This window comes from Dicentrarchus labrax, unplaced genomic scaffold (genome assembly GCF_905237075.1).
Source record: "Dicentrarchus labrax unplaced genomic scaffold, dlabrax2021, whole genome shotgun sequence".
NCBI classification, from domain to species: Eukaryota; Metazoa; Chordata; class Actinopteri; family Moronidae; genus Dicentrarchus; species Dicentrarchus labrax.
The window spans coordinates 9,861,229-10,002,512 of NW_026136722.1; the positions used below are offsets into that span (position 1 = coordinate 9,861,229).

At 41.0% G+C, this 141,284-nt stretch overlaps 10 protein-coding genes and 1 non-coding gene across 23 annotated transcripts; 8 read left to right on the plus strand and 3 right to left on the minus strand.

The window, feature by feature from the left end:
* Positions 1-9,968: 9,968 nt before the first annotated feature.
* Positions 9,969-10,050, plus strand: trnal-uag (transfer RNA leucine (anticodon UAG)). The gene has a single exon. It is a non-coding gene; the product is annotated as a tRNA-Leu (tRNA).
* Positions 10,051-15,482: 5,432 nt separating this feature from the next.
* Positions 15,483-17,297, minus strand: cenpx (centromere protein X). Of its 2 annotated transcripts, XM_051389006.1 has the most exons (5): positions 17,195-17,297; positions 16,702-16,753; positions 16,551-16,604; positions 16,377-16,465; positions 15,483-15,669 (listed from the first exon to the last, which is right to left on the minus strand). In XM_051389006.1, exons 1-5 carry the CDS (start codon positions 17,279-17,281, stop codon positions 15,655-15,657), a joined length of 297 nt encoding a protein of 98 aa, XP_051244966.1. In that variant the 5' UTR covers positions 17,282-17,297; the 3' UTR covers positions 15,483-15,654. The 2 variants fall into 2 exon arrangements, with proteins under 2 accessions (XP_051244966.1, XP_051244967.1); XM_051389007.1 differs by lacking the exon at positions 16,551-16,604.
* Positions 17,298-17,590: 293 nt separating this feature from the next.
* Positions 17,591-22,191, minus strand: LOC127356885 (heterogeneous nuclear ribonucleoprotein A0). Of its 3 annotated transcripts, none has more exons than XM_051388946.1 (5): positions 21,509-22,191; positions 21,297-21,388; positions 21,092-21,187; positions 20,825-20,968; positions 17,591-17,893 (listed from the first exon to the last, which is right to left on the minus strand). In XM_051388946.1, the coding sequence occupies exons 2-5, from the start codon at positions 21,381-21,383 to the stop codon at positions 17,771-17,773; spliced, it is 450 nt and encodes a 149-aa protein (XP_051244906.1). In that variant the 5' UTR covers positions 21,384-21,388; positions 21,509-22,191; the 3' UTR covers positions 17,591-17,770. The 3 variants fall into 3 exon arrangements, with proteins under 3 accessions (XP_051244906.1, XP_051244907.1, XP_051244905.1); XM_051388947.1 differs by lacking the exons at positions 20,825-20,968; positions 21,092-21,187; positions 21,297-21,388; positions 21,509-22,191 and adding exons at positions 18,046-18,189; positions 18,303-18,398; positions 18,508-18,599; positions 18,720-18,825; XM_051388945.1 differs by lacking the exon at positions 17,591-17,893 and adding an exon at positions 20,187-20,666 and having other exon boundaries at positions 21,509-22,187.
* A 332-nt stretch (positions 22,192-22,523) lies between these two features.
* LOC127356884 (transmembrane channel-like protein 6) lies at positions 22,524-31,512 on the minus strand. The gene is made up of 20 exons (XM_051388944.1): positions 31,358-31,512; positions 30,780-30,886; positions 30,551-30,676; positions 30,315-30,467; positions 30,096-30,204; positions 29,925-30,012; positions 29,589-29,849; positions 28,967-29,175; positions 28,735-28,879; positions 27,606-27,749; positions 26,892-27,049; positions 26,251-26,341; positions 25,958-26,055; positions 25,770-25,865; positions 25,599-25,674; positions 25,381-25,514; positions 23,955-24,131; positions 23,718-23,796; positions 22,990-23,071; positions 22,524-22,867 (listed from the first exon to the last, which is right to left on the minus strand). Exons 1-19 carry the CDS (start codon positions 31,411-31,413, stop codon positions 22,991-22,993), a joined length of 2,388 nt encoding a protein of 795 aa, XP_051244904.1. The 5' UTR covers positions 31,414-31,512; the 3' UTR covers positions 22,524-22,867; position 22,990.
* A 1,147-nt stretch (positions 31,513-32,659) lies between these two features.
* On the plus strand, positions 32,660-36,208 carry syngr2a (synaptogyrin 2a). Its single transcript, XM_051388432.1, has 4 exons — positions 32,660-32,898; positions 34,266-34,503; positions 34,660-34,796; positions 34,916-36,208. The coding sequence occupies exons 1-4, from the start codon at positions 32,800-32,802 to the stop codon at positions 35,102-35,104; spliced, it is 663 nt and encodes a 220-aa protein (XP_051244392.1). The 5' UTR covers positions 32,660-32,799; the 3' UTR covers positions 35,105-36,208.
* A 1,574-nt stretch (positions 36,209-37,782) lies between these two features.
* Positions 37,783-45,131, plus strand: cant1a (calcium activated nucleotidase 1a). 4 transcript variants are annotated; one of them, XM_051387964.1, is made up of 4 exons: positions 37,783-37,921; positions 42,758-43,426; positions 43,894-44,097; positions 44,187-45,131. In XM_051387964.1, the coding sequence occupies exons 2-4, from the start codon at positions 42,781-42,783 to the stop codon at positions 44,555-44,557; spliced, it is 1,221 nt and encodes a 406-aa protein (XP_051243924.1). In that variant the 5' UTR covers positions 37,783-37,921; positions 42,758-42,780; the 3' UTR covers positions 44,558-45,131. The 4 variants fall into 4 exon arrangements, with proteins under 4 accessions (XP_051243924.1, XP_051243922.1, XP_051243923.1 ...); XM_051387962.1 differs by lacking the exon at positions 37,783-37,921 and adding an exon at positions 39,536-39,700; XM_051387963.1 differs by lacking the exon at positions 37,783-37,921 and adding an exon at positions 41,174-41,372.
* Positions 45,132-45,242: 111 nt separating this feature from the next.
* Positions 45,243-48,379, plus strand: LOC127356316 (galectin-3-binding protein A). 3 transcript variants are annotated; one of them, XM_051387959.1, is made up of 6 exons: positions 45,243-45,403; positions 45,726-45,861; positions 46,036-46,239; positions 46,381-46,515; positions 46,663-46,954; positions 47,102-48,379. In XM_051387959.1, the coding sequence occupies exons 2-6, from the start codon at positions 45,777-45,779 to the stop codon at positions 48,156-48,158; spliced, it is 1,773 nt and encodes a 590-aa protein (XP_051243919.1). In that variant the 5' UTR covers positions 45,243-45,403; positions 45,726-45,776; the 3' UTR covers positions 48,159-48,379. The 3 variants fall into 3 exon arrangements, with proteins under 3 accessions (XP_051243919.1, XP_051243920.1, XP_051243921.1); XM_051387960.1 differs by having other exon boundaries at positions 45,254-45,403; positions 45,755-45,861; XM_051387961.1 differs by having other exon boundaries at positions 45,254-45,403; positions 45,755-45,833.
* Positions 48,380-54,138: 5,759 nt separating this feature from the next.
* Positions 54,139-62,029, plus strand: timp2b (TIMP metallopeptidase inhibitor 2b). Its single transcript, XM_051388258.1, has 5 exons — positions 54,139-54,525; positions 59,890-59,990; positions 60,077-60,182; positions 60,307-60,431; positions 60,530-62,029. The coding sequence occupies exons 1-5, from the start codon at positions 54,396-54,398 to the stop codon at positions 60,725-60,727; spliced, it is 660 nt and encodes a 219-aa protein (XP_051244218.1). The 5' UTR covers positions 54,139-54,395; the 3' UTR covers positions 60,728-62,029.
* A 4,802-nt stretch (positions 62,030-66,831) lies between these two features.
* usp36 (ubiquitin specific peptidase 36) lies at positions 66,832-80,360 on the plus strand. Its single transcript, XM_051388183.1, is given in 21 exon segments — positions 66,832-67,084; positions 67,305-67,570; positions 67,719-67,940; positions 69,154-69,264; positions 71,035-71,137; positions 71,238-71,305; positions 72,302-72,372; positions 72,468-72,550; positions 72,699-72,810; positions 72,911-73,051; positions 73,702-73,802; positions 73,901-74,039; positions 74,159-74,521; positions 75,087-75,222; positions 75,225-75,310; positions 75,752-75,876; positions 75,972-76,673; positions 77,046-77,272; positions 77,556-77,744; positions 77,854-77,969; positions 78,079-80,360. Coding segments are annotated over 21 exon segments (3,513 nt in total). The 5' UTR covers positions 66,832-67,064; the 3' UTR covers positions 78,211-80,360.
* A 1,114-nt stretch (positions 80,361-81,474) lies between these two features.
* On the plus strand, positions 81,475-124,583 carry cyth1a (cytohesin 1a). 5 transcript variants are annotated; one of them, XM_051387744.1, is made up of 14 exons: positions 87,066-87,384; positions 110,437-110,519; positions 112,805-112,869; positions 113,855-113,921; positions 114,009-114,127; positions 115,349-115,429; positions 115,675-115,787; positions 116,615-116,763; positions 116,869-116,980; positions 118,259-118,261; positions 120,869-120,945; positions 121,052-121,120; positions 121,572-121,726; positions 122,452-124,583. In XM_051387744.1, the coding sequence occupies exons 1-14, from the start codon at positions 87,303-87,305 to the stop codon at positions 122,528-122,530; spliced, it is 1,254 nt and encodes a 417-aa protein (XP_051243704.1). In that variant the 5' UTR covers positions 87,066-87,302; the 3' UTR covers positions 122,531-124,583. The 5 variants fall into 5 exon arrangements, with proteins under 5 accessions (XP_051243706.1, XP_051243704.1, XP_051243703.1 ...); XM_051387746.1 differs by lacking the exons at positions 87,066-87,384; positions 118,259-118,261 and adding an exon at positions 81,475-81,755 and having other exon boundaries at positions 116,869-116,981; positions 120,867-120,945; XM_051387743.1 differs by lacking the exon at positions 118,259-118,261 and having other exon boundaries at positions 87,067-87,384.
* Positions 124,584-137,276: 12,693 nt separating this feature from the next.
* On the plus strand, positions 137,277-139,968 carry socs3a (suppressor of cytokine signaling 3a). Its single transcript, XM_051388436.1, has 2 exons — positions 137,277-137,488; positions 138,051-139,968. Exon 2 carries the CDS (start codon positions 138,191-138,193, stop codon positions 138,803-138,805), a length of 615 nt encoding a protein of 204 aa, XP_051244396.1. The 5' UTR covers positions 137,277-137,488; positions 138,051-138,190; the 3' UTR covers positions 138,806-139,968.
* Positions 139,969-141,284: the final 1,316 nt, after the last annotated feature.

Below are 141,284 nucleotides of genomic sequence, written 5' to 3' on the forward strand. Positions count from 1 at the left end.
TTTCTGTCAGTCAAAGCTCCGACATGAACCACAAGCCTCAACCAGAGTCTGTGGTGGTGTCTGTAAACTTCATGTGGTGTTGTTCCAGTATCCCTCCACCCCTCTCTGTCTCTGGACCCCATGGTTCGTATCTCAGGCAGCGCAGCGCAGCCATCACATGCTTGTCTAAGCTTTGCCAGCTTTGTTTACAGCTCTCTCTTCCAGCTACGCCAGTAAGAGAGACGAGCTAAATTTAGACCGGGCCTGTCATTATCAGGATCATTTGAGAGTAAAGCTGTTTTTCCCATTATGTGATAAGCCAGGAACCCAAACAATGACAGTTTGGTGTGGAGGCTTGACCGAACTATAACGTAGAATCTGCTGTGAAATGATGGGGATGATGAGGAACTCCACACTAAAAAGAAGTGACGTTTGTTCAAGTCCGTGCAATACAGTACGGGATTATGCCATTCACAAGAAGGGACCTTTTTTTAGAAGTGTTGGGACACACGAAAAAAAACAAAACATCTCCTTCTCCCCTTCTTCCTGTATTGGCCGTGCCATGGAAGTCTTGGTGAAAAGCAGAGCATGTGGCCAGTCTCATGTTTCTCTCTACTCTCTGTGGGTGGTCCCATGGGGGGGCATTTGATTATTCTGGGATAATCTTTTGATTACAATTCAATATGGCCCTTTTGAGAGAGAGCCATGGAATTTCCTCGCTCTGCCCTGTGTGAATTTGAATGAACTGATTGCATGAGCAAAAGCAGGCATTTTCTCTGTCCTACCTTGAATTCCTGCATGCGTTTTGTTAATATCTACCAGCTAAAGTTTTACATCTTAAGTGGATCCATCCCAGAATCTGTTGTATCTGATAATGCTTTTCAAATAAGACTGTGGAGCTCTGGCAGTAGAAATATGACAATAAATCAGAAAGTGTATTCATGTATGAATATTTGGAGAGATTTTTGGATTAGATTTTGTCTTTCAACTGTTCATTTTGTTTGACATGTGCGTCTGGAAAGAGTTTGGGCATTCAAGGAAGAAGGTGATTTTAAAAAAGCCTTGTAAAAAAGATTAATGAAATACAACCATATACGTAAATGTTTGGTCTGGATGACGCAATTATCTACTGGGAAAATTCAAAGAAAGTGGAGGGGTGTGTATCATCATCATGTATCAGAGACTGTAGACTACTTCAGCCAAAGTTGCTTCACCCAAAATCAGTAGCCAAGATGACTTTTACAACTTGGTGTGCTGCCCTCCGTATTACCTCCAAGACTTAGGCGAGGTATTCACTGCCTGTTGCTATATATATCTGTGTGTTTTTCTTGGATGTGTGGTGACAAACAGGTGCACCTGTCCGTGCACAGTCTGGCAGGAATTTTGTTGTTACTGTCTCGATAAGGCTGGGGGGATATTAAGATGCAAGGATGCAATTGAGAAAGTATCTGCATGCCCCCTAGTTTGCAAAACTATTTCCATTCTTTCCTCCACCCTCTTCACTGTCCCTTTTGCTTTCTGTGCCCATAAAGGGACAATGGATTAGCTTCCCCTATTTCCATGTGACCTCATCTGTGTTTGATTTTTCTGCCTACTTAAAATTGGCCATGGGGTTAACATTGAGTCCTTTGATCAGTCCTGCCAGGAATTGGACTTGTTTATCTTGTTTATCTGATGATGGCCCCTTAATGGGGGGGCATATATTTAGCAGGGGCATGCCTTGATGTGGGCCTTGATAGCTGCAGGACACAGAGAGAAGAGAGGACCAGAGCTCTGTAATGGTCGGAGGTGAAGGAAAGACGATTACAGATGTGGTTCGAGGGCATCTGAACCTTGTCTCTCTCAACCTCTTTTCCTCCAACACTTATCTGACCCCATACAGATGGCCCCTCATCATCATCATCATCATCAAAAAGCACAAATATCTCTTCTCTTTTCAACCTAAGCAGTACCTCTCTGTAGCTCTCTGAGACTGACAGTTATTCATCCGCATGCTGACGCCTTTCCACGCAGCCTGTAAGTGCAGGAAATGGCACGTAATCAACGAGCTTCTCAGATGAGATGTTACCCTTTACCCCTGTTCATTGACTTGCTGATGGAGATGTGAGGAAATGGTGCGAGCAGACAGCCAGGCCCCATCCCATCACTTGCCTCGCTCGACCTCAGCCCCCTGAAAATGAAAGCTTTCCTCTCCTGTGCCGCAGCTGGACTCCAGGGAGCCTGCAGAGGGCCTGTTTATTTGTGCAACAGTGTAATCAGGGGGTCTGTCGTTACAAGACCTAGCCTTTGCACCTTCTCTCTCTTTCCACCGGCCCCCATCCTTTCTTCTGTTCCCATCAGCTCCCCTCCCCTTCTTTTACCGTCTCTCTTTCACCGCCCTCAATCTTTTTCTTTGAGCCTCATCATTATCCAAATCCTTTCGCTGACCCTTGTTGACCTCAGGATTTGTTTGATGTGGTACTTGCGAGGAGAGAGATGAAATAAAGTTGAAAGTTTATTGTTTAAAGGGGAGATTTCCATGATTAGAGTTTGAGAAATAAACCTTCCATCCCTTTACCTTAGAGGTTGCATAGTCCCGTGCACGTGTGTCTGCGTGCGTGTGAGTCAGCAGGAGGGAGGCCAATTGCGGGCGCGCGTCTCGTGCGTTAATCTGCCACGATGCCCACTGATGTCGGTCGACACATGCACACTTTCTCCTGTTCCAATCAAAGGGGAAAAAATGTTTAGTGCGGTAACGTGCTAATAATTTAGTCTGTTATGTTGTGGTTTAAATCATGAGATTCCTTCAGTTAAAAGGCAAGCGTAAGTAAACAAGCTCACACATGTGGCCACAATATTGCTGTTCTTCTGTCCAGAGACGTTCTCTCTGTGGGAAAGAGGGTGTTATCCATCCTTTTCATTCAGCTTTCCCACCGATACGTGACAGAAACCGTGAGAGGTTCTGGTGAAATGTACAGAAATGTGAAGCCAAACAAATTACTACGAAAAAAAACATTTTCTAGTAGAATTTTCTTGAAATAACTAATGAAGCCACCACTTGATATAAAGTTAACAGGCTGTGGAGAGTAAATTGTAGATTAAAAGTAAACTGTGAGATATTAATCCTTCAATTTCAAATTCACTGCATGCATCTTCATAATCTGTTGTGTTTCGTCGCTCTGCACAGTGCTCCCTTACACAGAATGAGTTCCAAGTCCTTTCTGCAAATGTATGATGTCTCTTATTTCCCTGTTTGTCTCAAGAGACAGACAGGCGGTTTAGTTTGGGCTGGTCCGCCTTCTGAACAACAGCATCTCCAGTCTGCGCCGCTCTGCACAGAAGAAGCATCTTGTTTTTCAACTGGTGGTTTTCTTAAGCCACAATGTTTGATGTGGGCTTCCCTTAATCACACAACATGCTCTCTAAACATGAACTGCATTCATCTGCGCTCCGCGACTTCTGGACTCTTTTTCTCCCCCCCTCTCCAGTTTGTCGCTGCTTTTGTTGAGTTATTGTGCAACAGAGTACTGAGACAACAAGAAGACAGTGGCCTTGATCTCAATGAAGTGATTTTGATCTGGCCAATCCAGCAATTAGGCTACTGAGGGAAGAGTGAACCTCTAATCCTGGATGGGACACATGTGGTCTTTGTAGTCCTAATGTCTCTCTTCCTCCTCTGTCCACATCACTATCTGATGGGACACAGAGTAAGTATTAAACCGATGCCTCAGATGGAAGCCTACCATTAAGATGGAGATGCTGTGCTCTTTGAGGCTGAGGACTTTTAATTATAAGCTGTGGGCCCGATGTAGTTGTATTTCCTCCATTTTGCTGAATAGAGGGTTTTGCCCGGCGCTGGCTGGAGACCTGGTGCCAGGCTCTGGAGTCAGCGTGTCACTGGCGGGTACTTTGTGGGTATGAGACAAGGCATGCTGCCACGCCAAGCATGACTCTGCAGGAGTCCCATATGGGGGGGCAGAGATGAAAGGCTTTTATCTCCCCTTACCTCCCCCCCCTCGTTCTCACCAACCCCTTCCCCACGGAGCTCTGACTGGCAGGGCAGAAGGTGGAGGATAGAACTAGAATAACCAGACCGGTTGTTAACATATCAGCCGTTGTTGGAGCTTCAAGGGCATCCAGTGAGATCAAAGCGAAGCATTCAGTCCAAAAGCACGACATTGTCTTTCACAACAATCCATCAAGCCTCCAATTCAGCTGTCACTGAATGAGGAAGTGGTCATGAACGGCAATGGAAGGCCTTTCACTGTCTCCTAATGGGCTTTGATGATCCAGCACAAAGAAAGTGTCATAATGGTCTCATAGAAAGTCTAATGTCATTTTTTTTTTTTTCATTTGTTTATTGTTGTCATTAAACTGAGAATGACCCAACCCACACCTTTGTGTATTCAGTAAATGATGATTAATGTCTGACAAGTAACTGCTACTGAACAAGTTTGGGTGTCTTTCTTTCTTTCTTTCTTTCTTTCTTTCTTTCTCTGTCCTTTATTTCATTTCCTCCTGTACATAGTAGCTCCTTTTCCTTCCCTCTCCGGGGTGCTGTTGTGAATATCTTCCATCCCCTCAGGGACTTCTTTATTTTTCAGTTTTGTTTTGTTTTTCAAGCACTCTGCATTTACACCCAGCAGCCTTTGATGTTGTTGCCCGGGTGCTGGTGGACAAAAGAGCCTCCATCAGCTGGATTTAAGGATGGGGCGGTGGGGGTTGGAGGGGGTTGGGGTGGGGGGTGAATAAAGAATCAAAGTAACTGGAATGGGGTTTGGAGGCGGAGGACTCCATGTGAAACTGTGAACCATGTACCCCTCTTAAATATGGGGCAGGAGTTCACAGTTGTCATTGCTTTTCTTCTTTGGCTCTGTTCCCCTTTTGTGCTACATGTCATTGTCTCCATATGTCTATTTGTGGCCACGCTTGTTCGTGTTGGCACTGTACGTTCTCGTTCTTTAAGTGGACCAGTGGGGCAACAAGGCCCGTGTTTTACTCCTTGCAGTAAGGTGACGTGAAAAACTGCCGGCTGCTGTGGAACCTAGTAAAAGTTCCTTCCCTCTGTGTGCTGACCACCGCTGCCTAGCTTTTTCAGTGTCACAGTGCCACGTTGTCCTGCGGCACCTTGCTCCGCGGTACTGTGGTTATAACCTCTTCCACTCTGCGCTTTCTGCCCGCCTAGCCATGCACAGCAAAGGGGCTACCGATGCCACTGCAGCCCCTCACACCCCCCACAGTGGGGGAGAGACAGTCTGTGCTCCCTCAGCCCATCAAATCCCCACAGGACCACTCTGGTCCACTGGAGGTGAATTCAGGGAGCAGCCTTTGGTGGTGCCGACATAGCAGCCCTCTTTCACCGAGGGCCTCATTAAACCTGACAACATCCCCTCAGCCTGGGCTTTATTGTTCAGCCAGCTTAATGCTAAATGGCAATTAAAGGCATCACCAAGGTGCAGGTATTAATGCCTTTGAGGAGCACAAAGGCTTTGTAAGATAAAAATGACAGCTAAACAGTAATTGAAAGTTTTCTTTGCCATTGGAAGAAAGATACACTTTGTAAAAGCTGCTCACCCTGTGCAGCCCTTATTCAGAATTTTAATGTTGCAAAACAACAGCATTAAAGCTTCTAAAAATCTATATTTTTATAATGAAAAGATATCACGAAAATGTGAAAACGGTGTCACTTGTTGCGATGAACCTGCAGAAAATTATGACCTGATGAACACAGTGGAGCATTTAGCGGCGAGAGCACCAGATATTTCCCTTTGGAGATGGTGGAGACCAAAATGAAGTTAAAAAGAGAGTGAATATTGGAATTACATTTGCCAGGTTGCTGGAAACACAACTCTAACTGGAGGATGTGTACTTGCTTCTGCTGCCCCTTCAATTAAGGAAGGTTTTCAGGAATTAACATAGGTTTGTTTGTGAGCCTTTAAATTCTGTAATTAAAAAATCAAGTAGAACAAAGAGCTTCACCTGCTGGATCTCCACAATCATGTTCTCAGAGAGCTCTGTTGTTTGCCAGGTGGAAAATTCAGGTAATGTGGTCAAATTGATGACAGCAGTTTTGTTGCCAGGTTGTTTTCCACTATAATTAGCAGATCAAAGCATAACATTCTGTGTCACTTGTTTAACTCACTCCACATATACAATCATCAGAGTCTGTTTAGATCCCATACCCGCCAGGCCCTCTCCTCTATGGATTACTTGTGGACATACATCTTCACTTGTTATTTATTTGCTTGTGTGCAGTCACGAAAGAAGCAGAGGGTAAAGAGCATGGGCTCCACATGCCGGAGGGGCTCCGCTATGTAAACCATCAGACTCGGGTTGGCAAATGGATCCAACTGGGAATGGTCATAGCACAGATGAATGAGAACTGTGTAAACAGTCTGTGAACCATCAATATGTACTTCAGCATGGTGAAGGGATGCAACTGTAACATCTGTCCCACCAGCTCCACTGGAGAGTGATTAGGCCATATTTATAGGCAGCACAGGAAACAGACCCACAGCTTATCTTATTGCGGACAGGTTTAACACAGCTGGTTTGAGAGGACAATATGAGATTTCAAGGAAAGACAAAGGCACCGGCCCGCCTGTACAGTATTTGGTAGCCGTGTAGTGTATTGTCAAAGCGTACTCCTCTCTGAATCCTGTCCAACAGATTTTATCACCAGTTTTTGATTCAGAGAAAGTGCAGAAATTGAAGACAGTTTGCTAAGATTCCACTCACTCTCTCAAGACTTCAAACACACAGTGAAATAACAAAAGGAAGTCTGGCAATCAAACATGGCTATGTTTGTCTGTCTCTATCATTACCACATTTTGAGGTTTTTCCATTTCAAAAATCATGTCTGTAGCCATATAAGATAGACTTAAGTAGTTTACTCAGCTGTGGATGAACAAGCTCTGCTTCCCCTCTCAGCGTTTGAGATGTAGTGAAGAATAAAATTGCTCTGATGGCTGTGTTTTTACATTGTTGCCGAGCATCTGACCTTCCTTTTTTCATATTGTGACAATATTTCTTCAACTAAGAAAGATGAAGGAAGGAGATAGGGCCGCCGTCAGCAAATACAAGGTTTCAAAACCCCAAAAAGCACACTGCACATGTTACGCCCTGTCCTTTCTGTGCTTTCTCTACCTGGGTCAACAGCCCAACACCCTAGGATACCCATGCATAAAAATAAAAAAAACCTGTGTGTTAACTTTTCTCATGACCTCAGTGTGATTGGGCATGAAACACCTCTATTTGGCACTGAATTAGTGTTCATCTGTTCCTTACAATAGCAGTTTTAACAGACGATACATACCCTAAATATTACTAATAATTAGAAAAGAAAATAACTCATTAGAAAATTAGAGAATTAACTTATGTGTGACAATATTCTTAAGAAATCCCTTAATTTTCATACTTTATGGTTTCGTTATAACAAGTCGTGCTATTTGGTGGATGATAAACAACTAGTCAGACTAATTCATTACAATACTAAAGATTTATCCGCAAATGTGAAGGCTTGCTGATATCCTCTCGTTCATATTACTGTAAATATCTTTAGGTTTTTTGGCCGCAATTAGAAAATATCACTTTGGGTTGAGTCAACATGTGTGTGTGTTCTTCTGCAATTATGACGACTTAATAATTAATGGATTAATGAAGAATAAGTAGCAGCCCTAGTGTTTCTGACAAACGTGCATCCCAGAGATGATTGAGAAAAGGCATTCTTTCGATCATGTTTCTTTTGTAGTTGATAGATTTTATATAATCGCTCTGAACCACGTCTCTGTTGGATGCTTTTTCTTTTAAAAAGGTCTTCAGGTCTCCAACCCAGAAAATAGAAACCAGCAGCTCCTGTTAGAGACTGTAATCAAAAGCACATTAGTTGTGAATTGTTAGTAATGGTACTATGCATTTCAGTTCAGTTTATATTGAATGTTCAGGTGTCAAACAGGAGGGGGACAGTGGATTATACTGTGTAGTTATGTGGTTAGACGGATACAGTGTTGATATAATCAGTGTTGGTTAATCTGGGACACCTCACACCCTGTTGTTAACACTGAAATGCCACACTAAATTGCTTGTTTTCTTCTTTGTAGATTTTTCCCCGAGTTCTCCTGTCAGGCAGCAATTGTAAGTCAACTAAGTCCTCACTCCCACGCAGCTCCACAGCTGAGTGAGCTGGGGTTCCAGTGCCAGGGGTGGTAGCTCCCTGGTGCTATTAGGCAGCAGGATCCGTGCTGGATGGGGGGAAATGGAAGAGGACCAGGGGACACCTGGCCTTTTCTCTTTGGGCACTCAGACATGTCATGGCTTTGCCTCCTGACAGAATCAGGATGCAGGATATTGCCCTCCCATTGATCCTCAGCTCCCATGTAGTGTATCAATGCATCAGAATCACCGGGATATCTGGTAGCAGTGGACGGTCCTGCCTCCACTCTGTGAGTCATTCGGAGTCTCTTATATATGACAGAAGATTCGTTTTTAGACCAAATTAAGCACCTACACCCTTGAGTCATTTAGTGTCCTAACAAGACTGATTCAAGCATGCTGACAACTTTTCCGTTGGATAATATCTCCATATTAAGGCTGACTGAAAACTTTGAGATAGAGTGGGGGTAGAAGAACAAAAAGTGGAAGAGAAAGGAGTTCATCCAACAGTGCCTTAGTCTGTCAACATAACAGCCTCTGCACAGTAAGTCAAATTCAAAGCAGCGTCTCTCTTTTCTTTGCCTGCTACATCTCTCTCTCAGTCTCTGTCTCAGCGTGTTTCATCGCAGGGTGAGCGATGGAGTGGTTTTAGAACATACCGGCGCTTTGTTTTATGTACAGAAAAGTAAGAGCACCAGCGGCCCCTTTGAGGCCCTTTCAAATTTATTGTTGTTTTTCCTTTTTAAATTACAGCTCATTGAGAGTGGATCTGCTTTGCTGTTTTTGGAGAGGGTTTACATTTTATGTCTGGAAACAAGTGTTGCCCCCTCCTCTATGTCAGTTGACGGTAAAACAACAAGAGCGGTGCAATGTACCGTCTTCAAAGATCAGGGATCGTCTCGTGTTGGACCCTCTTCTTCTGTATTCTTATTTGATTATTAAAATATTCTCACTAAGAGCAAAAATCAAACCATGTGATTTGCGGACCTATTTCAGAGCTCAAACTGTCCCCTATAGCAGTAACCATCCATCATCCAAGTTGTGTGATGTGCATTAACTCCTTCCCCTTCTCTTGCTCCTTCCAGGCCAGCGTGTTTCCAGCAGCTCTGGTTTATTTCCAGTCTGGTGTGGAGACAGGCTGGTAAATCACCTCTCCTGGTCGCCCTGTTTTCATGTCAGAGAAACAAAAAGAGCCTCAGTTGCCTCTTCCATTTGTCTTGCTCTCAAAGAGAAAAAGAGACACCTTGCGGTGGAGCACCCTGCTGTGTCTCCTATTGACCCTGGAGTTTCACCCTCCCTCCAGCGCTACAGGACTACATCTGTGCAGAAACAGGTGCGCCTTCAAAGTCTGAGGGTGAGCAGGAGTATCGGTGCAACTTGTTATATATTTTGAAATGAAACATTCATGTCAAAGATCAAATAAATTATTAAGGACAGACCTTGAGATCTCAAAGGTTGTGGTTCAGGATTTGTTTGAAGTAAATCGCTGTCAAATAAATTGTGATAGTGAACTTTGCTGCTACAGATCTTACATATTTCAAGCCGGTTTTATTAGCTTTGAGGACTAGAAGGACTGCTTGATCTGATCAATCATGTTTACTATTCTCCTGTGTTACATTGGACCAGGTTTGTTGTTAATAGTCTTGCTAGTGTAAGTGAAGCTTGTGGTTAGGCACAGCTGTGCTTAGGGCCTGATGCTAACACTAGCACGGCAACATACTCATAAAGACAACTTTAACATGTTAATGTTCAGCCGGTATAATGTTAATCATCAGCTTAGATTACTTTGTTAGCACGCATTTTTTAGACATTTAAGTAAAAGGCTTGACAACTCAGAGAAAAGCTAAGGGCATTTTTCAGGTAGTGTGGCCGAGTGGTCTAAGGCGCTGGATTTAGGCTCCAGTCTCTCAGGAGGCGTGGGTTCAAATCCCACCACTGCCATCTTAGCTATCTGTTAATGTGCCAAACCTTTAAAAAAAACACACAAAAAGACCCAGCCCTGTCAATTGTGATGTAAGAAGGGTGTGTGTGTGTTTGAAACCTTGCCCATCAAGAAAAGCTGGAAACTGAACCTAAGCTCACTGACTCACCAAAAGCATGTTGGTCAGCTTGTCAAATACTGGCAACTTTATTTCTTGCTGGACTTATGAAAGACCAATGAACAACTCAGAGAAAAGTTGAGGTAGCGGGGCTCACTCTTTACCCATAAAGACTTGATTAGTAAACCATAGATTTGCCAGCCCAAATCTCCCAAAAATGTAGCAGAGTGGCGCTGCGGAAGTGTGCTGGGTCCATAACCCAGAGGTCGATGGATCAAAACCATCCTCTGCTAACTGACTAAGCAACCATTTCCACAAGGGTCTTTGAAAAAAATTGAAAATCACAGCAATGGAACAATGGTTGCTTTGTTAACAAGTACAAGTGGAGTGATGAGTCCCATACCTGTCCCATGAGAGTGAGGCAATCTCTCTGCTTTGAAGCAGTATCACAAGGGATTACCGTTCAGGTTTGCACAAAACAGCAGACAGGAAGCTGTTAAAGACAAAGACCAACACTGCATCTTGACCTCTGACCCTTACATCCTGACCTCTCCTGCAATCTGACATGAACCCTTGTCTACATGAAAGCTGTCCTGTTGACTCACAGGGGCTAATTTAGAGTTCCGGTGCCCCCGACAACTGTGAGGACGGTCAACATGCTGCCCTCTAAGACTTGAGCATGGAACTTTAGAAAGACTAGTTTAACCCAATACGAACAGTGGGAAAGTACCCTTAACTTTTGTCTACACTGGCTTCTTTCAGACTTTTTTTTTTTTTTTAAATCTACGTACACTGAGAAAAACAATCTGACAGTGCAAAGCTGGTGCTAAAAACTCTAACATCAGCCTGATCTCAGCAGCAGCATTCACCACACAGTACGTATGGTGTTATTGCAGTGAATATTAGCCCGTCGCCAAGGGCTTCGCATGTCTGCTGATGAAGTCCTTTAACAAGTCTAACAAAGGCCAACCTCACACTGTGCCACCTGCCACCAGCTAAAGAGATTTTGGTCATTACTTGCTCCTTTTTAAATATCATCAAACATCAGCCCTTTCATCATTCCGAGGGCGTGACCTTCGGGTTCACAGCTTCTCTAAGCGTGACTGACGGATCTTGTGAGGGTCAGTGCTGGACTATTTTTATATCATTGCTTTTGAAGGGGCCTAAAAATAGAGCGCTCTGCTGACCTCCGGTCCAGTCGGCTCATTTGGGGTACGAGTCCACCCCCTCTACACACGCTCCTTTTGACGTCACCTCGGCCGAAGCTGCTTCTTTATTTTTAGCCGCTTCAAAAATTAATTGAATGGTCTTTTTTCGTTGAGTTTGTGCAGTGTTATGTAAGGGGATTAGTCTGTTGTTATTGCCTATGCCCTGACCATGTAGGCCACCACACAGACGAGGGAGGTGGAGACAGAGAGTAGAGAGGGGACTTGGGGTGGAAGAGGAGGGTAATGAAGTTAAGGTAGTAGTACATGGCTCCAGAAATAACCCAGCTGCGGGCCTAATTGTACATCTCTCTTGCTCCCTTTTCCCTCTTCAGCTGCATGCCAAGGTCTTTGACCTTATCATCCACCTCACTGATTCCGGAAGAATCCTTTCCGCCCCCCGTGGCTACCAAAGCCCCGGCCGATACACAGAACACAGCAGCAGACCATCTTCAGCCTCAGACTAACAGCCAAGCGCCACAACCAGTTAGAAGTGATCCCAGCAGAGCGCCCAAGTGGCTCAAACTGCCAGGTATGCTCTAATCATCCCCGTCGTGGGCCCCGTGGCTCCTTAACAAAGCTTAGCCTGAGGACCCCAGGCCCCTCAGAGAGGCCCGGGGCCTCCAGGAAACCCACATGTCACAGCAGTATATACAGTCAGCAGAGATGCTGCCTCTGTATTTGCATTCTCTCCACACACACACGCAAGCTTTCCATAAAACGCATGCACACCAAAATGCCTGCGACCGTGTTTTGTTTGTGTTTTTTTGACAGCGCTGTAAATGTTTGTAATTTTTCATGTGTGCATGAGTTGCGTGTGGAGGATCTAAGAGGAATGCTCTGTGTCCCCTGCAGCATTCCTCTATGGTTAGACAGCTCCATGACCATGAGGGGGCCACAAGGGCCTCTTGTCTCCTGAGCACTAATGCGTCACAGCCCCAGATCAAGCGCAACATGCATGCAAGCACATACATGCACACAAACAACTGACAACAGATGCATGCCATCACATATTTATTATATAATAATTATATAAGTACACACAAACATGTGTAATTGAAATGACAGGGGTAAGATCTGGCACTTACAGCAGACGACACCTGTAGCTTCTTTGTGGATTAAGATTTCCTGTTGTCTTCTGTCTTTGCATGAATTACAAGACTGCTGCGTGACGGTAAACCTTATTTGTTTTTTCTAGACTTAATACTATCAACCCAATGTTTTACCCAGGTTGGAAAAAGAGTTAAAAAGAGCAAAGACTTTCCTAATGAAAATGATGTACATGGTGCAGTAAATGTTTTTATGTACACATTAATGGTAAAAGTGAGTGTTTTACGTGCCCTATAAGCCGATAAACTTTGATGTAGCTTATACACTTCAGATTTTGCCCGCTTGGATGTTGTTACAACCATCTCTTCAAGGCCAGCAGCCAGGGAAAAGGGTGTATTATGATCACTTGTCATAGACGAGACCCTAGTTTGGGCCCGAGAAGAAAGGAGCTTTGAGATGAGAGAAAGTTTGCAGAAATTGGAGAATCTGTGTCATTCTAACAGAAAAAGAAAACAACCATAGACGAGTGATGGGGAATTAAGGAGTGAAATCTGACATAATCCTCCTAACATACCCTCAGAGGAACTCTCAGGACCGATGCGGACGACTCCACCCAGACAAACGTCACACAAAACCATGTTTACTGTAACCATACAGCCTTATCAGACTGCTTTTTATTTATCAAAACAATTTACAAAAACCCTACAGAGGACAGGTATTCCCAGAACTTGTAAGTGGACAGCGTTTACAATTGCGTAACTTATTTTTCAATCATAACCACTGATGCAAACTGTTCAAAGAGGATCAAGTTTGCCCTAAGACGACTCAATCACACTGATAAAAGAAGTTATTAGGCAATTTTAACTTGATCCTGGTCCTGCTGCTTCTATAAAATCAGTATTGATATTGATGGCTACAATCAGGCAGATATCTTCAAGCAATGATGAGAGCCTGATCCAATGTGCAACGCTGTCCAAGGACCAGCCAGAGGACTGGAGACAGATCAGTCTCTGTCTCCTGCAAAAGCTTCTCACTCCAGAGCTCCTCCAAAGCGTCTGGACTGGCTGTCGACACTCCCTGCCTTTAATGTATGATCAAGAAAAGCTTTAACTCATTACTCTCTTCAACGCCCCTCCCCATTCTTGTCCTAACTGCTTTCGTATGTTTAATAATACCGCCTTCAGATGTAATTTGTTCCACTAAGATGCATAAGGAGAAACGTTGTACAGTAGTGCACTTCTTTGCCAGTAGAGAGACCTTCCAAGAGCTGATATTGTGGAAAAAAAAAAAAGAATCAAAAAATCGAAAAAAAACAATCTGTGAGAGATCCAACAGAATAACTGTTTTTATTTCATCTGCAAAATTTGACAGTTGGAAAAGATCCATTTCATCGCTTGTAAAATCTCCCGAAAAGCTTTACACTACTCCTATACATCTAATATTTATATTTAAAACTCAAATTTATTAAAACAGCACCTTTGAGGTTTTACTTGTAGTCAGTTTGAAAGGGTTTAACATACAAATGTGAATTGGATTGTGCTGAGGTACATTCATTTCAAAATACTTAAGCATTGAAACATTATTAATATTATTCTGGAATGTTTTATAATTATTAGTTGTTAGTTATGTATGTACATTACTCAGTGTACACTCATATACAATATTCTTACTACCATATTCTTTTCTGCTCATAACAATGATATATATTAATATTATTGTACTGTCAAGTCTGTTTGTTTTCTGATCTTTGTCCTGTTGATTTTGTAATGTCATTGTAAAGGGCATTGTCACAATGTAAAGCTTTTTGTGGTCCCCAGGAAGAATAGCTGCTGTATTATTATGATTATACTTAATATACAATTATATCCAAAACTACACCGTTTAGAACATTTGTTTTTTTTACAGTTGCAAGAAGTATGCGTATATATTGTACCTTTTTGTTTTTGCAAGATCATTTGGTTTCATATGTAGTAATAAAACCTGAGTCTACCTGCAGCATTTCATCTGAGTGAGCAGGTCAAAGTGGTGGCTCTGTAGTGTAGTGTATTGTACTAGTCAAAACTAGAGGGCAGGACTTGCTGCTATGAATGATTAATTATTAACGCAACAAATGATTTACTTCACAAAAGGTTTTCTTTTTTTTTCCTTTTGTGCTAATGGTTCTCATGGCATCATTAAACTGAACATCACTCAACCAAACACACCTTCTCCTGAGGGCCTGCTGTGGACCTAACTCCTGGGAAACACAAATCCAGTCTGGGCCCTACTAAAAAGGTGCTGGGTCAAATTCCAGGTGCCGTGTCCTTGAGCACCTATCTGAGCCCTAGGCTCTTGACTTGAGCCTAAGTTGCTTCCAGCTGTATGTGAGCAGCATTTGTAAGCGTAGTGAGTCACCCCGAGAGCCACACAAATAAATAGTGTGAGGTGTTGTACAGCTATGCTGACTCATAGTGAAGACACGTTGGTCAAATACACCACTGGTGGAAAACCATCAGAGGCACATTGGTTAGAAAACCCCACATTACCCTCTCCCTCGCAGGCCCAACTTCCCCCTCTGCTGTGATGAAAGGAGAGAAAGCACCTCTACTACTCGCCTCTTTTGTTTATTTACCTTCAGAATTACACCCTGCTCTTCTTGGACCATGTTCCAATGTGTTTTGTTATGTTTCCTTTCAAACAGAATATCTATGCGTGTGGTCTCTGGCCATGTTTGGCTAACACATGCACACATTCGTGCATGCGCACTCCCATTCAACTTTCCCCCTGTGCCAGAGGTCCCCTTTGCCCTTCCCCCCACCTCTAACTAAACATCGCAGGACAGCAAAAGGGAACTTCAAAGTGGCCGGAGGGGGTACTCCTTTTTTCCTGGCACTTGTCATCATCTAAGGGACTGGCTGCTCCCCTTATTACTCTAATTGCTTCCAACTGCTCCAGGAGGCTTTGATGAAGGGCGCCATGGAGCATGCTGGAAGCACCTGTTGTTGCACAGAAGAGCACAGGTGGGCCTTATTGATGGTGGCAAGGAGGCGTGCGGACAGCACTGCTGCTTTCCACTTAAAATCAAACAACTCCCAATAAATACAGAACGAGGATCTTAATTTAATCTCAGATTTAAGTGATTATGAAATTGCAGTTATACAGAAAATATAAACATCAGTAAAACTAAAGTTGTAGGTGCAGGAACTGAAATTGTCGGATTGAAGGAGGAGGATGCGGGAAACACTCTGGCTCCATCTTGTGGCATCGCTGGGCTAGAAGTCCAGCAGCTGCATTGGAAAAGAGATTAAAGACTGAGATTAATATTAAAAAGTTAAATTAGTGCTTTAATGATGCACATGTGAGACCAATCTGTCCAATTTGCCCTGTATGTTCAACCAGCATTTTATATAACAAACAAAATACTAGCAGTTTGGGCCGGTCCAGCATGAGATATCAGGAAAATGGATTTAAATTAACTTATTTATTTAAAAACCACACCACTAGGCACCGAATCTCTCAAACTCACTGGTTATCTGAACCACAGAACAAGAGTAATGGCTCACACTGAATAATTTGTACAGTGATTAAAACTAGGACTGCACCATATGTTAAAAAGAGAGCAGAACTACAGTACTTCATTATAATCCAAAGAAATGTGCAGCCCTAATTAAAACACAAACTCCTATAAAGAATACTGACTCAAACACAAGAAGTTTGACAATCAGTGATCACATAGAAGGCCCTATACTCTCATGATGAGCTGTAATACAGGCAACAGGTGAAATAAGGTATGTGCATATTAGCTGCACCAGTAATCTGAAGGATCTTGAATTCAGGAGACAAACAAGAAGAGTACAGTTTCCTGAAATGCCTTGCTGGTCTAAACAACACATAAAGATCACACAGGACACCGGGGCAGCAGCCCTGGCACTGCTTGATTGTAATTTAAGCTCTTAAATGAGGCATTAAAACCAGATTTAGTTGAGCTACGCACCAGCTGAGGTAGGATCTTTTCAAAGTGCTCAATGTCTACTTGGTCACAGTCCTCAGATTCGGCTTGTTTCTGTGATCTTACTGCGGCCTCTGGAAAAATGAGACAACAAATTAAGAGATGCATCATCAAGCAATCAGTAGGATATGTACATCTGTATCCAACAGAACTCTATACCTTGGACAAATACTTTGAGCATCTCTGTCATGAGCAGCACAGCATCTCCACCTACTGTAACAAGAGTTTGGTTGAGCCATAAATAAACTGGGTTTTTTTTTTTGGTGGGGGGGTAAGTCTCTCATATCAGGAGATATATTATCAAACTTACGTCTGGTTTTGTCCTCCTTGAAGAAACTCGAGAGCAGTTTGCTTACCGTCTCCTGTAAATGAGGAGAATGGTGAACAAGCATATATCACTGCTTTTATCTTGCAACCTGCGGATGCGTTCTCCTACGTTGCTTCCCAATACAAAACTGCATTTGGAAAAATTACGATTTAATGGTTTTCAACTGTATCGGCGACCTACGCTGTTGTTATCCCATAACAGTGACACTATTTTGAATCTTCGTGAGCCGCTGTTTCATTCGGCGTTACATTTATTGTTAATCCACAGATCTGTACCTCAGCAAGGTGTAAAGTTTAATCGCCTGACAGACACATCAGCAACAATGTATATGGTCTGCTGGCGCGAAGGCTCAGTGGACAGAACAAATTCAGTTCAGCGAAACATAAAAACAATACTCATTGTTTTATTTAACCACAGGGGAAACCGAGTAAGTTTAACGATTCATAATAAAACGGAGCGACATCCTTGCGCCTACCTTTTTGAACCCGATTTCTGCGTCCCTCTCTGCCATGTTTTGTGACGTTGTGAGAGAATCTTGGCGCTCTGCGTAGGGATTGGTCATCGACGTCTGACGTCAGTCGCACCGCCCCCCACCGTAGCAAAGATTTAGCCAAATATTCAATTTAAAAATTAAAATAGTTAAGATTTTTGTGTGAGTTACATCACTTTGTGCTTATATATATATATATTTATCCCATATTAATTAATTACATTTGCAGTTCCTTACATGCATGGATTGCTCTACCTCATTGTGTAGTTACTACACACTGTGTTTGAATATTTAAACTATGCAGTAAACCTCCCACCTTTTAAATAAAGAGGCCAACATAAGGGGAAGGAAAGAACCTGAAAGCAAAAATAAAACTGAAGCTGACAGAACCAGTTATTTATTTATTTATTTATTTATTTACACAACTTTTGTTTTTCTTTACAGTGTTTTGCAGAGTGTGAACAGTGGCTGCAATAACATCCTTATGACCTTGACAAACATTAACAAACATAATTAGATTTTCAGAATCAGCTTTATTGGTCAGTGTTGCACAGTATTTGTTTATTCATCCATCTCGTCATCTAACCACTGAGCATCTTCCAGTATGTAGCCCAAACCCATTGAACGCCGTGGTCGAGGCTTAGCAACGACAGTGGTGACCTCCTCTTTTGAATCGCCGTCCATCTTAAAGGAAAGGATTTTTATACTCAGCGGATTATGACACAGAAACCAAAACCAAATACTGCTAATCTACATTTCTATTTTTATGTCCGTTATGAGAACAGGCATAAAACCAGCACCGCTCCAGCAGAAGGAGAGAAACATTTTAGACTCACCTTTGGACTAACAACTCGTTTCACTTCCACATCGCCTCCAATGTAGTGTGGACCAGCCCATTCTGCTCTGTCTGCTTCATCCTCTGTAGAAAACCTCACATAGGCCATCGCCTTATTTCCCCCCTTGTTGAGGCTCTTCTTAATCTGGAATCCAATTTAACAGATTTTAATTAGGTGACAAAATGTCCTAGATCTTTATAATTTGTACAAAAATATATACGCACAGGCAGTAAAAAAACAATATTTCCAGTCTTTACCTTGCATGCTGTGACGGTTCCCCAGTCTCTAAAGTAAACTCGTAGATATCCTTCATTTATACAGGGATTCAGCTCTCTTATAATCAATCCATGTTCCTGTTAAATGATAGAAAATCATGAGCTTCATGGCATATTGTAGCTTAGGTCAAAAAAATCAAACTAAGTGATGCTTCCTGTAAATATAAGAATGAGAGAAATGATTTACCAGCTCATAATTTTCAGCAAAAGCAGCTATTAGTTTCTTTGGAAGACTGATGTACACTCTATTTTTTAATTCTGTCTTCACTTCCATGTTATCTGGAGGGAAGAGGAGTTTGGAGTCAAAAGTCAAAAGTATAATATGTACAATTAGGAACATAATTCACAATCTAATGTTCTCAGCAGATAAAGTATGAAATGAAGAAAGCTGTCACTTACCAGAGGTCGTTACACAAAAGTTTTTTTAAGCCCTTGTTCCAAGTAGAGCAACTCAAAGTAGAGAGTAACCTGCCCTGGAGTGGGTTCATATAGTGTCTTCAACAAGGAAAACTTCCTCCTACTGTTATTTTTTCTTGTGGTTGGTTTCAGTGACAGATCAAAAAGCTGCCCATCTTGTTTAGCAGCCAGGGGGGAATGCTAAATATGTTAAAGCCAAAATGCACTATGCTATTAGGACATTTTTGACATTATTGACAACTTATTGAGCACTTGGTAATGGAGCTCCAGACTAAAAAGACCAGTGTGTAGGAGTCCACCTGACGCGTTTGCACTAACAAACCTGCAACTAACTGAACATCATTATCACGAGAAACACGAAGGTCCCGTCTACAGCCAGTGTTTGGTTTGTCTGTTCTAGGGGGACCCCGCTCCCTCTGTAGATAAAAATGACTCATTCTAAGATAAGGAAAAACACGATTTCTTATTTTCAGGGGATAATACACTAATATAAACATACTATAGGACGCCTTATTTAGGGCTGTGTTTATGTCTGTTTATATTCGTGGCCTATGTCCGGTTTCGAGTGGCAGTGTAGATCATCATGGTAGGGGAAATCTATACAGGCACAGGTACAAAAGGTAATCTAATCATGCGTGGGTGACAGAGAGGTCTCACGTTTTTTTACCGCTCGCACGATTATATGTTCAGCCACGCCAGTCATCTTATCATCACGGTGTGTTGGCGATATAAAAATACTATTTTTCCTGTAAGCTAAAATCCTGATTAAATGGGAACCTCACCCAAAGATAAGTACTGTTTGGACATCTATTCATGGAAGTCCATCAAAAACAAGGACTACTCACGCACCCAGATGTATGATTAAGTGCTGTTCAGGATAGTCATGCCTATATGAGTAATATACTTTGCTAATAGAGCCTCCTAAATGTTACACACTGGACCTTTAACATACAGTAAAGATGCAACACACACATCACACATTTATATATTAAAATAATTTCCTAATTCATTTACATTACTTTTAAAATGTTACATTTATGGATAGGCCTACCTCATTTTGTAGTTTACATACATACTCTATTTTAAAATATGTTTCATAGGACTATGCAGTTATTCTTTCTTTTGTGCGATCCTTCCATCTTTTAAATAAAGAGGCAACATAAGAGGAAGGAAAGATCTGAGAGCAAAAAAAAATTAAGCTGTCAGAACCAGTCATTATTATCCACCCAGGGTAAAAAAAAAAACAACAAACAAACAACATAAAATGTGCACAATATTAATCATTTCTGTACAAAACATACTTTTGTACGGCATTTTGCAGAGTGTCATGTCATTTATAAAATAAAAATCATGTTGTATTCACCAACAGTAGCTGCAGAAAGGGAGCGAATATCTATATGTACTATATATATTATTATATATTTTAACAGCCAATGACTTTGACAAACATTATTCAGAATCAGCTTTATTGGCCAAGTATGTGGACAAATACAAGGCATTTTACTGGCAAAACAGATGTGAATATAAATATATATAAAAAGTCAAATTATTTGTGTAAATAAACCACACAGAAAACAGCTTTATTATCCACCCAAGGTAAACAATAACAATTCACAACATAAAATCAGCACAATATTTATCACAGTAACTCACATTAAGGCTTTATAAATTGAATATTGTTAGTCTTAAGAATATTTTCACCCTGCAGCCTGTAGAGGATGATGGAGTCCCATTGATTTCTTTATGAGCTTATTAGTTTAGAATCTCTAAATTAATGTCCACAAAAAGTTGCACAGTATTTGTTTATTCATCCATCTCATCATCATCTAACCACTGAGCATCTTCCAGTATGTAGCCCAAACCCATTGAACGCCGCAGTTTAGGTTTATCAGCGACTGCGGGGACCCCCTCTTCTGAATCCTCCTCCATCTTAAAGACACAGCCAACCAATGCACACTTTTAAAATCCAGATACTGCTACATTTCTTTATACAAAATTGAAGTTTTCTCTTTTTTCATCTGTTACGAGAACAGGCATAAAGCCAGCTCTGCTCTAACAGAAGGAGAGAAAAACTTGTTGTGACTCACCTTTGGACTAACAACTCGTTTCACTTCCACATCGCCTCCAATGTAGTGTGGACCAGCCCATTCTGCTCTGTCTGCTTCATCCTCTGTAGAAAACCTCACATAGGCCATCGCCTTATTTCCCCCCTTGTTGAGGCTCTTCTTAATCTGTAATCCAATTCAAGAGATCAAGAGAAAATTGTTTAATTAAGTCTCCTGGATTTTCAGAATTGTCAACAACAACAAATATATAAGCACAGGCAGTAATAAAACAATACTTCCAGTCTTTACCTTGCATGCTGTGACGGTTCCCCAGTCTCTAAAGTAAACTCGTAGATATCCTTCATTTATACAGGGATTCAGCTCTCTTATAATCAATCCATGTTCCTGTTAAATGATAGAAAATCATGAGCTTCATGGCATATTGTAGCTTAGGTCAAAAAAATCAAACCAAGTGATGCTTCCTGTAAATATAAGAATGAGAGAAATGATTTACCAGCTCATAATTTTCAGCAAAAGCAGCTATGTGTTTCTTTGGAAGACGGATGTACACTCTATTTTTTAATTCTGTCTTCACTTCCATGTTATCTGGAGGGAAGAGGAGTTTGGAGTCAAAAGTCAAAAGTATAATATGTACAATTAGGAACATAATTCACAATCTAATGTTCTCAGCAGATAAAGTATGAAATGAAGAAAGCTGTCACTTACCAGAGGTCGTTACAGAAATGTTTTTTCAAGCCCTTGTTCCAAGTAGAGCAACTCAAAGTAGAGAGTAACCTGCTCTGAAGTGGGTTCATATAGTGTGTCTCTCAATGTCGCAAAGAGGAAATCTCCTCCTACTGTTATTTTTCTAGTAAAGTTAACTGGAACAAATTTAAGTGACTGGTCAAAAAGTTGCCCATCTTGTTCAGCAGCCATGCTGGCTTTGACAAAAAATGTTAAAACCAGCATGCAGTATGCGATTAGGGAATTGTTGACATTATTGAGCACTTGGTAACAGAGCTGCAGACATAATAGGAAGCTCATTATATTTGTTTTGCCTCTGTGGTATGAGTGAAATGTTTTAAAATGAGTGTTTGTTTTAACCAGTGAAATAGTAAAAAGTCTTAATTGTATCCCTTTTATCTAGCTCTTATCTGGACAGTATGTCTCAAATAAAATTGAGTTTAAAGTACTGCACCTTTTCCAGTTTGACTTTTAGATATATTTTTAAGATAATATCAGCTAAACACTTATTTGTCACTAAAGTATCTGACAAACAGATTTTTCAAACTTAAGTTACATGTTACATAAAGTCATGTTGAACGTTTTCTTTGAAGTCTGACCTGCTGTGATACTCTTTGGAGTGACAATAAAAGCTAATGTTCAGCTTCTGATACCCACCATTGTGGTGTATTTGTGCTAGTAATCAAATACATTTTTAGACAGCAAATTGTATGAAAAGAGTGCTCAGTAAACTTTGGATAGAGCTTCAAGAAGCAGGTTGCATAGCTGTAGGCTATGTCTACTATATGTGTGTGTTATTTCCTATTCTGCTGGGTGAACTTAACGTAAGGTAAATGTGCCACATTTATACGCTTTTACAGCCCATTTTTGACAAGAAATACCAAAAAAAAAATGCAAAATCTTAATAAAATACAGTATATGTACAGTAAGTAATTATGAATTTTACATGTTCAGATAACAATGAAAACAATGGTTCCAGATAAGGAGACAGTTGCTATTTGTCAAACTTGCCAAAAACACATTAATTATTTATTATTTATAAACTTAAACATAACACATATAAACAATATACACATCCTGACATACATATGTATAAAAAAAAAAAGAATAATTCAATTATAGTGCTAAAAGCCAGACCTAGTTTGTGTTTGTGTCATCCAGCACATTAACAACTCACCAAACGTGATGCATTGTCATGTATTTGAAAATAACAAACTTGACTGGTTTTGCTTTTGTTCTCAGCTTGTAAGTGATCACTGATGAGATAATATTAAAGCGAAGATGCTTGTCACTGATGATAGCTTGCCATCGCTATGTTGTGAATGTTGTTCAGCCATTACACTGGAGGGAAGGAAGAGGAAAAGGTTTTACATGGAAGACGGTGTAATCGGGCATTGAATTGGCGAGAAAACAAAGGAGATATGTAACAACCAGAAATAGGATACGGTATTGAGACTACCCACCTTATCTATTAGGGGAAATCAGACAGATTTCTTCATAAATGGCTTGCAATTTGGTGATGAGGAACTTTTTGTCTTTACCCTCCTGTATACAAGGATACAATGTTATGTATGTGTCATTTTACAATGCAGGGTATATTGTATAATGAAGTTCAGGTCACAATTCTCTTTATGCTACTTGTAAAAACAAATATGTATATATATATATATATATATATATATATATATATACACACACAGTAAAATTGATTGAATCATAAAAAGATACAAGCTCAATAAGATTAATATCAACATACTATATATGTGTCACTAATTATGGCTCTGTGGATGGCAATGGTGCTCTGTTGGTTGGTCAGTCTGCCACTTTTTGTTCATAACTATTTAATAGATCTCCATGAAATTTGGTAGAGACATTCATGATTCAATCATGATACCAAGATGATTAATCCTACTGACTTTCGTTGTCTGCTAGGATTCATTTAGTTAAGATATCCGTGTCCTTCTCAGGTTGATTTGTAATCTCTTAATTTTCCTTTCTCCAATATGGTTTATGGCCAAATACTTGCAAACACATTCTTTGAGCTGTAAATTGTGTTTAGTGCTAATGAACAACTATTAGCATCTAATCTAAGATTGTGAACAACACTATGCCTCAGTACCGCCTCACAGAGCCACTAGCATGACTGTATACACTCTTGGTCCTGCTTATAAAAATGTTTAATTGTGCATACATTTTCAATTTGCTTTTCTAACCGCCTGATGATTCTCCTTTGGCCATCAACAACTTGAGTGCGAAAATATATCACCATTCTGAAAAAAACAGAAAGAGGAACAAAATCTCTTTAAAATTCAAAGAGCATAAACAGTATTCACATACAGTAGCTCACAAATGTTGTAAGAAGGCCACCACAATGACAAAAGATTGTTGAAACTGGACAGTTCTTGTTTGTGATCATGTCACCACTCACAGAAAGACTCCGCTGGCGAGGAATAAGAACAACGGGTTCTCCAACAGAGAATTGTAGGCCCTGCTGAGCCAGCACAGGATTGGGTGGGAGTTCTCCAGCTGCTGAGCCCACAGCTGCCCTGACTGAAACATTGTGGTCTGATTCCTGAAAGGGCCGCACCCCGACGAGGGTTTAATCCTGTGGACGATAAACAGTGCAAACTGTGGGTTTAAGGAAGATAAAAGGTTATCTAGGGGTCAACAAATCCCATAAAAAAGAACCAAAAATGCGTTCTCTCAATACGTTCTGATAGCCTATTCCTACCCTCTCACCCCCGAGCCCGTTCATTTCTAGACATAAATCTTTAAAGGAAAAGTTTGGTATTTTGGGAAATACACTTATTATTTTTGTACAGCAAATAAGAGTACACACAAACAACTGGTGAGCTTATGTTAGTACAAAGCCCGGAAACAGGGAGAAGCAGCAAGCAGGGATCTGTACAAAAAACGAAGAACAAAAATGGAAATCTCCCATTTGACGGGCAGTTATGTGCAAGACTATTAACTCAGCAACTGGCCAAGAAATAGTGTTGACAATAAACCCTGTAGATGTTTGAACTGTCGTTTTTACAAGTACTGGTAAGCGGATTCTGTCACCTTGTTTTGTACAAGGTACAGGCCAGGCTAGCTGTTTCCCCCTGTTTCCAGTCTTTGTGCTAAACTAACCTAACCAGCTGTTCATGGTAGCTTTATATCTGCCATACCAACACAAGAGTGGTAACGGTCTTCTCATTTAACTCCTACAAACAAAGTGAATGAGCGTATTTCACAAAAGTAAACTATTCATTTAAAAATTGGTCAGAAATTTTAAAGGTTTAATTTTTTTTTTTTTCTTCTGCATTTGTTTGGGACTACTTTAGAGCTGTATTTACAGCACCAGAAAAGTACACAATTTACTCAAAACAACCAACAGTGCCCATTTTCATTGTAATGAAGGAACATGTCACCCGCTGTGAGGCTAAGTGATGGGTTTTTTGACAACAATAGAGGCAATCATACTTTGGCTACACAGGAAATACTTTCATTTGTGACAATAAGAAAAACACAGAATATAGTCTCATACTTTAAGGGTAATATCTGGTGAAACAGTCTTCTTGAACAGTACAGGAGGGCAATGCCAGGGCACCAACCCCAATTGCCAGTATGGATTGTGGATATCGAAATGTGACTATAACCTCATATTCTCTCATTCATTACCTAAAATCTATCACGCTAGTACAATATGCTGTGTATTCTTGGAACACAATGGCGTGTGTCAGAATAATGTGTTCAAAACCCATTTTTAGCAAGCTATGTGTGTCTGAATTTGTGGAATTTACTCATGCCCTTGGTGTGGAAACAGCTTGCAGGCATTACAGTAACTTAGGGACATTGTTTGTTGCACGCACGTCCAAATTGCATAGGTGATAGACACGGCAGCACCAAGAAATGAGGGGAAGCACAAAAGGCAGATGAATAGTGTAGTCATCTGACTGGCCCTCCAGGGTTTTCTTGACGCCTGACAGTTGAGCAGTAGACTGTTCTGAGGGAGAAACGAGAAAAGAATTTAAGTTTCGGTAATCTAAGAAGACGCATGTAACGTTGAAACAACCCCTGATGTACCAACCTTCTTCATGTAAAACAGCACAAACAGTTTTATGATCTGGACTGCGGGAAGCAGTGGCGCAAACAGCACCCCGAGCCTGGAAAGAAGACCATTAATGTTTAATTAATAATGTTTTTTTAAGTCAAAGATATAATGTGTTTCAGTGATGGTGGTGTAATGCTGTGCAATTACCAAATCAGAGTTTGTCCGTATATGAGCTCCAGCACGTTGCGAGCAATGTCAAACACTGGCTTCCTGTTCCTTTTCAGCACTTTCTTGGAAAAGAGTCTACGGGGAAGACGCTTAGCAGTCAGTAAATGGTGAACAGTAAGAACAGAATCAAAAGATATATATTATTCGTGGATAAAGCGACAACTTGCCTCCACAAGTACTCTCCCAAAAAAGTATAAAGCACTGTGAAGATAAAGTCCATCAGGAGTAGGCGATACAGTTCTTGCCCCACAAAGCTCTCCCAACACTGTGGATAACAGAGGCATAAATATAAAAAATCTACTGGAAGTGGATTTAAGGATTTAATCTCAAATAGGGTTAACATTGGGGCTACTTTGCCTTTTGCATAATACCTCTTGTGTTCAAACACACAATCTTTTAGGAATGAGTAGCATTACACAGTGAAACAACTATAATTATGAGAAATTCACATGTTTGTAACCTGTATACCACGACTTTCTGGTTCCACAGCAATTCTTCCAAGCCATCGGAAACACAGCACTCCGAGAACACTGACCTTCAACAACAGGTTCCTGAGGGAAATATGGATGAGATATTCTATTTGAAAAAAATATATTTTTCTTTTCACAATACAATAAAACCTCACAGAATAAAACTGATGATGGATAATTGTCGTGTTTGCTAGGGGACAGATCTCAAATGCCAAATATATAAAAATGTGAATTTGGAGAATTTGGAGACTTATGATGGGTAGACTATAAATAAAGCATCCACATTTATGATGAGGCAATGAACGCTCCACATTTAAAAGATACCAGAGATAACATTTCACAAGTCTATGCTCAGGAACTCATTTTAGTTTGGTTGATTTTTTTTATATATGTGTTGCCCTTTTCATATTTTGTTTTTTGTATTGTATTATTGTACTGTTTATTCATCTATTGCCTATTCTCTACAGTGTGTATTTTGGTTACTATTGTGCACTTCTGAGATGTACCTAAAACCTTTTCCTTTAAAAAAAATACAAAACCTTAAAATGGCAAGAAATAAAAAGGTGAAAATCACTTATGCAAATTAACAATTGAAGAGAACATGATGTGGTTCCACAGTTCTTCTTCTCACCTAAAGATGGAGACATAGACTCGAACACTGGGTGACTCATGACTCTCCAGCCAAGCACACAGGTTGAAGAGGCCGGGGAGCAACAGATTAATGCCCGACACCACAGCAGACAAGAGCAGCAGCTCAGTTTCTTTAAATGGACTCCGCTTAATGGTGGCCTGTGAAGGGACGGACGAATCACAGTGAGGGTTGCAAACTAGGGTTTTCAAAAGTATTGATACTTTATATAGGGGAGAGTGGGGTAAGATGAGCCATTTTTCATATTTAGGATCACTATGTCAAATGTCTGCTGTGATTTAATTTGCATATTTAATTTAGCGAGTTTGCAAATCACGAGAAAAAATGCATGAAAAGAATACCACATGTCAATTTTTTTGATGTTATATCTGTGAAATACTACCAGTAGATAATATTTTCCTGTCATGGTGGCAGAATTTCTTCAAAGGGAACTGCTGCGTTCAACATACTTCCTCCAATAGCTTAATAAGAATTGTTCTGGATGGGTTTTCATGCAATGCAGTTTCATAAAACACCAGCAGAGTAAAATTTACCAGGAAAGAAAAAGCAGAAGTAAATAAACTGTGGTGAGAAGGCGTTATTTTCATGGTAGTCTTGAGAAAAATGCTACTTGGGGGCCGTATGTCTGCTCAAATGTGCAAAAAGAATATCTGTCATGTCTGGCTGCACAGCAGTTGTTGCGCTGTTTCCTCTAACCTCTGATAGGTGGTAGACTGCCATGGCACTCAGGGAGATGCTCGCCAGAGATGTAGCCCACGCAATCAGATGCACTACGAGGCGGCCGAGTCTCTGCATGCAGCTCTTTTCATCTTCCCCACTGATCATCTCAGATAACAGCTCCTGTTGGAAAGGCAGCAGTTTGTAGTGTGAGACGACTACATTTGAAAGATCTTCACAGTGTGAACCTGTGATCAGCACATGTGTGTCAGCTATGTCGTAAGTCTGTCAACTGAGAAAGCCGCCATCGGTGTACGATAACAGATACTTCCTTTATAAGAAAATTGATTTCTTTAGCATATGTGTGCATGATGGGGAGCCTACTTTAACCAGTCAGTCCCAGCAGACCCTGATCTACCTCTCTGTTAATCAACATATCAATAGCTCTGATACATGTAGTTATTATGGCAATCCAATCGACACATGAGCATCTCAGTTTGGTTATGTTTCATTCTTCTTGATGCTGTTACAGGGTGTAAATAGTTGACTGAATGGTTGCATCTTGTTTATGATGCCTTTATTAAATTCCCTCATTCTTAGTTGTAGACCCTTGAACCCTCTGAAGTAAAGAGTAAAATTTACTTTAACTGTTATTTTACTTTGCTTTAAAGACAAAATAATGCTGACATTGTTCAAGTTAAAGGCCGTGATAATGAATTGGCAACTGTAAGATTAGCTGTGGTTTCATTCATGAAGCGTAGTAATGTGTGCACTCCACATGTGCATGGTGGTATATTGATCCTTATTTTAAAAATGATAACCCAGCTAATAATAATTTACAAAATACAACTGTAATCTGAATCCGTATTCTGTAATGGATTACAGTTACTGTGTTTTGTATTTGAGTTTACATTACTCTGTTAAATGTAATCTGTTACTCCCCAAATGTGTTCATAGTTCTAAGCTAATGAGAGACTTTAAACAGTTTCCTGTGTGAAAACCAAACTATAGTGTGACAAAGTGACCAGCAGATATCTAACACTGAGTCATCAACGCCTCTGCCTTAAATGCTTTTAAAGAAGCCAGTTTATTGTATGTTTTAAATGGCTCACACGGATGCTTCTGAAATAAAAGTGAGTCAAATTAAATATTCACATGACTGAGTTACTTTGAGCTGAGTGCTGATTTTCTCAGACTGAAGTCGGACGGACATCTTCTTGCTGACTTTAAAGTCCCAGGAGCAAAAAACCTTTGCCGGCAGATCCCCATTGGACTTGAGGACACAATAGCTTCTCCCAACGGACGTGGAAATGCTGCAGGAGAACGATATAGCCATAAAATACACACAGCAGATGGGCCAAAAGAAAATGAAAGCAAAAGTAATTCACTTATTGTCTAACCTGTGCACCAGGATGATGCAAACAGTGATGAAGGAGATAACGATGGTGAAGAAATAGGCTGCAGGCATGCTGTACGGCACTGTCTGGGACTTGACTTCTGCACAGACCGGCAGATCTTGTGATCCAACAGAGGAGCTGTTTTTTTTGCCAGTTTTGATGGTGATGTTGTTGTAGTAGCCGTAAAACATCACACTCTGAGAGAGATAACCCTGCCAGAATGTAAAGACATGGCATGAGACAGTTGAAACACGATACAAATGTGTGAAAATTCAAAAAGTGAAAAGTGAATTGTGGCATCTATTTAAACAGCAGAAGGTATTATCTAATTTTGACTTTGTTTGAGTTCCTTTTACAAAGGAAATTAAGTATTCATTGTTTCGCACAGTGTGTATCCTACCTCAGAAATAAACAAGATTATATGATTTCTATCATTTCTGTAATAAAATATAAGACAAAATGTATTATAAAGGAATCTTTTTCAGTCTCTAGTCTCATGAGAAAATCTTATTGTGAACCCAGTATCATGAATTATATCAAATTGAGTGTATTTTTACATCCCTATTTGACAAGGGAGAAATAATCATGTATGCTCTGCTCCTGATGTAACATACAGCCATCTTACCGTGCCTGTGAGAAGGTCTAGGCCAGTGAAAGTGTCCAGATGAGAGTCATAAAGGGGTGGGGGATTGACGGCTTGAGGGAAGACCAGGAACAGGCCGTTGATGACAAAGAGGAGGAGGTTAAAGAGCAGGAGGGTCCGTAGAAACAGGAAGTACGAGAGCACCCCGGTTCCGAAACGTCCACTCAGTCTCTTCATGGGAGAATGCCACAGCTGGAGGGAACTGAGGATGGGGAGGCATCTGAACAGGCAGTGACGCCAATTCTGAGGGCAGGAAAACAGTGTATGACTGATACACACAAGCAAAAAAATTGTTTATACCTTTTCATTTGTACTCACCCTTGAGATGTACATGCTTAGATGACTGTAGCATGGGATATTTCTGCTGAAGAGTGAACTTTCTGCTACGCCGCTGAAAGCAAGTCGCCTAATAAAAGATAGGTGAAGGTGTTTACAGTGGTAGCAGCTGCATTTTGCCGGTCATGGAAGGTTTTTCAGTGCCTCATTTACCTGATTTCCATCTTATCTGCCAGGCTAAGAGGCATGGCTCGCAGCTTGCGCATGCCCTCACTCGCTGAGAGGCCTCGGAGGTTGGACACCAACTGCTCCTTCTTGTTTTCTGTAAACCAAAAGTTAGGAAACACCAAATTATCTGCTGCACCCGATCTGCTGACAGCTGCAGTTGTCTAATATTCGGAGCAATTAGTGCTTTGGCATTTTTTAGTCCACCTTCAGTACTGATTTCCTCCATATCTGCCTGGACAGTGTCCTCCTGGATTGTTCTGGAGGTGTGGGGAGAGACATGGGAGGAGGTCTGGTGTTGGTGTAGCTGAGACTGACCTGAGCGTCTGGTACGCCGGGAAATTAATGCACTATTTGGCCCTGTGTGGACAAGGAATATAAATGTTAGAGTTCTTAAATGAACACCCTCAACAGTTAGACAGTAGAGAAAGGTTTGTCCTCACCTTCAGTGCGACTTGGCATTGAGGAGAGGACCTTTAGGGTAGCAGCTGACCAGCGGTTCCTCTGCAGAGAGGACACCTGCTCCCTGTCAAGTGTCTCGCCTCTCATGTGGCCATCAATTGCATTGTCTAATCAGCAGTAAATGTTATTTTTTTTAATCATTTAAAACAATTATAGATGTTACAAATGAAACCGCAGTGGCAGTTAACGTCAGACATTGTGTATTTGTACCTGTGCATTCCCTAAAATCATCCCTTTGTGGAGATTTATTGGTGTGGGCTGCTGGCTGTTCAACGAGCTGGAAGGAGTTCTGACCTGGATCACCTTCTCCGAGGTCACTGGAGGAAAAGTAGCCATCAGAAGAAATGACTCAGAGTCCCAAAGGTTTTGTGCCCTCAGTGGAGCAGCATGTATATACGACAAGTTGTAATTTAATGTAATTATTCCATGGCAATTGATCATTTTACAGAACTCACATACTTTAAAGCTTGACTGATTTCAAGTTTCAAATACAAAAGAGCCTCAAAAGTTGGAAGACTTAGCTGTGAAAGCACTGAAAAAGATCTGTCCGTCGTGGACTTGAACGAACATCATGAAGATGTGTGTGAATTATATACAGCATAGAAAATGAAACTACAGTTTAGTAACACATTCTGATACATTTATTCCACTGGTAGCAGCTACATTATGTGCAGTGCAAAATTAAAACAAAGTGCATTAGCCCACCTGAGCAGGAGGATGCAGAGGAAATGCCGCGTACACCTAAACAACAAGTAAAGCAACTCTAAAATGAAATCTTATAAACTTACTCATAGTCAGAATCCATTTGACAAATGTTGACACTGAAGCTCACACCGTGGGCCATGGTCCGTGAGGTTTCTCTGTTTGATGCAAACAGTGCAGTACAGTAGGCCACAGAGCAATGGTTTAACGCTTACATTGTTGCAGTCTATTCTTGACAGTCAAAAACACAACATAGTCACTTCCTCTATCTCTCTCACTCTCTCTGCGCACAGCTGTGCCTTATTTGCAATTGATACGAAGTTAGCTGTCTGCATCTGATGAAGTGCAATCACTTAAGGATCTATGATATGCCTTTTATGGGGGGGGGGGGGGTCCAAAGGGACATGGTAAATTAATAAGTAATACATGTTATAATAATAATAATAATGATACACTTTCATCAAAAATTATAGAATACTTCTTGGCATTGTGTCTGTCTTGAAGCTAGTTGGAGTAGACCTGGGCCTTCAGAATAATGAGTGCTCATTGCCCTCTAGTGGCCATAATGAGGAACTTCAACACAACGTTTAACTAGCCAACCCAGTGTTTATGTCGTAGTAGTGAAGCAAAAACACTGGAAAAAACAGAAGACACTAAACATAACATTTACAAAATAAAAAATAAAAAAACAGAGTTCAGATCAGTAAAAGCAAGTCTAAAGTAAAATAATGATGAACAATATTATTATTGGAATGTAATGTATTTCATATACTTGGGAAGGTTTCAGACTTCAGCTTTTAGACCTGATAACATATTAATGTCTAGTGAATACTGTCAAAATAAAGTTACCAAAAGATGCCAACAGAAACGGGCAACCAAATTATTGTGAAATATTCAGTGTTTTTGTTATTATAGTAAGAGACTACCGCTCCACATGCTTTAACTGTAGGTGTGTTTATTCTGATTATTGTAGAGGTATTATTGAGGGTATTCTATGAAAATAAAATTAGTTTATTATTAGTCGGTTGTGTTGGATTCCCCATATGTGTCTTTTGCATATTACTTTTGTAATGGCAACAAAGTTAACTCAAATCAACTCAACTCAGCTCAACTGAATATAATGTAGCCTACAATCAAACAATATGAACCTTTGCACCTTGTAAAATAAACAGCCCTGCAATAAACACTATGTACTGGGAATGTTTTATTTTCCAAAAGTAAATTAAAGCCACTCTTGCTTCACAAGGTTACAAACACATAAGGCCGTTTAAAATGTTTATTTTTAGATGCATTCCCCCTAATATTTCCGATTGAAAAACGCACCACGAATATTACTACGGCACTTTCTTCTCGGTGGCGCGGGTTTTTTCATGAGGAGCGCTTGAACGCACCACAGCAGGGGCGGTCTTCGAGAAGTTGTCAGGAAGCTGTCTGACAAAACGAAACTTTCCCTAACTTTGACAGGAGACTTTAGCAGCCTTAAATTGCTCGACAGGCGTTTTGTTTAGTTTTTGTTGGGGTGGAAAAGATGCAGGGCAGTGCTTACGGTGCCTCGTTGGCTGGCGGTGCTTTTGATATCGAGAGTTTTATAAAGCAGCCTCAGACCATTTTGCGCTGCCTGAGCTGGGTGAGTCACTACACGGAAACGTTAGCATCAAAGTTAGCCAGCTGTCACATCACCGACTTTTACCTTAAGTTAACAGATGTGACCTGCCAGTGTCGACGCAAATTGGTAAATTGTACACCTTGTTAGCTTTCCGAGGTGTCGACAGTGTGCATGAACCGGGGGTTCGGTTGAAAACTCAAAAACATTTTAACGTGAAGTGAAAATTAAGATTTTATTCGCTTTAGCACTTGTTGATATTGGCTAACGTCAAGCTAGCATGAGCCAGGTGCTGTGTCACCGCACTTACTGCCACTCTCCCACCTGATGTTGGGATTTGTTTGTTATTATTGTTGGTTTCTCTGGTTGGTTAAAGTGCACCTGGAAGAGTTAAAGCTTATAAAAGGTTTGGTGGTTTGAGAAAAAGACCAGGAATTGAAACTTTTCCCAGCGTCATCTGTTGTGCTCCACTTCTCTGCACAGTTGTTTTTAAATGCGTGAACCCACCATACAGGTAGATTGAGCTGTATGGTGGAACAATTATTATAATGCACTTTTATTTATGTTGCACTCTTCAAAAACTGCATTTACAAGGTGCTTTAAAATAAGACTATATATATATATAAATTGAACTAAGTTAAAACAATGGAAATTATTGGTTAATCACTAAAAGTTTTTAAAAAGGACTGTTTTGTAAAGAAGATAGAGTTAGTTTCCTTTATGTCTTCAGACAAGTCCTTTCAAACTCCAGTGAGCTCAGACAACAAAGTCTTCCTCCTTTCTTGATTATTATTATATCTATGTAAGTATCTAAGGGATCTTTGGTATGGAGGAGGAAGTAAGACATTAAAAGAAAAAAAAAAAAGTAAAACATTTAATCTGTAAGATTGATTCAATGTTTGGAAACAAAAAGTAGGTGTGAGAGCTCAAGGTGACGTCCTCAGGTGTCTTGGTTTTGGTCCAGTTAACAGTTTAAAACGCGGAGAAGCAAGCAAACCGTTTACATTTGAGGATATAATATTTAATCCTATTTGCTTGGCTACATTGAAGATGACTCATTTATCTCAATTGTTGCTGATTTTGCTTTTCTTGTCATTGTATTAACTTTGTGTGGAAAGTGGATCAGGAACAAGGGTCACTCAGAACCACAGAACATGTCGCTCTTTTGTGTTTTTTTATTACAGTGTTCAAAGAGATCAGGAATTGAAACTTTTCCAGCGTCATCTGCTCAGCTCCACTTGTCTCAACTGGCTGTTTTTAAATTGTTTTTATTTTATGGTGAAAGCTTTCTTGTAATGTGAATCATGTGATAAGAATCACATGGCCCCAACATGCATCCCCCCCCCCACCACCTCCCTGTGGCATTAATCCTTTGTGTCCCTTCTTTGCAGTTATTCTCCATTGTGGTCTTTGCAACCATCACAGCAGAAGGGTACATCAACCCGACGACCAAGGATGAGACCAAGTGCATGTTCAACAACAACGACAGCGCCTGCAGCTACGGGGTCGGAATCGGGGTCCTGGCCTTCTTGGCTTGTGTCATCTTTTTCATACTGGATGCCTACTTCCCGCAGATCAGCAATGCCAAAGAGAGAAAATTAATCGTTATAGGAGATTTGGTCTTCTCAGGTGAGAGTCAGGTTTCACTGCAGACTGCTTACACTCGAATAAAGGAACTGTGCCCCAGAAACAGGAAGTGCACTGTAGTTGCAGTTAATGCTGTCATTGTGTTTAGTTGTTAAACCTTATTTATTTCTCTGCTTTGACATTTTTATCACGGGGCAGCGGTGTGGACGTTCCTGTGGTTCATCTGCTTCTGTGTCCTGGCCAACCAGTGGTCCAAAACCAGCAACGACCTTGCCGGCGCTGGCGATGCTGCCCGGGCTGTCATTGCCTTCTCCTTCTTCTCCATCGCCACCTGGGTGAGCTTCTCGTCTCCCACGTTGCCACGTGTGACCAGCATTTGACTAACAAAATCACACGATAACCCACAAATGAGCTGGTGGAAAGTCCACTTACTAATTTAGACTTCTCTCAACAGGCCTTCCTGTCCTACTTTGCGTACAGAAGGTATTGCCAAGGCGTCAGTGAGTTTGACCAGGAGTACAGAGACCCAGCCAACGACCACACCACTCCATACCCGCCTGCTCAGTACCCCACAGGCTACCAGCAGTCGCCTTTCCCCCAAAGCCAGGAGCAACCAGGAGAGTACCAGCCTCCAACTTACTGAAGGACTGAGATTCAAATGCGTGAATCCAACAGGGGAGTTTTCTTTTTTAAATAAAGATGTGTGCCAATGGTTTCATTTACAGACTGATCTCTGCACTCCCATTTTTCTTCCTGCAGAACGTGTTTGCATATTTGTGGGGGCACTGATTTTTTTGTTTTTGTTTCATGGTCGTAAGTCGTTTGGTGGATGTTTGCTGTGTTGTTCAGAGTGCCATGCACAGCAGGTGAAATATATATTTTTTTTTGTTAGAAGAAGATTGTGTTGGTAAGAGAGTATGGCCACGCCATTGTTGTCTTTGTACCAAATCAACTGTAGTTATTTCAGAGCCCCCTTTTTTTTTTGTTTCCACTTTTGAGTGCAATTTGAGTGTTTATTTAGATGAACAATTGAATTTTTTTTTTTTTATGAATATGTTACTGTTTAGTACATATAAATAAGTTTCCATTACTCTCAGATTCATATACAGCAGTTCAACAACCGTAATGTAAGTGAAACACTTATTAAACAACAAAACAAACCCATAATATTTAATCAGTGGGTGCATCGAACATGTTCCCTAACTACTGTAATGTGTTTGTGTCTTAATCGCTAAATAATCAACCACTGAAAAATGGCGCATATGCACTGAAAAACACAGTCCATTACTTTGGGTCATGTAATTGCCAATATCTGATCTAAGATTGTTAATTTTAATGTTTCATTTAATATTTAAGGGTGTTTTGTTTTAAGGGTAGCCAAAGCATTCATTTATATCGGCTTCCTCTGTAGATGTTTAACGTGCCTTACTTGAGTGCAGTTTTTAAAAAAAACATCCCATTCAGCAACTGTTTCAGCCATAATTAGATTTCAGGAATTCATTGATTGGGGTAAATTGATATATTTATTATCTTAAACCTTTCAGTCCAGGGATATGACAATCAAATAGTAATTGTTTTCTACATTGCTTTTTCCTCTTGCTTTTCTCACACTGTAGTTGTACCTTTTACATGAGTGGCAGTTTCACTGTTGTACTCAGTGGCTTTACAATGATTGCTCATTAAAGTGCCTTGTACAGTATTCTGTATCACGCAGGGTTTGCCAAATAAAAACTGTTCTTGTTTTCAACATCTTGGTGAGCCCACAGTGTGTATCATCTTCTAAAGAATGAGCCGGACTCTGCCGGGCTGTGCTCCTTTGGCAAATATTTGAGTAGTAAAGGTGTGGGAGCTGTGGGGAGAGCACCGTAATGACTTTGAGACAATAGAATATACAGTACGCAAACTTTACAGAAGAACTAAACAAAGATTAAATTCTACAACTACACCATGTCTAGATTATAACTGATTTACTTTTTACCAAAACATTTAGTGAGGTCTGGAAAACCACATTTCCCATTTATTGTATTAAAAACTGCAGAATCAGTTTCACCATTTGCAGATGCAGAAGCTCTGCAAAATGTATGTAAGACATACATTTCTCTGATTCTTCCCATACAAATTTCTTTTATAAAACAATCAAAAAGAAACTATTAACAATAACCCACAGTTTTGCCTCTCTTGGCTTAATTTCTCCAATATATATTATCCATTGTTGTGATAATTGATCAAGGAATAACTTTTCTTCAAGCATATTATAGGAGCCTTTTCCTTCCATGACTAAATACATTTCTTTGCAAACTAATCATATTCCTGGACTTTATGTTAGGAAAAAGATCACACCTAGCTTTTAAAAGATACAGACATGGATTAATATTAACCTCAATAACACTGATTTCCAAAAACAACTCAATTTCTGCAGCCTCATGTCTTTGTCTGTGTGTTGCCCCTCAAAAGAGTAACTGATTCTACATTTCTGATCTTCCCAAATACATTTTTTAAAAACTTTGTCACGATAAAAAGATAATACGTTTTTAAAGTGGCAGTAGGTCATTTTTACAAAAATATTTCTTTTGTCATATTTGCTGAAACTTTCACTATATCCTGACAGAAGTACACGAGACACATAATCTGTGGAAAATCAGGCTCCCCTGGCTCATTGTAGTGCTCCTGATAGTGTTTGCAAGAATCCACTGAGTCTGAATGAAAGCAACCAATCGGAGCCATGAAAGAAGCATCAAGCACAGATCCTTCAAGACCTCCTAGTTCTGTCTTTCTCTGCTCTGATTGGTTGTTTTCGTCCAGGCCCGGTGGATTCTTACAAATGCCATTAGGAGTGCTAGAAGGAGCCATAACAACCTGATTTTTTTCACAGATTATCTGTTGCATTGTACGACTGTCAGGACACTGAATTATTATTTTTTTTACAAAAGTGACCTACTGCAACTTTAAGTTATTATCAGAATCAGAATCACCTTTATTGGCCAGGTATGTGGACACATACAAGGAATTTAAACCTTATACATATATAAACAAACAAAAACCAATACCATTTGTAGACAGTAGAAAATAGTGCAACGGTGCAGAGAGCAAAGGATGCTGAAATAAACATTTACGTGCAGGTTTCTTTATTTTTTTATTGTGGGAAGAAGATTATTTACTGTATATTCATCTACTACAACTTCAAAATAAAGAGAACTCAATTTACTACGTCTTACTTTCACATATAAATGTGATACTTCTGATAGTTGCCAAAGTTCCCGACGGCACTTGAAGGCACCGCGCTATCCACTGCGCGCACGCGGTACACGACGCTGTCGTCATCAGTAGATACAGGAAGTAATGATCGGCTGTCTGTTCAACGGGGAGCGGAGGAGAAGAAGCCGAAGGAAAAAAGCGACGCAATAATGACATCTGAGCTCCAACCGGTGGCGGACTGCGAGCGGAACATCTAACGTCTGCGGTGAGTACGGAGCGCGACGAGGGGGCCCTGCTGGATCGCGAAGGTTGCGCGGTCGCCTCATCGATTGATTGTGATGGCATCTGCGTTAACCTCTGCGCTGCTGGCAGGGTACAGGGACATGAGCTAACACACACACACACACACACACACACACACACACACACACACACACACACACACACACACACACACACACACACACACACTGCAGATGGGATGTGTTTCCTTAACAAAATATGACTCCACAAAGACAAACATGATGAAGGTGATTGTTTGGAGCTCAGAGCTGTAGTGGTGTATGAAAAGTGTCCCAGGCCCTCTTGAGGTGGTCCCAGTGGTCTTTAACTCAATGAGTAATACTTTAATATCACTATTGTGGATCTAGTTATCGTACAGCATCTTCTCATTGGATTAAAACCAGCATAAGACCACGATCCATAGTCAGGCACATCTGTTCGGGGAAAGGGGGAGGCTTGACATGCAGAAGTTTGGGGAATCTGCCTCACAGCAATAAGTGAGCTATTTATGGGCCTCACACACACACACACACACACACACACACACACACACACACACACACACACCACTCACTCACTCACTCTCTCCACCCTTGATCTGTCTCCTTTGAAGCCGACCTCCCCAGATGTCATCCTTTATGGTGTTAGGGTTTTATCTCAAGAAGCTCTACCTACCGTTGTCCCGGGCCTTTGCGTCAGAGGGGAAGTAAGGCACTGTTGTGTCTCCTCGTTGCGCAAGATGTGTTAGAGAACCACTTTGAGAAGCTCAGAAGTTGCTTATTTTATTATTTTTTCCATCCTAGCTGAAGCAATTAGTCCATTCGTTGATAAGTTGCTCAGCAGAAAATGAATTGGCCAGTGTTGATAATCATAATGGACAAAAAAAAAACAGCTGCTCAAATGTAAAGATTTTCCTCTTTAGTTTGTTTTATGTATATTGTTAATTGAATATTCCTTGGTTTTGGACTCGTGATTGAACAAAGCACGTATGACTAAAGGATTAATGGAGAAAATGACTTCTAAAAATAGAAGTATATGTCATTTTAGATTGCGGTATTGATACAAATATAGTGACATATTAAACATATTATCTATCTATTATGTCCTTTCATTGTGCAACATTTTAAACTATTTAAAACCTTTGGGGGCGGAGTTGCCTGTTGATTAATATTTCACTTCTTAAACAACAACAACTACATATTTTTGAACTAAAGCCCAGAAGGAGTTAAATCAGTTATTAACAGATGTTCCTAGAGTTAAAAGTAAGTCTGGGTTCCCTGTTGACCGTGTGACTGATCTCTGGCCTCAGCCCAGTCAGAGTACTGATTGCATCACAGCTCTAGCTCTATTATGTAGGATTCAAATTCTTGTAGCGACTGCAGGTTTGTTTTTTAACTTCTATTCATGCCTGCAGGATTTTCCCCTTTTGTGCAGATAGAGTTATTGTGCAGGTAACAAATGTTTTCCTAACCTCTGGTACCTGGGACCTAGCAGTTCAAAGGCCACTTTGATGAATGATAACTTAATGAATTGTCTTGCTAACCTGCAAGGTTTTCCCCTTTGGACTGGATCCGTAATCCTCCAAGTGTAGTTAAAGTTCACTCTCATTGTAACAAGCCCCAGTCATGGTTGCACTGCAAATAATCTGCGAGCAGAAGTAGAAGCACAGAGCTCGGGACTGATTGTGGAGGTCTGCTTTAAAGGACAGGCCAGGTAGATTTCATGACACAGGTTCAGCGTTCTGGCAGGAGGAGGCGCAGGGGTAAGCCCGTTCAGTTATTTTGATTCAGTGTGTCAGAATCTGTTTTGTATTAAAAAGCATTTTAATTTAATTAAAAGCTGCCACTTGTTGGTGTGTTTCAGAGAGAGTAGGGCCCTGATGTTGCTGCCACAATGGACTGCTGTTTGGCTCGGGGCCCTCTTATGAAAGAGGCTTTCAGCTCCTGCACTCCTTTTTCGGAGAAATGCAGCCATGTGTAGGCCACAGAGTTTAGAGGTCCCTGGAATTTATTTGGCCTCGGAGCAGGTAGAGCACAGTTTCTACTCTACAGAGCCTGCGGTGACCCTCCAAGTGTAGAGCGCAACAGACAGATGAGGTCACATTAGTTTATTGGGCAAATATGAGGAATCCAGGTTTCGCTTTCTGCTTAAATTCTGTATTATTATGAGTAAAATATTTCTCTTATCCACCTTTCAGGGGCTAAACTTAAGTGTCTGTGCCCTTTGTGTAATTTACTCTTTATCAGTATGTTAAAATTCATTTGTTTAAGTGAACTGAGGCTGCAACTAAGATTTATTTTCATTATTATTATTATATTATTTCTTCTAATTATTTTGCCTATTGAATGTCAGAAAATAGGGAAATGTCTTGCTTTATCCGACCAATAGTCCAAAGTCAGAATCAGTTCAAATAAATGTATTGATCGGGGGGGGATCTGTTTGTTACAGTTGTTCTACTCACACATCGTTAAAGAATAGAAATAATACTTATATTACAATATATAGAATAGAAATATATGTCTAGTTCTATACATATAAGTAAAAATAAAAATAGAAATAAAATAAGACTCTAAGAGATATAATAAGAGCCTGTAAACAAAGTAAATATAATTGTAAACATATTCCATAGTATGAGCTAACAGAAATTAAATAGCAATGAGCTTTAAGTTATACATAATTACAAAGAATTACTGAATAATTACAAGAATGACATAATATTGAAGTGTATTGCACATTGACCTGGGTATTGCACTTCTGTTGACTTATTGCACATTAACAGAACTAGTTTAATGACTAATGACTCAGAGTTTTGACACTCTGAGGGAGGAGTTAAAGAGTTTGATGGCCACAGACGGGAATGACTTCCTGTGCCGCTTTATGGTGCATCTCGGCAGAAAACTCACCAATATTCAATACACTGTAAAGAAAGAAATAAAAAGCCCATTTTTTAATAGTTCAGGCCATAAAGGACAGAAGTGTTTAGTGATTAATTCTCTGTTGATGGACTAATCCTACTCGTACTTGAATTTCCCTCGGGATAAATCAAGTATCTATCTATCTATCTATCTATCTATCTATCTATCTATCTATCTATCTATCTATCTATCTATCTAATCACATGACAGTGGGGCTGCATTATCTGGCTGGTTGTGTATTTCCTGATTTACCTGTCCACAGCAGCCTTCCCTTCATTGTCACTGAATGGGCTCCTCCCAGCCTCCACGTTGACAACGCAGTGTTGGTTGTGCACCTGATAGTGACCCAACCTAAAGCCGGGCTACTTCCTGCTTCTTGTCCTGCAATGTTTAACCCGGCATTCATTCGCTTGTTTGAGCTCTTACCAGAATTCAAATAAAGCTGAAAATATAGGCCGATTCGAAAATCTCCTAGTTACCTCTGGACTACAGATTTGATGTAGAGTCTACCTATGGAGAGTATGTGAGTAGGATATAAGATTGAGTTTTATTATCTAAATGTCTAATAATGCGTACTTTTTACTCATTGATGTTTCCTGCAACTGAATCAGTATAGCTTTATATTCCAGCCAGATCTGTACGGTTCAAGTTACTACGGCTTGTACCTTTTAAAAATAAACCGGCACAAACTTAAATGTCGGATTGTACTTGAGGAAAAATTACCAAGTTAAAGGCTATGTAACTTTTTAAAAGAAGAAATAACACTTGTATTCATAAGCGTTATATCACACCACTGCTCCATTAAATTTCATGCTACTGCCTTATTTGGTCAAGTATGTTACACTATGTTATATAGCATTTACTGTTCAGCAAAAAGTTACATATTCTCATGGATATCAGAGGATCTTAAGCTTGTGTGACATTTACCGAGTGAAATGGGCGAGGGATTAGTAACGAGATACTTTTATTCAAATATATGTTCAGAGATGCGGAGCTCAGGAGCTGAAGTCATGTTTTCTATATATAGCCCAATATTACAAATCACAAGTATGTCTCTATCTTTAGACCCTCGATTTTAATAAAGAAAAAAAAAAATACTCTTTAACATGGGGAAAAAAACATGAAGAAACCTCAGGTAGAGCAACAGAGGAGGGGCCCTCTCCCAGGATGGATATACATGTAATAGATGTCATATATAGAGAAATAGACCAACAGTAAAATTACAGTATGGACACTCTAGGATGACAAAATTATAGCACAAATAAAGAATACGGATCCAGGGGGATTTTCGAGCAACTTCCAGATGTCACCAAACAGATCAGGTCCTCAGAGGACCCGAGCCAGACAACCTCCTCAACCATGGGAACCAGGAAGTAGGACAGACTGCTAACTAACACACAAGAGGCAAAGCCCAAGGACACCGTTCTCAATTAGAGGAGAAATTAAAAAAACGTTCTCTCCGGAGAGACTGAGACTGGATACTGTGTTGTTTTATTGTCACTAGATATTGCTCTGCTAGCTACCCTGCAGTCAAGTGAGGTTTTAATAATATAATAATAATAATAATAATAATAATAAATACTCAAAATACAATAAATAAGTGAGTAATTAACACAAGGGCACAGGATTAGAACTTGAAAAATGTGTCTTTACAGTATGTAAATTTGACTTTGGAAGGAACAATACGTGACATCTTCTTTAGGACAAACGGAACTGGTTTTGCTGGTACCTACTTGTAGAGCAATGGTTAAATGTAGGACATTGTAGTCAAGTAGACTCGTTCAACCTGTCAGTCGGTAAAGTGGCGATCACATGTCAATCGTTATCTTTTCTGTCTGACAGCCTGCTGCTGCCCTGTTCGTGTTATACAAGTAGACTTACTGTCTGTCTTTATTTTCCTTTAGGTCACTCCAGACCTCCGTCCTCCATGCCTGCTCACCCAGGCTTCACTCGACAGGAGCAGAATGAGCCTATGAACAATCTGCGTATCTCTGTAGGAGGCCTCCCTATGTTGGCTTCCATGGCCAACACCACCGACCCTCGTTTCCGCCTGAAGTGGAAGCCCATCGTGGTGGTGGCCTTCTCCCTGGCCTTGCTTCTGCTGCTCTTCATGCACTTGAGCTCAGGCTTGCGCTCTCGCTCCTACGGCTCGCACGGCTGGAGAGCCGGTCACGTCGACACCCAGCAATCCGATTCTCGCTACAACGACACTTACCCTCTCAGTCCGCCGGAGCAGACGCCGCAGGGCACCCGCTACCGCATTGGGGTCATTGCCGACCTGGACACGAGCTCTCGCAGTGACAAGAAGCTGACATGGTTCAGCTACATGCGGCGGGGGTACCTGTTGGTGTCCCAAAGTGGTGACAAGGTAGCAGTTGAGTGGGACACGGACAGGGTGGTGCTGGAAAGCCACCTGTCGGAGAAGGGCAGGGGTATGGAGCTGTCTGAGCTGGTGGTGTTCAATGGGAAGCTCTACAGCGTCGACGACAGGACAGGCATAGTCTACCACATTGATGGCGACAAGGCTGTGCCCTGGGTCATCTTAACTGACGGCGACGGCAACGTTGCCAAAGGTTGGCATTACCCTGTTCCCACACTTGTTGTAATTCAATATTTAACTTGAGTATTTCCATTTTATGCTACTTGATAGGGACATGTTGTACTTTTTACCCCACTGATTTTTTTGACACCTCTCTTTACTTGTTGCTTTTCAGATTAGTCTCTAAAATACAGTAGCTTGGTCTTGTGACACCGCCACAAACTCCAGTTCCTCTTCACGTTCCAGACGAGTTGTTAATTAACAGAGATTTCCCCTCTGATCTTTTCACATGGTTTCATTTAAATAAAAGAAGGCCGAAAAAGGTTCGAAGCAGTAGCAGAGCTTTGTTTGTTTGATCATCTCGCTCCCCTAGTTATGTGTGACAAATACATCAGTTACAGCCATTTTTCTGCAACATAAATATTTTAAGAAGGGGCAGGACTAGAGTATTTTTATGTTTAATAGGTACTTTTAATGTACTTATGTACTTTCTCCTGACAGGGTTCAAAGCTGAGTGGTTGGCAGTGAAGGACAAGCGCCTGTACGTCGGCGGTCTGGGGAAAGAGTGGACCACCACTGAAGGAGAGTTCGTCAACAACAACCCAGAGTGGGTGAAAGTAGTGGGCTTCAGAGGGGATGTACAGCATGAGAACTGGGTTCCCAAGTACAAATCTCTTAAGTCTGCCGCAGGGATAGCGCCTCCAGGTGAGGATTTAAATCTGGTCCTGCTCACGATCGCCTCCGTTTCTTTCATCTCCGTTCACTCTTCACCGTATCCCTCTCAATCTCTGCAGGGTATCTCATCCATGAGTCAGCGGCGTGGAGCAACACCCTGCAGCGCTGGTTTTTCCTCCCTCGCCGCGCCAGCAAGGAGCGCTACGAGGAAACAGCGGACGAGCGCCGCGCCACGAACCTCGTCCTCAGCTGCTCACCAGATTTCAAAGACATCATTGTAAGTCGAGTGGGTCCTCTTAACCCCACTCACGGTTTCTCCTCCTTCAAGTTTGTCCCCAATACGGACGACCAGATCATTCTGGCACTCAAGTCGGAGGAAGACGCCGGAAAGATTGCCACGTACATCATGGCCTTCACACTTGACGGACGCATCCTTTTACCTGAAACCAAGATTGGGGACGTGAAATATGAAGGCTTGGAGTTCATTTAGACTGAGAGACTTGCTTTTGAGGCCACTGCACTGTTGTACTATTTTGTTTACAATCCAGTCACTGTTGAAGTAACTGTACTCGCTGTTTCCTCATTGAGTTTGTTAAAACTCTAACCCTTAAAGGATCATCCTCAGTATAAATAGAACAATGGGGCTGAGACTGTAAAATGTGGTCCTGTTTCGGGTTTTTGAGAAAGTGCCAGTCGAAACAGACAATGCCAGCATGTCTTGTGGTGGATCATTTCCTTCCAAGGCCAAAGGTGGCCCTCAACAGCACTGTAGCCTTTCTTCTAATGAATGTACAAAAGATGAATTTGTCAGACTGTGAGTTTTTTTTCCATAAAGAAAACATTTTCATGCACATACTGCACACTCTCAAAAGGTCAGGAGGTTTTTTTTCCCCCTTTGCTCCATGTTATCATTCTGTACACACCACAAAGTTATTTTCAGTAGAATAACTAAAGGCCTGTTTTTATTCTTCATAAATCTCAACATTATTCGAAGGACATTTTGTGAAAATTTGATTATATTGTATGTACTGTTTTTGGTGGGATGAGTAAAAGCTTGATTCCTATTTTCTGAGTCTTGCCATTTAATATGGGTCTCTCTACAAAACTGGGACAGCCATTGTCCTCAAACAAGTTGGGACAAGACACTGTTGAGCAACCTCCTGTTTGCTTTTAATGTGAAATGAAACTTAGGGAAAGCAGCAGGAGTGGGGAAGTGAACCTATGCATCTTACCCCCCGCCTGTTTTTAGCAGGACTTAAAAAGGGGGTGACATTTGAGTCACAGACTTCTAAAGAGAGAAGCGCATTTGAGGACGACAGCACTTTACAGCCAGAAGGTAATGTGATTTCATAATATGTATGACTGTAGCACGTTTTGCCTTTTTAGTTTTACCTTTTAATGAATGCACAGATTTGGTTTAGTCAGTTTCAATTTGTATAAATATTAAACTGAACTGCATTCCATCTTAATGAAAACATTTTAAAGTGCAGGCAAAAGCTACAGTGGTTTTATGTTCACTCTTTTAAACAATAGATGTATTGTTGTAAAAATGCTAAAAGACCACACTGCAGCTCTACTCTCGGTGCTCTCGAAATCCTTCAGGATATCATCTTAAATTGTGAAAGTAAAGTAGAAATAGCATATTTCTCACATTGCAGCTTCTTTGTCATCATATATCCGTGTCGAGAGTCCTACACTTGAGGTTGGAAATGCTCACACATCGAAAAATATGCACTCTGTGGCTTCTGCTACTTCTCCACGTTGCTGTAAGTGCATTCAGATTGAACTTGTTGGGTGAGTTAAAAACTAACAAAATGCTGAGAATTTTTACCTTGAAAGTAATTCAAGCAAAGGAATCCGTTTTAGTACTGTACTAGTTTTGGATGTAGAACTGCAAAAGAACTATATGCAATATGTTAACTTATCTGCTGTCATGGTTTAATGTCCTACGCCTGTGTTTGCATACAGACAGAAACCCTGAGCTGCAGGAAGGTGACGTGAGGCTGTTTGGCTCCAGGAATGTTTCAGAGGGCCGTGTGGAAGTCTACCATGAAGGGAAATGGGGAACGGTGTGTGACGACGGGTGGGACATGGCTGAGGCCCAGGTGGTGTGTCGTCAGCTCCACTTCCCCGGAGCCAAATCTGTCGTCATTGGGAAAGACTACGGCAAAGGTACTTCCTTTTATCCGCCACCAGAGGGCAGTGAAATGATTTTAATGACTGAGGAGTTGTGATTACATACAAACACCGCAAATTCAGCTATCAGAAAGGTCATGATTAATTAATTTATTCCCTTTTTATTTTACCTCATAGCAACTGGACCTATTTGGCTGGATGATGTTACCTGTAAAGGCACAGAGAACCATCTGTCTTCTTGTAGTTTCAAAGGCTGGGGAGTGACTGACTGCTCCCACAAAGAGGATGTTGGAGTTATTTGTGAAACAGCCGGTTTGTATCTAAACTCTTACAAGGCAAAGGCCCCTTTATAAAGAACAAATGATGACATCTGATCCAGTAAATAGAAAGTAGATCTTTGCAGCTTGTTACTTTCCATGCTCATTTTCTATCAAATGTCCCATTTATTTCTGATTCCAGGCACAAATTTGACCATCGGTGATTCTACCCGCTTGCTGGACCATAGCCTCGGTCTGTCTGATGCGCTCGGCCAAATCTTTGACACCGGGAATGGCTGTGACTTCCTGATCTTAGTCCAATCTCCAACGGGAAACAGACAGGAGGATGGGACCCCGGAGATGGTTGAGACAACGATTTGTGCGCACAAAATTATCCTCTCGCAGTTCCCACTGTTCAATGCTTCAGAGGGAATTAGTAACATCACGGTCAGCCTCAGCCAGTCCTGCCAACCGCATTTCACCTCCTTCGTCAGGTATACTGAAACTGTAACAATTCATTTTGATTTAAGATACAGAGTCCATCTTAATATCACCTAGTTGTTTTGTGAGAAGGTACATAGAAAACAAAATCACTGAAAAAAAAAAATCAAACCCTTATTCTACAATCTGTTTCACAATAGGTACATTTACACCCGCAAGATAGAGGTGACCTACTCCTCCGTGCAGTGCCTCCACTGGATGGCCTCTAAGTTTGGGGTGACGCAGCTGATGGAGGACGCAGGCCGGATGTTCTCTAAAATCCTCCCAGACGACGCTTTGTTTCACACCCCGCTGTCCCTTTACGAATATGCAGAGGAAACTGGGGACTTGGTCCTCCAGGAGAACTGTATTCAGTATCTGGCCTGGAACTACCAAAATCTGACCAGCTCTCCTGCTTGGACTAGCCTCTCCAGTGAGCTCCTCGGATCCCTTCTAACCCGCTCCGACCTGGTAGTGCCAGATGAATATTTTCTGCTTCAGACTGTGGAGAGGTGGATCACGGAGAAGGGCATCTCTCTCACCAGTTTGAAAACCCAGGTTGACCTGTTGAGTCGTATCCGTTTCCCTATGATCCCCGCTGAGAAACTGTATGAGCTGGAGTATGAGTCTCCTCTCTACAGCACTCATAAGGATATGTATCGTGATAACATGTTGAAAGCACTCCAGTTTAATGTTATTCTCTTCAGCAATCTGTCCAACCCACAGTTCAGCAGCGAAGATGATCATTTCCAGCCCAGGATCTACACAGCTGAGCCATGGAGCACTGCTATTGAGTTGAAGGATGCTCCAGTCCAAACCCACTATTACAATCAGTACAACGGCTACACGTATTATGGCTATAATGCTCCAACCAAGTCATTCAGCACACCTATCCACAACAGCCTGATTTTTAAGGACAACAAGATTAGTTGGGAGGCAAATGTCTTCAAGAACCAACAGCAATGTTCAAACCGAGGTCTGAGGTGCGAGTCCTTCCCTGTGGCAAGGCTGGTTCCCCAAAGCCACCTCACCCAGCAGAGCCGCATCCTCTTTCGCAACCGGCTCCTGCTGTTGTGCCAAGGCAAGTACATCAGTCAGGTTCAGGATTTCAAGGTCAATATGGCTCAAATCCCTGTGAATGGGACCCACGTTGCTGCCTACCCCTGTCCTGATGACAAGTACATCTACCACTTTGTAGTGAGACCAGAATATGTCTGATTCAGCAACAGGGCCGGGGTGAATATTTCTCACATGTGATCAATGTGCTTATTATTCAATACACTGCAATGAATATTATCTGAGTGATTTTTATTTTTCATTGCATTGATCTCTGTTGATTAGCTATCGGTCAATCACCTGGTTGTGCTTTAATCGATATCAAGTATCCTTTCCTGATTGTTTATGCGTTTGGAAAAATGAATAAAGTGATTTCTAGAACATTTTCTGTGTGTGTTTCTGTGTGTGACTTAATTTGTCCTTCATAAGAACAACAGAAAATATAAATCCTAATCTGGAGTTTAATATGAGACACACAGTGCAAACAGGGCCAAGTAATCATCAGACTGATTTATAGCCTCATTTTATTTCTGGGAGGGCTAAATGAATGCTGTAATATAAAAGTGTGCTCTCTCCTTTTTTTAGATGAGATGAGAGTAGCCTTTATTGTCTCCCCTAGGAGAAATTTGTCACATGGATTTGGGAAGCACAGTTGACGTAACAGCAAGTGTGTAACAATCAAACTACACCAGAATATTGCCCAGGTGCCTTATACTGAGATATTGCATACCCCCCCATTACATTTGTCTCACACAACTGGTGGCTCCTTCACTGATTTTAGCTACCTCTTGTCTGGTAATGTTAGCCTTCTGTCTTTTCTATTCAGCCTTGTGGGGAGCACAATTATTTAGCCCTTCCCAGCTGCCTCTTCTTTTCTGGCATTCCGATTTATCCGCAAGTCAATGCATGGCAAAGAAATCCTCTCCAACATTAGTAGTTTATATCAGTAGGCTACATGTCTAATGTCATGTGGCTGAATGATGTTGGTACAAAGAAAATGATTCATTTTTTAGGAGGGGGTTTTCAAAGCTTTCTCCTCTTTCCCTCCTAATGGAAGGATCCAGCACATAACCCCTTGTCATTTTTATATTCTGTGTATTATAAAGATTAAACCAATGAGATATAAGCAGTAGTTTTGTTACCTTCATTACCTTCGTACTTGTACAAACCTTAAAGCCTACTTAACAGTGGTAATAATCTTCTCATCTCACTCTCTGTGAATTAACAAGGTATCTGCCCTGACTTTGTGCTAGACTCTCCGTCCTAACTTCTTTCCGTGGGAATAAAACTCACATTTATCAACACACTCGTGCCCAACAGAGAAAAAACAGCAAACTTCAAACCCGTCGGCTTTATCCAACATCATCAGATACTGGATGTCAAAGGGTTTTTGTTTACAGGGGTTTGATTAAGATGATAGCAGTTTCCTCTTCATGAATCATGGAATCTTCCCATGCAATTGTGTCTTCACCACACACCAGACTGTCTTCAAGTCTTCCTGCAATTCGGCTTCACACAACAGTCACACTTTGACAACATGCAGGCCTGCATGCCGGGGCAGGTGGGATAAACCAGCCGCATTTAACACACAGTGACTCATGGGTTTCTGAGAAGAGCAATTGCCTGTGTGAACAACAAACCATGACGCGATAAAAGACCACCAATCAGTTGCAAGGATTACGTGATCAATGTGTATATTTGAAGATGACTCCTCCACATGGTTCAGTGTTGTACTCATACCTATGGTTCTGTCAGCCAGGAGAGAGTGCCAGGCTGTGTGGGCAGTGTAATTCACCGGGAAGGATGAGGGAAAGTTCAGTTATTTCATCACAGTGTAGACTTGTTTTGTTGTGAGTCATATCTGGCTGTATTTTCATTGTTGTGTCATTTAACCCACCAAATAATTGGCCTTTAAAGTCATGGCATGCTTTGTTTATTTGGTTTGCCCCAGTATTTCTAAATTCTATTGAGTGGGTTTCATGAACAATGGTTTAGGTAATTGCATTTAACCGCCTGAACCCTAGTTCCTTCCCGAAATTTCCCAATGACAGGAAAAGTGTTATAATAACAAAAACAAAACAAAATAACAATTCAATTGACACTACAAATACTATGCATAGCTTATAGAGTTATTATAATACAAATAGTAAAGCCATTAGTTCATTCATAGACAAAGGGACCTGTATTTGGAAGGATGGTAGTGTAGTGAATGGAGGAAGTTTAGTGCAAATCAAAAAAGCAAAGCTGTCACTTTTCACACCCCAACTGCGTCACACACAAAATAATGGAAAATTCTATGTGTTGTGTAATTTCAGTTGTAAGTATTGGGTCGGTGGCACTTGGTTTCATTTCAAGTGCCACCCCAGGCATACTAGTCATGGAGTGACAGCACTGTAGTGCTGAGGAAGAAATGACTGTGCAATAATTGACCTATTGTTTTACCAGTATGGGTCTGTTTCGTAAAAGGGTAGTTTTCTGTAAACATTACATTAAACGTTACTCTGAGTAACAATTCCACCGAAAGTCAGTCAAGCTATTAGCACACAGTCTAAGGTTGTGATGCCACACTGAGGCCAATTCAGAGTCAGACCTTGATCCCAGAGTGTGATTTGAGTGGGTTTTTTGGCTCTCAAACAGATGTTTTCCTCCTGTCCCTGAGGTGAATTTCGCAAAGGCTGATTCGTTGTCTCAAAACTGTCACCAATAAAATGTGAATAGCTGTACTGATGAATGGAAAGTGATGGGAATTACCCCTAGACTGTGGCCGGGTCACACAGATGATGAAGAGAAGGGGGTGGACATGCATCAAGGGATGGCTAGTCCAAAAGCTTACGAGGTGGTCAGGTCATGTGGGATGTGTGCAGGCAACAGGGCAGAGAGGGGTGGGGGCGTCAGAGGATGTGGGTCACTGCCACAGCACCCACCAGTTCCCGCAATGAGACCCTCTTTTTCTGTCTTGCCGGGCACTTCCTCCAGAAAGTATTCCTGGCCTTGCAAGTCTGTAATTTAGGGGATGGAGGTTCAGGCCATTCCTAAGCCCCTTTTGGCATTTGTAATGGGTAATGTACACAGGGGGCTGCTTACATTGCACTTCTTTGACAAATCAGCCCTCTTTAAACAAATTAAAACCAAATGTTGATACAATAATACAGATCTTAACTGGCGAGTGAAAACCCCATTCTAAAGGGAGAGTGGCAGTGTGGGAAATAGCTCAGAATGGTCATGCTGTGAGGTCATTTTGAAATATGCCCAGGAGCCGGTGACACGGCTGCGATCTGAGCAGAGCACACCACATCAGTCAGCATCTGAGTGCAGAGGAAGCCGACTGTTTGGACAGGGGGCGGCAGGCTTTGCCCAGAAGAAGGCGTCTGCTGTTTCTCTGATATCCTTGGTAAAATGTGGAAAGAGGTGGAAGCATATTTTTTCTGCTCATTTTGTCTTGGATGTGTCACTTCCTTTTGTGTGTCTTAATTCCTGTTCCACGCCCCAGCATCTGCGTTGTTGTGCCGTGATTTGTGTCTGGTAACTTCCACTTTGCTTACGAGTCACGCAGGCTTGCAAAATTTCTAACAATTTGGTAATTTTCCTTATCTAACTTCTTACTCCAATGCTAACGGCAAAGATATGTAGAATGATATTTTCCAACGGCAAAAAAAGATGCAGAGGTTAGTCATTACAAAGATGACAAGTCAATTGGTTGTCCCATTTTCCTCTCTGCTCTCGCTGCGTCTGCCCTGTTTTTACACAGACATCAAGTAAAAGAGACCTGTGGAAAAGCAACCAGGCAAAAATGCTCAACTATGGAAAAGAGTGGAAATATTTGCCAGAGTAGCCAGAAGGCTGACAGTCGGTGGCCAAATATGATGTCAGGGAGCGAGGCAGCACATACAGCCCTCTCTCTCTCTCTCTCTCTCTCTCTCTCTCTCTCTCTGGTCCTTTTCATTATTCATCATCAGCTCTAATCATCAAACACACCATGCCCTCACTGTGATCTCCCACTTCTAAGCCAGAATCAACACGGGAGGCCGCAAACCCAAAACTCTTGAGATCCTCCGTTTCCTGAAGGTGGTGTTGCAGAGTGAACTTTCCAACAAAAGAGCCATCTATTTTTGTGCGCCACTAAGGGATGAGGTACAACTTAAGAATCTGACTATAGCATAATGTTTCTTTCACAGAAGGGTGGAGGGGTTTGGGTAGCTTACGCTGGGGGAATCGCCACCAGATTGAATCTATTAAGTTTAAGGGGATGATGTCACTTCTCCCCACTCCACCACTCCTCCTTCATTCTTCCTTAGTATTTTCATCACAATGTTTCAATAGTCACTAAAACTGAATGCACATGCATGAACACTCTCACTGAATTAAAACCACAGTTGAGGTGCGGCATGGGCTGAGGATTAGTAAGCAAGATCCACATCAGTGTTTTCTCATCTGTGAATTATCATTATGATTATAAAGCAGCTATATTCATTTATTGTATTAAAACATATAATGACAGGTGAAAAGGAGTCGCTACACTACACAGTACACTACCTGCTCAGTACTGAACAGCAGACAGACAAACCTGTGAACATACAGAACAACATATAACAGCTGAAGATCCAGATATTTCCCTCAGCAGTTGGTAGAGACCAAAAACAGCTACAAGAGAGTGAATATTGGACTTACACTCGCCAGGTGACCGGACACACGGCTCCAAGTGAATGATAATGTTGCTCTGTAGCTGCTAGATGTGTAAAGAGGCAGTTGTTTGTTAACAGTTTCACCATATTAATTGTATTACACTTCTGTTGGTCATATACTTTAACGTACACTTACTTCTATCTCTATATATTGTATTATAATGTACATACTTAGACTTTTATCATATTTTACTATTTTTTTTATCTTATATGTATGTACTGATATAAAAAAATATATTTTTATTTCTAGATATATTGTAAGATATCGTTATACAATTGTGCTTACTGATCAATAAAGTATTTCTGATTAAAGGTGATGACATGTCAATGTTGTGTTTACAGCTTGTTTTTGCTGCCCCCAAGTGAACAACAAAAACAGTTATTGCAGGTTTAAGGTTAATATTACATTGCAAAACAACAGAGAAAATACAAAAAAAAAGGGAAGAACACTAATCAGAGCAATACTGTGTGAAAGTTGTTCAACTTGTAGCGATACCACAGGTATTGTAAGATACGGTAAGTGTTGTAAGGTTACTGTTACCACAGGATGGAGGTGCAGATGGAGGTCAGCCCAGAGCAGTACACCCTGACAGCTTCTAGTCAAACTAAAGGAATAGTTAGATGTTTCGCTTATTTTCTTCCTGACAGAGGGTTAGATAAGAAAATTGATACACTCAAGCATCAACAAAATAAGAGTATTCCCTGCAATGTCGAAGTATTCCTTTTCATCTTTACTGTGGATGTTCATGGATACTAATCCTATTGATTCTGTGCGACCCCCTGACCTTTCTGCAGTGTCACCATGAGGCCAAAATTTCCACTTTAAAAAATAAAAATAAAAATAAACCCATGATCAGTTTGCCATGAATTTAATTGAGCACACACCCACGTTTCCCAGAGGCTACATCACAGGAATGAGGTGATGGCAAAACCACAAAATAGCTGTCCGGTGACTTTGTGAGACCCAAATGTACTCACAGAGATAGTAAGATAAGGAAATACCTACAACATAATGACCCCATTTTAAGGCTATTTCGGGCTATTTCTCTTTTGCTTATAGGATTAGAGTTTTGATGACAATAAATCATAAATAATAAGTAAATTAAAGTTAGATTTAAATCTCGTTATATTGGGGGGATTGTTGATTTAAATTTGGCAAAGAAAATGTGAAAGTAGCTATAAATTACCTATAAAATACAGTTCATGGAAAAGAAAAAAAGGCTGATAGTTTAGGGTTAGGGTTAGGGCTAGGATTACTTAACAGATGTTGTATGTGTCATCCCCCCCAAATGTTATCATCCACTTCTCCAGGCAACGGAGTTGTGACAGAAGGTGACGGGGGACAGCGGGTGGATGTGAAAACCTCGGGAGCCCCTGACCTCCACAGTGCTGTTGTGCTCACTGGCTGAGACCAGAAGCAAGGGGAGGAGTCTGCTGCCAGCCTGGACTAATAAAAACTGCTCCTGACGGTAGTGGAAAACAGATTTTTGGAGGAACCGGAGCCTGAGCGCAGCCAGTCCAACAGGAATGAACTCCCCTCTTACGCTTTGTGCATCTCTTACTTTGACAAGTGGACCGTCTGTTTGAAGCTGGGGGGACATTTCTTTCCTTTTTTTGAAAGGCTCGCTTTAGGACTGCGCAACTTCCTTCACAATTCTCCTCCACACCCAACCTCTTTTTTTTTTGAAAAAATTAAAAACAGCAGTAGTTTTCTAAGATGACTTGGACGGCGAACAGTTGTTTAGTCACTCTGGCCATCCTGTTTCTCTGGCGAGTGGAAGAAATAGCAGAAGCCTGCAGCTGCTCCCCTGCGCATCCTCAGCAGGCGTTTTGCAACTCAGACGTCGGTAAGTAAAATTCACTGAAGTCAGAACTGAATGAGCACAATGCAGTGGGGATTTAGTCCGTATTTGTTGTCCTTTAAAGTGTGATGAGCTGAACCTGTAAATGCTGAGAGGGAAAACTTGCCCCTACTCTTGTGTTTACAATTACAGGGGGAGGAGGATGGAATTTTCTGTCTCTCAATCTTTCCCTTCCACTTCCCTCTTCTTCTCTTTTTTTTTCTCTTTCTCTCTTTCTCTCTAATCATCTGCTGAGTCTGGATAGTGACAGAAATGCACTTTATGGCATTTTTTAACTACTTTTTTCCACCTACAGTATAATAGAAGCACCAAATGTAAAAACAGTTTTTTTTGTTTTTTTCTTTATGGCATTGTTTTTGTAACTTTTCTTTTTTTCTTTTTTTTTAATACAAGATTGCTTACAAATGTGTTCCACTGTTATTTATACCTCTTAAACTATCACTTGTGGAGTGTTTTTTTATTTTCACAAGAAAACAGCACAGACATGGTAATATGTCCCACCCCTCCTGGTGTAAAGTGTAATGCAGGCAAAAGATTTCCACCATCCTCAACTCTGAGGTTTGTGGTTTACCTCCTCAATGACTACTAACTGGCAATTTAATTTACTCCTTCTCAAAAGCCACGCAGATAGTTCCCCTCTGATTTTACCTGTTACAAAACACTGCTTGTTGCTGGCGTCAACACAGGCCTTAAGCTAAGGAGAGTCTCAACAGTGACCAGCTTGTGCAGCTATTTAAATTGGGGTTTGCTGAGGGTCTTTTTTCTCGAGTTGAGAGCTGGCTGACTGTGTGGTATGTATACAGAAGCTGGCTTATTCAAAGGTTTCTCTTTACCATTGGATTCCATGGCTCTGGAGGGTGAAGAAACCACATGATCCTGCCAGAGAGTTTACTGTAAAGAGAAGTCTGATTAAAAAAAAAAAAAAAAATACCTTCAACTTTTTAATGTCAGACATTCAGAGAGAGTGAAGGATGTGTATTAAATTATTATTTATTTATTTATTAGAATTTGGACATTTAATTTGTGACTAACTACTGTTACAGTTACAGTTATATGTAATTGCATGACAAAAGGCTGTAGGGTGGGCACTGTTTGGAGCCCCCACAGAGGCCCACCTCCCGCTTTGACAACCCCTGGGATAGTATATTAGGCCACGACTACTAATAAGACCACCAATATTATTATTATTATTATTATTATTATTATTATTATTTATGCAGGCTTCCAATTTGGCCATGCAGAGGGCTCAGGGATCTGTCCTGTGGGTTCATTTTAAACCTAAACTAAGGTGCTGATGAGTCATCTGACTGTTTCATTTCATCACAGTCACTGAGCTCAGGTCCTAACATGACCTTAAACCCATCACCCATGCTTCAGCACCATGGATAGACCTTCCTACTAACATAAACCACCATTTTGTCAAGAAGATCTGCCTTTCTAGCCAAAAGGTTCTTGATTTTGCCTCATAATCTTTCAGAACTGTTCCTGAGACTCAGGTCCTTCAAGGAGAATATAGTTTGCTGTTTCACAGGCGAGTTCAGTTTGTGAACTTTTTTTAAATTTCAGAGAGAAACCTTTTTAATTTGTGATGTTATTGGCGTTTAAAGTCATCGTCTGCTACAAAGAAAATGAATGGTTGGCTTTGATTTTGCGAAGTGATGTGTGATATGTTCAAAATGAAGGCCATTATCTACCAATTCTAGCTCTGCCTTTACTTTGTTGGCTTTTATTTCAGTTTAGTTGAATCATCTTTATTTTAGTGATCTACTATCCTCTGAACTGTAAGCAATTGGCTCTGGTGTCATAATAAATCAAAGTTATTTGGATTAAATGCAGTATTAGTATATAGAATATGAGGGTTATGGGTTATTCCCATGTTGTGACTGCACAGTAGATGCTGCCTTGAGGAACCCCTACTTAGTGACAGTTTACTGAAGTGAAAGTATTACTCAAGCTGCACAGACGTACAGTTAGAGTGTCTGGAGCCTACGGAAAATTACTCAAGAACCAGAGTAGCTTGCAAACTTCAGTTTCAGTGTGTCAATTAAAAATCTTTCATTTAGGGAAGAACTGTGAGAGTTCACACAGTCTACAAACCACACATTTGGGTGAGGTCATTGGGCCCTTTGCAATGTCCATTTAAAAGATGATGCATTGTACTTCCTGTAATCTATTTTTTTGTTGGAAGCAAAGTCAAGGTGCAGAGAAGAATAGGGGTAAAAGTAAAGACTTTGAAAAATAAATCCTGATGAAAAGGATAAGCAGGGAAAAGTCTTATCAAAACAGACTGGTTTTAACTGGTTACATAGTTGACCGTAGTATTTTACTAGAGCCTGGCTTATTTCTCCCTCCATTCCAGTAAACAAAATACCAGGTCAGCTATAGTTGTAAATATGTAGTTCCATTTATCTTGTCAAAACAGAGAGAGCAGGAACAAAAAAAAAAAGTTTCCTCATAAATTGAAATCCATCCCTTGGGTCTTTGGCTGAGGCAGAGGAATGCTGGGCGGTCATATGCTGCACTCATTATGCATTTGCAGTTTATTTCACAGTTCTTGTGATTATAGTGTACCTGTGCCGCCTTTTGCGAAGAAGGAAAGCGAGTTATCTCGAAAAGAAAGCTGTCTTTATCATGACTTCCGGTATAAACACAGCCCTCAACTGCAAGCTGTGTAAATAAAAGCTGACATTAAAAGGCAGATTGAAATTGTGCATGCGCTCACAAACAGCTGCTTTCAGCTCCAGCATCAGCAGTGATAATGCATTGCATTGATCCGTCTGGCAGGTTCATTTAATGCGCTCACTGAAGCAAAAAAGTTAATTGAATTGAAGAAAGGTAAAAAAAGTGTAAAAGTATAAAAAGAAGGTGCCAGAAAAACAAATTGTGAGCATTTTTCTTCCCTGATGGGATTATAACAGAGCTTTTAAACAGCATGAAATTTCATTTTTAAAAGTAACCAAATGTATAATGGTGGATTATATCAATATATCCTTAGATTGGATCAGCTCTGAGCAGTCAGTTTGAATTTGTAGTTTAGTTTTTCTTGTTCAAAGTCTGACCACTTTGTGGCTTCTCAGAGAGGAAAATGGATGTACAGGCCCTGCAATTACATGACATGCATTTGCTTTCTTCTCTTCTTCTCTTTGTTTTTTAAAGCACTCCCATGACCACAATACTAGATGCAAAATAATGTGTTTATTGTTTGAGTAACTAGAAAATGAGATGGTTCCCTTAATGCCCAGTTTTCTGAAACTTATTATTTTTAAAGGGCTTGGTCAGCCTGTTCCAGTAAACATCACCATATCCTGTGACAACTGGGTATACACTGACTGTATATCAGCACAGAAGATTAAGTCATATTTCTAAATGACTTTAACTAGAGGAGTAAACCACTGCAAGTAATGGAATTGGCATGACAGAATGAGTTTGTTTTGGATTGTATTGATTATTGCCTATAACTTAAAAAGCTGGAATGTAAATATTTCTGTAGATAATGAAATGGAGAAAACATCTTATTATTATAATGTGTCTATTTTTAGCACGTTGCAGACAATGCAAAGAGTTAACCAGAACCTTCACAAGGTTGTCTTTAGAGCTCACATGCTCAGATTATATGTATCATTCACATAAGCCCCCATATTTCAGTGTTTTTTTTACATACTGTGCATATTTTCACCTGCCCTACTTTACGCTAGTAGAAGGAGAAGTGATCTGTGTGTGATTCTGCACACTCAGGCGAAGGGGATTACCACTAATCTACTTTGTAGCCAGAGAAGTTGGAGAGTTTTCTCAGCGCTCCTTGCTCAGTGTGTTTCAGAGTGTTTTGAAGGAGTTTGTGATAAACCAAAGTCCTCTTCCTCTTTGTCATTCTAAATCATGCCTTTTTTTAGTGTGTACAGCTCGTTTGCCAGCATATCTGCTACTTTGCAGTAGCTCTGCAGGAAAGAACACAGCTTGCACAACTCCAGTATTTTGAACATTTTCTTGGCTGCAAACTAAATCCTCCCCCTCTCTCTCTGTTGTCCTGTCCGCCGCCTCTTTCTCTCTCCCTGTCAACTTGTATGTTTGTGAGGGTGCAGCTCTGAAGGGCTATCTCCTCCCTGCACACACAGGAGACTAGTAGGCTAATGCTAGCCCTTCAATTTGTTCCATCACCACTCTCCCCTCCGTTCCCCCTCGCCTCGGAGAAGGCAACCATCCTCAACACTCCATCACTCTCTCCATCTGCGTGCACACACTCTCCTTTTTTCTCTGTTTTTTTCCTTTTTTTTTCTCTTTAAGGGTCGAGTCTTTAGACCCTTAAAAGGAGATGTTCTCTGAGCCTCCATTGTCATCAAGTTAGGGCACATATGGCTTGCAGCTTCATACCTTCAGCTTTTAAAAAGCAAATGAAAAGGCTTGATCTTATTTGGTAAGGAAGCAGGCTGGTGATGGTCTGGGGAAGTCAGTAGCTGCTACCTTGGGAAAGCAAGGACTGAACAGGGAGTTGAGAGGGAACATCTGGTTAACATTAGCTTTGTCACTAGTCTCCTCCAGTTAAAAGCTTGATCTTGAATATGACCTTTTTTCAGTGTAGTAGTCATGTGATTGTGCAGTAATGATACCCGTAATCCAAAGGTATTTAACTGTGGCTGGCATATGATCAATGCTATACTGTGCTTTAACATTTGGATACACACAACAGAAGCAGTGTTTGTGTGAGTCATGAGTCATTTATTTATTTTTTTGTTGAATACTCAGTATTTGAGCTCAAAGGCTCATCCGTATGGCTCTGATAATATTTTTCCACTTGAACTGTTCTATATTTTTTTCCCCCTCGTCCAAACCTCTCTGACTCTGGGAGCTGCGACTTCAGAGTTCAAGAAGAGAGAAAAGAATCAGAATTAGCAGAAGAAGAAGAAGAAGAAGAAGAAGGGAAAAGGCTGCCCGCGAAAGGGAGAGAGGTTGATTTGCATGTCAGCACCTCTATCCAGACAGAGAGGCAGGCCGGCAGAGAGGCCTTGGGGGCGAGCGGAGCATTCTAGTTCAGCTTTTCAAAGATTTGCTGACTAGCTTCCTCCTGTGTCGGCCCGGGAGCCCGTGGAGCAAGCAGCACACATTCCTCCCTCTGATTGCAGCTGATGAAACACTCATGTGCCTCTGTCTTCCCAGCACCTGGCACATGCAAACTCCTCAGATCCAAGCCACAGCAATGTGTTGTGGCCAGCTCCAGCATGCCAAACCTAGGCAGGGCTTAGATCAGATACAGACGGTCTCAGATCCAGCTCGGTTTTAACATGACAATAGTTGTTTTGATTTGAAACTTTGCTGTCGAGTAACTGTGGGGTTGTTTTTGTTGTCTCTTTGCAGTTATCAGGGCAAGGTTAGTCGGAGAGCAGGAGGTTGAGGTTGGCAACGACATCTATGGAAACCCCATAAAACGGATCAAGTATGACATCAAACAAATCAAGGTACGTGGGACAAAGTTATCGTTTTCATGCTGTAAACTTTATTCCAGTATGAATCTAAATGTTCTTTTCTCTGTGTCAACCATCAGATGTTCAAAGGTCCCAACCAGGTAATTGATGCCATCTACACTGCTCCTTCCTCTGCAGTGTGTGGAGTGACTCTGCAGACTAATGGCAAGGAGTATCTTATCACAGGTAGAACCTTTACCCAGTTACACATCACACATTATAAAATATAACAAATATATTTCCTTGTTACATCTTTATATATGTTTTCATGTCTTCTCACTGCCTCTAATGCGCTCTCCTTCCACTACAGGCAAACTGGAGGCTGACGGGACAGTGCATATCACACTGTGCGACTTCATTGAGCCCTGGGAGGCCACGAGTGAAACCCAGAAGAGGAGCCTGACTCAGCGCTACGAAATGGGCTGCGATTGCAAGGTAAAGAAGTTACCACAAACTAAAAATGACCTTGAAAGATGCATTGCTTGTTGCAAATTCAGTCCCTGATCTCCTGGTCTCTTTTCTCCGCTCCTCAGATCACTCGCTGCACCTCCATCCCCTGCATGATCAGCAGCCCAAAAGAGTGCCTGTGGTTGGACTGGGTGCTCGAGAAGACGGTCAGCGGAGAGCAGGCCAAACACTTTGCTTGTATCAAGAGGAGTGATGACTCTTGTGCCTGGTACAGAGGGGCAGCACCGCCCAAAAAGGATTTCCTGGACATCGAAGACCCTTAACTCCACCACTGTCCAATAGTCAGATGTCTGAAGTTGAAATATACTAAGATATAAATACCAAAACATACAAATAATTACAAGTCAAATTTATTTTGTTTTTTTTTTCTTATTAAAAGAGCCATAGGGCATGTGCTCTGTGGTGAGGTTGGAAAAAAAGTGAAATTGTTATGTTTTTATTTGCGGGACTCATAAAGTTTTTTTAAATCAATAGTCTTATGAATTCAGCACTTTCAGACACGTCCACCCCTTATATCCGAAGCACTTCCTCATAAACCACTTCTCCCTCAGCTGAATGAATCATCACAATTCAGTATTACTGTTCATAGCGATTCTTTGTTCTTGCGCGACTCATTTCTGATTTCCTTTTTAACCAAAGGTATTGTTTAAAGTGATCTATAGTTCTATAATGCAACACATACATACCTGTAACTCGAAGTGTAACAATTCTGTGAATCTGTGTGTTCATAAGTATCATTAGCTTGCAATCGGCACCCTGATTTGTGACAGCAGAGCTATCACAAAGAACGAGCGCCACCTCTTGCACGTCCTGCTTCAGATTCTTTCTTTTGCCAAGTATGCAAAACTTTTACACTCTGTTTTTTTTGTTTTTTTTATGTGGCAATCCTTATTGGAGTAAGCACAGTCGGTGCTTTTGCTCATTGTTTTCCTTAAATAATCCTGAATAGACAAGAATGCACTTTGAACACAGTTGTCACCGCAGTCATATTGTCTCTAATGAAAAATGTCTGAAAAAGAGGATTGAATCCTCCATTTTGTATTTTGTATTTTTTATATTGCAGCTCTTCTCTTTGTAATGCTTTAGTGTAAGAGCTAGTTTTATTTAAGGAGGTTATATGATTCATAATATTCTATTGAAAACAAATGCCCACATTTTGATACTTTTTTGTGACAAATGACACCATTGGTATTGCATAATGAGAAGACCAAATATGTAAACAGTATTAGCAAAAATACACACATTTTATTAAAGGTCAACTTGTAGGCCTCATTTTTAACAGTCCTATAGTCCTAACCTTTTTAGGGCCGTGAACTAAAGAACATATTGTAACCAATCATCCTCTTTTCTTGCAGATGCCTTTGATATGGCCATAAACAATGTTGAGCAAATGTCATGTGACTTTAATAATTAATATGAGTGTGAAAAGATTCTTCATTTGAAACTGTAGTCAAGTATGATGTCTTGTGCTGGTTTCACATGAGACGTCTCGAGATGATTTTTGCATGCATGTCCAACTGAAACAATTCTGTACATTTGACTATTATATTAAATGCCAAACCCTGTTTAATGCTTCGCTCTGGTTATTTCTACATCCGTGGTCAATGTGCGCAAACAAAGGAATTCAATTCATCAAAGAAGTGGCTTTGTTTTGCTAGTTATGTAGCTACATAAAATGTGAAAATATACACGTTTTATTTTAAGAAACAACAGATAGTATTAGTCCTAACAGGCACACATGGTGCAGGAAGAATGGGACTGCACTTTTCTTTAAGGGAGGTGCAAGTCATACAGCAGGCAACAGAAAAAAACAGTATAATAAACCCATATATGAGTATCATGTATAATTTTTAGTTTCTTAAATAAGTATTTAAGAGACTTAATAAGGGGAAAGGACATTTTACTTATCAATAACTATAACAGCAATCTGCTGCCGCCTAGTGGAGACAAGAATATAAACATAAATTCCTTCACGAGCCTGTCCATGTGCACGAATGTACAATTATCAATATGCTATTATCAGGATTTAGATATGAAAGAATTAAAGCATATAGCACTGAGAGAGATATCCTTTTTGATTACATCTGTTCAAGGATGAAATGCAATCTCAACTCTTCTGCAAGAGGAGTGATTATTCAGCGCTTACACTAGTTTGTTAGTTCCCTCCAACAGTCTGTCTTCATGGGAAGGGTCACCTAATATCTCTAAAATCTGCTGACATTTTACGCTAATTAAATATTTATTTAATCTAGCAGCAATAAGGAAACTGACACGAGGGAAGGGATTTAACTCCTCGAGGGGAGTTTTCATCTAAAGGAGGCGGAGCTTCGTTTCGCAACAATGCTGCAAGCCGAACATATCTGCAGACTACAACCGATGACTTTCTCTTTGTTGTTACATTAAAAATGGTTAACATGCAGCGCGCCGATTGCATCAATGGTAAACAGCGCTGGCTGGAAGTCACGTGTACCCCCCCCCCCAGCTCAACAGCGCTACGTCACTTTAAGCGCTGATTGGCTGAACCCTTCAGCCACGGCGACCTGTTCTCCCATTGGCCTTTGATCCCTGTCACTCATTGTTGTCGCCGCCCTCTGATAATGCAGCATGGGCGAAAATACCAGACCCAAGAGCTACAGCTGAGGAAGCAGACCCCTCTACTGTCAACGATTTTGGACGATTGAACGCAAAAGGTGAGTGAACAAACGCCTCTTGGATACACGCAGTAGTTGTTAGCAGGTAGCAGGTGATGTTGTTAAAACAAACAGGCAGGATGTGGCGGCTGGGGCTGGGGGTGGTGGTGGTGGTGGTGGTGGGGGGTTGTTAGCTACCTGGACGCTCAGATGCTAACCCACATTGCAGCATTGAGGGAGGCTGGAGCCTCTCGCCACGTTAAGTTAGCTTGCTGGCTAATTTGATGCTGCTGCTACTGTCAAGCGTTAAAAAAATAGAAATAAAAGAAGACGGGAGACGATACAGCGAGCAGTAGGGAATGACATATCATTAAACAGCGAAGGGCGAAGGCGTATATTGAAGTAATGGCGACGTTTTTGTCTCCAAACTTGACACCGTCCAGGTCGACATTATCGCTAGCTGTGGTTGGTGTTAGCAACCTAGCATTTAAGCCATGATGACTGGCCCTAAGAGTTGACTCCAGCTGGTGTACAGAGGCTGCCCTGCTACCGGAGTTAATAACGATAATGACAAACCAGGAGGACTTTGAATCGGTGAAATTGGACAGTTAACTAGTCGTCTAATCACACAATAACGGTGGAGGGATTTTTAGAAGTGACAGCAATGGCTGTGCTGCCTTCAGGTGCTCCTCCATAAAGTCGTTGGTAGTTGTAGCCCACGAGTGGATACTTGTGCTTATTGGTTATAAGATTAATAAATAAATAAGTAAGTTTAAAAAAAAAAAAAAAAGCATGAATGGTGTTTGCTTTCGGGTTGCTTTCGATGTAAGTTAAATATTCAATGGTCCATATTAAAGATTATTTGTGCCAGCAACATAATTACGTTGATTAAGTAAGAGTTATAGCTTTTTATAAATGCACTGTAATGCTAGACTATCTCCTCTATATTTGGGCAAGTGGTGGATCTAAAAATCACGACGTGCCATTCTCGTGGTCCACTTTGTTGACTCGTATCTCCTGATTGCAATATTTTGGGAAGACCTTGAAGCCATCACACATCCAGCAGTTGACATCAGTATTAGCCCTGAAACTAACATTATTTTTTAATTAATGATTAATGTGCTGATTATTTTCTCAATTAGTGTAGTGTAATCATTTTGTGTCTAAATGATGGGAATACTACCACAGTTTCCCAGAGCCAAAGATGATGTCTTTTAAATTGCTTGTCTTGTCTGACCAGCAGTTCAAAACCTGCAGTTATTTAGTTTATCATGAGACAAAATTTTTAATGGTAAAAAAATAAACAAATCTTCACACATGAAAAGCTGGAACCATCAAATGACATGTTTGCTTGGACTTAAACAAGTAATTGGTTAGAAAGATAGATAATGATTGAATTTTCTGTTGATCGATTACTCAAGTAATTATTAATTTCATCTCTAACTGGTCATTTGTTTTTTTGTCCATTGTGTCTGGGTGGCTTTTTTATTGATATATGCTGGCAAGAAATGTTGGTCTTATTTAATCAAAAAAGCCCCAAAACTAATACTATTCCAGGTTTCTGACAAAACAGATAATACTGATAAGGTATTTTAGCACATCTTTTTGGGGTCAATACATAGAAACTTTATGGAGCTTATATGTTGGATGGATGTCTGATTTTCATGCGATGCAACTCGACCATAGCGGCTGAATAACATTTTCAAAATGTAAGACTTATTTATGTTACTCAGCTGCTATAGTCGAGTTGCATCACATGAAAATGGGAAGATTCGCCTGCAACACAGCATTGTATTTTCACCGTAACTTAACGATAAAGTCTGTTTTTTTCCCCACTTAATACGTTTTCACACAAACACTAGCCAACTTATCAGCCTGCGCTTTCAAGTTTATTTTTACATGGATTTGAAATGAATGGGGGAAATAAACCAAATAAATTCTATACATCGGAAATACAGGCGTACAATGAAGCACAACAATCCATCCTCATATAAGCTCCATAAAGTTTCTATGTATTGACCCCAAAAAGATGTGCTAAAAGACCTTTACACCTATCAGTATTATCTGGTTGTCAGAAACCTAGGATAGTATTAGTTTTTTGGGTAATGTTTGGCCTAAGATTGCATTATCAAATGTATTAAAATACAATAAAACCCCACTGATGTATCTAAGCAAGTCTGTATGAGGCAAGCCAATTATAATATTGATGCCAAACATTAATGTTTTTTATAGGACACAAAAGGGAGACTCGTTTTCATGATAATATTGAGAGGTCAGTACGTAATAATCACACCATTACTTGAAATAGTTTAACTAACGAGTTTTAGATGCAAATTTCTTAAAATGTCAGTATTTTTTATTTTTTTTAGACTAAAGGTGGTTTGACGTCCTCATTGGTGGTGGCATTGATACAGACAGCAGTCAGTGCCGAGTTAACTGAACCATTTGAAGCTACAACGCAATTTAAAAACACTTTTTTAACGAGCCTCGTGTGAAGGTGACATCTCTTGTGATTTCTGATGCATGATTCCACTCTCAGATCTCACACAAGGCGCCTACTGGCCACCATAACATCCAAAGGCATCTCGCATTACCTAATATCATTTTATTTTTGATGAAGGTGGAGTTGACCAGTTACATGACACGACTTTATACTGTATCTATACCTGGATATTAGCACCTGTATCCTCAACTAACACCTATGCATAGATATCACTCCTGGTGAATAACTCGTATTACATTACAACATCAAAGAAATCACAACTAATTGCTCATTGTCAGTGCAGCTGCTAAAACCTTCCAGATGCAATAATAAGACATTTTCTGTGTGCTTTGAACAAAAATGAAATTACTAATTGGGATGACATGATAATCCGATCAAAGACTTGTGATCAATGCATCAAAATTTCTGCTCGGCCTCGCGGTTGCATCACTGCAGTCAGCTGTGTGTCCCTATGGGCTGTGTCGTTCTTGGTTGAATCAGTATCAACCGCACGTGAAGGTCAGCGTGCCCTTGTGCATACAATGCATGTTCAGCCCTCCTTCCCTCCTTGTGACGTCACCGCCCACTCTGATGAGCACGACTCTCACGGCACCCTTTGTGCCTTTTTGGTGTTTCTAGCGTAGTACTGTAATATCTACATGATGTAATGCTTCCACTTTCTACAATGGTTTGTTGTGTTTGGGGCTACCTCGGCCGTATCCGGAGTAAATTGAGAGAAATTGGAGACTGAGTGATTGGTTTACTCACTCAGTCAGCATTGAACACATTTTGCCTGCCCTGCTCCCTTTTGTAGAAAATAACACGTCAGAAGTCATTCACTCGGCTGACTCTGGCAGACGGTTGTTGTGGAAATGTGCACACACTGTTATCTACACTCACTGAAATGGTCCTCTCAGTGCACCCAGCTACACTGTATTTAAAGAGACAGCAGACACCTAATGTAAATGTTTTAATAATGTTCAAGCAAGATTTGCTATCTTTTTTTTTAGTGTTGATTTTAAATCTCATATAACTGATAGTGCAGATGACAACATTTGATGTTACTGAAGAAACATACCAGTTGGTGGAAGATCACACGAACATTGATGCAGGCAAAACAAATTATAAGAATTTGACCTGGCACTTAACAGCAGCTGTTTACACCTTATGTGCTATACGTCCTCTCCTATCTTGTACAATCCCCCCCCCCCACCGTATGCTACCAACGTCTTATGTCTTGCATAACTGTGTGGACAGCTGCCAAGACCCAGCTGGCTCCTCAGATGCACTCAGTCTTTATATCTCTTGTGGAGCTACATCAGGGTGTGTGGTAGCTACTAGACCTCGACCAATAAGGGGGTTTTTCAGGCCGGTACCGATTTTAGAGGAGGGAAAAAAAACATACAGATTACCGGTATGGCAGCCGATATAGGGAATTTTTGAGCTGGAGTGAAAATAGACTCTTTTCTACGTGGCTTGTGCACCGATATGAAACACCGAATTCAAAGGTACTCTGAAGGCTGCTTTTTTAAAAACTGATTTTAACGGATAAATATTATAAACATGTTAAGTAACAGTTTTCATATCAGATAACATACACACCAATACCAAAATAAGCCTATAACACTGCCATAGCTTCAAGAGGGTTGTAGTTTGTTTTGTGCCCATGTGCATCCTCATAGTGCCTAGTGAAGTGACTGTGTGACACCCATCCCACTCTCTCTGCAGTGATGTTCCAACAATGCCGATAGTGGATAAACTCAAGGAGGCATTAAAACCTGGTCGAAAGGAGACGGGCGATGAGGGCGACCTCAACAAGCTGCTTGCCTCTTCTGCCAAGAAGGTCCTTTTGCAGAAGATAGAGTTTGAGCCCGCCAGCAAGGGTTTCTCCTATCAGCTGGACAGCCTGAAGAACAAGTATGTGATCCTCAATCCCAGGAATGAGGGTGCTACAGGCCAGAAGGCCCCAGAGCCTGCCCAAATAAAGAGGCAAGGTAAGCTCTCAAATTGGGCTGAACTTTTAGCAGATTTCGATGGTTTGACATTTTCCATAATGCCTCACCTGCACTAAAAGCTCACTTTCTGTGTCCTGTGAATTACTGTTCTAATAATGTCACGAAATTGACTGCACTCGTCCTTCAGTCTCAGAGAACGTGGTTGGGGGCCAGAGCGATGGGATCCCCGCCCCGCAGAAGATGCTCTTTCCAGGGAACAAGCTCACCCTTAAATGGGAGCGCGTGTACAGGGTGGGAGCCGGCCTCCACAACCTAGGGAACACCTGCTTCCTCAACTCCACAGTGCAGTGTCTCACCTACACCCCGCCACTTGCCAACTACTTACTCTCAAAGGAGCACAGCCGTGCCTGTGAGTACTTGAATCGTATTATGAAATGCTGCCAGACTCGCAGCATTTACACTCTCATCCACTTTCATTTGTCTTAACGCAACACACACACACACACACACCCATACCCATATAGTTTTATGTTATGGAAATTACTCTAACCCAGTTGGCTACTGTTACCTTATGCGCAGACACATGTGGTGGACTGTCACTGTGGAATGCAAGCCAAAGCAGCTGAAGAAGAAAAACAAAAACAGCTGCTTCAGTTGGCCAGTTTGTTCACTTTAACTTTTATTCAGGCTCTGATACAAGACTCACTGACGTCAAAGTTTCATTGCTGTAAATTGTAAAATAATAAACAGCCTAAATGCACCAAAAGAATCACTTTCTACTCTGGTCCAAACCAGTGGAACCAAGCTGCAGATACAGTCTGGAGTAAGATTTCATTTCATCACAAACCTATTATTTAGTCGTATTACAGGGGTTGAAAGGCATTGGATGCTATAATAAAGCCTTTGAGAATAGCACAATATAATTTGCCCACATGTGTTATGAGGGATAAAAACTGTTTGATAAAGGCTCCACAACCATTGCATTGTCATACACAAACAAACACCTGAATCTATTTTTATGTGTGTTTTCTACTGCAACAACACACTGTTCACCCGAGTTTACTGTAAATGAGTTGCTCTTGCCGCAGGCAGAGCTCAGAATATGCTTCAGGTAATCGAACATGAAGTGATAAATGGAGAGAAAAGCAAAATAAGCTGCTGATCAGATCGTCATCCACCATCAAATTAATTTACAGAAATACTCTATCATCACTGTCACTATCATTATTTTTCATCCCAATTTTCACCTTTAGATACGAATATATTTTTGAATATTTGTTTGAAAAATTTAAATATTCCAGGGTAATCATCACGTTACTTGTGTCACTATGCTTTTTAGTATTTCTGTGAATATCATCAGTCTAATTCTGACTTTGCTTTTTATTCCAATATGTTTTTACTATGTGTTTAATGTGGGTTTTTTACTTACTGTATGAAGGAGCCACATCAAAGACAGATCACCATTGTGTTGTGATGAACAGTTGAGTTTTTACATTAAATTTTACATTACATTTGTTATGAACAGTAATGTTTTTTTTGAATCTGAATACTGTCACAATAACACACGTCTGTGGTTTTTTTTTTGTGAGTGACCCTGACTGTTTTTGTTGTCTGTGTTTCAGGTCACCAGTCAGGCTTTTGTATGATCTGTATCATGCAGAACCATATCATCCAAGCCTTTGCCAACACGGGCAATGCCATCAAGCCTGTCTCCTTCATCAGAGACCTGAAAAGTAAGACCACCAGCTTCTTTTTGAGACTGTTTGCGCTCGCTAGTTTTCAATGTAGGTTGTGTCAGGAGTCACAGGCACCTGATTTTTTCTATTCTTTATTTTTTGGTTGAATTACTGCCAGAGGCACAAAGATGCAACATTGGCCACGGTGTCCCATGTGACAACAGCCAGTAACTGCACTCCAAAAGTGGAGCGGTGAAACTGCAGGCTGTGAATGAACACCATGTAGAGAGCAGAGATGGAGGTGTGAGTTGCACCTTGACATGGTGAGGCACTGTGCTGTAGTCTCACAGGAGCCCTCCCTCCACCCCCAGTCCCCTCCCTACCTGCCTGCTTCTTCCTTATGTGCTGCTGCAATCATGTCTCCACCTCCTGCGCCTCTTTTTCAGTCCCCCTCCTTCCCTGATGCCCTCTCTGTCTCCTTGTGACTGCAGGCTGAGAGGAGCAGCTTTAGCACAAAAATGTACAGTCTTCCTTTTTCAGCCCAGACTTAGAGATGTACTGTACGTGTTTTTACGGTTTGCTGTTGGCCACCCCCACAGTTGGAAATGTGCCTCCACAGCTAGAACAATGTAAATGCATACAATGAAAATTCAACATCTATGGCTCTTGCTCAGCAACCCCCCTCCCTCCCTCCACCCCCACCAAAAAATACAAATACTGCGCAGTGTCATCATGCTAAAATTGAAAGAGCTTACTGCAACTGATGCTAAAATCCCCTCAGGGTCTCACAAACAAAATAAAACCACAACCGCCCAATTGTATGCCTCCAGATTTCATATATTCAAGATGTTGTCTCCCTCATCTGTGAGAAGTGCTCTGAACCGGTCATTAGAGCAATGGTGTCTTATTCCTTTTTCCCACTCAGGGTGACTCATTGTCATACAGGGACGCTATGCTGGGAATGTGGTGATGACCACCCTATAATTCTACCAGCTCATACTTTCCCTTTTTCCATTAGGAAATAACAGCAGAGGCAAATGGTTTTATCCATTATGTGAGTCTTCTAGATGAGACGTCAGTCTGCTGAAGTGACTGTAAGCTTTTTATTAGGTCATGGCTGAACTGCAGGTCTGAGATACATGAGGTGCTAACCTTAGAGTGTAGCTGTGAGTACCTATGAAAATGTACTCTTTAACCTTTACAACATATAAAATAAAATAAACTATCCTAACAGTTACTTTATGTATGTGCCTAATTGCCATGTGTAAACATCTTGAACAGTTGAAGCCACATTATGGCCTGTTACTCCTATAATACTATTAATACTTTTTTAAATAAAGACTTAAAAGTTACCTGTCTGGCTGCTATAAGTGTTTAAAGAATACACACATTATGCATCCTTTTACTTCTGACAGGAAGTTGGCAGGTTAGGAATTAGAGCACTTGTCTTTTATTGTGCCTCTTCTGAGGTGTTTAGTAGCGACCTATTTTTAGAAAATACAAATGTTGGGGGAACAAAAAGATTGTTAATGTTTCCTGCTGTCCCTTTGTTGTCAGTGTGTCTGTGAATAGTCTCTGATATAAAGCAAATCTGAACAATGTGGATTTTTAGTGTTTAGCATCTAATTAACATTTTTATTCTGTGCTGTTAATAAAACACTAGCTCACATTTTATTCAATTTAAAATAATGGCCTTTACTTAGAAAAATATTAGACTCTGCTGTTTCAGTAACTGTTGTGGCTAAAATATAAACAATTGTCATAAAGCCCTCAGTGTTGGAAGTCTAAAATTAGTACACCGCTAATATGCACTTTTGTCTCCCACAGAAATCGCCAGACATTTTCGTTTTGGAAGCCAGGAGGACGCCCATGAATTTTTGCGGTACACCATCGATGCCATGCAGAAAGCCTGTCTCAATGGCTACCCTAAGTAAGGCTTTATTATTGTTTCATAAGAGTGTTAAAAGTATGAATATGTTTCATGAGTATAATTTTAATTGTCTTTTTCATTGTTTCCTTCCTGTCTGTAGGCTTGACAGACAGACCCAGGCCACAACGCTGGTTCACCAGATCTTTGGAGGTTACCTCAGGTCAAGAGGTATTAACTTTTTTTTTTTCACAGACAGAAATGTAAAAAAAAAAATAAAATGCCTCTAGAGCCATACACTCTTATGAATTTCCACATTTCTTGCTTTTGATATTAGGTTATTGATCCATTACCCATCAGACTACACTAACAGCAGTGTCAACAAATATATAGTGCTAGAACAGCTTGTGATTTAATGGGCTTTACACTGCGTTCACAAAGTAGTAGGCAGGATCTGGCTCCTTATGAAGCTCTGTGGGCATTCACAATGAACAGCAGCCTACTGCTGTCCCAGCCTTTGAGTCTTTATGTGTGAGCCCATGAATCTCAGTGCATGGAAATAAGGGGGTGCCGTGCTGTACATGTGTGTCTTTTTATAGCTTAACATGCTTCCACTGGAAATTGCATTACTAATGCTTGGAGGAAAGAACCACAAAAAGTTATTGTAAAGTCAGTACTCTCCTTTTGTTGCAACCAAACAAAATATTTGGTGCTCATTAAGAGTTTTTCTGATGCTTATTTTTAACCTGACAGACCAATGAGATTATGGTTCTTTTAATTTCCTAGAATCGAATTGCATGTTATAAAAGTGTGTTAATACTGTTGGAAGTTAAATGCCTTGTTTGTTTGTTTGTTTGTTTATTTATTTATTTATTTATTTATTTATTTATTTATTAATTTTTTTTTAAATCATTTATCCAAATAGAATTTATTTTCTAGAATTTACCAACTTCCCTTATACTTGAATGATACATTTATTTGCAAAATGCAGCAATTTCAGATTAGGCAGCAACTTTTAGGATTTTTTTCATTTGGTTGTTTTGGTCCAGTAGTGAATGTCAGATCTGAGTGTTGAATGTAAAGGTATTTCCCCTTAATGTTTGAGAGGCATAGCTGTGGTTTGTCTTCTGTTTACAGGAAGTGGAGCTAAGGCATGTGTGAAATATTGCAGTAATCACCTGTTACATGAACTGATTGTCACGTTTGTTTTTAATCTCGTCTTTTCAGTGAAATGCTCTATTTGTAAAAGTGTGTCAGACACGTATGATCCTTACCTGGACATTGCTGTGGAGATTCGGGTATGTTAATATAACATTTATTTATGTGGAAATATTAAGTATGTAATGTATTTTTTTTTTTAGTTACAAAGTATTTCTCTGTTTTTGTCTGTCAGCAAGCAGCAAACATCGTGCGAGCCCTGGAGCTGTTTGTTAAACCAGACGTACTAAGTGGAGAGAATGCCTACATGTGTGCCAAGTAAGTGCCATTCATCTTGTCTGAAAACATATTTTAAGTGAATCTGCAGGGCATTGAGAATGTTATATATATTTTTTCTGTTACCTTTATTTACATTAGACATCCTTTTTGGAGGAAGTGTCATGACTCTTTCTTTTTTCCCCGCCAGGTGCAAAAAGAAAGTTCCAGCGACCAAGCGCTTCACAGTCCATCGAACATCTAATGTACTGACCCTTTCACTGAAGAGGTTCGCCAACTTCAGTGGAGGAAAAATAACAAAGGTTAATAAAGAATCCTCACACTGTTCGCTGTTTTTGAAAGAGCTGTCTCATTTCTTAGTAATCTCATATTTCTCTCCCGTCTTTTTCTTTTCTTTTTCAGGATGTCGGTTACCCAGAATTTCTGAACATCCGACCCTATATGTCTCAGAGCTCAGGCGATCCTGTTATGTATGGCCTCTATGCTGTTCTGGTGCATTCTGGCTACAGTTGTCACGCTGGCCACTACTACTGCTATGTCAAGGTAAGATGAACAGATACACCTTTTTTTTTTTTTTTTTCCTCTAATCTAAGAATAAACTTGAGATGAGACACCTTATTTCCAAGCAAAGAAACTTTAATAAAGTAAAATAAAAACAAAGGGAAGAATAAAAGCTCCTTTGTAACTCAAAGTAAAACAACAAAAGTTACTTAAAATTTCCTTCCACCACACCTGATCGATTAATATTACAGGAATGGCACAGAAATATAGAATAATGAATAGAAATGGTGACTAGCTACAAAATGTAATTGCTAATATGTCGAAACATGAATGGCTTTGTATCTTTTACTGTTTGTAACTGCCATTCAAAAGCTACACTGCTTAACAGAGAAAAACATTTATTTGTAACATTAGTATTTATGTCTTACATTGTATGACGCCAGTTGCATAAATTTGGCTCTAAAGACAATTGAAGGAGAGTGTAAATATGGATACAATCTTCTGTTATATGTAATTGTATCATTCATTTCATTACAATATCAGGATATAACAAAACATAATATATGAAAAAAATATAGATACAGTAATCTGTTTTGGGTTAATCCAGTTAATTAAATACAATGAGAGATTACATTTTTAATATTCAGCTCTATTTGTGTCTTTAACATCATCTCTTCCTTGTTTCTTCTTAGGCAAGCAACGGACAATGGTACCAAATGAATGATTCAATGGTGCACTCTAGTAACATCAAAGTGGTCTTGAACCAGCAGGCTTATGTGCTTTTCTACCTGAGGTAAGACACTGTGGGGGTGCTCTAAGTAACTAATAGTGCTTTCTGTTCCTCCCTGGGTATGTGATTAATAAGCCGGTGTCTTTATTTGTATATTAAAGGATCCCTGAAACCAAGAAGAATGCAGATGGCCAGACCACCAAGCAGGGGATGTTGCATCCTGGGAAGAACAGTGTGTCATCTGAACAGATCAAGAGGGCCAACCTGAACGGACCTCTCTCCTCCCCGCAGGTCACAAAGGTATGAGACAAGATCACAGCCAGCCCTTCTGGTGGACACGTGGGCTAAGTGCGAGCATAGTTTTTTTTTTTTTTTTTTTTTTTTAATGCACATTCTAAATTTTATACTCTTCTTTTCAGAAACTTGAGCCTGCACAACTGCGCAAAATCCAGTCCATGGACGGTGGTTTGGGTCTGCCCATTTCTAGAAATGGTGTTAGCTCTCAGCCACAGCCCAGACTTACCAACTGGATGTCATCCTCCAATGGCCCACCGAAGCTGCCAGGTGGACCCACTGTTATCGAGGAACCTTTCAAGAAGCTGAAGAAGCCGTCCCCGCAGAGCCAAGCGCAGTCTCGCAGCAGCACTCCGACGCCTTCCAACAACGGGGTCAGCAGGACGGAGGGGGATAAAAAGCAAGGTGGCGAGGGCAGAGGCATGGCAGCGTCTACCTCAATTAAGTCTTTGTCTGACTCTTCCTCTGCCGACACCACTGACTCAAAGGTAATATTTGCTCTGAAAATGCACAGACAAGCACAAATCTTACTTCAAAGGCAGGATCATGGCTGTTTTCATCATCTGAAAATGTCATTTAAAATTAAAATTTCAGTGATTATTATTCCATATTAGCATGAGTCAGCTGTAATCGCAATTTGAAAATGTTCCAAATTACAATGATACTTAGTCTACAGTAACCATAAAACAAAGTAAATAGGGATATTCTCTCACAAGCTGGGAAATTTTGAATTTTTCTATGGAGAAAATTACAATAATGATAGATTTTTTTTAACTATTAACTGATGAATTGATTAATTGTTTGAATTCTAATGCAAATGTAAAATATTGTGGAAAAACGTTGTATAGCCACCTTTTAATGTAAAAAGCTAACTTCCAAAGTACACAATAATTACTGTACATATGAAAAAAAAAAAAGTATGAATTAATAGTGTGTGGTGGTCAGAACTTTAAGTATGCAAACTTTATAACATATGTTTATTGTTGATTTTAATGTGTGGATGCACAGAAGTGTAACCACAGCCTATGATTTGCCTTTTGTTTTTCGGCCCAGGACTCCGTGGGTACCAAAAGTGCGCCAGTAGGAGAGACTCCCTCCACCCCACGGAAAGGCTCTAATGGCGTGGCGTCTCCAGCCAAGAGCGTGGAGCGTTCTCAGAGCACGGAGGAGCAGAAGACGGCGAAAATAAAACCCCGGCCCTGAACAACATCACATCTGAAGCCACCGGCACCATGTCGCCTCCACCTGCAAAGAAGCTGGCCCTGTCAGCCAAGAAGGTGAACTTCATTCCCATCCACAGCAGCAGCACCACCTCCTGTCTTAGTGAAAGTTCATGATACCTTGGTTTCCTGTTGCCTCACTCCACACTGCTATCCCAAATATGACCATTGATTTCAATAAGTAGTTTTGTTAAGGCAAGTAAACTCTCCTTTTCTAGTTTATTGTCTGCTACATGTAATGTGTTATTTCTCCAGTGTGCCTGTCTAATCAACCACATGGTAGCACTTGTTTAGAGTTTGTCTTCTTTTCCTTTAGTTTGTCCTTTTTTTCTAACCATTTCTAATTCTTCTCTGCCATACCCTTTCCTCTTTGTTTTCCTCCCTCCATCTTTTCCTGCCATCCCTTTTTTTTTTTAAATCTTCCTCTTCCTTATTTTTGTCACATTCATGGCTATTTTCTTTAGACCACCAAGTTTTTATTTATGTCGATAACTGCAGGCTCGCAGCCGGAGTCCGAGCAGCATTGATGCTCTGCCCCCTTTGCCACGCCAGCTGTCCAGAGACCCCACGCATCAAAATCAACTTAACCCCCTCACCTTTGCCTCACCTACTCACACTCACAGGTATGAACTCTGAACCACACATCACACAGGAAATGCGCTAGAAATATAAAATGGCAGGGTAAACCCAGATGTTCTCTCTCTCGTTCTCTTCCCAGAGCTGGTCCATTCCATTCACCTAAAGTCCAGTCATCGCAGCCTTTTGCCCACTCAAGTGGATCCTTCAAACAGCAGAGCCCTGAGAAACAGTCCCATCTCTCCACACTGCAAAAACCAAATGCCAGCCTTTCTCTCAAAACCAACGGGCTTCACAGTGCAAGTCCGAAAAGCCCCAAGTCTTCCAACAACCTCAGCTCCTTGGCCCGAGAACCAGACCTCGACAGCCATCTGGCTCAAGAGGTCAACCAAAAGAAGAAGAAGAAGAAAAAGAAGCGGCGGCATTCTGAGGTGGAGGGAGATGCAGAGCCAGCCGCATCCCCAGCCGCAGCGGCGCCGGCCGAGCCTGTGGAATTGGCTAGTGAGAAGAAGCAGAAGAAGAAGAAGAAAAAGCGAAAGAGGGAGAAGGAGGATGGCGAGAACGCGAGGGAGAGGGAGTGCGTCCCGTCTCATTTGGACACGTCGAACCAGGAGGAGGATTGGTGTCAGGGTGGCATATGGAGTCTCACATCCTGTCCAGACACAGAACAGTCAAAACAAAAGCCTCCGTTAGCTACTACAACCCCAACGCAGTGTGAGTCCAGTCAGAAAGAAACAGGAAGGGACTCTGTGAAGCTGAAGAAGATGAAAAAGAAGAAAAAGAAGAAGATGCAACTGGTAGAGGCTCTGGAGGAGACCACTTCAGCGTGCTCTGCATCAGAAACGTGGGTTACAGTTAATGATTCAGAGTTTTTTTTTTTTGTTGTATTGTTGGCTTTATCATTGAACTGTGCTTATGTCTAACTGTCAGGCACTTCTAGAAACTCCCACAATGCAGCTGGTGTGCTACATACTAACTTTCTATCTTATTGCTGTACTTTTCCCATTTCTATTTATTGCTGTTGTGTACAAAGCACTTGACATCATGCATCTATTTCTAAAAATATTTAATTTGCTCAACTTTGTAAACATTTAAGGTCATATCTGGAAAAAGCAGGGGCTGTTTTCTTGGCTTTCACTGCCAAATACAAATATTTCGCCTCTTGTTTGCACTAAGCACAACATTAACCTAGCTGCACTTACGTTTCCCCCAACAGCACTTCTGAGACAAAGGCCGCAGACCTTAAGAGCGATACAGGAGATTTGATACCCTTGAAAAAGAAATTAAAGAGGAAGAAGAAGAGGCTAAAAGAAGAGGTGAGACTGTGGGAGGAAAGCAGACGATGCTCAGACGGACCTGAAGCGAACGACGAGCCTGAAGCAGTGGAGCCCCCTTCAAAAAAGAACGCCACAGAGAATGGCAAAATAAGTAAACAAGGCGGAGGTATGTGAGCATGGACTCGCACATGCATTCATACTATGACAACTGCAGTGAGAAATGTGCAATCCTGTTTCCATGCCAACACAAAACGTACAATACCCCTCTGTACTGATTTACAGTAATTCGTTGAAAATCACTGCACCACTACAGCCGCTCAGCCTTTCATTTGAGTGACCAGTCATTTCACAGTTGTACTCAGAGAGCATGCCTCATTACATTTTGAGAATGCCAGATTTAATCACTTTTTTTTGCTGATTTATTTATTTATTTTTTTAAAAAAATCCAGCCACTGTGGTGGTGTGGGACAGTCAAGTGAAGGACGGCTACAAACGCAGCCAGGCGCCAGCGACTGATGGAGACGCATCAGGAGACACCCCAACCCGTGCTGCTCCCGTCGCCTGGGATGGGAAAAAGACAAGTGGGGTGGTAGAAGAGCTGCTCAAGAACGCCACTGACAAGGCCTACGGAGCGAATGGTGAGACGCTTTGGAGCTCTGTGAATCTGAACCTTTTGTATGCCGATACTTTTGATTTGATCATTTGTAGCAAAACATGTTTATACATGCTTTTGTTTGTCTTGTCTAGTCCTCAGTTGGGATGGAGAGGTCTCTGCTATTAGTAGAGATGCTATTGAAGATGTCCGCCATGCCAGGTGTGACACTGTTATTGATGAGTGGGATGAAGACTTTGACAGTGGAAAGGTGAGGGGAAAACACAAAAAGTATAATCAAGTATAAAAATCATCAGTTATTCCAGTTAAACTCGAGGCCCATTTCAACTTCCACACCTGTTTTTTGTATGATTGAACAGGTGAAGAAAGTGAAAAACTATAAAAGAGAGAAGTGGAGAAGTGGCAGCAACATCTTTCAGAAGATCCAGGACAGGCGGAACAAGTGGTCTGTAACACCCGGTGGGAAGAGAGTTTTTGGAGTCCGTCGCTGAGAGTCCAGACTGCTGTTGAGGTCATGCTGACTGGAAAATCGAGACAATACTGTATACCAAACTTCTGTACCTTTTCTCACTATGTGTTTTTTTTTTTTTTTTTTTTTTTTTAAATCTCTGTCTTTTTAAGTTTAAGACCCAAATCCCTGAATTAGACATGAGCTAAAAGCAACACGGACTACATTGACAGTCTGACTGACAGCCCCTTAAATCTCAATTTTAAATGAACATGAATTGTTGTCGTCAGGCTTCAGTAACATTGGTCAGTGGGTTTTTACTCAGTCATATCCCTTTTAATCCAAATACCACAGTAAGTGGCTCAAACTTCTCTATGCATGCAGTATTTAACAGAAACCCTATGTTGGCATCCTTGGAGCCTCGTTTGTCCCCTCAAAAATCAGGCTACTATGAAATTAAAAACAGTTTGCCATATTTGAGAAAGTATACCTGCAACACTTTGAAAAACTGTACACAATCTCAGAGCATACTTTTGCAGACATAAGGGCTCAGTAAGTTGGACATTAAAAAAAGTGACCTTTCTCTTTTACCGTTTTCTTGAAACTATTCTATACCAAATTATAAAGATCCAAAATTGTTTATTCATAAAACATGTATTATTTTAGATTTCTGTATAATTTTCTTATTTTATAACTTTATCCGCTGTCATTTTATTTTGCTGCAGTGTCTGTGCCATGTGGCTTGTTTTTAAGGACCAAATTTTGCCTGCATATTGTTGGTAAAATGAGGGTTTAAAATTGCCATTTTTTTTTTTTTTTTAAATATGCATGTCAGAAGTGGTTTAAAAATTTACAAAAATGAATTTTATTTTTAGTTCTGCTCTCTTTGGTTATGTACCCTTTTCTGTTCCTTTTTAAATTCTGATTATTTCAGATTTAATGTATGATAAAATAATGCATTTTACACCACAAAAGGATGCTCTGCTGATTCGTATGAACAGTTTAACTCTAGAAGTCTTGACATTGACAAACGCATCAGACGCTGTAAGTTTCATCATATCTGTATGCTTACCTGGACGTTATTGTTTCCCCGACAGCTCATAGTGCAATATGTGTTTGCAGAGTAGAAGTTGGAGTTGTTGGAGGACCTCAGATGGGAGCAGTTGTTTTCTACTGTGCAGCTATTTAACGTTGTAGCTCATCTCATCAGTCCAGCGTTCAGAAGCTCTCAGTCTGGAGATTTGACCTTTTTCCATTCTCTTTAACAAACCTCGTCACAAACTGTTCTTTACCAATGTACTGAAATAAAAGGGTTACATTTTATACTTCAGGCACTGTGTTAGAATGGGACTGCCACATGCTAATAATTTCTTTTCCCCTTGTATCTTATATCTCTATGCAATTTTCTGACTGTCATGCTGGTCACCTAGAAACTGGGCTAAGACTCAGGAACCCAGGCATCCTGTACCCCATCCTCGTCTCTGATAAGACGCCCCTTGTTTCAAAGAGTAGCCCCTCTCCCTGGACCACCATTTTGCATCCTGTACATCCTGTAAAAACTGTTTTATACAAAGTATTTCAGGTGTGGAAACCATGGGATCATCATGCACCAACCCGGGCACAGATGCGTAGAGAAACTAACGTTATAACAAAAATGCTTTGCCAATGTAGAAGACTGTACAGTCCATCTTGTGCTACCTGTTTCCCTCCAACGCTGTAAAGATTTGCCCATGCATTTCTTTTCATTCTAGAGATGTTGCCTTGAATTGGCTATAAAAAAAAAGTATAGGATTTAATGTTATAAATATATAATTTAAAGAAGAAAAGACAGATCTTTAATGTGCTACTAATACTTGGATCAGTTGGTGGATGTTAACTTGAGAATTAATCTGCAAATGTGTTAGTTCATTTGTGTTTAAGAGAGTTACCTGTTTTCATGCAAGACCTTCCCTATGTCACTGTAGTGTGTACAGTACAAGAGAGGCTACGGCAGCATAATCGACGTAGGGTGTGACACTCAAACTGACACAGAGGGACATTTACCAGTGTGAATGGACGGTCCACATGTTTGCATTGATGGTTCTATATTTCGCACCACCTTTTCTGACCAGGGAAGAGACCTTTCATAATGAAAGCGTCTCTTACCACACTATAGTTAACTATAAAGGTGCAATAAAGTTGTGACTTTTGTGAGCCGATTGTGTATTTTTCTGCTTTGAATGTTTTTTTAAAAAAAATGAATAAATGTAATTAGATATGTAGTTACGATAGCAGTTGAAGTGATGTAGAAATGAGGTAATTTGATATTTTAGAGCAATTCAACAACAAAATCTAACGAGGATGATCAACTAAAGCACTTTCGCTGTTACTGTGATTGAGGGGAAGCAATCAAAGAACCCATCGGCTAGCGTCTGTTTATAGAGATTAGAAGCGAGTAAATGTATTTTTATACATGAAGTTATTAATAATAAATAATAATAATACATTAAATTATTAGAGGCGCCTCTCTGGGCACTCGAGGACAACGTACAACTCAAAAAAAAAAAAAACGTTGGCTGAAACGTTAAGGCTTCCTACGTTTGTGACCACGCCCCTGTATGTTACGTCATAAGCATTTTTTCCATTTGGAGACTGAGGCCAAACACCTAATGTGACGTAACTGATTAGCCAGAGGTGTGTCAGATGATTGATACTGAAACTGTAAAGCTGTTATAATTGATAAATATAATGTATCAAATACCAACGTGAAAGGGGTTGCTCAGTAATGAATTTGTAGCTGTAACTTTTCTGGTTCACTCTCACCGCTCTGGACAGCCAGCAACTGGCTAGCTGAGCAACATAGCATTTACCATGGTAAAATATATTTCCCTAAGGTGTTTGTGTGGATCAAAAACAGAGCTAGAAGACGGTGAATGCTTAACCAAAATTTGCTAGTGGTCAAAAACAAAAGAGTTATTCCAGGCTTAAATATCAGTGTCCGCCCTTTTTGATTTAATGTGGAGTTTGAGGGTAAATATGAATGGTTTAGGATTATATCCTTATCAAGACTTGTTCAAATTTAGTTTGTAAAATAAGTTTTTCCCCACCATTAACATCAAAGTATAACATTTAAATTTAAATGATAACATATATGCATGCTTCCAGGTTTTCAGAGCCAGGCCTGTACTCTACACGGTCAATGAATCATACCCAGTGTTCAGCAAAGTTCTTACTTAAATAAGTTACAGCATGACATCACATCTGGGATGGGCGGGGCCAGCATGTGCACCGGCTGCTCGCTCTGAACGCATATCAGCCGCGAGCCAACATCGGCACACACTCATTTTTTTTTTTTCTTTTTCTTTAAAGCTACAAACAACAACAAGCTGAAGAGTACTGCCTTAAGAGTGAGCTGGCATATTTTTTTTTGAGAACCTGCCATCAAAGCTAATAAAACCTGGGAGGTGAGCGAAAGGCAGCGCCAAAGAGGAGACCGGAAAGAAGAGGAAGAAGGTATCCGGATTGCTGCGGGCGTTTGGCGAGAGACATCCCCGGGTAGTGACGCCTGCAGCAGCATCAGGACCACCAGGATGGAGGGGGAGAATTACGGTTTGTCTTCATCCCCACTTTTACATTCACTGTTTGTGGCATTTTAGTGGACAGGTTTGAGGCGAGTGTCTGATTTGTTTTTTGGTTTTTTTTTAGCATTGCTGTGTGTTACAGTGTTCGTGCTCTGCTGTGCCAAGAATACAGAAATGACAGATGATTTACTAAGCATAGATTTTTTTTTATACTGCTGCCAGTCTGACTGATTGGTGGGAGACAGCATGACTGGACTGTACTGTACACATTACGTGAAGTCATAAATGGACTTATCACCATGTTTATTTCATCATAATGCACACACACAGAAAAAGGAAGTACCCAGTTGTTTTTTTAGAAGCCAGCTTAAAAACAGGTGGCCTCTGTAGTATTCACAGCCAAAAGGGATATATATATATATATATATATATATATATAAAGGATCTGTATGATGAATTATTAAGCATCACACTGCAGCTATGACAGCATGCTGGGCACTGTAGAAACCAATATTTACACAGTGGAATGAATGCAGTGAAAAATAGAAAAAGTTCCTGCTCTCGTGGGAATTAACAAGATACCAACGGATTTATTTATACCATCTAGTCTGAGGTGCATGGGCTCTTTAGATGACACAGTTTCTCATAAATGCCGTCTCATAAAAAAACATCTTTACAGGAACTTCAGTGATGATGTGAGGCCGTGATGAGCTAGCTGATGGCTCACTTTGGGCTAAGATAGAGGCTTCGTCTCAATTATTTAGCAGGTTTTTTTTTTTCTGGGAGCTTAATGCATCTCAAAATAGAAACCGCCAGCAATGGCCTCATTGCTTTCAACTGATGCTCTGTTAAAAAGAGGGGAGGGCTGGTACCCCTCATCACTTTGAATGAGTCACATATAAGGGATGTAAAAAAAAAAAGTTGTAATCGAATCTACGTAGGAAAACAGCGTTGAGAGTGTTATTTTGTGCTCTGACTCTGTACTTGAGTCATTTATACTAATGATTCCCTTACCTTTATCTAAAATATTTTCCTCTTGTTTGTATTTTACACATTAGACATATGCAGGGTCCAGTAGGGACTTCAGGATGACCCATACACTGCGTTTGCTCCCAAGAAGCATTATCAGATATTTGCAATGTTCCCTTCCCTTGTCGGTGCTTTTCCCTGTTTGCAATTCAGCCGAATAATCAGTCAACGATTATGTAAGTATGTGCTAAAGTGTGAGGCATAAGAGAAGGGATGTGCTGAAGCTCCCAGCACATTCAAATAACACTCTTGCAGTCCCTGACACCTCCTTAGTCAAATCAGCGGCTTGTGGATCTGAATGAGTAAGTATAAGTCGTATCATCTCTTCTGTCCCTGAGCACCGTGACTGTTCAGCATAATTGAAGTCTGAGAAGAGGAGAAGATAGAAGTAATACATCCGCTGTCAAGACTTGACTTTCACTTTGTTTATTCTATTTTATTAATAATGTAGACTAGACTTGTGCAACAAGAACTGTTATATTGGTGGAGACTTGGAGTGCACCTGAGGATGATCTGTATATTTTATAGCCTTGCAGTGACATATGTCGCAGCGCTTTTAAATTTTATCATAAGATTGCCATATTGTGTTTTTAAACTAGCTATCGTAGGATTCATTGGGTGCTGCTCTGTTCAAAAGCTGCAGGTTGTCAAAATGTCTTTGTCTTATCTTTTTTTTTCTTTTCCTGTGCTTTTTGCCATCTACCTGTCAATGCAGCTCTGTTTCCCTTTGCATAATGAAACACAAAGGAAACAGTGTGCAGGTTCATAGGTGTGGTGCACTAACGGCAGGTACGTGTGGTTGCTGTGGTTATGGGTGTCATCTATCCTCCTAGTTTGCCTCCCCCTTAGCAGAGTGATTGATGTAAATAGTAGTCGCTACTGATCTATAAGAAGTTGTTTTTCTACTGTATGCTGTCACTCTGCCCATGTGATGAGACAGGTTTACTCCAGCACTAAACTGCTCTCACGTTCAAAGCACATTTGGAGAAAAAACTATCAAAGCAGCAGCAGCAGCAGCAGCAGCGAGATCTCAGTGGACTTAAGCAGGCTTATTCCTTATAAAATCAAAAGACAAAGAGGAGGAAGTTGAAATCCAGTGCCTCAAAGTCAAAGCAACTTGTGCTGCAGTTGTTCTTCTTACTTAACCATGTAAGAGGCAAGAAATAAGATAAGAAAGATACAACATTATCCCTTTGTTTTCCATCATTAAACATGCGTCATTAAACACCCGTCATGAAGAGCTGTAGATAAAGAGAAGCACACAAAGGCAGGATAAAAAAAGCCTTGAGACAGTGGTAAGGAAAGTTGGTGCTGCCACTTAGAATCAGGAAGCTGTTATTTAGTGCATTCAATCTATATTTAGCCTGTTAAGCTTTCTTCTGGTGAGTATTCAGTTGAGTTGTACCAGCAGAGGCGCTTGTTCTGCTCCCACCCAGCCAGTTGTTAGTCAGTGGAGGTGATATGTGCTATGTAGGAGTTCCACCAACACAGATCAGCGAGCTCTCTGTAGGTTTTATATCCAGCTGGGAGAAATGCTTTAATCACACAGAAGAATTGTCTACCTTCCTGAGTGCAACAAACACATGAGTGATTTTCCTCAGAATCTCCTAGTAGATTGTCTGCTGAGGCAACTGATGGTTTTCTACTTGTAATATTTGTACATCAGTGTCCCAGCCTACGTGCATTTCATAGATGAATTAAAGCTGAATCTGCTGTGTGGCAAACTTCACTTGGTGTGTGACTGAAGCCGTCTGGCTTGTTTAAGTGAACTAAGAATAAAGGTGTTGTTCCATACTATGTCCACCTGGTGGCATGTATGCATAACTGCTCAAGTAAAGTGTTCATTTGGGTCCAGTTTAAGGCCAAGACTACATACGCAGCACTGTGCAGAGGAAATCTCAGCAGCCACTAGTTCGGCTAAATGAAGATGTGATGCACATGCAAATTTAATTATTTACATGTGGTTGCTACAGATGTTTCACAGATGTAATGTGAAAATGTATTGATTGTTATGGGGAAGTTGTTTTTTTTCAAATAATACCCTTTAACTGGAAGTAGAGGTTGCAGAATTAGCTACAGGAAAGCAATTAAAGTGAAAGTTTATACAGCGTTAATGCTCTAATAGTAATACATTATTACATTAGTTTTATAGCAATTATGCTATTAGGGTGGGCAGACAGCAACATATTTCCCACACTGTTTCTTTGTTTGGCAAGACTGTTGACTATCCACAGTTGACTGAGCACATGAATTAATATTTATGTTGTGTTTTAATCTGAATAAACTAAAACTAAACTGAAAAGTTAATTTAATACTGTTTTTAGACAGTTCTGGACAAAGCTGTCTTTGTGATCAAATAATCATCCAAAAGCTCCAACAGCAATACCTTATTGTGTATCAGCACTTTGGGCACCTATGCTTAAAGGTGACCTGTTGAGTTTTCTTGTAAACAGGCAAAAGTCGTGTTTTCATTCAGTGTTACTCAGTAAAAAAAAAGCTGCAACGAAAGATTTTCTGCATTATTTACATTCCATGTTTACTTGCTGGCAGTCTTCTTTGGCTGGTCTTTGCTGGTGCATTGCTGTAGATCTTTGCTCATTACCACCACCTATAGATCTGGAGAATGAAAATGGTGAAACCATTGTCTTCGTGCACGAGATAAACACCCAATGGGGCACCCACTCACTCAGTTCAGGCTGCTCCAAGCGTTTCAGTGACTGCAATTGGTACTTTACTTCTCTAAATATGTATTGTACTTAGAATAACCTGCTAGACCATATGAGTCTATCTATCTATCTATCTATCTATCTATCTATCTATCTATCTATCTATCTATCTATCTATCTATCTATCTATCTATCTTATCTATCTATCTATCTATCTATCTATCTATCTATCATCCACCCACCTGTTTACTTTTTTATACTCACTGCAGGTGCTCAGCAAGTTGCTGACAACACACTCTTGTTTGGAGAGGTAACGTGGAGGTGAGCAGAGGAATATGCATACTAAAAAAGAGAAGAGAAGCATTTGTGCTGACTTCACTGTGTGCGGTATGGCTGTTCCTCTCATGACAGGGCTGCTTCTCTCGGTGATGTGCAGCTGCAGCATTTTAAAGTGGTCAGGACTGACTTTGCAGTTTGTGGGGGGGGGGGAGTCACTCGGCCCCCTGGCAATAAACTGGGTGATGACTATTAGATCAGAGGTGATGTCATAGCCAGGAATTGTAGAAATGCAGTATGTGTCAGATCCACCTTGGTAAGTAATTGCCACCTAGCCCGAGTGGCTGACATGCCGCCCTTTATAGCACCGTGATTGACAGAGAGGGCAGAGTTAAAAAAATTAATTAATGAGTGAGGCTGAATGACGATGATGAGTGTGACACCCTTTGAGTGATTGACAGGCACGGTAATTCAGAGTGGCATCGGTTTTAAGAGTGGAGGTAAACATTTCTGCTTTGCGCCACAAGAGGAAGTGAAAATCCAAAATGAAATCAATTTTCGTCGATTATAAACACATCTGTGGCAGAACCAGGACAGTTTATTTTGTTGTGTATGCGTGGTGTGTGTGTGTGTGTGTGTGTGTGTGTGTGTGTGTGGCTCCAAGACCCCAAAATGTGATTGTGTCATGGTGAATAACCTCAAATAGGTGTGAAAATAATCAAATCAAAACAAATTGCTGGCAGTGTTTTGCCCAGGAGCAAATCATTTCTTCTATCCCGTTGCCAAGCAACAATGAAATCTTGATTTTTATGTACAAGGCTTTTGAAGCCAAAAATGACGAGTGACTCGAAACTAAGAGCAACAGAGGGTAGAAATGGAACTCAAACACCGCACAAAACAGAGCGATGTGCTGCCGATAGTTCGCCGTGAATCTGATGAACAGAAAATCTTTCTCCTTAATTGTTTCTCTAATTGGTTTGCCCTGTGACGTAGCTCTGCTTCTACATTTTGTTGGTTACAGCCAAAGTAATAGAAAACAGGAGCGCTGTCCTTAAGGCACATTAACATATGCTTTAAAACACACCCTGAATTTTTCATTTGTATGTGCAATGTGTTTAAGTCTGAGAATATCTGCTTAAATTAGTATGGAAAGTAGCAAGGGAGTGCAAGTGGGAGAGAAAGGAGAGAGAGAGAGAGAGAAAGATAAATAGAGAAAGAGCAGAGGACGATAGAGAGAGGCTGAGACACCAGCAGGAAAAGGGGAACAGGGAGAAAGCAGAAGTGATATCACAGTCCTTGCAAGTTGCACATTCTAATCGAGGAGGGGAACAGAAAGTAGGTGAGTGGGAGAGGTTGGCCGGTGGAGTGGAGCAGTCATCCAACTAGCAGGATTAGGTGAAGCAGAGTGACACCCAGAGCAGGACCTTACACTTGGAGTCTCTCCATGGACTGAACGGCCGGGAGCTCAGAGTGACTCTCAGCAGCCGCAGCGGGGAAGCCTGGCCCTCTGCAACTGTGCTTTTTCCCCCCTTGCATCTCAAGCTGAGTCGCCACTAACGGAGGCATAACTTCACACGCAGATACACACATTACACACTGAAGCTATGGGGACAGTAAGTGAACTTTGCGTGTCCAGCCTTCAGACGTTCTTGTGTCCAGCTGTGAAGGCGCACCAAGAAGCTCAAGGTAAAGTAAAGTCACAACTGTGGGCCTTTTTATAATGCATGATGCATCGTTTTTTTTTGTTGGTCGGTTGGTGTTGTAGCATAAGAGCAATGCTGTAACTCTGCGACAACAATGCTTGTCGTCTTAAGCCGTCATCCCCGTTGAGTTTTGAATGAGTTCTCGTGAGTTTTGGAAGAATGAAACCTGTTGATCCACTGTGTGTGTGTGTGTGTGTGTGTGTGTGTGTGTGTGTGTGTGTGTGTGTGTGTGACCACTGGCACAAACACATGCCTCCACCAGATAGTGATAACAGTTGGACAGAAATAGAGGGAGCTCTTTGTGGCTAAGGAGGCTCTCTCATTAAGCACGACTTAAACCTCTATGCGCACACATGGCTGAGAAGAGAGCAAGCTAATGTTATTACCTACTGAGCAGATCTAATCTCCAGCACGTCTCACGCACTATCCACTGTCAAACTAATTTGAAATGATGACTCCGCATCCTCGTTCGCGCATATAGCAGATCCACATAGTGTATGACAACACTGAAACCTCAGGGGGAAACACAGCCACACAGGATGGGATGCTCGTCAACGTCCCTTCTTGTCCCTGTTACAAGTCGCTGGGTCTTTCGATAATGGGGACGACAACAGTGTCGCGTTTACTGGAGATTTTCTCCTAAACCTGGATAAACAAACTCTTGGTGCTTTCCCAGTTCAATTACAGATGGAGGAGCAGGCAGAAGTGGAGCTGGCTAAGACGTTAGCCTCTTTGAGAGTTCTTTTCTTTTTTTTTATGCTCACCATCTGTCACCATGTTCCCACATTTGTCCTTTCACGCTGTAGTGATAATAAAGATCTGAATTATGTTGGAGCTCACGTATGTGTGGTCTGTTGTGTAGGGTTGCAACTGCACTATACTAGAGTGCAGGTTGGGAGTGTTTAAAACACTGTTGATGTGACTAAAGCGGCTTTGCTGGGTTGTGGTGAATCAGCTGACTGAGTGTGTACCAAGGGGAAGCTGTGCTGCCTCAGTGATTTCAAAACACCTGAATCAGCAACACGGACCTGCGTGAAAAGAGGGGACTATATTCGTTTTGAATATCCAAGGGGGAAGTAATGTGGATTGTTCTGGTATGAAGAACATGATAACAGCAGAGTTTCACAGATTTTTTGTCAAGCAAACAAAAATGACTTTGACATATGGGGTGGAAGTGAAAAGAAAGTTCTAACTAAGTTATGACACCGGTTTGTATTTTGAATATTCAGCCATTTGTTGGCTGAAAACAATGTATTCCCAAAGGCTTAATTTCAGCTGTCACCCGCCTGCAAGTGTTAGGTTCTTGCTTAAACTGTAAAAAAAAAAAAAAAAGAGAGAAAAAAAGCCATTGCATTTGAGAAGAGTTTGGGCGGTGTTCTGTATGTGTTGGTGTTTCTGTTTTTGATCGTGATTCATGCAAGTGAATCATGCGTGACTCATCTAATGTTGTCCAGCAAGTTCACATTGTATCAGCAGTGCTATTAAATCACTCCTAAAATATAGCCAAATGTCGTTTAACGTGAGGTGTTGAAGAGAACGAGAGCGAACATGAGAGAGAAGTTTAAAAAAAAAAAAAAAACTGGCTGACCTCATGGAGTGACGTCTTACTTCCCCAAATCTTGATGCATCTTCTCAGTCCCCCCTTAATAAATAAATAAGCACACATGGACAGTGTTATGTCAGTGCCCTTTCCGATTGTAAATGTTACTGTGAGTCTAACACTCACAGTCACTGAGTGTAATGCCTAGTTAATCTTCACAGGACACAGCCTGGGACTGACGGGCAGTGTATCGCTTAAAGCGGACGTGGTAATTTAGCTGATTAATATCAGCACAGTTACAAGGGGGCCGCCTGCGCAATGAGCCAGGTGTGCCCGGGCTTTGCCTTGGTTTTCTGACGTGGGAATTATTACCAGTGTGGACTTTAGGCAGCTGAGGACAAAGTGATCTCTTTGGGAGCGCGAACAAGCCCATCAGCGGCAGCGAGAGTGTTCGAGAATGTTTGCCAAGTCAGCTTGTTGAAAAGGAGGGCACGGTGCAGTAGGGGGGGGGGTTGCTAATGTGAAAGTTCCCAACCTTTTTGGCTTGTGGCCCCTTAACCCTAATGTTCTGGTTTCGGTCCTGGAGATCTTGGGCCTCTTCGACAGCTCAAAAAACAGACTTTTTTCAGCTCGGTACTAAATTATTTGTCCTAATTTTAGAATATTGTGTATAAATATGATTTTGAATTGATAACTTGTTTCGGAAATCTATACCTCTGTTTGGGATCTCAGACACCTAACTGTAAAACGTAATTAAATTCACTCTATGTCTGTATATTTTATAGCCTCGCAGTGACATATGTTGCATCACAAGATTGCCATACTGTGTTTTTACGCTGTTCCTGTCATGTTGTGAGGTGTTGGTGCCATTAACCAGCTATCTTAGTAGTCATTGCGTGCTGCTCTGTTCAAATACTGCAGGTTGTCAAAATGTCTTTGTACCAATGCAGCTCAGTTTCCCCTTGCATAATGAAACTTGTGCACACGAAGGAAACAGTGTGCAGGTTCATAGGTGTGGTGCACTAACGGCAGGTATGTGTGGCTGCTGTGGTTATGGAAGTCATCTACACACTTAGTTTGTCCTTAGCAGAGTGATTGCCGTAAATATAGTCACTTAAGGTCAGTAGAAGCGACTATATTTACGGCAAGAAGTTGTTTTTCTACTGTATGCTGTCACTCTGCCCATGTGATGAGACAGGTTTACTCCAGCACTAAACTGCTCTCACATTCAAAGCACATTCAGAGAAAAACTATCAAAGAGCAGCAGCAGCAGCAGCAGCAGCAATGAGATCTCAGTGGACTTAAGCAGGCTTATTCCTTATAAAATGAAAAGACAAAGAGGAGGAAGTTGAAATCCAGCGCCTCAAAGTCAAAGCAACTTGTGCTGCAGTTGTTCTTCTTACTTAACCATGTAAGAGTCAAGAAATAAGATAAGAAAGATACAAACATTATCCCTTTGTTTTCCATCATTAAACACACATCATTAAACACCCGTCATTATACACCCGTCATGAAGAGATGTAGATAAAGAGAAGCACACAAAGGCAGGATAAAAAAAGCCTTGAGACAGTGGTAAGGAAAGTTGGTGCTGCCACTTAGAATCAGGAAATTGTTATTTAGTGCATTCAATCTATATTTAGCCTGTTAAGCTTTCTTCTGGTGAGTATTCAGTTGAGTTGTACCAGCAGAGGTGCTTGTTCTGCTCCCACCCAGCCAGTTGTTAGTCAGTGGAGGTGATATGTGCTATGTAGGAGTTCCACCAACACAGATGGTCTCTCTGTAGGTTTTATATCCAGCTGGGGGAAACACTTTCATCACACAGAAGAATTGTCTACCTTCCTCAGTGCGACTGATTTTCATCAGAATCTCCTAGTAGATTGTCTGCTGAGGCAACTGATGGTTTTCTACTTGTAATATTTGTACATCAGTGTCCCAGCCTACGTGCATTTCATAGATGAATTAAAGCTGAATCTGCTGTGTGACTAACTTCACTTCTGGCCTTGTTTGGTCTTGTTTAGTGAACTAAGAATAAACATGTAACACAGTTAAATCCACTCTACGTCTGTGATTTATGGTAAAAGTACTTTTTATGCAGCAATAACTCCAAATTTCCAAATAACTATATAACCCGAATTTCTGTTTATGTAGTTTTAATAAGAGGCCCAACAGAGAGTTTGACGTCTCAGTTGGACCTTAACATAAATAACATCACTTTGTACCATAATATGTGGCATAAAACTGGACATTTCTTTGTCTGTGAAAGACTGAGAAAATATAATATGAATATGTCCATGTGAAGGCTGTATCATTTTTATCTTCATCCAGCGTATCACTGGTTATGCGTTGGTGCACAGCTGCTAAACACACTTCCAGTAAAAGTTGACGACAGCAGATTTCCTTTGTGGTTTTTACTGGAAGCAGTTTGACAACAATGACAGCGATTATAAATCTGAAAACAATTAGATTCCACAAACAAGAATTAGACCATGAAGTTTAAAAAATGAATTAGTACAGTAACAAGGAAATTTGATTCACAAAAGTATCAAATTAGTTAAATAAAATATCACCAGTGAAAAATCAATTTGAACTGTTCCAATGATAATTCAGCAGCATTACACATTAGCTCCAGCCAGCTAATATAGTGGCTAGCTTGGTCAGTAAGCTGAATAGGGAAACAAAATTCTAGTAAATCACAAAATGACAGTGTCAAAAAACAGCTGTAATAAAAAAAAGAGTACGTACAGATAATGCTCCAACAAGGGCATTCGAGGAGTAGATAAAGTCACAAATCTGAGAAAATGGTGGATGCAACAGTGTCAGTTACACAACCGCTACAGAACGGTTGCCAGTAGTGGTTGCTAGTAGCAACAGACACCAAGTGCCTGTGGCAGAACAATGGAAGGCACGAATTCTCTTACATCTTTATTTTTTGTAACAACAATGCTTCATGGCCATTCCATGCCGGTTCTGTGGGACCCCAAACAATAACACAGTAAAATCTACCAAAGTGAAATCTACTTGATGCCCGTTGTCGCAGGTTGCGTCAGTGAGCTGTGAGGGATTTGTCAGTTGGTTTTTCCAATTCATTTTAGTGTCCTGAGAGGCGAAACTGTCCAGTATTTGAAACAAAAAAATAATCATTTCTAATTTTTGCATCAGAAATATGTTTGTTTTTGGGAAATGGGAGCCACTGCTTTAATGGGATGCAAACCTCCAACTTTGTTTGATGATAATTGATCAGTAAGCTCCTGTGCACATTTGCATGAAAGAAGATCATAATGTTAATATCTTACCAGACAGATTTCATGCGCACTTTGCTTCTTGACCTTAGGTGAGACACAACTGTATTCTGGTAAAACACAGTTTGATGTGTTTTGGATGCTCAAGGAGACAGACTGCCAGGGAGCTGCTTCAAAGAGGAGTGTGTGGGAATCAGAGGCAGATGAAATCAACATAGCCAAATAAGATCTTTCTGGTAGCATAGGAGGGTTTGTTTTTCTCCGAGCTCTTGCTTTTTATCTTGATAAAATGACATGAAATGAACAGATGTGGCAGCGCGGTTGCTGGTTAACTGGAAAATAATGTGGTTTTTTTGCATGTTTTTGGCTACTGCGGCTATGATTTATAACAAAGTCTAACTCCTATCGTTGTAGTGTAAATGTAAATGACATGCTGGTCTCATCAAGCTTTCATGCCAGCAGGCACAATTCCTCAGTGAACAGCAGGGGTTTCGTTATGTAATTCCCTAACACTTATGCATAATTAATTACCAACAAACAAATGCTTTGTAAGTCTTGTCTACCAAAACAGTGACTGTGATAGTTGGGGTGACCATGTCAGCTGCAGATATTGTATGCAGTGCAGAATGCTGCGTCTAGCCTGAGGAACAGTGACTCTCAGACAGCTGTCCAACTTCGTCAGGAGCTCTCTGCATTTCACACCCTCTTCCTAAAACTGATTTGTGAAATCACAACTTCTGAAAGCGGTATTTTTACATGTACATATGTTTACTGTAAGTGTAGGTGAGTTTTGCTGTATGCTGCTACAAAGGAAAAAGATTAAAAAGTAAAGATAATTGTCTTGTCCTTACATGGAGAGCATGTTATATATTAATAATGTTTGTAAGTACAGTGATTGGCCACCCACAGAGTATTTCTTTCCCTCGCAAGCGCATGAGAAAAGTGACACGAGAGCTAGATATTCTGGTATTTATTATGTGACTCATGTCAGTAATTTATCGCTCAGGTCTGCACTGCCTCTCACCCGGAAAATTATAGGAGAGATTGATCCAAAGGTCTCATTACCTCTGACTGCACCTGTAAAAAGGAAAGGTTCAGAATCAGCGTGCGCTGAGTCATACATGGATAAACAAAATTCCAGCAACACCTTGTGTCAAAGAATCTCTGCCATGCTTGTAATAATCTCTTCTCATTTTTCATGTCTCGTGTTTTTGTTTCAAGCAAATGTGTGGAAACAAACCTCATATTTCTCAATAGGCCTCTTTTGTAGGAAAGAGTTTTGTTTGTAAGTCAAAGAGGCAGAGAAAAGTAGGCTAACCACTAAATGTTAAGAAATATGAACCATTTGTGTGGGTAATATGTGACAATGTCTGTCCATTGATCATTTAAGGGGAGTGTGTGTCCAGGTATCATTAATTTAATTAAGTTATAGTAGGTTTCCTTTCATGCCCTGTCTTTTTAGAACTGTAATTACTATAGATGATCAGCAGGGGTCACTCTTGGCATCTCTTCTCATAGGATTGTTTCAGTCTATTTTCTAACACAGTACAATTTTCTGTCTGATTCAGGCTATTTAAACACATAAATGTACTGCTGTAACTTCATGAACTGTCACTGCGTTGTTATTGTAGTCTGGATAATAACAGAGCCTCGTGGTTTCAGGAATGACCCTGCATGTTGTGCACTTACAGTTATAGTCACAATTGTGGAGAGTTGACCACTGCATTGCCCCAGGCTCACACAGCTGGAGCCGGTAACTCCAGGCAAGCCTCCCATTAAAGGGTCATTCCACTGATTTTAAACATTAAAGATGGGTTTGCTTGTGTTATAATGTCTTCTCCGCCTTTGGAAATAGAGAAAATAACCTTGATGATGGGTTTGGAGTACAAATTTGGACTAATGGAAAGCTTATGTTATAAATTTGGCACATTGGGGTTTAAGAAACAGACAGAAGCTATCAAGTTGCACTTTGGAAATTGTGGGAACCAGTGTTTTTGGATATCCTGGTTAAAGGTCAAGATATTTCAGGCTCTGCTGTATTCATTTTGACTGTTATTTTCGTGCAAGACCCCCAACTTTATTACTGGAATATCCCATTAAATGCTGAATCTAGTATGTTTCAGAAATTAAAGCCAACATCGTCTATCTGATCAGATAGACGAGGGGCCATAGTACACACTTTATCATACTGATTTGCTGTTTAAAATGAGCAGGATTGATTGACTGATCAGGTGGTCCGCCAGTAGACAGAAGAAGAGGCTTGTGGTTTTGACTGGATGCACCTCTTCAAACATGAGAACCAGGTTCTCTCCCGAGGATTGGCTCTGTCACTTAATTGCAACGACACTGTAATCCAAGTGCTTAACATAGTACTCTAAGACCGAACCACATCTGTTTCATAATATGATCAAGGCTTGTGTGAGGTTAAAATGTTCTCTGGGTGTTAGCGTGCTACTTTCAGCTTATGCAGATTTAGCTGCTTAAAGAGTTCACGTACGGCTGGAAAGTTGTAGAAAGAAGTTCTGTCTTGATTTTTTAGCCATTCCTTCATAGCAGACAGAGCAGATTCAGGTCCTTAAGGAACAATATAAGGAATAATAAGGGCAAAATAATAGTATCCAGTATTATTTATCCACTCCAGTCTAATATCCCTGCCAAAAATACCTTTGTGAAGCTTGTAATGTTAACTTTATGTGTATTTTTGTAACCTTTGAGGTCCCAGTTTGTGGTATTGTTGTATTGTATTAGCTTAAATTGTCAAGTGTTCCTGTTGTTTTCCAACTGAAGCACCCTGAAAACAAAAAAAAAACACTTTATAAAACTTCATAAAATCAAATAACAGAGATGCTTGAATATAGCAGGCATTGAGGAATTTCTCCAACTCAATAAGACTGATAATCAGCAGCATCTTTTAACATGCAGAAACAAAAACCCTCTTAACACTTCCTACCCGAGTATGACGCTGATTCGATGTTTGCATAAACACTCCACCAACGTCACGTTTATTTGAAGATCAATTCTAAAAGTCTTTATGCAGATCAGGAAGTTGTAGACAACAATGTGTTGGTATCAACTGATGATCTTTTCATTTAAAGGTCAAACAGCTCTCTGGTTTCACTTGTTCTGGGTTCTTGAGTACAGATTTACAGCAGTGCTCGGGGGAATGGATGAACTCGTAACAAATGAATTGAAACTTTGTGCGAACAGGGTTCACTTCACACAGGCTACATTGTCAGTTGTTAAGTTTGGGCAGCACAACTGAGGCATTCATGGGTCACAGCTTGAAGACAAGCCCCTCAAATGAAGTGGCCATGGAGACTAGGGCCTTTCAACGGTTGGTTCATTTCATCATGATGCTCTCTGAGCCAATACGGTGGAGTGAATCCCAGTATTTGGTCTTGATTGCTGTGTTTGTGGTGACTCTGCACATTTTAAAATGCAGCCAGCCATTCAGCCTTTTGCACATGTTTTCTCTCAGTGCACCAGATATATAGGGATGAAAAGAAAAAAACAGAGAGGAGATGTTTTCTCCTGGCCTTCCTCATTGGCTGTGAGCGCAGCATTCCTCTTGGCCGCTGCTGTGCTCATCAACAGGCAGGGACAGGCTCTGCCCTTTGCTATTTGACTGCAGCACAGTCGAGCAGGTGCTATACAAACAGCAAGCTGATTTATGCGCTTTTAACCTGGGGATGAAAAGCTTGGGTAGCTAGAGTTTCCCCTAAAATATGCAGCCAAGAAATGTCTCCTCTCGCTAGAACAGAGACCCCCCCATCCAATGCACATTTGATCACAGACAGCATGAAATATACTGTGTGTTGATGGGCCAGAGTGAAACATGAAAGTGATAAATTAAAAAGGATGAGACTTTTTATTGCTGGTATCTGGAAAGCTGCATCAGACATAAAACATGTCTCACCAGGATTTGGTAGAACCAGCTTCACCATTTATGACACATCTGTGTATTTAGTTGTCTTGTTGGGAGTGACCTCACACTTTTAATGACAGGCCTAATGACAAGCAACTCTTTACCACGAAAACATCCCTCATGATATAAACACACATATTATATAAAAGTACCTGTTAGGATGTTAGGAGGATCTTTCAGATGTTCTATATGTAATTTCAAGTGTAGGCTACATAAATAGAAAATATTACAAAATGCCATAAAGTTTAAATAGTTTTAAAGAGTTTCTGTACTGATATCAGACTAATGGTAAGGTTGTGATTTTCTTTGTTCAATATTATGCAGGTGTTGGAAAGTATATGTGTGGTGTCTGCCACACACAGGTGTGTTGTTGCTATTTTTTAAAAGAACTGGTTTACATATGTTTCTGAGGAAAAAAGACTGCTCTCTGCGGATGTGGTAAATCAAGCGCCGCAATAAGCACAAGATCAGCAACACTGCACTGCCGTGTCTGTGTGTGTCAATCACTCTCTCCCTGCCCCCACTCAACCCTGTCCCAACACCGCTATGTGTGTGTGTGTGTGTGTGTGTGTGTGTGTGTGTGTGTGTGTGTGTGTGTGTGTGTGAGAGTGTGAGAGAGAGAGAGAGAGAGAGAGAGAGAGAGAGGGGCGCCCAAGGCAACAGGGTGTTAACGCAGGCAGCAGACGCGTCATCATCTGGCCCATTTGCTGCACCTTCAGCCTGAACAAGTCAAAGCAGAAGACAAGTGTTACCGGATATAGAACAGCCCGCCCTTTAGAAATAAGAGTCTAAAAGAAGAGTAAAATAAGAGTCTAAAATAATAATAATAATCAATTCGGCTAATATTAAATTAATTAAATTAAATTTCCAATCGCTAATGAGGAAAATGTTACATTATTGTTGTTGTTATATTTGCTATTATCTTAGTAGAGATGTAATACAGTGTAAGAGAAATTTAGGGCCACTTGAGTACTTTATTCCTTAATTTATTGGATACTATTTAAAATACACACAGAGCAAAGCTGTTGAACACGTGACACTCAAAGTCATGTAACTCAATGACATTGGTCCAGTATTCAACTCAATGTATAGGATCTCCCATTATTCTCCATCCCTGTGTGGGGACGATTCAATTCAATGCAACACTGACATTTGTAACCTGGAAGGATTTTATTTTAATTCAGATGTTGTGCGCTTTTTTAATCACCTAATGGCAAAATGTGCTGATTTTCTGGAGGTATAGCCTACAGTATTTGTGCTACCTAAAATGTCTTGATGCAAATTAATAACCTAACTTGTAGAACCAGTTAAAAATGTACAAAACAATAAAAAGTAAATATTAAATAAAGTAAATACAAGTAATAGTAAACAAAATGTTATTAGAGCACTCATCTTTTCTGCATAACTCAGTTTTTGTACCTTTGAGACGGTTTCGGTTTTATTATGAAAATCATGACCGGAAGCTCGTAGATTTTATTCAGCTTTTCTCGACAGAGGCTCGAGCGCAGGAGAGATTGGTTGCATAAAGTCCTCCGTCTCTTCAAACCACTCCCTTGAGCTGTCGACAGAGCCACCCTTCAATTACCGCAGAAACCGTTCCCAAGAGGTTTTTTGGTAACTCGTCAAATAAAGAAAAAAGACAAAAGGGTCAATATATTTATCGATACTGGTATCTGGTTGAAGTTTGGTCGCTCGGAGACCGCTCGAAACTTTCTGAACTCGGACGTGCCAGGCGAAGACAGCATGGTGTTAAAATCGGAAGACGGCGTAGGTGAGTAAAATAGACTAGGGAAGACATTTCCCTTCGTCTAAATGTCGTTTTAAGGACTGTGTTTACTTCAAAACACCTTTATGAGAAGTTCACTGGCAGTCTGGAACTATGAGTTTGTGTGGTTAGGTGGGTTTTCTGAAGGTAAATCTCAGGAACTCAAATGTGTGTGTCTCTGGCCTTGTTTACAGTGTTTACTCTGCCATTTGTGCCAACATTGTTGTATTTACTGAGCCAACTTTGTGCATATTTTATCGACCTCTGTGGAATTTTTAAAAAGGCTAAACTTTACAGGCCTTCCCTAAAAACACATATGAAAAAATAAACATATATTGTAATTTATATTATGGCAATAGTAGTAAAAGAAATACAGATAAACCAAAATCACTCACTATTGAGTTGAAGAGATAAAAAAAAAAGATCTTATAGTTTAGCTATGCCATTTTTAGACTATTTCCTGTTGTTAACAAATTCCCACAGTTTAATATTTGTCTAGAAACATCTGTGTGTGTGTGTGTAGACTTTGGGGGTGTTATTTCTTAACCACATGTAGCAATACTTTAACGTTCGTGGCTTGGCCCTTTTTATGCAGTAGAACATGTACCATCTTTTGCATTAGAGAGAGCATCCTCAGTGTCATTTTCCAGCTATCAGCAGCAACAGGTGTGAGAGCAGACAGTTACTCCTCCAGTGTCAGCGTGGAGGCAACATTGTAGTTCTCTTTATTATTCCTGCTTGTCTCATAGAAGCCCATTCCGACAGCCATAATATTGTTTTAAACTGTATTGAAGCGTGGTTGTAATTCTTTCACACACAATTCTTCTTATTATTACCACAGAGTGTGTAACTATATAGAGATAAATGAGTGTGCAGCCTTTGAGGTTATACAGAAAGCCTTTGTTGTTGAGCATGACGCCTTCATCTCTTTGGCTGGGTTAGCCTGACAGCATTAATTAGCACCCCTGACTTGCGTCACAATTAATCGTGTTAGAGAACAGTGAACGTCTGACTGACTGATCCTGTTATATGCTGCTGCTCCTTTGTTCTGTGGATGGAGAGGGAGAACTTACACGCTCTTTTAGCCTCAGTGGCTTCGGCTAAGCCCGGCCGGCACACAGCCGCATTGTTTTTGAAGGGATGAGAGATGGGAACAGTCGATTCTCTTCTGAGTCCATTTGTCTCTGCCACTTAGAGTTGGATGGTCTGGGAAGTTAAAGTAGTTGTCACTAATGGTTCCCTAATGAGTGGCGCTGAGAGCTCTAATGGGCCCTCCAGAACAATGTGCCCTGCCTGGCACTAATGCCCAGTGGTTTGATAATCGTCATCCTCTCCTCATAATCGTGTTTTAGCCTTTATTTTTTTCTTGCGTCACTTGCAGCCCTCCTTTCCACTCAGGCCAGGTTTCACTTAGCATAGTTACAGCTATAATGCAATTGGACGTGTATTTGCTATACGGTGTTGTAAGTCTCCTGTTTGGTAACTCAACAACACTCAGTAGGCTGCATTGCTGACATTTTTAGGGCAGTATCACTGGTCAATGGAAGAGACAGGAAAACAATGGCATACACTTTAACTGCTGTAAGCTGTAATGTACAGTAATGTTTCACTAGATGTAGAAGTGCGATCAATAATTATCTTCATTGTTTACTTATTTTTTTAATGGATCAGATAATCAGTTAGGATACAACATGTCAATAATAATAAGAATAACATCTGTTGACAGAGCCAAAAGTTTTTCTTTTGAGAAAGTTCTTTTAAGTTTTATTAGCAGCAAAAACATTTAACTAATATTATAATAGTATAAAAAAAATGAGGAAAAGCTAATCTAACATTTGTAAAAATGTAAGTTTTAGTTGATAAAACAAAAGTTAGTGAGGTATTATTAATAATGATTGTAATTATTTTTGTCAAGATCTATGCCACAAAGAATATTGAAATGTGTTTCAAATTACAGAGATGGATGATTGTTATTTATTGCATTAAACAAAATAAGAGTTCTTATTTTTTTGAATAATCATTAAACTAATCCAAATATTTGTTGGTTCAGGCCTCTTAAATATGAAATGTTGCTGCTCTTCTCTCTGTTAAATGATATCTTTGGAAGTTTCAAGTGTCAGTTGGTCAAAACAATCATTTTCACTATGTCTACTTGAGCTCTGGGAGCTTGTGTGCGTTTCAACATTTAATTGATTAATCCAAAAAAATAATGACAGATTAAAAGTTAATGGCCATCATTGTATTTTGCAGCCCCAGTCTAATCTTCCCGCTGTCTCACAGTGCTGCCTCTAAATGTTACTACACTTACTGTTAACACAGTTGACAGTTATTATGGCTGATTTGCATGGAAACTGTATTTGCTGTCATAAGCTTGTCATCACACAGGCCCGTGAGAAGTCATATCCTCTTCTGTGTTTCACAAATAGATCAGTCAATCCTGAACGTGTGTGAGGGGATGAGATAAGAGTGTGCCAGGCACTCAGCGCTTAAGCTTCATTTTGGTCACAATTTACATTTCTGTTTCTCAGTCGGAAACTCACACATGCAATCTTTCTTTGTTGCACCAGAACGTTTCACTCTGCCTTTTTTTTCTGTTTTGTACAGTTTAGCCTGCAGTTAATTTTTCTTTCTTCTCTGCCAGTACTCAGTGACTTTCAGGTTTAGACATGCCTGGATTTCTTCATACAAGACAAAACTCTGTGATTAGTCTGTTGATAGGGTCCTCAAATTCAAAATGGCGCCTGCCAGGAACTCCATGGTGAAAGCAGTTTGAAGGATTATGCGCCTGCATAGTCTGCTCAGCATTAGTACCATTATAATTTGTTTGGGCTGCAGGAAAGTCGTTCCATTAAATCCTTTGATACTGACATGGAAAAGTAGTAGAGGTTCTTATCAGATGTCTTTATTGATTTTACAAATAATGTGGCATAGTTGCTATTTGTATGGTTTTGTAAACACAATGAATGCATTTAGAAACATCTGGCACCATAGAAAGTTTGTCAAAGAGGTAAACAATGCATGCTGAGTTGTATAGCTGCTTTTGTTTGCGACCCCGGATTTTTGGGATCACAGTTTTGAACATGCATGCCATCATGTTGTGAGGTGAAGGATTAAAGTTATGAATGAAGGAGAATGGCCATTTTATTGCCTTTCCCCACAGGATGGGTGGTTTAGCCACAGCTTTCACTCCTCCCCTAAACTATGAGAGCGGCTCACAAACAGGAAGTGGAGAGTTGACAATATGCTTGACATAAAGTGGCATCCCACAGTTTGTGCGTGGGTTAAAGTTTCTACACCGCTTTTCTACAGAAACAGAAATCAAGACGCAAAGAGAAAAGAAACTGATTGGTGGCTCTTTCCAACTTTCCCATCATGTTCATTTTCCGATATGTGTGTGTTTTACTGGCGAGAGAGGATGTTGATAGTAGGACAGCCCCGATAAGAATCAAGGCCAACAGCATCAGAGGACAAAGGCATGCATTGTGGGTAGAAATAGCACTTCCGCTCTTGAGGAAAAACATAGAGAAGCCTCTGCATTGGCCTATAAAAACAATTAACCTTGATAAATGCCAATAAAACAGAATGAGGATTATTTAAGAAAGCCGATCTTTTGTGTTCATAATGATGGGTTGTGTGTTTGCGTCTGCGTGCAGCTGCAGGATGTTTATGCTGTGGTGTCGTCTGTATGTTTTCTTTACACCGTAGCTGTGTGTACGATGGTAGGCCTCGACATACATTCTTCAGATCCAGTTCCCACACAGTCACATCCTCTGGTCGCAGCATTTCTTCACAGCCGCCTTAACACAGCTAACAGATGGACGGTGAACTGTTTTGGGGGTGTTTAGTATTCTCTCTGTTTCTTCTTGAGCAGCCTTCCTGTCATTTATATCCTGCGACTCTAGTGTGGCACGCACCTGACCCGACTCATGTAAATGCAACATGGTCCGGGCCATAGGAGCATTTTAGCGATTAGGTTGTTTTGTGGACGCGGACAAGACCCCAAAATATGGGACGGTTTTAACCAGTGGTTCCTAATCAGCCCACAAGGGGTCCCAAGATAAATCTACAGGATCACAAGATGATTGAAGGGATAAGAAAGAAATATATTCAATTTTTTCTTGATCTCTGTTTGCAGTGGTTGTTATGCATTTTAAAAAGGTAATAATGATACTGATAGCATGACGAAGGGGAGAGATTATCCTATTACATTGCATTACAGTGTTTCCAAGAAAAACGCACCTCTGCTTATGAATTTCAATAATTGACTGATTATTAGACGAGGCCCCATCTCAGATTTTGTCTCTTCTCTGTTGCACTTCCAATTTGAGAGCTTCTGTAGACATCTTTATTCCCACATATGTATCTTATCTAAGGCAAGATAACACATGGATCCCATATTGACACTAGTCAGAGGAAGCTCTGTCACTGTGGGACTGCAGAGAGCAGGCGGCACAGCAGAGGGCTCCAGGTTGACTCATAAAGAAGCTCAGACATGAGGCAAGCACTCGCGTCTGCTCTGTGCCGCAGACAATCCTGGGGCAAGTGTACACTCACGCTGTAAAAACACGCCGCTCGGGACACCATGAAGAGGAATGTTGGGAACCTTGCACAATCTTTTGGCATGCCTCATTAGCATCAGGATAATGCTCATCCACGATTCTTGAGAGAGAAAAAAAATACACAATTGTGTTCAGCACAGACTCCATTGTTAAACTGGAGGTGATAATGATAGCATGACTGGTCGTATGACGGATCAGGAGAGAGAGAGAAGACCTGGCTCAAAGTGCTGACTCATAACAGCTCATGCTAGAGTTTATGACTTTTACGTCTCTATGGGACGTGACCGGATGTGCCTAAATAATAATTAATCACCAGGTGCAATGCTGTTTTTCTTTGTATGTCTTTCTTTTTCTTGATATGTTATTTATGTAATCACTGATTTTTATTTATTTTTTTAATAATAAGCCTGTATATTTTTTCTTTTGTACTTCACCGATTTGGGTCGTATGATATAGCCTCTTTCCCTTTAAAACACTGTTTGTGTACGTATGTTGTGTAAGTGTTTTAAGCCACAACTATATTGGGGTCTTATTTTTATAGATATATATGCCTGACACTAGGGTTTATGTGTGTGAAGAGGAGGCAGAGAAAGGAATGACCACTGGGTGGAGCCTCCATGTGACAGCGAGAGAGAGAGAGAGAGAGAGAGAGAGAGTGAGAGTGAGAGGAGGGAGAGGAGGTAGTGAGTAAGGCTCCTTCCCCAAATGGACTGTGTCAGTGTGCTGTGAGCATGCTGGTAGCTGATTGCTGTGCTGAACAGTTGAGAAAACCCAGCATATCTCACTCCCTGCCTGCTGGAGCAGACTCCTTCTCTCTGCCACTTCACGTTATGTGGACGTCCGGCTCGCCTGCGTTAAGCCTCGGGAGCTGACAGAATTTTGATGAAATATGAGCGATAAGGTGGAGTAAAAAAAAAGAAAGAAGAGGAAGTCTCTGGAAAGACACAGGAACTGACACTTTGGAGGATTTATCAGAAAGGTCAGCGCTTAAATTTGCTTACGCTCATGTGTTTGTTTGTCAAATTGATCTTGTGTTTGTTTGTGGTCTTGCTGTCACGTATGTCCACAACTCAGCCACACAGTATTGAAGATTAAATCAGTGAAGCTGGGCTTAATGCACATCAAAAACAGCAAGGACTCATGGTTTGACATTTTGTCCTGTGGAGTGTCTCTGCTGGGCCAATCTGGTTTGTTGTGTTGTTGTTAAGGTTAGTGTGTGGAGCTCCACTGACTGACTGACACTTGAGATGATTGAGTACTGGTGCAGCAGGCCAATGACTGGGCAGTGTGGTGCTCTCAGTGGAGGTGAATTGGGTCTGAATGGTAGAAAGATGTGTATATGTTTGACTCTTTAGGATCATAGATATGACCAATAAAAGTGCATCCAAAGGTAAAGGCTTTATGACGACAGCTGTAGATATTTCACTTTATTGTTCAACTCCCTGACACAAAAGATGGTTTCAGGAAGCTGGCAAATAAATGTCAAGTCTCGACACAACTACAGCCAAGGATGCTTAATCCGCCAGTCCCTGTGCCGGGGCCTTGTTGAGGAATGTCCTGAGAGGCCACTTGCAGACACAAAGGGAGAGCTGTGATCGTCCCACCACTCTTCCCACTGTCTCTGTGTTCTCCTGCCATTCACCATCCCACACCTCCCCTGCCAAACACAAGGCTCCTTCTCCTGTTATATCTCTTCTCTCAGTCCGCCTTCACCTCCTCCTACCATCAGGCCAGGTCAGGTTGGACACTTTGGGGCTTTTTCATCCATAACTGGTGGTCCTCTTTGCTCCTGTTTGGGTTCAGTTTTTGTGTGTGGCAATTATGGATCTGGAGGTCAGAGTTGAACAAGTTCTTTTGGGCTGGTGCCCATATTAAAGACTGGCATTCCTTCACAGCCCCTGCTCAGCTTTGTTACAAGCTGTCTGGTTCAGAAGGTGTGTGGGGGGGTGGTTTCAAATATATATGAGGGAGAGTCCCCTTGGGATTCACTGTAGTAATGAGATTCAGTCACAGATAAGCGGATGAGATGTTCACGTTTTAAATCACCTTTTGTCGCTCAAGCAGCAAACAGCAGCAGAGATCAGAAAGCTTGGAGCTATTTTAATAGACATTAGTGTACTTCTATGTGTGTTTTTGCCCATCCCAGCTCACGTAATCGATTGTTTGTGTGTGCATGCATGTGTGTTTTGTGCTGAATGCATTAAACCTCATCATGAAGTAGACTGCTTCTTGTTACAGCTGGCGCTCTTATTGGTTTATGCTAGTGGTCGATTGATTGGAGCCTACTGGGACCTTGGGGGTGGAGGGTACATTTTAGCAAGTTTAAGTGGAGCTATCCATTTAACTGTAAGGACAAAGGCTGTACAGCAGCATCCTCAAGGACCCGGGGGAGGGGAGAGGGGCTGGAGAAAACTGATCATCTTTGTTGCATTTTGGAGATTACATTTGCTAGAAACAGAGAGAGGGGGTGTAAAGACGAGATAGGAGTAGATGAGAGGAGAGATAATTGAGGAGGAAGAAGGGTAACCAAGCCTAATGGAAAGCAGTGAGGACCAAATGAAGGCTGTTCCTTCCACAAAGATATGGAGGAGAAAAAAAGCTATAAACAGTTGTAGGACCTTATGCAGGAGTGATTTCTGCCCCCAGTGTCATTCATCTGCCTTGATCAGTGTGTGCACTTTATCAAAGATGTAATCATGTACAGGCACACACACACACGTGGCTGCAGAAATGGATGTGTATATCTTTGCATATTCCCTCAGTCAGCAGATCATAGGCAGCATGGTGTCGTAAATATATTCATTAATGTCTTCGTCTGCTGCTGTGAAGCACTAAGATTCCACATTTTAGTGTAAAATCTTCACCCTGAATCTTCTAACCTAAAACACATCAAGACATATAGTAGATGTAAAGAGAATAGATTCTGTGTCACACTAGACTGTAACTTTACAATCCATATCTGTGAAGAGCGTAGATATGTCTTTTAGGTTAATTTATATGTGTATCTTGTGACCCTGTCCAGTAGCTGTGTCAATAGGGGCAACCTAGGTGAAACATTTATTAAGTTAATAAGTTTTTTTTTTTTTTTTTTTTGAGTCCTTCTGTGTTGAGAGGAGCTCCCCAAATTGGGTCACATCTGCAGGGAGGGGGGGTGGCTGAGAGATCCTACAAGCACTCAGAATTCTAATTTCCTTATTTTCCAAGGAGAGTTCTTCAGTGATCTGGGTGGAAATGAGACGTCTGCCTCTTTTGCCAGGATGGCAATCAGGATGTGTATTAGTGGGCTCCGCCGCTGTGGGAGAGGGAGCTATAATTGGTATCTCCCTTGATGTCACGTCCCTGGTGCTCTCCGCTGACCCAGCCCTCTCTAAAAACTGCTTCACCCATCTAGAAACTCTGCAGACACTCTGAAAAGCAAAAGACATACACGCTCAAATATGTTAAATGGGATTTATGGCTCAAATTAAGCAGATTTAAAAATATTAAAGCCACAAAAGTGCCACAAGAAAAGTTTTTATATTGTTAAAGGGACTAGAGATGCAGCAATTCAGGAGTGGTTTGTGATTATACTCTAAGGGAATGTATTGCGTGTTTTAAGTCATAAATTTAGGTTAAACAGCACTCAGTAGTAATGAAGGCCTAGGCATGGTGGAACAAAGCTCAGATTATGCTGTTCCAGATTTGGCAAAGGGGCACTTGTGTCTGTACCTTAGCATAGGGATATTGTCATTATCTGCTCTCCACTCACAGATTTTCAAATCACACTTGGTCTTAGCAAGTTATTTAGTCCAATAAAGGACTTAGTGGAAAGGGGTATTTTCTGGTTTCAAATGGGTATAATTTTTCATTCCTTTTCTTGAAATAAGTATCTAGTTCTCACTAAGTTTCCTGCTTTTCTTCCTGATACTAACTTGGTTAATAATTTCTCAAACTGAAACTGAATAGACATTTTTGCAGTGATGTAAGGGATTCAGTCTGAATATCATAGTTCGGTCAGTTCCAGTCAGATGGTGTTAGTGTCGATAGCTGAAACAAAAAGCAAGTTGCTGAGCACTGACACAGTGCCAGGCACAGCGGGGGACACTCTCTGTCGGCCCTGGGCGTCGATGTGTGGGTGTCCTATGTGTGTGTATGTGAGTGTAATGTGACTATACCCTGGTGTTTGTGCACGACTGCACGCCTCCATGTGCATGTGATTCCCCTGAATGACCTGTATTCCAAGCAACATGAGTCCCTGAAGGAGTGAATATGTGGGCGGCCCGTGTTTCTCTTTCAGGCTGTGGAAATCACTACAAACTGGCTTGCCCCTATCAGATTGCTGTAGGGGCTCTCTGCTTCTGAAGTCAGATGTAGACGGGGCAGATGAGGAATAGTGCATGTTGTGTATATGGAGGGGAAAAACAGAACATTTCCACTCATATAATTTACTCTTCAAAGGTCGCTGCATCAGCAAGAGAAGGATATTGTTAAGGTATCATTAAATCTGTCTTTCACTTTTACAGAAACAGGTGCTCTCCATCACTATTTCTTTGCCCTATTTGCCCTTCTGTTTTCTGTCTTTCTCATTCCCTGTCTGTTTCTGATTACAACCTCTTTTCATTGGCCTTACCACTGCAGAAGTTTGCTGAACGATAGCCAAACAGTGCTCCCAGACAGAAGAAAAAACACTCTCAGCATTTACTTAAGTGGATGGGTTCCCCCCGTCATTTGCTGTTTTCTGGGAAATGACACCCACTTGGTGCCCACCTCTGGCACATGCGTGGGTGGGGCCTTTCCCTTCCCTGATGTGGTTTGATTGTTTTGGGTGGAGTCAGGAAGGCAGTGACGTGTACACCTGATTGGCTCGCTGAATAAGTCTGATCATGTGGTTGACGTCAGATGGTGTGGTAGGGTGGCTCTTTAATCACAGGACCTTGGTGTCAGCCTGCATCTGTCCTGCTGCTGGTCTAAGATACAGATTTCCTACCAGCTCCTTATTTGTGCAAGTGAACAGATGTTTTTTTTTTTTCCATCTTCAAATGATAATATTGCTTTGCTCAGTTTCTTTCTGTCTCCTCTATGTCAAATTATAGTGCTTTTCTGCAACTCCTCTCTCCTGTCAGTTTCTTCACTTAGTGGTTGTCCTCTAAGACAGGAATGCTGTGGTTGTGTTGTGTTGGGTCCCGCTGTCCTGTTTTGTGTGGCGTGGCTCCCTTCAGCGCCTGCCAGTCGCCCAACCTCACATCATATTTCCAGAAAGAGGAAGGGACTTTCTCCTTTAAGGTCATCTTCTCTGTCGCTCTTGTTTGTGCCGTGGAACACATGGCCTGCTCTGGGTTTACTCAGTGTGACATTAACTCATCCAGTCGATTGGGAGAAAGGGTCATTGAATGCAAGAAGACGCATGCATTCTCAGACCTGTCAGCACTTTGTTTTGTGTGTGTGTTATGACTTTTTGTGCATCTCGGTCTGTAACAAAACATCCGTCTTCTCCAGTATGAGCTGCTCTCGAGGGAAACTGTCTGACAAAAAAATACAATGTGCAAATATTGTTGCTCCCCCTGTAAGTGAGACCAGTTGTGCAGAGGTTACCATGGTTTCCATGGATACCCTTGAACACTTTGGATGGATGCGGCTGGTTCGCTAAGGATACTGTAGGCTGTGAGGTATGATGTGTGAAAGGTCATCCTCCAGTGGACTGTCGTGCTCCCCCAGCTGTCTGAAAACAAGACGGGAAGACAACATGGCTTTGTTTTGGAACTCCTTAACAGCCCGCTATAAGGCTCTTGTTTTGGTTTCCATTGTCTATTATCCCTGTGTTAAATATTAGCAGACATTCCAGTGAATGTCATGGGTATTTGCCTCAAGTTGTTTAGGTTAGCATACCTTCTGTTATTAAAATAAGTGCTCTTCATTATGCAGCATATTATTTTCTCTTTAGGATGTCTGTTATATTCAGAGGATTTTTGATTTATTCTTCTTTTACAGGAAAATGAAATAAGCTGATCTTGTATTTTCCTAAGTGTGTGTGTGTGTGTGTGTGTGTGTGTGTGTGTGTGTGTGTGTTTCAAAGCACAATGAAGCTCATAATTTTTGGATGGCTGGCCTCGTCCTTGCGTTATTGATTGCTGTGCCAGATTTTGTTTAGCTATTGTAACCTTCATTCCTCTGACCTTTTACTGCAGGTACACGGTGTCCACAGTTTAGCCACTCAGTTAGTCATGAGTTTTATTTCTGCGTTGTCTGAAGATTATGTGGGACCAATATTAAATTTATTTAACGGTTAATAAAAGGTCGAAGGAAAAGGCTCATTGGTGGGATCATAGAGATTTGCGGAATTAGTAATTACAGACCTTATGTCAAAGATTCCTCCATCCTCAGCTTCCACCACTCTATAACCATTACCTTGTTAACCGTTTGCAGAGATCCACCAAGTCGGCCCTAGCCTCGACCCCTTTAACCTTTGAACCCTTGTACTGTGGTAATAAAGGGGAGAACGAGAGGTCACAGGAGGGGGCTTGTGCTTGGCCACTGGGGGAATCAGAGAACAAGACACTGTAACAGAGAGGATCTTTCAACTAACAACCGCTATGGCTTGAGCAGCTCATGACACTCTGAGTTTAGGGGGTTTAAATGTCACTCCCGCTAAATATCTCTAGTCTTGTGATACTGCAAATGTCACCAAAAAACCCCTTTGAAGCAGTTATTTTGAAGCAGAGAGCTAAATAGTTGGCTGTTACTTACAGCTCAAAAGGAAGTCTTGTTTTATTTCACAGAAGAAGAAAAAAAGCAGTGAGTGTTCATAGACGGGAAATTCTTGAAATGACCTCCATCATTAAACAATGCTGTCACCTACTCAAAATACACATATTTGCCAGAACCCATAATTTGCTTGATCAATAGTGTGTGTTTAGATAGCATATACTACCAGGTGTCTAGTTTGCAGTGGACTGTATTATAAAGTAACTACATAGTAACATATGTATGAACTATTTATTAGTTCATTATTAGGACCTGTCCTGAGACCAACATTATTTTAAGTGTCTGCTTTCACTTGAAGAGATCATTGTTGTTGTGCTTTTGATCATGCATTTCTTCAGCATGTCAAGTTTTTGTAAATATCAAAAGGATGAAATCGGTTCCCTCCGGGCATCACAAATGTTTTCAGAAATGCACAGGAAGTTTCATTTTAACTGTATTCTTTCAAAATTGTATGATAATAAATTGATTTAATTCAATCAGGCAATTATTGCCTTCTAAGTGTGATTACCAAGCAGTTCTGATGCAAGAACTTTACAAATAGACACTGAAATAAAATCAGGAGAGCGAGGGAAAATGCTTCCAGCGCAGTGCTTAAGTAAATGAAACAGGGATTGTGCTTGGACTGCTGTTATGGTTAGAGTGCTGATACTAGTGTTGTCCCTTTATGCTTGGAGTGCAGGTAGAGGTTGCGCACACACAGACACACAAACCCCATCAGCTGGGACATTGCTCAACCCTCAGTCCTCGGCACAGACTAATTATAACAGCCTGTAGTGTGAGTGACAGGAAGACTGGCAGCGCTTTGAGACCTGTCACATTTGTGCTACTCTGGCGCTGATGCTTGTGTGCTGCTTGGCTGACCTGAGCTCTTTCATTTAGTCGTACAGATTACACACAAAAGTTAAATGAATCTCCTTCAAAGAGCACCTGGCTGCTTTAGACTTGGTTTTCTGTAGGTGATAGAGACTGTTTACTGTCTGATCCGCCCCCCTCTTCTCTCTGACCAAGTATCAGTTGCTGCTGAGAAACAATCTTTCATGACTGTCGTTGCATGTCCTGTGTGTGTACTCCACACCTCTTGCCGTGGGCATTCCATCACCCTCTGATATCAAGGAAAATAATATAGAGTATAATGTTATTTTTGTGCACTGAGATACCCTCAGGGACTAGCCTCAAGGGATATATATGCATAGAAAAGGATAAAGGTGAATTATATTTTCGGCTTCTCTGTCCTAACGCTTCATCTTCTCTCTCATCTCTCTCCAGTGCCGGACGACCTCACCCCAGAGGAGCAGCAGGAGCTGGAGAATATCCGCCGGCGCAAGCAGGAGCTGCAGGAGGACATTCAGGTAATACTGGAATAGAATATGATGGCTTTTGTAATGTGTATGTGTATGTGTATATGTATATGTATATGTATATGTGTGTGTGTGTGTGTGTGTGTATATGTGTGTATATGTATGTATATATGTATATATGTATATATATATATATATATATATATATATATATATATATATATATATATTTATATATAGTATATATATATATAACACAGAAAGTAGATGAGTACAAAAAGCAGACTTCATTAAACAAAGTCTCACTAAAGAAGATAAACTACTTGATTCTCACTAACAGTATTTTACCCAACTGCAACTCATATAGGGTGCTGTAACTTTGCCTGTCTGTAAAAGCTATGCTGCTTGGATCCAATTAAACTTTATATCCAGTCCGGCTGATCTTAATGAAATATTTTAGTGATCCACCCATTAAAATGAGATTTAGAGGCTCTTGGGGCAACAGGATCTTCAGTTCTGTGACCTACAAGTTTCAGAGATTTGGCTCACTTCCACAGCCTTCAGCCACAACCGTGACTCCTCTGCCTTTTGATTCACTTTCATCCAGTCGTAGAAATTTCTCTTTTCCAAGGGGTGCTTAAATCATTTGACCTCAAGTGGAATGTGAAGTATTTCCTGCCAAGTCCTCTCTTCCTTAGCAAGCCATTTCTGTTTATTGCTTAGTTCTGTAGTGTCACCAAAGACCTCCATTTACAAGTAATCTCTTTTGGTTGTTTTTATTGGAATATGGTTTTGAATATAACGTGAGTATAAAAATAAGGCAAACAAATCATTCTGCATACAGATGAAATAGGATTATGTTCTTATGAGGAACATGCTCATGCAGCTAGTTGAATATCCCTTGTGTACTCCCTGGTTTCCAAAGAGATCCAGGATTCAAATCAGCTCGGCCAAATTTCCATAAAGTGGTTTGTTTGATTCCTGTCCATAGCTCGTGATAATGTTTTGGGCTTTTGCCTTGACCTCAGAGGACAGCTGATTATCAAAGCGAGCTTCTCAGGTCAGTTCTGTGAGTCGGTGACCATCTCTGAAAGCAAATGATACACAGGGGTGACAGACTGTCATGCTGGTTGAAGGTTGGCCTCCTGATGTCCCAGTGGGCAACTTCCGCTGGCCCTGACAGACAAACATTGGAAGCGTGATCCGATTTTAAAAAAAACATTTTTTTAACGCCTTGGCCACCATCGTTGCCCCTTTAACCCCCTCTATGGCCACCACTGCTGCCTCAATCCTCTCCTCTCCGCCTTACCTCCTCTGTAGTGTGCATACTGACCCCTCTCCTCCTCCTCCTCCTCCTCCTCAACAACTCCCACACCCTCCTCTGCTGGTCCGGCATGTCAAGGCCCCCCCTCACCACCACCACCACCACCACCACCACCACAGCCACCCGCTTTCCTGTATGAGCACTGCCTTTGTTTGCGGAGGCAAACATCTGAGGAATGTGTTGTGATTGCGCTTTGAAAACACAGATGTTCCCTTTGTGGTTTGGCCTATAGTGAGTTGGTATTACACATAAGAAATGATATACTAACACTGTAGCTTGGTATGAATGAAGAGGCGCAATGATTGTAACCTTTACTTGAAGTGTTGATGCCTCTCATGATCAATATTAAGCTCTGTCTGTAAATAGGACTTCTCTTAGACAACAGTCTATTATTCCACACTTTTATCAAGCTCACGTCACCCTTTCCATCCTCTAACCTCTACTTTGCCCTTACTGCGCCAGTCTGGCACCAGCGGGTCTGGCTTGATCGACTAAATCTGCCTCTAAGGCCATTAATCACTAAAGCGCCACACAAAATATAATCCACTTTTATGCTTTCTTACTCCATTTGTATTAAGGTTATCCCCGAATGTTCTCCGCCTAATCACATTCAGAATGTTTACGAGAGGACACAAATGCAAACACATTCGCTGATATGAGATATAGAGAGTTACTATCCGTTTTTAGTTTAAGGGAACTGAGGAAAGTTGGATGTGTAGTAGTGTATTCAGAAGTGACTCTGCTCTCTTTCTTAAGCTGATGGCACTGATGTGAGTATTTATAGTATGTGATAAAAGTCCACCTCTCTTACAGACAAACAAATGTGATTTGGACATGATAGCCTCTCCCTCAGCACTGTTTAATAGAGCCCTTGTGTGTTTTTAGACACTTTGCATGTTGTTTGAGTTGCTCCACGCCTCCTGGTGTCAGGGAAATTAGTAGACGATGATAAATTTAATCTTACGTCATACTCGCAACATTTATAAGACTAACACTTCTGTCTTTTCTGCAGCGGCTGAAGGATGAGATAGCAGAAGTGACAAGTGAGATTGAGAACCTGGGTTCCACTGAGGAGAGGTAAGAAAAAGGGACCCAACCCTTCGCCTCAACTCACACATTACCCACTCTGTTTTGCCTAAACTGACTTGCTGTTTGCCTTCTATTAACTTAGCAAATAAAGCTGTCAATTATTAATGTTTGATGGCCAAAGGGCCATCCCGCCACACCAAATACGCTCCCCAAATTGGCTATGCTTTTAAGGCAGTTTAAATGTTTCATCAGGCACACCCCCAAGATGGGCGGCCTCATTGAATAATGCAGTGGGTGTACGGGCAGAAGCAGACAATGCATGGTCCCAGGGGAGGGAGTGCTTGGGTTTGGTCTACTCAAGTGGATAGGGATCCCATCATCATACCGAATAATCCTAAAGCACTCTCTCCTGGATCTTAAACCCATTAAGGGTTACAGCACCTTGTGATCAAAGTTTCCTCCTGTGATCTATTTATCGAAGAAGGTACATGATAGGCTGCGTCTGTTTAGTCGAGTGTTGGACTTTGGCAGACAAAAGGCGAAGGAATGCTGGTGTGAGTGAATCAGTGGGAAGAAGTGGTGACCTCTCACCGGCTGGGGATGGAGATGTAACCATGGTGATGGAGGACTATTGGAGTGCACTTTGACCCCAGAATAACTCAAGGCCTGAGAAATGAGATGTTCCCATATGCATGATGTTAAACACTTTTATCAACACTTTGTCATCACAGTTGAGGGGGAGGAAAGGCCGGTCTCTGCCAAACAAATGGAACATGTTAATGGGAAAGACACTTTCAGGAAATGAAGTGAATACATTTTTTGCAATGGTCTGAGCCTTGACGAATAAGTACAATGATGCCGATATTTAGATTTTCGATTGTTTCATCAATTGAGAAAATGATCTTCAGATTAATCCATAACTAAAATAATTGTTAGTTGCACCCTTGAAACACTTACATACCACTGTTTGTTTATATATTTATTATGTTCACATCAAGAGAAACTAACAACAAACTCCGTTCTTACGTTCCAGGAAAAATATGCAGAGGAATAAACAGGTGGCCATGGGCCGAAAGAAATTTAACATGGACCCCAAAAAGGTAGGTGGAAGTAACTGTTCTGATTCTTCAGAAATGTAACTTATTCTCATAAGCAGGATGTAACTTGGGGGTCTGTCTCTTTCTTAGGGGATCCAGTTCCTGATTGAGAATGACTTGTTGAAGAATACCAGTGATGACATTGCTCAGTTCCTCTACAAGGGCGAGGGCCTCAACAAAACCGCCATTGGAGATTACCTCGGAGAGAGGTGAGGATGAAGACTGAATTATTGTTTTTTTCTGTTTCTATCTTACCGTCTCCCTCTCGTGCACTCTATCATCATTCACCAGCACCCATCCACGTGGTTGATAAAAGCATCAAATAGCGAGTGCATATTTTCCGTATTGCCGTGTTTCCTCTTGGTCAGGCACACGCCCATCCTTTCCCAAACACAGTTTATTGGTCCCACATTTAGATCATCCTCTCAGGACTATGTCCGTTACTCAATAACCTCCATCTGTCTCTTATTATCTTACTCATTCACAAGTACCGCTATCGAGAGACTCACATTTGGGATACACGTGTTTGAATCATCCTTCAGACCATCCTGGTTAGAGCAAACACATAATACAGGAAATCGTAATGGGCCTGATGTATGGTATGCGCTGCTCAGGGACTATAGGGCAGGCAGTGTTACATTTAGGGTGTGGTCTGCAGGTCGAACCAGGAAAAGGAGCTCAGGCTGTTGATGAATGCTCTCAGTTATCAAGCTGTCCAAGTGTTTTTGATTCTGTGAGGAAGGGCTGAAGCAGTGCGGGACCTTGAGATACGATTGGTCACTCGTCCACTGGGACCAGTAGTGACTGGATATGACTCAGTCAACGAGAGCTCCTTAGAGCCTTCCCATGATCCCATAGCGCAGATAATTTACTCTGAAGGGCATGGAGGTCGAGAATGATGTCATGATCAAGATTAGATGATAAATGAAAGGGAGGTGGATGGTGTTTTTCCTCTTCTGTTGAGCTTGATGGGAGAATGCAGTGTGTCACAGATCTCCTAAGCCCATGTGAGCCAGATCACACCCTGATTTGAGCCCTCAGGGTCGGTTGGGGCTGAACACTACAAGTTTGAAAATTTAAAACAAAAACAAGAAAAGATCTTACTGGACCGCTGTAGTCCGCCCCTCAACATTCCCAGATTCAAACTTCTAGTGGTGAGGATTTGCTTCTTTTCTTTGTCTTATGTGGTAGGAAATGTAATATCTTTGTGTTCTGGACAAAACTAGGAATTGATTTTGGGCTTTAGGAAAGTGTAATGTAATAGTTCACTATTTTCTGATATTTTACAGACCAACCAATGAGTCTGTTATTTGAGAAAATAATGGGCAGATTGATTGATATTGAAGAAAATCAGTCCTACACTTTTGTGTGTTTATTTTGTCTTGGTTATGCAGTAAGTAAAGGTGTTTGTCATGTTGTGTCTCCTGTAGAGATGATTTCAATATCCAAGTCCTCCATGCCTTTGTGGAGCTTCACGAGTTCACAGACCTCAACCTGGTTCAGGCCTTAAGGTAAGACAGCATCTCCCCAGGAACTTGCATCCTCAGGTCTGTTACATACTCACTAAGTCCTTAAATAGATCCTCATAGTTTTGTGTGATATAGTCCGTTTTTTAAGTCTAATATTTTGAGTCTCCTTATTTGCAAATTGTAAAGATGCAGCTGTTGGTTTCAGTCGTGTGCCTTGAGCTCGTTTAGCATTTTCACAGTGGAAGTGATGCTTCTGTTGCTGACTACTGAGCTGTGTCCCCTGACAGACAGTTCCTGTGGAGTTTTCGGCTACCGGGAGAAGCTCAGAAGATCGACCGCATGATGGAGGCCTTCGCTCAACGCTACTGCCAATGCAACCCTGGCGTTTTCCAGTCCACAGGTAGCCATAGTCATGCCAAACAGCCCAGCATTCAGTGTTTGTGGCCAGCTTTTTCAGCAGTATTGATAAATACAGTTACTATAATTAAAATTCCTAATCAGAATAACAATAATAGCTCATTTTAACTGTCAAATTCTTAATTTTTAAGGTACTATACTGGATAAACTTTTGTCTGCCTGAATCACTTAATTTTCCATATTGCACTGAGACCTAATAGAGAGAGAGATCTAAACTGCTTTATTTATCAGACACAAAGTCTGCTGATGTGAGTTGTGTTATGGAACGGTGTCTGGCTTTTGGGAAATAATGCCCAGAGCAGACACCCAACCGCCTCTAACATGGATGCAGATGGATGTGAATAATGCATGGGACTTCTCAACAGCCTAACGGGCCAGATAAAGTGCTGCTGCGTCAGCCGTGTGCTGGCCACGTTGTCTTTTAGCGAACACACACACATTAGAGGGCACGTCCAGAAACACACGTGCATACTTAGCTGCCCACACGCAGCCTTTCACTCCCACCCACTCTCATCGCTAACGAAGCTTTGCCTATCTGTTCCTCTCTGTTTGACTGCGGTCCCCTAAGTGCAGTCCTTTCAGCTCAGCTAATTTACATTCATATTTAAATACTACATTAAACACCAGGAGCAGTTTAATGCGAAACAGCAAGATGGCTTTTGCAGTCTCATAAAGCTCATCCCTTTCGTGTGTGTGTGTGTGTGTGTGTGTGTGTGTGTGTGTGTGTGTGTGTGTGTGTGTGTGTGTGTGTGTGTGTGTGTGTGTGTGTGTGTGTGTGTGTGTGTGTGTGTGTGTGTGTGTGTGTTACAGACACCTGTTACATCCTGTCATTTGCCATCATCATGCTAAACACCAGCCTCCACAACCCAAATGTGAAGGACAAACCTACTGTGGAACGATTCATCTCCATGAACAGAGGAATCAACGATGGAGGAGACCTACCTGAAGACTTGCTCAGGGTCAGTATGGCTTTAAAGCTCACTGTGGCGCTTGTCTTTCTCTCCTTGTGAGTCCTCTAATCTCAAACCTGCTTTGTATTCACGGTCAACTTTCTTTTATTGTAGAATCTGTATGACAGCATCAAGAATGAGCCTTTCAAAATCCCAGAAGATGACGGCAACGACCTCACACACACTTTCTTCAACCCAGACAGAGAGGGCTGGCTGCTAAAACTGGGTGAGTGACGCTGGAAATATGTCAGTTTATGAGGCACATACCAAAATAATGGCGCTCCTGTTAGTGTGGCAGTGCTGATAGATTACTTTGTTTTGTGCTTTATAGCAGCACAAGGCTGAGAATCCTCCATGAAGGGATAACCAACGTCTCCCCTGAGTTCAATAACCCGTGTGTATGCGCATGTTTTAAGGTGTCTATTGGCACATGTGTATAGGTGTGTACACCACCCAAGATCTTCTGAAGACATCTCTGCCTGCTTTAATGTATAATGAATGTAGCCTTGAGATCAGACCACTACATCTGGAACCCTTTGAATTATTTAGACCAGGGCATATTCATACACTAACATGTACAAATACTGACTTTTATAGCTTGTAAATCAAGTGTCTGCGCCACACACAACGTTTAGAAATGTTTTATTTGAGAGGGAATCTTTTCCCTCGATAAATGTTTTGCTTTTTCCGTTGACATTTTGATTCCCAAAGGAAATTCTATTGGAGATTTGAAGCTCATACTTACAAATGTGCAAAACAAAAATAAATGGTGTGTCTTTCTCTTTTTTTACCCTAATTAAAGTGTTTAGTGGCATTTTAAAGAACATTTTGTCCTGATCTTTTGCTAATTTCTGATTTGAATATATGCTGGGACACAAACTTGTGTACAAATACAGGGACCTGTATCATAACAAATGTTTCACAGGATGCCAGCAGGTACTTTTATTTGTTGCAATCACACCTCGAGCAGAAAAGCACAACCCTGGACCTCTGAACTCTTCATCCTCTATTTCCTCTGAGATCTCTCTCTATTGTACAGATTCACAATGAATTTATTAAAAAAGCATGAAATGTGCGAAGTGAAATTGAATCTTTCAATCGTTGTGAATCTTTACAACCAACTACACCAAGGGAGTGAAGAAAGACTCTTTCTCCAATTACTCCAAATTGTCGGATTTGAGCAAAACAATCCAGGTGGAAGGTCTATTATTGGATATAACAGAAATGGACCCAAGCGGAGGCAGTATTTGAATGTAGTGCTTTACAGTAGAACTCCCCCTTGTGGACTGATATAACAACAACGGAAATGTAAACTGTTGACCCTCAATACAAAATTCAGTCTGCTAAAATTAAAGCTGTAAAGCAGTGCATCAAAGCCTCCCTGGAACCAGATTAACAGGACTGTGGTGAAATAATTCCTTATCATTTAATTTGATTTTTTTTGTTTTCTTTTCCTCCTGTTTGTTTGTTTGTTCCCATGATTTTGGCTGTTGTCTTTCCTCAGGAGGTATGTACACCTGCTCTTCCCAAATGCTAGTCCATCTCTCAGCTCTCAGGTGCTTTTGGTGGTCTGCCATGCTTTTGTTCTCTTCCTCATTTTTACATGTTCACTCAGGGTTTTTTTTTTTTAGATTTTGTTTATTTTTATTTCTTGTCAATCCATTGACTCATTTGAACTTCAGATGTTTGTCTGTTCAGTCTCTCATTGAGCTCGTGGTTTGTCCACGCTCTTTTATCTCTGTGGGTGGTTGCCGAGCGGTCGCCGGGTTCATTTGCCACCCTGTGGGCTCGGCTCGGGGAGCTGATGCTTTGTGACCACTCTACTGAGCAGTTTGACCCTCTTTTCTCTGTATGCTGTGGTGGTCACTCTCTTTGATCTGTTTTTTTTTTTTTTTTTTTTTTGGAAGCTGCATTATCCCTTTTTCCATACAGCGAGCACAACAAAGGACTTTTGCTTGACTCTCCAATTTGATTATGAACCCACATTGGCTTATTGTTTTTGCTGTCTGGCTGCATGGAAAGGGAATACTGCACCTTTTCAACAATGTGCCTCTGCTCTCCTTATCTTATGTTGTAACTGGATCTGAAGGGTAACATTGTGGCTGCGGCCCGGTGTGGTGCTGGACCGGACTGGACCAAACTGTGGGAGAGAAGCGTGGGCAGAGGAGTGTGCTGTAAGGGATTTAGGCATGGTTCTAATGATTCATGCATGCTATATATATAGCATGCTTAAAATGCACATGGTTAGTAGTTAAACTGTGCCTTCTTGTAATTTATGCATCTTTCTTATTAATTTTAAGAGCCCTTATATTTGTGCAAAAAGGTGGCAATTAAACATAATTAGGGTTCTTGCACACAAAATAAAAAGCCAGATGCAATATTTTTTTCCTGGTCAGATTTAATAATTTCTAAAGATATCATCAAACTATCAACAACTGTATAGGATTTACAAGAAAGACCTGTTCCCTCCCTCTACTCGCCCAGCCCCCCACAGTCCATCTTGCATGGGTGCCTCCCTCCACTCAGCTCCACTCCGGCCTAGCACCATCCACACACCTCTGCAACAATCTGCTCGGACGTCCCACCTCGTCCCAGACATTCTTGCACGAGGAGGAGGTCAACTCTCTTTTTCTTGGAGTGACGGGAACTGACGTGACCGTGAAACCAGTCACAACCTCCAACCCAACCCAATCAACTCTCAGGCCGCCAGCTGTGTGATTCTGCCATCGCGTCTGTGTTTTCTGTTTGTCTGCTTTTCTTGTCGCAACACGCTGACGAGTCGAGATGCGTGCGAGGGGCTCTCCATCTCTGCCTGTCGAGTGAAGCGTGTTGATGGCGTCCGTAGATAATAACAAGCATAGACAAGTGTTTGACCTGTCATGATGTCTGTGATATGATAGGAGATCATATACAGTGCTAATGCTGTTATATGATGATACAAGTGTGTTTTACATGTCTGTATATAAACATCCTCAAAGCCTCCTCTATCCTGGTAGATGGGTTTCACAATGCTGCTTTTTACTAACATTGGTGGTGGGATAGCCTAGTCTAGACAAGGCTTAGGTCTTTATGTCATGTTTAGAAAGAAAGCTCATCCCCCAACTCTCTGGACACTGCTCCTATACAACCAAGAAGTTACTTAACAAAGCCAAAACAGGAAATTCAAGTCTGAGATGCCTGTAGAGAAGCTGAGCATAGCTCCAGGCGCTGAGCTTCCTGCCCTCCTCAGTTTGTTGGCATACCATCCTCCCAGCTCGAGAGTGCCATCTGTTACTGTGATCAGGTTTCCCCTCGCAGGAAGTATGGGTGACAAAAAGCGGGTCAGAGATCAGCTACAGATCAGTGAGTGCAGGGTTAACCAGGGAGCCCCCACTGGGCGTGAAAGAGAACTTAATCCTCAGTCACTCCTTCCTTTCCACATTCAGCCCTCATTTAGTGATTGGAGTGCTTTCCACATTTATAACAGTCCTTTAGTAACTTCATTTGGGTGGTAGTTCATTAAATTCAGTGAGCGCAAAGCACATAGATCTTTATCCTGTCTATCGATTCTGGCTTTTCAGACTTTTTCCTCTGAGTCAGCAAGTGAGGAGAATTTTCAGACACCCCAAGACATTTATGGAGACATAAATTTAGGATCTCCAATTAGCCTTAAGGCTCGTGTATACTCGCCGTTCCTGACCTGTCGCGCGACAACGTGACGTCAAAATGACGTAGATCTCGCTGGCGTGCACATTGTCGCGCGACAGGTAGAGAACGGCGAGTATACTAAGCACTTTAATGTGCCATTTATCAGCTATTATATCAACTGTTAAGTGACCAGTAGTTAGGTGTAAAAGCAGCTAAAAGTCCTCTAATTTAAATAAAAGGGAAAAGGAATTAATTCAAGAACAATACCCAGACAAGTGAAGTTTATGCTCTTGTGGTGATGGTGAGCGCATGGTGTAATGGTGGATCGGGGTGAATAGCGGGATGTTCTGGGTAAAAGGAGTCCTCTGGAGCCGTCATCTGTCTGTCTGCCCATACATCTGTCTGCCTGTCTGCTGCTCGACCCGGCGCTTCGTTTCTCTTTCTCTCTCTTGCTGAGCCTCTCTGACGCTGGCTGTTTGCTCCACAGGGGGACGAGTTAAAACCTGGAAGAGGAGGTGGTTCATCCTTACAGACAACTGTCTGTACTACTTCGAGTACACCACGGTGAGCACAGCTTAGTTTCTCATTCCCAGTGAAGAAGCCGCTTGCCCTGGTCCTGTTGTTCCCCTTGTGCAGCATTATGTAATTTACACATTGTATATTTGTCCAGGACAAAGAGCCAAGAGGAATCATCCCACTGGAGAACCTGAGCATCAAGGAGGTGGAGGATAAGAAGCCTGTAAGTACAGCTCCCTCTACTGGTTTGTTCTGGCATTACACAGTGTGAGCAGGACTAGGTTTTGGATTTAAGGACTCTCTCCAATGCTGCCCTTTTTAGAAAATCTACAACTGTGATTATTTCAGCAGAATTTCCATATCTTTTTAGATGAGATTAGATTAGATATTCCTTTTGACATTTAAGGGTTAACTAGAAAACTGACTGATTAAATAAATATAGACATGTAATTAATGAGTACTGCTTGACAGGTAGTCAAGCATTTATATTGACAACCATTTTTACTGGCAGTTAGCTCCTCAAAGCAGCATTATATAATGCAGTATATACAGAAGTGAACAGTATACACATATAGAACTTTACAGAGCTAATATTTTATTTTATTTTTATAAATTTGCCTTTGATTAAAAAAACTTCCTATAAATTCTAACATCCATCCACTTAACTTCTGCAGAACTGCTTTGAGCTTTTCATTCCTGACAACAAGGACCAAGTGATAAAAGCATGCAAGACTGAGGCTGATGGACGTGTCGTGGAGGGCAACCACACGTTCTACCGTATCTCCGCACCCACAGCTGAGGAAAAGGATGAATGGATGAACAGCATCAAGTAAATGTTTTATCCTTCACTTTTTAAAAGCACAGTATGATGTGTTGTGTTTGTAACTTTCACGTAAGGCTCATTGCTGTGGATCAGGGGTTTTAAAGTTACTCCTTTCTTTTAATTCTTTATCTTGCTATGTTTTGGGGAATAAGTTATAGCTATATATATTTTTTGTTTTTGTAAAAATGGCACCATTACTAGCATTAATTTATTGAGTCATGAGGACAATGTTTTTCTAGGATTTCCTTGCGGTTTTTCACCAAAAAAACCCCCATCCGGAATGTTTCTATTTGGAGCAGATTAAATTTTCATGATGTCCCGAAATTTCCACAAGGTGTTTCCTGCTGCAGATGCGGATCACTGCAGTGTATGGTAAATTAGGTCCTCTTGTAAAGACCACAGTTTAGAACATTTTCTGGTTATAGATCATAAAGAGAACAGTGGGGGTGAAAAAAAAAAAAACATGCTTATTATGTTAAGCAAGTCCTCCTAAGTATGTAAGAAAAAGAAGAACTGGTTTAACCACAGGTTTGGTATTACAAATGTTATTTTTGTATGTAATTTTATTCGACTTTTCTCAGAATGTTTGAAATAAAAACTGGAAAAATTACCTCCTCTTGCATGCAAGTGCACCATTTCTAACATGACAGTACCATGTGAGTGCAGCAATTTTCACACTTACGTAATTATCCTTCTCTTACTGACATTTCCCCCTGCGTCTGTGCCCACAGAGCTGCCATCAGCAGGGACCCCTTTTACGAGATGCTGGCAGCCAGGAAGAAGAAGGTGTCGTCCATGAAGAGGCACTAGAGGTGTTCTGCGCTCCAGACGTTGCACTTGACAGAGAAGGGGGGGGGTCCGAGGTGTCTGCTCGCCCTATCTGGGCCGGTGCAGAGGCCACGGTTGAGGTCTGCCTCAGGCTTCTCCAAGGGATTTCTCTAGGATACATACTAAGTCTGGCTTTGGGACTTTACAGGCCAGAAAAACAGGAAGCATGCTGGGGTTTCTAGATAAGTCAGGGCCAAAGCCTCCTCTAACCTCCTGTCTGAATGTCTCTCATTCTCTCTCAGCTTTGTGTGTGCTCTCTTTCTATGAGGCTGAATGGGAATCTTGCTGTGTACCTCAGCAAAAGCCCCTTTGAAGATGCTTTAAAAAAAACCTATTCCCATATACATTGCACACATACACAACATGCATACACTCATGATGCCCCCCCCTCAGCACACATCGTTTAAACTCAGCAGGTCTGACAGAGTGTGGCACCCCAACCAAACTATTGTGAAAGAAAAGTTAAGACCTTTTCTGATGTGCTTTAATATGTCGGGGTAATACGTGTCTATTTTTACAGCTTTTGTCGATTCCTATCGAGTCTTTTGTGTTTGTTTGCTTTTGTAAAAAAAGGTCTTGCAACAGAAACTGCAGGGTGTGGGAGGGAGGGTCTAACTTACCAACTGTTGGTGATTTTATAGGAAAAAAAAAAAGGAAAACAAAAATATTTCTGTTAAAGAAAACAAACAAAAAAAATTGCCACTCAGGAGATTGTTACGATGTTCTGAAACTTTCCATGTCGCCGCTGACGTGGATCCTGTTCACAACACGACAGCCATGTGAGGAATGAAAGCCTCATCTGTGTCCCAGACTGAACTTTTTTATGTTTTCGTAAATGTGAAGCTGCAGTGTGGGGGTGGGGTGGGGTGGGGTGGGGTGGGGGGGGGGACACGACAACAACAACGTACTGCTGCACATGAGGGTGTCTGCATGTCTGGACAGGGTCTCAGTGTTGTATCTGGCTCTTACTGTTCATTTCCTGAAGGTCTTGTAGAGGCACACTGGGCTTCATTTTGAGGTCTTAAGTTGTCTGGAAATTAGAGCTGGTGGCCCCCTTTTTTTTTTTCTCTTCCCCTACATTTTTCTTTTCCTCTTACCAACATAAGACCACTTTCCATTACTGTATCAAAAAAAGAAATGTAATTGTTAGTTACTTTCACTGCTGCACAGTGCCTGGCGCTCTAGATGAAATGTGATGAGAAAAGCTGCTGGTTAGCGACAGTAATTCACAGTTCTCTTCTCCCGGTTGAACATCTAATTTTTGTTTCCTGCCTTTTTAATATACGTTTTCTCTGTAGTTGGTTACCTATTTATTGGTAAAACAAATTACAAGTCAATTTCAGCTTTCAGCCCAACCTCATTGTTGTACAATACTGTGTGCTTCAGGTTGTTTATGTATAAGACATAATATATGACATATTGTTGTAGCGGCTTTCAAGGGGCACAAATAACCGTGTGGTTCATCAAAGCTATGCCTGGAAAAAGAATGGGTTGTCCCCCGTCTCAGGATCCAAAGTCTGATGTGAAACAATACAAAACTACTAGTTGTATGAGGAATGTACCGCGATGAAGCAAAAGATGGAGGGGCAGGATGGCTGATTGGTCACGCTGCGGCAGTGACATGTTATTTTGTCAAATAGCAAAAACTGCATTGAGGTACAGTTTTGCAAATGCAGTCCGAGTTGCGCATCACGCGGTTGTCTTTTCTACTCTCGTCCACAGTCGTCTCTCTTCTCTTCATCTGTGCCTGCTGGTCATTATCCTCACTGCCTGTTTGTTCTGTTTCCTGGTTCTCATCCTCTCTGCTCACTAATCCTAGAGAAATAAGGAAAATGCAAAACAATCATAATTCTAGACAGTATTGGTTTATTTATCAAAGTTGTATATACTTAAATGTATAGTGGGTATTTTGTCTTCATTTTTTGTTTCTTATTAGTTGTGCCATTTTCTTTTGTTATTCTGTTTGATAATGTTTGATTTGAGGTTTCTATCATTACCATTTAATCAAGCTGAAATAAAGACATGTTTGTCACAACACTGGCTGTGTATGTCTTTTACACAACTGCATGCGAACATCATGTTAGAATAGTAAAAGTCCAGCAGGTGGCAGTATGTGATAAGAACTGTTGAGGCATACTGCTGTAAGCAACAACATTAGATGTGCTTTTTTTATGTTTCTCATTAATTTCAGCTGAATTACGAACTTGCCAAATAAAACCCTAATTAAATTACGGGTTTAGTGATGCCACACTGCTGTATGTCCATGAATACTGAATGCTACTTCCATTTGAGGGCAGCCTTGAAATTTAATGATTCCCTCTCCTCACGCAACTTTCAGTTTGCATTGCTCCAACCACATTTACCCTCCATTTTAAAAAAAAACCAATCTCTTGTTACTGTTTAAATCCAGACTTTATTTACAGCTTCATATCATTTCATATCTTTTCACAAGCTTGCTTTTAAAGTATTTATGGCACAAACGTCGGGGCAGCAGGGGAAGGTCGATATTTACAAGTGAATATGTATCATATTAAATGATGCCTGGAAAAGGAATCAATAGAAATGACTTTTTCTCAATGGAACGGGCATGCAGGAAACAGCAGGGCATGTTTGTAGTTCTCAGCATGAAGACTAAAATACAATGACCACATGCATATTTGGATTTCTGTTAATGGGAACTCACTGGAGTCTCACATATGGGTATTACTTTATGAAAAACAAATTACCTTAATCTCACCTGCATACTTGTGATTGTGTGCTCCTTCTTTCATCCTGCAGTAAAAGAGTAAATGCCTCACTGAGACACACACAAAACACTTGTTTTAAGATGACTGTATCAATAAGTAATGGACAACCAGGTTGCAGAAGTGGCTATAAAGTCTCTGTAGTAAAAAGCTGAATAAGTGTTTTGTGCCATTTGTCCTGACTCAAATGCTGTTTTCACTCTTAGAATTAACTGTGTACTTTCTATTAAATGATGAGCCCTCTGCGCAAATCTTCTGAAAAAGCACTTTTTAGCACCTTACATGTGGCAGAGGAGACTGCCATTTGTATAAATATTTAAGCTACAAAAACACCCTTCAAATCAGCTTCAGTCCCAGTTGAACATTCACAGTAAATGCTAAATTGTACTGACACGTGCACTGTAGCTGTAGGGTTGCAGAGTCCCGGGGGTAATGTTGAGCAGGTAGTAATAAGTGCAGTTATATTGTAAAACATAGGAGTTCTCTCTTGGGCAAGAATTTATTCGAGTTGAGACGTGTTTTTCTGTGCAGCAAAAAGCAGAAAAAAAACACAAAAGAAAAACCGAGGAGAATTGCTTTCAAAAGCCCTTTGATCTGAGAGAGATTGCAATCAGACCAAATTATGCCCAAATTAAAGTCTGAATGAATATGCGCTTATTTATATGATATTTTCCTCTGGGCCAAAGCCTGCAGTGTTTTGTGACATGGGTACAAATTATGAAACAATTTGTTCCAGATGTGCATTGAAAAGACATGATACCAAGACGTTTGCAAAACAAGATTCCTGTTTTGCACCTTTGCATTCTGATATTAAAGCAATTTTATGAAAGAAAAAAACAAAGTGGATGGTAAATTACCAGTAATTATTTTTGCACAACTGCAGTCAAACAGTTTTCTGCACTGCTGCTGTAAAACAGGATGATGATACAGAGCAGGGCCAAGGAGGTGACCGTGACTGATGGGAAATGAGAGGCACATTGCCACGGCAAGAAAAAAAAAAGCTGAGAAAAAAAATAACGTTTGAGAATGTGTGGTGGTGGTGAAGCAGCAGCAGCAGCAGCAGCAGCAGGGAAGACTTTTGTTTTTCACCATCTGCGCTGTGCACTTCTCGTATTTCTCACTGCAGCGTGAATAAGCAGGCACATGAAAAGACAATGTACTCGTAAGTCTTCTCTGTGAAGTTGAGGTTTGTGTTCGTGAGAAGGGGAACACGATACACTGTACGGTAGGAGGGGAGGTTTTCATTGCTCTTCACCCAGAATGAGTTGAGAGGGAACAATGGAAGGAGGGTGCACGTACTTTACAGAAAGGAGATCCTTGGAACAAACTGTACCAAGAGGGATTCATCAAGGTCAAATATTCCTCTAAAAAATACAACATAAAGTGGCACAGCTCATTGCCTGACCTCATTGCACTGAAACACACCAGACCACACCATTCACTCATGCTGTCATGTCAGGCCTGCCTGTGAATTCACTCCTCTGTGGTTATGCTGATGAAGTGGGAAAGGCCTGGGCCCTTGCAGGAGCTCTCATAGGCCAGGCTGCGCGGGATCCTCCGTCTCCTCCAGTAAGTGGAGACATGTGAGGCCAGTCGGGCTCCAATTAGGCCCAGACTGTTTCCCAGAAGCGCTGGAGGCCTCCCCCTGCCTCTCAGCCCACCGCGGTGGGAGAAGGGTGCACCCCACGGTGTCCGGACCTGACCTCAGCTGGCATGAGAAGGGCCCTTTCTCGTATGGGCTTCATGCAGTCAAAGGAATGTTACACACACACAGGCGTGCAGACATAAATGCAACACAAGCTGGTGGTGGCCATTTTTCTCCCTAACCAGTTCACAGCTGCACAGAATTTGCTTCAGCAAGTTTTCTTAGTTTTCAGTTTTGCATACATACATGGTGCTTTGAAGTTGATATGTTGATATGTCAGATCACCCCTAACACTACCCTTCTGTTTATGCAAATACAGAAGATTATACCAGTAAAATCTGTGTTTTACGTGCATATACACTTCAGGTTCAGTGTTGACAGATGCATTGTTGCCTTACTGGAAGACTAAATCCTGCTCAAATCACTTCAGGAATCTTGTTGCTCTGCAGAAGGACACTGCGTTCATCCTCGGGGCAGGATTTCTGAGAAAGGGAGTTAAAAAAACAGCCACAACAAAGTCTCTCCCTCCCCTTCCCCCTTCTTCCACTATCTCTCTCCCTATATCTCTCTCTCGCGCTCTCTGCCTAACGCACACTCATAATCACCATGCAAACGCCGTATTTACAGTATATCACAGCATAGTGTTGTGTGTAAGCAAGCTTGTTGAGAGTGAGTTTATAACAGTGATAGTGAAAAGCAGTAAAGGTTTGGAATTTTCTTCAGTGCCGGGAGTAAAATATTGCTGGGATGTGGAATATATGATTTACTGATTTAGTTCAAAGTATTTCCCCACAAACATGCAGTTGTGTAAGTTTGAAAATTGCCCGCAGTACAAAATCCTGCAAAACATCTGATTAGACTTGCTGCAGCAGAAAAGAAAATGAAGATCTATGGCCTTATTTTTAGTTTTTATTTGAAATAACTAAATCTTATATCTGAACATTTAAATGATAAAAAACTGGGCAGCTGCTGTTTGCATGTTCATTTTTTAGTGAACTTGTTCTGAATCTTTTTTTGAAATGAGACTTCCCTAATCTCTCTTCCTATTAAAATGCCATTTTCCTAAAAGCTATTATTTTCTGCTACAGTTATTCCTGTTACAATGTAATCAAACATCCCATTCATAGGTGACACAGTGACCCATATATGAGAATGTTAAAGGAGATAAACAGTGTGAAAACAAACAGGTTCTATCACATCTCCAGTTACAATACTACAATACTTGAAACAGGAGCGTGCTCGAATTTACAATCCAGCCATAAACGATAAACAGCCATGTGTAGCTAATAAAAGGTACTTTAATGATTTAACGGATAGACAATGAACTGCAGTTACTGGCATTCTTGGATTACAACTGAGAAGTGATGCAGCCACCTTAACTTTAAAAGTATTTGTTCCTGAATGTAATCAGTTCAAGGAATTGAATTTGACTGAATAGAATCGAGTTGAGAGATAGACGCTGTCTGAGTGCCACATCAATTAGATTTACTGGAAAGAAGAACCAACTATTTTTTTTCCTTGTGTACAATATTTTTGGTAGTGAATTTGCTGATGGGGTTGGAATAACTGTGTGAACAAGACAGAAGGCTGTTTGTCCCAGCCAGAAAATGGCATTGTGGGATTTGTCTGCACATTCATTGAACTGTGGGTGGCTCTCATTCTGGGAAATCTCAGTAGTTTTTTAAATGTGGTGTGAAAAGAAGCACTTGTTTTTTTCCTCTGGGGTTTTCATGATTATCTCGTGCCTTAATGGAGCGTCCTGTGTACTATCTTGTGTTGATTGCATCTTATTGTGCAGCTTAATAATTACAGGCATGCAGTATTGCATCAATCTCAGATGGGAGTGCTGGAAACTGGATAAGCTTAAGCGTTTTGTGGAACAGGCAGATTGTTTGTTTACATGCAGGTTGAAGGTTGGGACAGACTGTACCCTCCTTCCAAGATTTCTAGCTAAAAACCGGGAAAAAGAGGGACTAGGAGGCAGTGGTTTGGAGAGGTTCCAGAAGAATTTCCTGTCTACAGGGAGTGCCCAGCTACAAGGGGACAAAAGGAAATGCCTTGGAAAAAGAGAGAGAGGCCTGCAGTGCTCCCTCACAGGACCACCTTAATGCAGCACTCTTATTTATTTATTTTATTGTGATTAATGCCTTTGTTACTTTTGGAAAATAATGAAAAGCTGCAAGTAAAAAGAGTCCCATTGAAGTCCTCTTTGTGAAGCGTGCAGTCAAAATGCATATCTGAAATATGTAGGAGAGGCTGTGGAGACAGGAGCTCCTACTGTTGGGCCTCTCTGTGACAGTGAGTTGCTGTTTGCAGAGGTCACAAACCTCAGCATGTAGGAGTTTCACATCTACAGTGCATTGGATTATTGCATCCACTTGTCTGGGAAACAAATAGAGGAGAGCTGGGAAAAAAGAAGAAATGCTTACAGTATATACTGGCGGATGATGCAGCTGCAATTCTATTAGAAGCTATCTACTGTAAATCCAGGAAACAGTCACAGATGATGACTGAGAAGATCAAAGAGCGTTCTTGTAACTCACTCTAGCAGAACTCCGAACAAGAACACACCTGCACCAGTAACAATAGGCTCTATTCAAAACTCCCAATGACTTATAGTCAGTTTTTAATCCCCCCGATATGACTTCATTGGGTCCACCATGGAGACAATTCTTGCATGGTCATCGAAGGCCCAGTCATACGCACATGTGGAGTCATTTACCGATTGAGGGAATAGCTAGGATCAAAGTTTTCCTTTGGGTGACTGGGTAGTATCCTTAAACATCTGTGACTGAGTCACTCCCTTTAGACAATATGGGGTATGAAGGAAAGAGACGGCAGCTCATTAAGAGAAAACTTGCAATCAAGATCTTGCTCCTCTAGAATTAAATGGCATCTTCCATGTAAATACCCTCTGATCCACTAAAATGTCTCTGTCCTCTGCCTGGCACATATCACAGACCTCTATCAGCACTCTTATCTGGACAGTAACCACAAAACTGGTGTGTGAACGTTGCACGTACACACTAAATCCATCCGGAAATGTCAGACTTACTGGCACAGCTCAGGATCAAGTTACTACAACTGTGTTCTAGAGGAAGTGTGCATGTCTGTGTTTGCATGTGTCCATGAGTGTAGATTCATATGGATAAGCATCATATTATTCTATTTGCATGTAAATATTGTATGTATGCATGGGGGGGGGTGCTTTGTGCACAGATAATGCATATGTTCTTTGTATGCCCTCACTTGAGCGCCTTTAAACAAGGTGCTCAGTTAACAGCATCTCCCAGCCAACCTGCTATTATAGTGTAGACAGATTTATTACCATCTGCCCAATGACATCAGCCAGCTATTCCTGGGGTTTGTGGGAATCAAAGTCCATTTTGAAGATCCCGATTATGTCATTGGCTCCCTCTGTCTCCAAGCATTTGATACTGATAAACGGATGGTGGCGGCAGTTGCAGGCGGGCCGAGATAGACGGCCAGCATCAGATCTATCATATTATCTGCCATGATGCAATCTGAATGTTTGAAGAAGCAGTTCATCATGATCTGGACACTGGCCGTTTCAGGGGAAACATGGCAGATATGCATTTTCCAGTTGCTGCTCATGCCATCATGGTGGTATGACCTCACATACTTATTATAGTCGGAATGTTTGAAGATCAAAGAGATACATATTGTACGCCGGCACATGATGTTTTCCTGCATGGTGTTCACGTGGTGTTCGACATTTTGGGAAACGCACTTAATATGAAGCTTAATACAGTAAATATGACGATACAACCAGCAGCCAGTTAGCTTAGCTTGGCACAGAGACTGGAAAGATGGGGACACTGCTAGCCTAGCTCTGTCCAAGGGTGACAAAAACAACAGCGGATTGTTTAGTGTTAGAGCCCTGTCAGACACTGCGGGATTTGAGCCACTGGGTTCAGTTCACATCTGACTTGGTGTTTGGGGAAGTTGGGGAGGATGGAGGAAATTAGGTGGAGTCTCAAAACTTCCAGTGGGACTATGTCATATTGTTGTTGCCAGCAATGAAGAGTGTAGTGTAGAGTATAGCGTAGCAAAGTAGAAAAATATGCACTGAAACCAAAAACATCTATCAGGTACCAATTGACAAATTAGAGGAGAATGATCAGACCTGTTTAAGTTTCACCGCTTGGCTGGGATCGTGTTTTCAAGATAAATCTTTCCTCCCTAGGTGTCAATACAAGCTTAAACTTGTTTGGTACAATTCAAGGAATTCAGACACACACAATATTAGCTTTGCCTCCATTTTTCCTTCTGTGCCTGCCTAGATTCCTTCTATTGGCCTCTGTGGGTATTCGTCACTGCATGCAAGGAACTTGGACGATTTGCTCAATGCAGCAAAAAGCTGTCGTGCTGCGGTGCAGGCCAAAGGGGAATAGCGGGTTTCAGAGAGCAGATGTGATGTTGTTTTGCTGTGTCTGAAATGGCCTTTATGTGCCAGGCTATTTCTTGGTTGGTAGGCATACTAATAACTTAATGAATGGTTGCCTGGCAACAGGCTCTGCCCAAGAAATAGTCCCAAAACCCCCCCTGTTTATACATTTGGTAAGAGCTGGCTAGCTGTATCCCCCTGTTTCCAGTCTTTATGCTAAGCTAAGCTAACCAGCTGCTGGCTCCAGCAACATATTTACCATACAGACAAAATAAGTCAAAGCCTAGAGGGAAAAATGCCTAATATAATGAAAATTATATTAGGCCATATTACAGAGTCCCTTAGGGGACATGGGGGGGAAACGCAAAAAAAAAAACCATGGTGGGTGAAAATAACAAAACAAGGTTTTAATTTCCTCTAAAAATGAACAATTAATTATAATTAAATTAAAAAAAAATGTATATCTTTTTTGTCTTTTTTCATGCATGCTGACAAGTCTGTAATCCCATAAAAGTGAAGAATGAGAAATGGATCAGCTGACACACACACTACAATCTCACACATTTGAACTGTCCAGTAAATATTGAAGTGCCATGTGCTTAGCAACCGCATATTGCACAGTGCTGCACGCGGTGGAAAATAATGACACATAGGGTGGCCAATGCTAATGACGTTTGTGACATTTACTTCTTTCTTAAACTTCTTCCTCAATACCATGACAGTGCAGTCAGTTCCCAGAGTGTGCATTTCCTGTATCCATTTTCACAAGATGGCACTAAATGTCAAAATAGTCATTGCCACATTGTGTCAGCTATATGTGATTTGGAAAGAAAGGGTTTTGAAATTCCAGCACAGGTCTTTCAGGAATTAGTCCTGTGATGTCTGTCTCAATAACAGCCACAGTTGAAGTTCCAAAACCCATTGTCACATGGCTAAAATGTTGGCCCACTTCCAGTTTTATCACAACAGCAGTAGACCTTGCTATTATTGGCTTATTGGCTTTTGCCTAGAAAACAACAGCGAAGAAAAGAAAGGCTCTGGAAAATGAACAAGTTTATCTCCTCCTTCTCTTGTCAACCTTGAGAAGAGCGGTATTGGCACTGGCCCCGTCAATGGGCCACAGTGTGGTGCTATGTAAATACTGGAGCAGTGCCCAGAGTTGAAAAGTTTGCTGGTCATTTGCTGGCAGGCCCAACGTCAAACAATGCCAGAAAGTACGTCAGAGACCAGGAATTAAATAATTTATTTCAAAAGCATTCTTGGCAATGTGATAGGCTACTGTTAAGTTTACAGCTGTTGCTGGAAACATTTTGGGGCATAACAATTTAGCCAGTAGTGAGTACTTTTTTTCAAGTACTTTAGTTTATGCACTTCTTATTTGAGTATTTCCATGTTATGACACTTTATACTTATTGTCTACTACATTTCAGTCCAAAATCTTGTGCTTCTTACTCACTTACATATATACGACAGCTATAATGACTAGTTACTTTTCAGATTAAGATAATTCCCACAAAATATATAATCAGCTCACAACACATAATTATTATTAGTGATTAAACCACACAATACCACACTGTATAAAGTAGATCCACCATGACCAGCTAAACCTAATAAATACCGCTTACATATAATAATCTGTTTTAAAGACATAACAATATAAAACTGATAGGGATCCTTCTGTACATTGTGTCTCTAATATGTGACCTTTTACCTAATTTGAATACTTTGTTATTAGATGAATAAGTAAAACAGGAATTAAAATGAAAACACGGGTTAGCTATTAGGTGAAAAGGTTGCCAACTATAATTTTGACAGTGCAAGTTAATAGCGCTTTGTTCTGCTTTTAGCTCTTCCCAGAAGGCAACTGTGACAGTACTGACACTTACCGCTATAAATAGACCTGTGTGTAAAATGCAGGAAGGGATGGTAAGTGTTGCATGTGACCAGCATTTGCGCTGGTTTGCACTGCCAACTTTCACACCTTTTCTGGTCATCAAGTGTCAATCATCCATTCTGAGATAACCTGCTAATTAAAATAATGCGAAACACCCGTGTCTTGTACAGAGCGGTGGAGACAGGTTTAATCAGCCATGCAGACAGAGATTAAGTGCACGATTAGCACCGTGCATTCATACTTAAAAATAATGAATAACATAAGTAGTATGTCGTATTTTTTGCAGCTTAATTTACTCATAGATGCAAAGTGTAATTTTGTGTGAGTTTTCATGTCAATCATTTGTTTCCCTTTAGTTTAGTTTATTTATCTTTTATTCTCTTTTATTCTTTTTATTCTTACATGTGACAGCAGTGTTCACATGGTGCAGTAACTTCCCACTAGAAGGTGAATGGCTAATAAACAATAATAATGCGTTCTTCCCTGTAAATTTACAGTAATTGTAGAGTTGCGCAATCAGCATAAAGACAAGCATGTCTGACACGCATGAACAAAATGTTCTTTTTTCGAGTAAACTCCCAGCGTCACTCCACATACCACATGGAAACACTACTCTGAAGTGTTTCTAGTCAACACAAAATACATAAATACATTTTACACCAGTATCAAAATGGACATAGTTTGTATTTGTGACTTTTCTTTTGAAGAATGAATTGTGAAAAACAGTGGGGTTTTGTGGCTTGTAGTTCATTCTCAACTGTGGTGGTCACACTTGACACTTCCCATAATTCAAAGAATCACACAAAGAACGACATTGACGGCAACACAGAAAGAGAGAGAGAGAAACAGAGAGAGAGACACAGAGAGAGAGAGAGAGCGAGAGAGAGAGAGTTACCAGGAAATTATTACTGGATGATTGGTAATCAGACAAAAGGGACCTTGCTCAACCAACAAGGAAGTTTTACAGTAATACAGCTGCGAACTGAAACGTTACATAGTGACCAAATTGTCACATTTAAACAAGGGAGAGATGCAGGTAGAGGCAGGAAGTGAAGCTACTGTACATGATAATGAAACAGAGCTAACAGGAATAAGATTGACTGATATACCAGGAACTTTCCAGCATATCTCAGATCATCAGCAAGAGGTTCCACAGAAATGCACTGGATTTGAATCACAGCAAGTTTGACAGCCCTTTCATGCATGCAGTATCATTTAAAGGCTTCAGTAAGTCGGACCTTTAGAAACAAAGATTTTATTCTAAATTCAACCCCACACAATGGCAGAGGATGTTCAATGAACTACATTTGCTGATGTTGTTGATTCAACCTGAATTTAGGCACTGCATTCAGCTGTGCAAACAATAAGCGGCGCCTTTGTAATTTCCAACACCACAAAAAAAAGTGTGGCTAAACATTCAGAGCTTTTAAAAGCTCCCCCTGTTCAGTGAAAGCTGCTTCCCAATATTTTGTTGAATAACATTTTTTTGCTTTCCAGTCGAGAGCGCCGCTTTTCCCCCTCTCATACGCAGTGGGTTTACGGGAACCATGAGCTAGAGTAAATTTCTGAGTCAGTGTGGGAAAACCTAAACAGCCGCCTTTTCCACTAAACAGCGGTTTAGACCAACAAGCTATCATGCAAGGTCTTGTCTCATCCACTAACTTGAGGACTCTGCGTGTGAATTCAAACTCATTTGTTTCTTGCTTGGAAGGCTAATTCACTTGAACCTGGATACACATTTAAAAACATGGTTAAAAGTGGGGTTTTTCTATTTAGATTCTGTTAACCTACTAGAGATAAAAGACGCAGAAAGACACACGCACGCACACACGCACACACGGTTAGCCAACAGAACTAAATCTGTCATTGCCAAGCTTCACACCCTGAGCCTCAGACACTTGGAAGGAGTCCTTCAGCAACAGACTAGGAAGCTTTCTTAGCTCCAGGTTACTTGGTTCATCAGCTGCCTCAACTGAGCTGTCATCTGAGGCTTGACCTTAAGTACACACTGTCTGGTTTAGTTTATTTTGTTTTCTTTCTTTCTTTATAAGCCTTGACGTCTACACGGGAGCACTTACAGGTTCATCCTTGCTGCAGTTCTATTCCTCGCTATCAAAAGTGTATTGACTCGAGAAATTAAAGAGCTAAAAAGCCAAGTCAGCATGCCGTAATGATGTGCCATGGTTCCTATGGAGACGTGGTGAGCTAAAACATTGCATGGGGGTTTCTTTCTCCCAGCTTCAGCCAACTTACTGGTTCTTTTCCCCTTCATTGACTCTCGTGGTCCCAGGAGAGACTTTGGATACTAAATACATGCCTCACAATGATGACACAATAGACTTTCTGGAAACAAGTGGACTGTTACAAGGCTATCCTAGTGATTTCCCTTCCCCCTTATCCTGCTGGTGGTCTGAATCAGACAACACCTGACTCACCTCTGTGGACACAGCTGGCTTTTACCAAAACCCATCAGGCTCTTTGGCGTCAGTCTGTTTGCTCCTCCCCTCTGTCCAGCTCCCAGCCGAGGTTTGGTAAAACTAACACCAAAACAGCTCTGTATCTGTTTCTGAGAACTTACACGGTCTTTGCTGAGAGAGCTATTTTGCGTAAAAATGTATAACCCGTCTTCTGATGAGTAAAAAGAGTGAGTTAGAGAGCCTGACATGACAACATGGCCTGGAATTAATTTACAACATAATAACCACCTGAGGATGTTGGTGCTCATAGCTGAATCAGCAGGGAGGGAGATGATGTGGATGGTATGAGCACTCAACCAGTCACACACATGTTGCTAAAGATTAGACTGTCTGTCTTTACATGAGAATCTGAAGTCATACTTCCTTTGAACAGCCTGATATGCAAATTATTCTAAAACTGAAGTACAGTAAGTTTAGGAGGAGAGTTATGGTCACCAGAGTGGGAGGGGAGCACCTGAGAATAAAGCTTTTTTTTACCTGATAGTTGCCATATCTATATCATTACAACTGTGTTTTACTATATTGTCATTAACCTGTTTTTACACCAAACTCCACTTACTGTGTGTGCCCACAAAAGGAGTTAAGGTTGATAAATACCTTATTAACAACTTATATATGCTTATAACTACATTACAGTATAGTATACTGTAATGTGTTTTTATTATATTTTATAAGGTCTTTTTAGTGCTACTTTGTTACCTAAAAACTTGAGTTCTGTCTTAGTAAGATATTCTTTGGTGGCAGATTTTATCCACAGAGTTGGGACGGTAAAAAATATATATATTTTGTGTTGTAATGTTACATGTAAGAGGTTATGTTCATTTTTGTCTTGTGTTTTCGGTTTGAAACAGTACGTTTGGTGTCTCTCCACGTGGGCTGGGCAGTTGTATGTGCGGGACAATAAACAACATAATTAAAAACCTGTAACATTAAAGTACACATTTTCATATTTAATGACATGTTAACAAAGTGCCTTTGGAGAGAGCTTACCTGGGTTTAATATGGCTCTTAATGAGGAACTTGAAACAATCATACAATATGATAATTAAAACTGAAGGAAGATATGGACATAAAACTTCACTACAGCCAGTAAATAATAACCTGCTGTCCTTGGATACCAGCTGTTGCTATTGGGAAATGAACTCTTAATGTGCAATGAAGTTCCCTAAAATCTAGCGCCCTCTATGGTGAACTGTGTATCCAGCGTGCGGGCTACTATTACTGTGAAATTCTGAGAAACTGACAACACACAAGAATAATTACCGCACACTAAAGCGGAACTTTAGGGGAATTAACATAACAATCACATATGGTTATCATATTCTATAGCTGGTTCTTAAACTCTTCTGTATCTTTAGATATTTTTTTTCACTGTTAATAAGGCAGCAAGGAGGCACTAAGTTACCAAAGGTAAATAAGTACTGCTTGGAACTCCTTAACTTCATTTTGGAGAACAGCGGGAGGGGGGAGGGCACTTCTCATCCTTTAAAAAAAATAAATAAAGAGCTTCCTGGAAAGAGAAGGCGGAGTCTGCTGCCCATTATAAAAGCCCTCCTCTCCTCTTACAGCTCCACTACTAAAGCACAGCTCACCACTGGCAGCTCATCGGCTGCCACTCGCCGAGAAAACTACTTTACAAGTGTGAACTTTTGTGGCCAAAGAGCTTTTCATCCACCCCCAACCCCTGACAGGCAAACTGCTGGGCAGCTGTGCAGGCTTGTGAACGATCTACTTGGATTTATTCAAAACAGAGCGAGTTTGGAGAAAAGGTGAGGATCTGATTTTGATTATCTAATACGTATTATCTATATACGATGCAGGGTTTATAAGTAGATAAATAATGCCTTGGGTGTTTATCTGAGTGAGGTTCAGTGAAGCCGGTCGTGGTGCGTAAATTGCGCAATCGGGATTACGATGTCCTTACTGGAACTGAGTCTCGAGGGCAGATTACACAAAAAAAGTTTCCCCGAAATGGCTGGAAGTTATTAGGAAGCATTTTCAGTGAAAGAAGCTGTTAAAACCTCAGCTCATCTCAAACAAAGGGGAACAGCCAGATAATTTGTTCGTTTGTTGATGATTTATAAAACCAAAAAAAATTCATGGCGCTGTGGGACAATTTCCCCATCATCACCAGGGATGTTTAAAGTCATGATGTACAGAACTTCCACATCTGGAAAAATAGTTTCCACTGACCTGCTGGAGATGAGGAGTATTACATTAGACCTCAATGTGAATAAAAGTTTTATTTTTTGTTTTATTTTTTTTACTGTTTGACTTTTAAACTGCATTTTAAGTGTCATGAGCTCAAACTCTCCTCTTTTGTCTCTTCAGGTGTTTCATTTCCAGACAGACCGACCTCTTCTTGCCCTCCCTGACAACCCTCTGAACCTCTGTTTGACCCCACCTCTTCTTCTCTCGTCTGTGTGGTGCCCAGTGCTCCCTCAGGCTGCCTAAAGAGCCGGCACAGCGCCATGGTAACTCACAGCAAGTTTGACTCCGCAATGAGCAGCAGCCTTTTGGACTCCAACATGCTGCTGCCTCACCGTTACAAGACTTTCGTCTCCAAGACGCACTACCAGATGGTCCAAAGCACATTCAACAAGCTCAAGGAGAGTGGCTTCTACTGGGGCCCCATTACCGGGAAGGAAGCCAACAGCATGCTGGCAAACGAAGCCACCGGCACGTTTCTTATCCGGGACAGCTCTGACAACCGGCACTTGTTCGCCCTTAGCGTCAAGACGGCGTCGGGCACCAAGAACCTGCGCATCCAATGTGACACAACCTCTTTTTACCTGCAAACAGACCCTAAGAACATTCAGTCTGTTCCCCACTTTGACTGCGTCCTCAAGCTGATCCATTACTACATGACTCAGAGCAAAGGAAACAGCCGCAGTGGGAGTACCTACAACATTTTCTCGGGAGGGGAGAAGATCCCCCTGGAGCTAATCAAACCTCTCTCCACCTTATGCAGCTTGCAGCATTTGTGCAGGAAAACAGTCAATGGACACTTGGACATTTCTTCTAAAAGAGACCAACTTCCTCATCCTCTTAAGGAGTTCCTCCAGGAATATGACGCCCCTATCTAGAGGTTTTGGACTGATGCTCTTGAGGGGGCAAAGACTTCAGAGTGTCAAGAAGCAACTCCACGGTTGCAGTACAGACACAGTTCAACAACAGGCACTGTGTGTGAGGAGTTACGACGAAAGCAGAGCCAAAAGAGTTAAGGGTCCAAGCTTGTGAAAAAGGAGCAGTTTAGTATACTGACAAGATGTGTTTTTACAGAAAAGTGGTTGTCATAAGGTCCACATTTCAGAAAGAGACACTGGATTGAGGACTTATCCACAAAGAGGGCACTGCTGTAATCTTGTGGTATGAAAGAGAGATAACCTCTGCCGATGACGTACAACTTACTGAAAACTGAAGTGAGTCTCACAGTCAGCTGTCTACAGTCTGATGACACACAGGTTCCCTCCGCTGCTAACTAATGTGCTGCAAGGCTGTCGAGCTCACACACATCAGCCTCCTTGGATGGTAATCCGGGGCGTATATAAAGCATGTCTGTCCAGCATCCAGGGATCTCTGACCAAGTGTACGCTGGAAAAATTCACAGACAATGGAAACTTAGAGTAGAAATGAGTGGACATGAGTGATATCTTTTTGTGTGCACAGTTTGTACCAGCCATGATGGGAAAAGGGCTGAACTTTTTTTTTTTTAATCTGAATTTGATAAAATCTGTTCAGACTAGAAAATGTGTAAAGAAGACGTATTTCTGATATTTTGTTTAAAGGGTTTTTAATGCCAAACTTGCCTGAACTAGACAGTTTTATTTTGGAACACCACCAACATGACTGAATCCTATAGGGTCTTACTTGAGAGAACAGTCACATTTTTATATGGCTTCAGTGGTGAAGAAATAGCTCGTAAAAGATGTGGTAGTTTTTGTGGCACAGACAGGATAGCCAGTGATTGCAAATGAATGTATTAAATAACGGTATCTACCTTTTCCTAAGAAGGAGAAGAGTCCAAATGTATTTTTTTTTTCATGAGTTTACATGAGTGAAGGTGAAATGTTTTTGTGCTGTCTTTCATAAAGATGTACTCTTTGCCAGCCGTACCACTGGCTGTGGATGCTTGAAGATAATTGAGAAGTTTGACGAAGCAAGCAGACTGATACAACTTTGCACTTATTTATATTTGTATGAAACATTTCATTAATTTATAATAAAAGAGCACTATTTTTCTATGAAATGAGATCTCAGTGTTTGATTACCTTTATGATGATTAACACTTTTATTTCCGCAGGTGAAGTTTTAGCACATCTGGTTGGTACAGAGGTCAGGCCACGAGTTTAAAGTTTTTCACGATTTCCTCTGAAATCTTTATATCTGCTTCAGAGATACACCAAACCTATCCCAGTGTGTAATAATTTTATCTACCAAGGGCTTTGACGTTTCTATTTTAAAGATATGTTTCCAAGAACAGAGCAAAATAATGTGTCATTCTTTCTGAGCTGATAACATCAGCCTCTGTCAAAGAGCAGCTGCTTCAGACAAATTACACCAGAAGTGTAAAATATCAATCCAGTCTTCTAGAGAAGTACAAGCTGACTCCTTTTTAGTCTGCTGTGACTCACTGAATTCTCTGTAGGTGCTGGCATGACCCGACACGCTCTCACATGCACATACATAATGATGCTGCAGTTTGCTTATAACATGAATGGTGGAGAAGTACACAGATTCTCAGAAATGTCCTCCGCCCTGAACACAAACAGACATTCAGGTGAAAAGTGTGTCAACATGTGCGCTTGAATACATAGCAATTTAAAGACAAGAGTATTTACCGCACATAGTGAACACTATCTTATCTCATCCCGTAATCAAGCTGTGTGTTGCCAACTGTCTGCAACATGTTCTCTCTGTTCACCTGCACACACACAACAGTCACAACAACCGAAAGTAAACTATATTACAGGATCGTATTTAAAGCATGCAGTGCAAAGCCTCTGATCAGGAAAGAAGTAAATTCCTTTCCAACCAGCGTCACTATGATTTATATTGGCTTTCTTCTACAGTGTGACTTATTGTTGAGATTATTTTTAGAACAACACATCCTGTACTCCATGACCCTCTTCCTTTATAAAAAAACGGCCCAAAACGTTTCAAAACCCCCCCAAAACCCCCCAAAACCCCCAATACAACTAAATTTTGACCTAACAAGAAAATTATTTTATGTAATAACTTTTAATAATGGTTATTTGTGTATTTTTGTGGCAACTTTAGTACTTTTCTACATATTGGGATTCACTAAGGCCAGAGAAAAGAAAATATAGATTCGTAAGAAAACAATTCAAATATTTTTGTCCACATATATCATACAAAACCATTCAAGAATGGCTTATCTATTGATTACTATCCCAGGGGTAGCTTATTTTATTGCAACCCCTGTGAAAGCACAGATCCCTCATACTGTTCATAACATTAAGAGAGACTACAGCCAGGAGCGCATGCACATTTACTGCAAACTGCAAAAATGATGGATGAACGGGAATCTGCAATAACCTCCAC

Coding starts and splice junctions, on each gene's coding strand:
- LOC127356885 (XM_051388945.1), bottom strand. CDS start 21,383: ATGGAAGTGAAGACAGAATTAAAAAATAGAGTGTACATCCGTCTTCCA. Junction 21,188..21,296: donor TTGCTGAAAATTATGAGCTG/GTAAATCATTTC, acceptor ATCATTTAACAG/GAACATGGATTGATTATAAG. Junction 20,969..21,091: donor GAACCGTCACAGCATGCAAG/GTAAAGACTGGA, acceptor ATTGGATTACAG/ATTAAGAAGAGCCTCAACAA.
- syngr2a (XM_051388432.1), top strand. CDS start 32,800: ATGCAGGGCAGTGCTTACGGTGCCTCGTTGGCTGGCGGTGCTTTTGAT. Junction 34,504..34,659: donor AGGAGATTTGGTCTTCTCAG/GTGAGAGTCAGG, acceptor ATCACGGGGCAG/CGGTGTGGACGTTCCTGTGG. Junction 34,797..34,915: donor TCTTCTCCATCGCCACCTGG/GTGAGCTTCTCG, acceptor TTCTCTCAACAG/GCCTTCCTGTCCTACTTTGC.
- timp2b (XM_051388258.1), top strand. CDS start 54,396: ATGACTTGGACGGCGAACAGTTGTTTAGTCACTCTGGCCATCCTGTTT. Junction 60,183..60,306: donor CAAGGAGTATCTTATCACAG/GTAGAACCTTTA, acceptor CTTCCACTACAG/GCAAACTGGAGGCTGACGGG. Junction 60,432..60,529: donor AAATGGGCTGCGATTGCAAG/GTAAAGAAGTTA, acceptor TCCGCTCCTCAG/ATCACTCGCTGCACCTCCAT.
- cant1a (XM_051387962.1), top strand. CDS start 39,661: ATGACACAGGTTCAGCGTTCTGGCAGGAGGAGGCGCAGGG. Junction 39,701..42,757: donor TGGCAGGAGGAGGCGCAGGG/GTAAGCCCGTTC, acceptor ATTTTCCTTTAG/GTCACTCCAGACCTCCGTCC. Junction 44,098..44,186: donor CGCAGGGATAGCGCCTCCAG/GTGAGGATTTAA, acceptor CAATCTCTGCAG/GGTATCTCATCCATGAGTCA.
- cyth1a (XM_051387744.1), top strand. CDS start 87,303: ATGGGGACAGTAAGTGAACTTTGCGTGTCCAGCCTTCAGACGTTCTTG. Junction 87,385..110,436: donor GGCGCACCAAGAAGCTCAAG/GTAAAGTAAAGT, acceptor ATCTCTCTCCAG/TGCCGGACGACCTCACCCCA. Junction 112,870..113,854: donor CTGGGTTCCACTGAGGAGAG/GTAAGAAAAAGG, acceptor CTTACGTTCCAG/GAAAAATATGCAGAGGAATA.
- LOC127356884 (XM_051388944.1), bottom strand. CDS start 31,413: ATGGCCCACGGTGTGAGCTTCAGTGTCAACATTTGTCAAATGGATTCT. Junction 29,850..29,924: donor TAAGCATGTACATCTCAAGG/GTGAGTACAAAT, acceptor TCCTGCCCTCAG/AATTGGCGTCACTGCCTGTT. Junction 26,056..26,250: donor CAGAAAGTCGTGGTATACAG/GTTACAAACATG, acceptor TGTTATCCACAG/TGTTGGGAGAGCTTTGTGGG.
- LOC127356316 (XM_051387959.1), top strand. CDS start 45,777: ATGCTCACACATCGAAAAATATGCACTCTGTGGCTTCTGCTACTTCTC. Junction 45,862..46,035: donor ATTCAGATTGAACTTGTTGG/GTGAGTTAAAAA, acceptor GTTTGCATACAG/ACAGAAACCCTGAGCTGCAG. Junction 46,240..46,380: donor TGGGAAAGACTACGGCAAAG/GTACTTCCTTTT, acceptor TTTACCTCATAG/CAACTGGACCTATTTGGCTG.
- socs3a (XM_051388436.1), top strand. CDS start 138,191: ATGGTAACTCACAGCAAGTTTGACTCCGCAATGAGCAGCAGCCTTTTG.
- cenpx (XM_051389006.1), bottom strand. CDS start 17,281: ATGACCAATCCCTACGCAGAGCGCCAAGATTCTCTCACAACGTCACAA. Junction 16,605..16,701: donor CAAGGAGGACAAAACCAGAC/GTAAGTTTGATA, acceptor CTCTTGTTACAG/TAGGTGGAGATGCTGTGCTG. Junction 16,466..16,550: donor GCTCAAAGTATTTGTCCAAG/GTATAGAGTTCT, acceptor TCATTTTTCCAG/AGGCCGCAGTAAGATCACAG.